This window comes from Phocoena phocoena, chromosome 11 (genome assembly GCF_963924675.1).
Source record: "Phocoena phocoena chromosome 11, mPhoPho1.1, whole genome shotgun sequence".
Taxonomy (NCBI): Eukaryota; Metazoa; Chordata; class Mammalia; order Artiodactyla; family Phocoenidae; genus Phocoena; species Phocoena phocoena.
The window spans coordinates 26,079,927-26,224,105 of record NC_089229.1 but is presented as its reverse complement, the minus strand read 5'-3'; the positions used below and the strand labels follow the sequence as shown (position 1 = coordinate 26,224,105).

The window sequence follows — 144,179 nt, the reverse complement described above, 5'->3', positions numbered from 1 at the left end:
TCGGGAGAATAAAGGAAAGCTCTCAGAACTGACTTCCCAATTTATGTGGAAGAGTGATGAGGAACCAGTCTTGATAAGGACCCAGGAGACCTCCCCATTGTCATTCTTTTTTTTTTTTTTTTTTTTGCGGTACGCGGGCCTCTCACTGTTGTGGCCTCTCCCATTGCGGAGTACAGGCTCCGGACGCGCAGGCTCAGCGGCCATGGCTCACAGGCCCAGACGCTCCGCGGCATATGGGATCTTCCCGGACCGGGGCACAAACCCATGTCCCCTGCATCGGCAGGCGGACTCTCAACCACTGCGCCACCAGGGAAGCCCAAGTACAAGTTTTTATGTGAACATACATTTTCAATTCTCTCGAGTATATACCTAAGAGTGTCACATTATCTTAGGGTTTTTTTTCATATATATATATATATATATATATATATATATATATATATATATATATTTGAAAACTGAACATTTTAAGTAATATAATGAAATAACTCTGGAAATACCAGGTTTTGTTGGTGTTCTCGCTCCTGACTGTTGTTGTCTGGGGACTTTCTGAGCTAATCTATAAAGTCTATTCTTTGTTGTATGTGGCCACTAAAGTATCTGCTTGGTGTAGTGGCCAATTTCTTTAAATGCCTAGAGCCAAGAAGTACCCCAGCCTTTGTTGAACGGCTCTATGCACACTGGGGCATGCTTTCAACACTCAGTTGAAAGGCAGTTCACAACTCCACCTTGGCCTTCACTTACTGCTGACACAGAGCCTCAAGGTGAGCCAGAAGGGAGAGCGCAGGCCCCCCTCATGCCTACCTGAGCTCGCACACAGCCCTGGTCACATGCACAACCGTAGCATGCACACGGCCTTCTAGATTCCTAGTAGGAGCTTTTCAAAGCCCTCTGTAGGCATCGTATTCCCTGGACTTTTGTTCAAGCTTTTGGTTATGGTTTGCCCAAAGTTATCCAACACCTGAAGCAGCCAGTGATTTTGCCTCTGACTGCTCTTGAAAACACCCCTGGGGAAAGGCTCTTCATGCTGGGCAACCTCTGGATGAAGTCAAATAAAGACAGCCTTGTACGTGGGATCTTCCAGCGAACCAACCACCAGACAGGTCAAATAATGACATTCTCTGGGGATGGGGCTTTGAAGGAGCTCCAGCCCTGTTCTGCTTCCTCTGGTGGCTGCCAGGCTACTGGTTTTCAACATGATTGTGTGATGTTTGTTTTCAAGGCTACTGCAGAACCGGGAAGAAGAAGATGGAATACAACTAATTAAAATGCCACAAAGCTCACTGCTTTTACTGAAATCCAGTCACTTTTCTTGAATCAACATTCTCTGGTTGATTCTGACAATTTTCCCAGTTTTCTCATTGCTTTAATGGGACTGAGGAGTTTTTAGAAGTCTTTACTTCTAAAACTTTACTTCTAAAACACTCACAGGTTTTTTTTTGTTTTTGTTTTTAAATGGTGCATAATTATTGACTATATTCCCCACACTGTACATTTTATTACCTTGAATCATTTATTTTGCAACTGGAAGTTTGTACCTCTTAAACCTCCCTCACCTATTTCTCCCCTCTGCACAATTCCCTCTCCTCTGGAAACCCACCTGCTTGTTTTCTGTATCTGATTCTGTTTTGTTTATTTGTTTTATTTTTTAGATTCCACATATAAGTGAAATCATACAGTGTTTGTCTTTTTCTGTCTGACATTTTTCACTTAGCATAGTATCCTCTAGGTCCACCCATGCTGTCACAAATGGCAAGATTTCATTTTTTATGGCTGAATAATATTTCATTGTGTGTGTATATATATACATATATATATATATACACACACATACATACATACATACCACATATTCTTTATCCATTCATCTATTGATGGGCACTTAGGTTGCTTTCATATCTTGGCTATTATAAATAATGCTGCAGTGAACAGAGGGGTGCATATATCTTTTCTAATTAGTGTTTTTGTTTTCTTTGGATAAACACCCAGAAGTGGAAATGCTGGATCATATGGTAGTTCTATTTTTAATTTCTTGAGGAATCTACATACTGTTTTCCATCGTGGCTGCACCAATTTACAATCCCATCAACAGTGCTCAAGAGTTCCCTTTTCTTTATATCCTCACCAATACCTGTTATTTGTGGTCTTTTTTTTTTTTTTTTGTGGTACGCGAGCCTCTCACTGTTGTGGCCTCTCCCGTTGCGGAGCACAGGCTCTGGACGCGCAGGCTCAGTGGCCATGGCTCACGGGCCCAGCCACTCCGCGGCATGTGGGATCTTCCCAGACCGGGGCACGAACCCGTGTCCCCTGAATCGGCAAGCGGACTCTAAGCCACTGCGCCACCAGGGAAGCCCTGTGGTCTTTTTGATAATTGCCGCTCTGAAATGTGTGAGGTGATATCTCATTGTGGTTTTGATTTGCATTTCCCTGATGATTAGTGATGTTGAGCATCTTTTTATGTAACTGTTGGCCATCTGTATGTCTTCTTTGGAAAAATGTCTACTCATATCCTCTGCCCATTTTTTGATTGAGTTGTTTGGGTTTTCTGATGTTGAGTTGTATGAGTTCTTTGTAATATTTTGGGTATAAAGCCCTTATTGGATATATCATTTGCAAATATCTTCTCTCATTCAGTAGGCAGTCTTTTCACTTTGTTGATAGTTTCCTTTGCTGGGCAAAAACTTTTTTGTTTGATGTAGTCTCATTTGTTTATTGTTGCTTTTGTTTCCCTTGCCTGAGGTGACATATCCAAAAAATACAGCTAAGACCAATGTTTTCTTCTAGAAATTTTGTGGTTTCAGGTCTTACACTTAACTCTCTAATCTATTTTCAATGTATTTTTGTAAATAGTATGAGAAAGTAGTCTAGCTTGATTCTTTTGCATGTAGCTGTCCAGTTTTCCCAACACCCTTTAGTGAAGAGGCTGTCTTTTCCCCATTGTATATCCTTGCCTCCTTTGTCATAGATTAATTGCCCATATACAAGTGGGTTCATTTCTGGGCCCTCTATTCTGTTCCATTTATCTAATGTGTCTGCTTTTGTGCCAGTACCATACAGTTTTGATTACTGTAGCTTTGTAGTATAATTTGAAACCAGGGAGCATGCTGCCTCCAGCTTTATTCCTCTTTCTCAATATTGTTTTGGCTATTTGGGATCTTTAGTGTTTCCATACAAATTTTAGAATTATTTGTTCTAGTTTTGTGAAAAATGCCATTGGTATTTTGATAGGGATTGCATTGAATTTGTATGGATAGATTGCCTTGGGTAGTATGGACATTTTAACAAAATATTAATTCTTCCAATCCATGAACACAGTATATCTCTCCATTTGTTTGTGTCATCTTCAATTTCTTTCATCAGTGTCTTATAGTTTTCTGAGTATAGATCTTTCATCTCCTTAGTTGGTTTTATTTCTAGGTATTTTATTCTTTTTGATGTAATTATAAATGGGATTGTTTTCTTAATTTCTCTTTCTGATAGTTCGTTCTTAGTGTATAGAAATGCAACAGATTTCTGTATATTGATTTTGTATCCTACAACTTTACCAAATTCATTGATGAGTTCTAGGTTATTTGGTGGCATCTTTAGGATTTTCTATATATAGTATTAATATATGTCACCTGTAAACAGTGACAGTTTTACTTCTTCCATTCCAATTTGAATTCCTTTTATTTCTCTTCCTTGTCTAATTGCTGTGGCTAGGACTTCCAATACTATGTTGAAGAAGACTGGTGAGAGTAGGCATCCTTGTCTTGTTCCTAATCTTAGAGGAAATGCTTTCAGTTTATCACTGTTGAGTATGATGTTATCTGTGAGCGTGTCATATATGGCCACTATTATGTTGAGGTACATTCTCTCTATACCCACTTTGTTGAGAGTTTTTATCATAAATCGATGTTGAATTTTGTCAGACACTTTTTATGCATCTATTAAGATGCATCTATTGATATGAGATGGTCATATGATTTTTATTCTTTAATTTGTTAATGTGGTTGATTTGCAGGTATTGAACTATCCTTGCACCCTTGAGATAAATCCCACTTGACCATGGTGTATGAGCATTTTAATGTATTGTTGAATTCAGTTTGCTAATATTCAGTTTGCTAATGGATTTCGCATCTAGGTTCATCAGTGATATTAGCCTTAATTTTCTTCTTTGTGATATCTTTGTCTGGTTTTGGTATGACGGTGGTACTGGCCTCATAGAATGAGACCTCTGCAGTTTTTTGTGTTTTTTAATTTTAAATTTTATTTTATTTTTATTTATTTTTGGTTGCATTGGGTCTTTGTTGCTATGTGCAGGCTTTCTCTAGCTGTGGCAAGTGGGGGCTACTCTTTGATGCGGTGCGTGGGCTTCTCATTGCAGTGGCTTCTCTTGTTGAGGAGCACAGGCTAGCTGTGCGGGCTTCAGCAGTTGTGGCACGTGGGCAGTAGTTGTGGTTCACGGGCTCTAGAGTGCAGGCTCAGTAGTTGTGGCACACGGCCTTAGTTGCTCCACGGCACATGGGTTCTTCCTAGACCAGGGATCAAACCCGTGTCCCCTGCACTGTGCCACCAGGGAAGTCCCCGCAGTTTTTGAAAAACTTGAGAAGGATAGGTGTTTACTCTTCTCTAAATGTTTGGTTGAATTCCCCTGTGAATTTTATATATAAATTTTTTTATTCATAAGCGTTTTCCATATCCTTAAGTATTCTCCAAAAAAATGTTAACAGATGCATAATGTCATCCTATTGATATTTTATATAATCATTTTTTATACTGAACTTTTAGATTATTTTCTGTTATTCCTCTTTATAGCTAAATGCCTTGATAAATATCCTTTGACTATATCTTGGATTACTTTCTGAATCTAAGTTGATGAAAATGGGACTACTGGGTTAAAGTATATGAACATTTTTTAAAAGTAAGTTAGGAAGTAATAGAATGTCAGCTGCAAGTAACAGAAGAGCTAACTAACAACTGGGATATTTATTGCTTATATAACTAAGATGTCTGAAAGCAGGCAGGAAAACTCAATGATGTCATCAAGAAATCAGACTCTTTTATTTTTTTCTCTAACATCCTCAGAATATTGACTTTTCATCCTTGTGCTTGTTGCTTATGATTGCAAGATGGCTCCAAGCATCACACTGTCACACAACCAAAATTCAGGAAAGCAGGAATATATGAAGTCAGGAAAGTGAGAGAATCTCCTCATATACAGCTATCCTTTAGTTAGAAAAGAAAATCTTTCCCACAAACCCTCTGTGAGAATTTCCTCACTGGCTTATTCCCAGTACTGTATCAAATGGCTGTCATTAACCATTGGGAGGCTAGGAAAACAATATCTTTCCCTTTCCAGATTCAATAATGAAATAAAAGGTTTGATATAGCTTCTGTGTAGTCAACTGTATGACACAGCAGAAGTCACAATAGTGCTGTGTAACAAATCACCCCAGAATTTAGAGGTAAAAAACAATAAACATTTTTTCTTGACCACATCTTGGATCAATTAAATGGCTAAGCTAGACTGGATTTGGCTAGACTTGCCTATGGTTGGGCTCAGGTCTGCTCTATGTTTGGTTATTTTTGTTTATTTTTGTTTTCACTTTTCATTGTAAAATAAAAATAAAGAAAACAATACAAAATAAATATATATTAGTGAATTATTATAAAACAAACACCCTTGTAACCACCACCCAGGTTAAGAAATAGAACTTTGCCAGACACCCAGAACTCTCCCTATATGCCCCATCACAAATATACCCCTCTCCTTCCCCACAAATAACCACCATTCTGACTCTTACAGTAATCACTTCCTTGCATTGGTTTATGGCTTAATCATTCATGCACATATCCATAGACCCTATGGTTTAGTATTTTTTTAATTGACATATCATTTAAGTCCTTTTTAATATACCATTTCCTTCTCTATATTTTTCTTTTCTTATAATTTATCTGTTTAAGAACCTGGGCCTATTTATCTATAGAATGTCCCACAGCCTGGATTTTGCTGATTGCATATTCATAGTACAACTCAGCACATTCCTTTGTCCTTCATATTTCCTGCAAATAGGCAGCTGAATCTAGAGGCTTGAATAGAATCCGGTTTAACCTGCTTTTACTTTATGGCAAGTCTATAGGTGATATCTGTTTTTCACTGCCTTTTTTTTATGTTACCAGCCTTTAATGCTCAATGCCTACACCGATTAGTTCATTTGAGTTGCAAAATGATAATAAGTCTATCGTTTCACCTTACTTATTAAATAAATTACTTTTTAAGAGAAAACACATCCTCTCATCTCCTAATGGCTACCCAGTGGTACAGCTTATATGGGAAATGTGGGATAATGCTTGTTTCTTTTCTTTTATTTATCTAGTTTTCAAAAGAATGAATTAACTCCCTATTATCCTCCAAAGGAGGCCAATTCGTTTGTTATTATAAATTCATGAATTTGAATATATGCAATGTGTTTTGATCCATGGCAATTCTTATCCTTATTGCAGCTTAAATTTTCTTATCTTTGACCCCTGGGAACTTCTTCAAGTTGACTTCTATGTCACTTTGACATAACCCAAATTGTCTTTGACAGATTTCTTGCTGTCTGATATGATAAAATATTCCAGGATAATTTTTGCCACAGATTTGGAATCAGTCATTTCTTCAAGAAGTGCTGGTTTTCTTTTAGTGGAAAATGGCATTTCATAACCACAATCTCTTATGCTATTGGATGGGTTGGTCAATATTTCTGGTCTTTTATAGTGAACAGAACTAGGAAATATATTTTTTAAGATGAAACATTTCATGAGTTCACCGTGATACTTCCAATCCAAATTCAGGACTACGGGGCTATTCTTTAATCTCTTTTATATTACTCCTGAATCTCCTTTATCCATAACAAGAATTCTGGTATGGTTCTCAAGGACATAAGGAATGACAGAATATCCCATGATTGCTCATTTACTTTATCCTACATTATACACAGAACAGTTTCAGAATAGTAATACTCAGAATAAGCACCACCAACTATGTTACTAGAAACAATTTTTTTTAAATTTTGCATACCCTACCCCCATCTCACTTCATTTTTCTTTTAATTGTACTACATCCATATTGTCAAAACATACAATCATCACATACTATATTCTCTCTTTTACTCTTATTTGGTCTTCAACTACAAGTAACTATATATGTAATGCTCACCATAATTCCTTATATCAAAGTCTCTCTAGTCATTTTGGTTACCTAAAGCTTGTTCTCTAATAGATTCCTGAGGAAAAACTCATAGGAAGAATATTCCCTAAGTTCCTTCATGTTCATAACAGCTTCCCTGTGTTCTTGAAAGTCACATTTTCTTTACTTGGATGTCACAATATATAATACTATTCCATTTTCTTCTGACATAAAGTGCTACAATCAAAAAGTCTAATAACAATCTTCCTTCCCTTATAAGCCACATGTTCTTTCAACCTAGATGCCTAAAGAAGTTTTTTTCCCTCTTCTTTAAAATCCAGAAATTTCACTAAAATTTCTCTTGGTATTGGTCATTCAGTTCAATATTCTCATATGTGTAGTGTGCTCTTTTAATATGTACTTTTGAGTTTATTTTATTTCAGAAAAATTTTTCTTGAATTATATTTAGTATTTGTTCAATTCTCTTGCTTTTCTTCTTCAGGAACTTCTGTTCACCATATGCTGGATCGTCTTTGTTTATATTTATTGAATAGTTGTATTGTTTCTCAAATCTTTATCTCTTTCTTAATTATTTTTAAAAATTTCCTTATTTTCACCTTCTATTTCTCTTAAGGCATTATCTGTGTATTTATTCACTGGATTCGTTGTAGTTTAGCCTTCGTTTATTTTACTTCTATGTTTTTCCTAATTTCTGTCCCTTCATTTCTGAGTTTTTCTATTTCTCATTAATTCAGTCTTTCATATTTTGTATCATTTCTTAATGTCTTTTAGTTCATTTTGAAATAGTACATTATATTTTTCTTCTTTCTCTTTCTTTTTTTTAAAGCAAATATTTCTGGCCTGCTTTCATTATCTGTAGGGATATTATTCTGCTCCTTATTCTAATTTTTCTTAGAATAACTTTGTATAAGATTTGACCTCTTACAAGGAGGTTTTTACCAAGGATAACTTTTTTAACTTCACAAAGTTACTCATTCTGTTGTGTTTCATGTAGTGCAAAAATATAACAGCTTGCTTTGTAAGAGTTCCTGGATATGTTCCCTTCATCCACTTTTATCTGGACTTTCTTTCCTTCATCACTATAGTGCCTGTTCTGCTCAGTTTTTTTTTGTTTTTTTTTTTTAACATCTTTATTGGGGTATAATTGCTTTACAATGGTGTCTGCTCAGTTTTAATCCCCCTCCCAGCAGTATCCTCAGGGAAGGGCCCTGTCCTCAAACGGAGCCCTCACTGGTGAGTTTTGAGAGTTCACAGGGGCTAGACCGCTCCACACCTTTCAGGACTTCCTCCAGGCCTGTGTACTCACCTGCTAATTGTAGTCGGCACACAGTGTCAGCGGTTGTCCTAAAACTAGCTTGCTGAGCTTTCCAGTGAATACCTGTTAGATATTTTAGGGGTTTCTTGTTCTCAGGTTTGTTAGATGTCCCACTGCTTTTCTTGTGACTATCAATGATTTCTCCTCACCTGCTTGTATTTCAGAGTCCACAGGGATCCCTTCTCACCTGGTTTTGTTGGAAAAGATCTGTGGGTTTTTGGTTTTGCTACTCAAGTGCTCTCTGTTTTTATGCGGAGATTAGGCAAGTTCCAAACACTGTTCTGCCACTGCCATTTCCATCTTCCCAAATCCACGTGTTCACTCTGGGTCTCAGACCGAAGGGGCAGGAGCACACAGGGCAAGTCCTTCTTGTGGTAAAACGAGACATGCAAGAGAACAAACCTGAAACCAGAGGATGCTGAAGCCTCTGCTCGCAGGACACATTTGTTAACACTCCACTGGCCAAAAACAGCCACAAGCCAAGCACAATATCAATATGCAAGAAAGTACACTTTGCTTCTAGGAAAAGGAACTACAAAATCATGCAAAGAGCATAATGAGGAATTGGGAACAATAATGCAGTGTTCCACACACACCTACTGCATCTGCCCCAAAGGCTTTCTCTAAATCTTGCTAAATTACATTCAAAAAATGGTTTGTTAATTATACTTCCATACATAGATATGAGACTGCCCATCCCACTACTACATTCATCATGATTGAATATTTTAATACATGGTTGTTAATTTAATAAGTAAAAAATACGCATGTGGTTTAATATTCAGATTGCACTTTTCATTTTTGTGAAGTCTAATCTTTTCCCATCAGTTTATTAAGCCATTTCTTTTTCTTCCTTAAGGACTTATCTCCTCATGTCCTATATCCATTTCTCTGTGGCAGATGTTGCTTTTCTTGTTGATTTATACGACCTCATTTCATAATAATGATTTTAATCTTTATCTTTCATATTTCTTGCACAGACTTGTTCCAATTTGTCATTTTCATTTTGCATCATTTATCTAATTCTGCCTAACAAATTGCCTTAAAACTTTGTGCTCTAAACCAGAAAACATTTACTATTGCTTACAAATCTATGGGTCAGCAAGATGTAGCTGATGACCTGGACCAGGTGTAGCTGATCTCGGCTGGGCTCATTCATGCATCTGCTGTCAGCTGGTGGCATAGCTGGGGAACAGATGGTCTAGGATGGTCTCACTCACATACTGGCTGTTGGCTCACTGTCAGCTGGCACAATGGGGATTAATGGGCCATGTTACCACCATACTTTTTTACCGTATTTATTATTTAAATATAAAAAGTGTATACATTTAAAATTTTTATATATTCAAAGTTATCATGTTTTCTTATGTGATTTCTTTATTGTTGTTATGTTTGTAAAGTTATTCCCCAATCTCAAGGTCTGGTAAATATTTACTTACATTTTCTTCTGCATTTTTATTCTTTTATTTATTACCTCTAAGTCTTTAATCCATTGGAAATTGATGGGTATGAAGTGAGAATTTAAATGTTTTTGTTTTTCCACATGTAGTTAACCAATTATCCAAGCACTATTTATGGAATATTCTTTCCTCTTCTCATGAATTGATGACATCATCTTTTAACACAGAGTGGATTGTGATATAGTCCTTGGTTCCATTTTTGGGCTTTTGCCTTTGTTCCACTGATATATCTGTATATGGGTTCTTGTACTGCCCAAATCTATATAGTCAATGGGTGGAAGGAACTCAGAGTTGGGGGGAGACTATCATAATTATTTCTGCAAATTAAGTTCATACTGTATTAGCCATTCTGAAGCCCAGGGTTCAAGATGAGCTCTGAAAGTTCAGGGGGGATTAATCCAGACCTCTCAGAGGGCAGAAGTCTTTGAGCAGAGGGAGGGCGCTTAAGAGGACAAATATCCTAACCTAGCATTTGTTGTGAAAGCAGAAGAAAGACATATAATTACAATCTTGATAAGAAGAGAAACCCTTGGCGTTCTCCGCCATTATCTGAGGTACCCAAGATGCTCCTGCAAGACCCAGGTCCTGGAGAGCCTTGTTACCAACGCACGCGCAGGATGTAACTGCGCAGTTTGGAACAGCGGGCTCCAGTTTTTCACCTGTGGCAGAATATGTATTATTTATTGATTTTCCTTTGAGCAACAGGTTTAGTGGAGATTGTCAATTCTCTGGGGGAATAAACATGAAAAGGATTCTCCGCCTTCAAAAAAGATCTATCAGTTATGCTCTGTGGAACCGCCTTTTCCCACTGGGTAGCAGGCTCCATTAGCCATGTATATACCAGTCTGATTCTATAATTTTTCATCATTTTAGTTATCAAGATGGTTCCTCTTCAGTTATTAAGCTTCAGCTCTGTTCAATTTAAAATTTCAATCTTTATTTGATCCAAAGCTTTCCTCTTTGCCTCTAACGCAGACTAGGTCACAGGCTTTAGAAGATTTGGGAGTGGGGAAGTGGAGGGGAGACAGGGCCTTCTCTTCCCCACTCCCCTCCCTCCCTATGCTAACCCTTCTGGCTTTGGAGGAAGAGGAAGAAAAGCCAAAGCTCAATATGCCTCTTTGTGATTGCCAGTGGCAGGACTGCTGTTCCCTGTGGCTGGCCAAGTGGCCCTGGGGCGTGCCCTGGCACGGTGCCAGTAGGCTTCTGGTGGTCCTTTAAGGAACATGTGACTTCTTCCAGCCAACCCCCAGGTGACAGCCTTGGACAGCATTTGTCCAATGCACAGGTCTGTCTGCCCAACATATGGCCATCCTCCTGCACGTCTATAGCCCCCAAACTCTAGGGCCCGTGAGCAGGAGAGGGATCCATCCATATTCTTAAACCCAGAGCTTGACAGGATAATCCCACTCAGGTCACACCAGCCTGTCACATTTCCGTACTACAGAAACTTCCTTCTTCTGAACCCAGTGCCAGGTTCCTGCAGATCTCAAGGCTGATGATAGCCCTGGACTACATTAATCTGGGCTCTTGATGCCCCAAGTCTCTAACATACAGGTTATACTATATTTATTTTGACTGCTTGAGTTATTCAGTACTTGCCTCACTATAAGATCTTAAGTTTCAACAGAGAGGTGGACTCACTTTCCTAAGACTATGGACCAAATCAGCACCATGCTCAGATTAGAATGTAAAGTGTCAGAACATATGACCCAGGATTTTTCCATCAGTAGAGGACTGCTCGGGCTTCCAGAATGACAGGAGCTAAGAACCTGGGCTTTGGTGTCAGATCTCAGTCTGAGTCTTGGAAGAACCACTTCCTAGCTAGCTAATCTTGGACAATTTACTTAACCCCTCTTAGTTTCAGTTTCCTCAATTGGAAAATAAAGATAATAATAATAGTATCTATCTTATAGGGTTATATTGCTTAAGTGAGATCATGCAAGAAAACCTCAGTGCCTGGTACCTAATGAGTTCTCATTTATGGTAGTTATTGTTTTTGGCTTTTTTTTTAAATTGAGGTCTAATTGACATATAACAATATATTAGTTTTAGGTGCATTACATAATGATACAATGTTTGTACATTTTTCAAAATGATCACCGGAATAAGGCTAGTTAATATTCATCACCACACATAGTCCCAAAAGTTTCTTTCCCCTGGTGATGAGAACTTTGAAGATCTACTCTCTTAGCAACTTTCAAACACGCAATACTGTGTTATTAACTATAGCCATATGGTAGTTACTAGTGTTCTAAACAAGAGAATCTCCTCAGGCCACTGTAGATTCAAACATGCCTAAATGTCACTGCCTTAACAGATGGCTGAGTCGCGTGTTATTGGGGTTAACGCCCAAGCAAGGGATCAGCGTGTAGCTGTTGTCCTTCCACCTCTGCAGTGCTTGTTCCATTCTGGTGGTGAGACAGCACGGGAGCGGGTGTGAGGAGAAGTGTCTATGGGTCAGTACGTGATCACATTAACCTGCATATACATGTGCAGATGTATATTTAATGTATATATATATATTTTCAATGTTTTTCAGCAGCAGAAACTATGTAGTAGAAAACCATTAAAATATTATTTGGCATTTCTCAATACTGAGACCTACTGCCATACGACAAATTGCCATGTAGCGGTCAAGAGAAGAACAAAGATTATGAGACAACTGACCCTTTAAAAAAGTCATTCGTGGGATGTTCATTATTCACATTGCATCCGCTCTCAATCCACCCCCTGGGTTTCTTATTTTATACTTATTTCCAGATTAACAGCCCAATTAGAAACCTATTGACTAAGGCGCTATTAAAGGCAATGACCCTCCTTCCTGCTATCAGCTCGCCCCGCTAAAATCGTCCTTAAAAGCATAGGAAAGCGGCACGGGCGCTCCCATTCCTGGACAAACTCTGCCCCCTAGTGTTCATTCGCACACGTGCGCACCAGCAACCGAGCGTCTCCTTTGTTATTTTTTCCTCCTGGGACTGGAACAGAAGAGGCCTGTCACCACCACACCCCTGCCTCCCATCAGCCTGCTCTGTGTCGATAATCCACCAAAAGGCTTAGATGTCATTTCTGTCTCACGTGTTTGAAATTAATGTAGCCCATCAATCTCACTCTGTGGTAGAAAGTGTTTCTCCGCAGATTGCTAAGGATACGTCTCCGTGCGGGCGGGATTGCAGAGGGGGTGTCTGAGATCTCCTTTCTCAGCCTGGAGCTTTTCATCTTACTAAATGGAAACAAGGACTTCATGATGCCAATGGCATCATCTTGTGAAGAGAGAGAGAGGGGCAGCAGGGGCTCCCCTATGTGTGCTCTAGGAGCCCCCGCTGAAGAGTCACAGGGGGGTCTTCACGGCGCAGATTCCTGGGCTCCACCCCAGGAGACAGAATCAGAACCTTGGGGTGCAGAATACTCAACCCCCAAAGATGTCCATGTCCCAATCCCCAGGTCATGTGACTATGTGACCTTACATGGCCGAAGGGACTTTTCAGGTGTGACTAGATTTAGGATCTTGAGATGGGAGATTAACCTGGACTATTCAGTGGGGCCCCATGTAATCACAAGTGTCCTTAGAAGGGAAAGAAGGAGGCAGGGGAGGCAGGGAAGATGTGATGACAGAAGCAGGGATCCAAGCGACGCAGCCATGAGCAAAGGAAAGCCGGCAGCCTTGAGAAGCCGGAAGAGACAAGAAACGGATTCTCCCCAAGAGCCTCCAGAAGGAACTCAGCTCTGCTAACATCCTGCTTTTAGGTCTGTAAGACCCACTTTAGGACTTCTTACCTCCATAGCTTTAGATAATAAACTTGTGCTGTCTTAAGCCATTACGTTTGTGGTAATTAGTTACATCAGCCTTGGGACACTAATAGGGGGTTGGGGGGGGCAGTATCATAAATCTGCATTTTTCAAAGACCCCTTGGTGAGCTCTTTGTGGAACACTAAATTTAGAAACCAGAGGTGTGGTGGGAAGAGGCTGGGGACCAGGAGGTCTGGATTCAGTCTAGCTCTGGTGTCATTAGCTGTGTGACTTTGGCAAGGTTGCTGAGCCTTGGTTTCCCCATCTGTAAAAGGGGGCAGTTTGGGGGGATGCTGTCTAAGTATTCTTCTGGCAGAGCATTCTGAGAGTCTGAAAGAAAATAAAGAGAAGCTCTTTGAAAGGAGTCAAGTCCGCTCAGTGTGGGTATTAGTCCTCGAATCTCCTAGAAGAGATCCTGTTAATTCTTTGAACAGGTACTTTTTATACAGCACTTCCTGTGTGTCAGGTCTTGGTCTAAGCTTTCCACTTACAGAACAGCTATCTGTGGGGTTATCCTGACACAGCAATTATTCATGTGCAATTAATAATTAAACGCTTTGGGGGGATGATTTCTAATCAGGATCTGATCAATAAGCCAGTAAAGGGGGGGAGCGGTAGGCACCATCCTCAGCTAATTAAGGGGGCGAATGTGTGTCTCTGCTCTGAAAAGAAAAATGTCACCAAACATTACAAGCAGCCTGAGGGGTCTGGATAGAAGGGGGAAGGGGCTGCTGTTGCTAGGCAACGGGCTCCTCGTCACTGATCGTGTGCATAAAGCTTGGGGTCCTGTTCTCAGCACAGCCAGTGGGCCTCCCGCCTTCTCCCACCCCCCTGCTTCTGACAGTTGTCCTCTGGGCTCTTGTTCCAGACACCTGGACCCTGAAACAGGCCCAGGACCCCCTCAGTATTCCAGGGTCAATTCTGCTGCTAAAAAAGCAAAATGACATAGAAAAGACTCTTTTTTTTTTTTGCGGTATGCAGGCCTCTCACTGCTGTGGACTCTCCTGTTGCAGAGCACAGGCTCCGGACGCACAGGCTCAGCGGCCATGGCTCACGGGCCCAGCTGCTCCGCACGAACCCGTGTCCCCTGCATCGGCAGGCGGACTCCCAACCACTGCGCCACCAGGGAAGCCCCAGAAAAGACTCTTTATGTCCATCTCAGATGAGCTAAGCCCTGGCACCAATATTCCAGAATACCCTTTCCTCCACTGCAGCCTTTGAATGAGCCATCACCCCAGAGGCTGGTTTAGATTTGAGAAAATCCCTTTCTGACCCCTGCATTCAAGGGAGGCTCTCGCTGTTTGCCATGTGGATGCTGAGCAAACATGTGGGTCCCTGGGCTGGCTTTCAATGTGCTCTGTAAACACTTCTCTCTGGATACAGCCAACTGTCCAATTATGCAAGATGCAACCCTCTTCCCCTGGGGATTTGTTGTCTTAAAAAGCGAGGACCCAGTGTGATCAGAGAGTTTACATAGCACGTGTCATACAGAGAAGATGCACCCACTGGGGCAGCTGCAGTCCCATGGGGCCAGCCATCATTCAGAAGAGAAGCACAGAAGGCTGTTTCATCTGCAACTCCTTCCGGAACGCACAGGCTCAGGAATAGCCAAAAATGGAAGAGGTGTTTGCATCTGTTTCCTTCCAAGATACACAGGCTCTCTAGGAGAACGGAGGGCTGCTTTTGTGCTATGGGAGCAAATGCTACATTTGGGATGTGGCACTGGAGTTATCAAAGGGATCCCTTGGTCCTGGAAGGTTATTTCAGAGAAACGTCATTACAGGCATCAGCTAAAAAGATAGACGTCATTGCACAATGTAGAATGGACTAACCCGTTTACCTTGCACAATTCTAAAGCTGGAGCTGTCCTGTGCCAAAGTCAGAAAGGGGACTGGTCTTTCCCAGGAACCCTGAGGAGTTGACACCACCACCAGTGCCCAGGCAGGCTGCACAGCTCCTGGAGAAGGGCTGTGCAACGCGGGGACACAGCTCAGCCACCGGTCACAGTCCCTCCCTCTCTCGGCTTGAGCCACACTGGCCTCCCTGCTGCCTGCTCAGAACTACCTCCTTCAGGCCTTTACATGCGGCCCCTGGATGCTCAGCCCGATACCTGGATGACAGGAGACCTTCTCTGACCACCATCCTGTCTAAGATAATAGATCTCCCACCTGTATTTGCTCTCCAGTGCCATTTTTAATTTTCTACAAAGTGCCTTCCTCTCTCTCTCTTCCTCTTTCTCCCTTTCTCTCTCTTTCCAGCTGTCTATCTCTCCCTTTCTCCCCCTCCATCTGTCTGTCCATCTTTATATTTTATTTGTTCATTGCCTGTTTCCTTCACTAGGGTGTAAGTTCTGTGAGGGCAGGGCACTTGTCTGTCTTACTAACTGCTGGGTCCCTGGCACCTGCCACCGTGCCTCCCATAAGGCCAGCCCTCAATTAACATTTGCTGAGTTGACCCCAATTACTGTGACTCCACTCTTTTTCGGGAAGGCACAAGGCTCTTTACTTCCATCCTCATCCCTCAGGTACCCACAGCTTTCCTCTGGAGGCAACTAATATATGAGTTTCCGATGTAACTTTATTGACATGTTATGCTTGTTCTAACAATACACACAGGGATACCTTCCTCCCACCCATCCTTTTCAGAACAGTAATAGTAGATAGAGTACTTTATATTTCTTCTACATCTTGCTTTTTTCACTTTATATATCTTGATGATCATTTCATGTCAGCTGACAAAACAAACTTCTTTATCTTTTTCTACAGCTGAGTAATATTCCGAGGTATGGGTATACAGTAATTTATTTCTTTGGGCCCTTCTAGATGGACATGTGGGTTGTCTCCCATCTTTTGTTATTGCAAAGAGTGCCGCAAATAACCTTGTCTATATGTCATATCATGGATATGTAACCACATCTACTGGATAAATTCTTAGAAGTCAGATTCCTGAGTCAAAGGGTATATATGTGCTTGTAATTTGGGGAGATGTTGCCAAACTGCTCTCCACAGAAATCGTATCTACACTCCTACCAACAACTTATGAGAAAGCTTGTTTCCCTGCATCTTTACAGACTTTCTTTTATCTCTGCCAATCTGATTGCTGGAAAGTGATATTGCAATGCTATCTTATTTTGCATTTTCTTATTGTGAATAAGGTTGAATATCTCTCCATATGTCTTAGAGGCATCTGTATTTCCTTTCTCATGAACTGCCTATTTTTCTATTAGATTGTTGGTTTTTTTCAAAAATCGATGTATAGTAACTCTGATATATTAGGAAAATTAATCTCTGGCTGTGATATAAGTTACAGATATTTTCCCCTATATGTCATTTGTCTTTGGATAAAACCATTGTATGTTTTCTGCCTTTTATATTTTTAGTCTAATTTCTGCATCTGTGTATGTATGTGTGTGACTGCCACCTTTTAATTTGCATTTTATCTTATGTCATCATATGTTTGCCAGTATTCTTGGAAAATGCACCTTTTCCAGTTTCATTTAAGTTGATGCTTCCCTGATGGGGCTTTTAGGATCCACTCTCAACTCTTGATGAATTGGGAGGCTACCCTATTCCTTGAGGAATCCTGAGAGATTTGGAAAGCACTCAAACCGCAAGAACCTTCATCTGTTCCATGTCAGCTCTTATAAGTCTGTTTCAGAGATGTTGACAAATTTTTGACTTTTTCAGGATTCCAGGAGCTACCACCTGTCTTCGTCTTTAGTCATCGCTCCACTCATTACAGGTACAGGAGGTGGAAGCAGCTGCTAAGCATCTGTTCCCCGAGAAAAGGAGCCCCTCTCTCAACGTCACTCTGCTTGACCAGAACCCACCAGGCACCGTCAACCTCGACGGACCTGGCCTCCCCTCACCCGGATCCCCATCCTCCATCATCAGCACCGCCACCTCCTTCCTACTCCACTTCCAGCCCTGACACCCCTCTTGTCCACCTCTGCTCCAGGCAGGCCACTCATTCCCGCCTCGTCACTGCAGCCTGAGCATGGGGGCTGATCCAGGTTTACTGGGGCCTGAATCGGGTTCACCCTTTGAAAGAGCATGAATGCAAAATGACAAGTACAAAACTAAATGCAAAAATGAATAGGAGAAAATAAATCATTACAAACTTTGAAAAGTGGGAAAATACAAAACACAAAATATAGAAAAATAAGCTATTCGTTAGTGTTAACGAGCTGTCTGGTACACTTCTAAAATACTATTTTTCTTTCTTTTTGGCTGCATGCTCTTTGACTGTCTCTTCATATGACAGTAAGCTGGAAATACCATTGTCCAGAGAGGGAATGGAAAGAGAGTTCAGGTTTTTATCCAGCATGGCTGATCATTTAGAAAGGCTGATTTTAGCTTCACAACCTGTTATTGGTAATGTCTTGGTAAGACATAGTCCGATACATTAGGAGACATGAATCATGTGACTTCCCATACAGACATGTCCACTATTGTTTACCTCCCACAGGATTAAATTCCATTTGCCACAATTTCCATCAAAAAAGAAAAAAAAAAGTGTAATATGTTTCTGTAGCTTTATCTGGTATATTCCTGCAGGGGACAGTTTCAATTTTGATCAGAAGTCAAGAATTCAGTCCTCCATTTCACAATTTTCCACATCTGATAATTGGAAGAATTTTTTAACAGACCAATCTTCGGCTCTGTAAGTTTCCAACTTGTTTCTCCTACACTTCCCACAAATTTCTGGAGGTGAGCACCATGGGACACAGTCTTATCGTGACATGACCACTAGCCCTGCACCTTCTTGTCACCTGGCAGGGTGAGTCAGGCAGTGGGAGTACTCCTAAAACCATTCCTACACCCAGCCAACGAGTAAACTTAATGAAACAATTGGAAGTCACATAAAAATATCCATTTAACACACTGTAAATGTATCCTCAGCTCAATTTCCCCCTAGTTGGTTTTCAAAAATGCCCACGGTCATGTTAAAACTGGGGGGAGGGAGGATTTAATCGAGGGGAAGTGGAAATGGAAAGAGACCGATGTGGTCTTAATAATTGCAGCTAATGCATCTCCTAAAAACTCTGCAAAAATATATGAACATGACTCCCACCCAGAGTGGTGGAGGAACTCATGAGTGAGTAGCTTTGAAACTTAAGCATCATTAGCCTCGAGATAGATTCCCCTCTGCTCACACTGTCTCCCCACCCCTCCCCCACTGCCTAGCCTTCATTTATTTTATTTTCTTCTTGGCCACGCCCCGTGGCATGTGGGATCTTAGTTCCCCGACCAGAGATCGAACCCACATCCCCCTGCATTGGAAGCACGGAGCCTTAACCACTGGACCACCAGGGAGGTCCCTAGCCTTCATTTAAAATAGCCTCTGAGGGGTCTCCCTGGTAGCGCAGCGGTTGAGAGTCCGCCTGCCGGTGCAGGGGACACGGGTTCGTGCCCCAGTCTGGGAAGATCCCACATGCCGCGGAGCGGCTGGGCCCGTGAGCCATGGCCGCTGAGCCTGGGCGTCTGGAGCCTGTGCTCCGCAACGGGAGAGGCCACTACAGTGAGAGGCCCGCGTACCGCAAAAAAATATATAAAATAAAATAAAATAGCCTCTGTAAATGTCAAGATGATTTTGATTTCTAGGGACAGAAACCCAACTGAAACAAACTGAATGGAGGATATATCGATTTCCAAACTGCTGGTCTTAAGAACTGGGACCAGTGCTGGAAACACTGCTAGGACTCTCTATCTGTCCTTCTCTCCACACCTTGGTTTCTAGCTCTACAAGTGCAGACTAAAACTTCGACCTTACAGGAGGTTTCCTCTCCACCAACTCCACACTCACATTGCATTGCTTTGCCGTTTAAGGGAAACCCTCAAAAAACTCAGATTGGGCCAGCTGGGATCACGTGACCACTCTAGTGGGGCACCCCCCAAAGATGTCCATGTCCTAATCCTTGGAACAGTGACTGTGTTACCTTACGTGGCAAAAGGACTTTGCAAATGTGATTAGGTTAAGGATCTTGAAATGGGGAGATTATCCTGGATTATCTTGATGGGCCCAATGTAAACACAAGGTCCTTATAAGAAGGAGGCAGGAGACTCAGAGACAGAGAAGTTGATGTGATGAGAGAAACAGAGTAATGGGGGCCACGAGCCAAGGAACACTGGCAGCCTCCATATACTGGAAAAAGCCAGGGAACAGATTCTCCCATACTGCCTGTGCAAGGATTGTAGCTTTGCCAAGGTTTGGTTTTAGGACTTACAGAACTGTAAGAAAACGAATGTGTGTTGTTTAACCTAATAAATTTGTGGCAATTTATTACAGTAGCAACAGCAAACTAATACACGTGCTGAGAAGATAACAAAATATAAGCCCACTGTACCCTTTCTCTCTTCCTTCCTAGACCTACCCATCTGTTATAGGCCGAACTGTGCCCTGTCCAAATTCATATGTTGAGGTCCTAACCCCCCATGCCTCAGAATATTTGGAGATAGGGTCTTTAAAGAGGTAATTAAGGTAAAATGAGGTGCTATGAGTGGGCCCTAATACAATATGACTTATGAGAAAAGGCGATTAGGGGCACAGACACACACAAAAGGAAGATGATGTAAAGACACAGGGAGAAGAATACCACCAAGGAGAGAGGCTTCAAAGAAACAAACCTTGCAGACACCTTGATCTCTGACTTCCAGCCTCCAGAACTGTGAGAAACTATATTTCTGTTGTTTAAGTCACCCATTCTGTGATATTTTGTTATGGCAGCTCTAGCAAATGAATACACCACCCTTCAAGGCAGAAGTGAAATTCTACCTCCTTTCTCCAACTGTCTTGATTAGACTAGCAACAGTGTAACCATGGTCTTGGGAAACCTAGTGGCTGAGAAAGAAGGACAGCCTGCCATTTGCGACAACATGGATGGACCTTGAGCACGTTATGCTAAGCGAGATAAGTCAGACAGAGAACGACAAGTCCTGTAAGATTGCACTTATACGTAGAATCTAAAAGAGTCAAACTCATAAAAACAGAGAGTAAAATGGTGGTTACCTGGGAATGAGGAGTTGGGGAAAGGACAGATGAGGTTTAAGGGTACAAACTTAAAACCAGTAGTAAATAAACCCTAGAAATGTCATGTACAGTATGGTGAATATAGACAACAATACTGTAATATAATCATCAAACTTGCTAAGAGACTAGAACTTAATTATTCCAACCACTAAAAAGAAAGGAAAATCATGTAATGTGATCGAGGTGCTAATTATCGCTACAATGGCAATCACATTACAATATATCAATGTGTATCAAACTTAAATAGGAAACAACTGAGTGTCTGTCACCTCAGTTTAATGCAAGGGTCACAAACCAAATCCCTATGGGGCCAGGAAGAGAACTGACAGGGAACTGGCTAAGTGTAAGGAACATAGTGCCTGTAAATTACACATAAGTGATATAAACCATCACAAAAATAGGCCCACTCCCAGTCTTCCGGTCTGCCTTTCGCTTTCCCACCTTTAATAGAGGATGGGAAACATTCTCCTCTCTCCCTGGCAGCGCTATGGGTTGAGGTGGCAGTACACGGGGAGAGAGGCACTGGCCCTCGGCCCTCATTCTACATGTCCAGGAGCCCATGAGGGCAGGGGCCAAGGGAGCTGGGTACAGCCCTGCCCTGTGTAAAGGGGCAGCTGCAGCCCAGCTCCAGCCAGTTGTCACCAGGGCCAAGTCCAGGCCCCAGGGCTGCTAAAACTTTGCAAATTTTCAAAAGAAACTGGAAATTTAGATTAAAAAAATAAGAAAGCTGATTTTTAACCACTGGCAACCAATTAAAAATTTTTTCTTGGGCTTCCCTGGTGGCGCAGTGGTTGAGAGTCCGCCTGCCAATGCAGGGTACACGGGTTCGTGCCCTGGTCCGGGAGGATCCCACATGCCGCGGAGCGGCTGGGCCCATGAGCTATGGCCGCTGAGCCTGCGCGTCCGGAGCCTGTGCTCCGCAACGGGAGAGGCCACAATGGTGAGAGGCCCGCGTACCGCCAAAAAAAAAAAAAATTTTTCTCTTAATTGTGCTGGCCACTTGATTAGGATGACTACCATCAAAAAAACCAGAACCTTAAGTGTTGACAAGGATGTGGAGAAACTGGAATCCTGTGCACAGTTGGTGAGACAAAAAGACAAATACTGCATGATTCAATTCATATGAGGTACCCAGAGTAGTTAAATCATACAGATAGAGAATAGAATGGTGGTTGCCAGGGGCTGGAGCTGGGAAGGGGGGTTGGGGAGTTATTGTTTCATGGGAACAGAGTTTCAGTTCTGCAAGATGAAAAGAATTCTGGACGGTGGTGATGGGTGCACAATATGAATGTACTTAATGTCACTGAACTGTACATGTAAACATGATCAAGATAGTAAATTTTATGTTAGGTACGTTTTGCCACAGTAAAAAAACTGGGAGAAAAAAACCTGTGCTAGCTAAAATCATTATTGCCAAACAAGACACACTTAAGGGCTCCATTCAGCCCACAGGCCACCAGTTTGCAATCTATTGTTTAACACTTAATTTTTCGAGTTGTTTTGTGTGTTTATGTCTCATTCACTCAACTAGGAAGTAAAATGCTATGAAAGTAGGAGCTGTGTCTTAACCTCCTTTGATGTCCTGCAGGCAGGAGCTCTGGGCTCTGTGGCCAGCAAATCACAGGTGCCCTGCCAAGTATGTGATGACACACACACTCACACACATACACACACACTCAACTCACACACTCCACTAGCAACTAATTATTAAAAAGCCATGCGGTACGTGGAGCTGTGAGCCCAGGGGGCTGCGTCATAGCAGCTCAGGAGTGAGAGGGGGCACCGCGTTGGGAGCACTGAAAGGACGTCACCAGACAAGAAGGTGGAGATGCTGTGTCAGGAGAGACAGGCTGAGGGTGGGCAAGTGGGGAAAGTGGGCCTTGTCAGCCGTGTTTCTGGAGGTTCACCCTCATCGCAGTGGTGATGGGAAAGCACTGCAGGCTCTTAAGCAGACAGTGACAAGATTGGAGCTGATTTTGGGATAAATCCTAAAAACTAGAGCCTGGAACACCCTGGCTGAGGGACTCAGGACAAAGCTGTGTCCCCAACAGATCTCTGGGGCCTCGCACGTGTGTGGGAAGAATGAGGAGACTGGGACCCCGGGAAGCACTGGGGGAGCTCGAGGGGCTTCAGTGAGAGGGGTGATGACTTGGCTGCGTGCCCCATTCAGAGCGAATTGCTGTGTGCGTGTGTGTGTGTGTGTGTGCGTGTGTGTATACACGTGCGTGTGCATACCAATAGCTGGAGTAATTCTCAGGTGGATCTGGGCAAGCCAACTGCCCACAGGTTCAACCTGTTTCCCTCTGTCAGGGAAGAAGACATTTTCGTCTACTTTTCCAGGTTCTTCTGGCTTGTCTAAGAATTAAATTGACATGAGACCGATGAACAGGAGAAAATCAAACAAAACTTAAAAATGTATACATGGGGGCTTCCCTGGTGGCGCAGTGGTTGAGAGTCCGCCTGCCGATTGGGGGGACACGGGTTCGTGCCCCGGTCTGGGAGGATCCCACATGCCACGGAGTGGCTGGGCCCGTAAGCCATGGCCGCTGAGCCTGTGCGTCCGGAGCCTGTGCTCCGCAGTGGGAGAGGCCACAACAGCGAGAGGCCCGCGTACCATAAAAAAAAAAAAAAAAAAAAAAAATGTATACATGGGAGAGAGCCAGGAAAACTGTAACTCACCAAAATGGCTAAAACCCTCACCTTAAATGCCATCTTCAGCTAAAGACATAAGAGGATGTTGGGGGTAGTGGTTTGGGACCTCAAAGGGGAAGCAGATAATTGACATGGAGATGGAAAGCAGATGTCTGGTAAACAAACATTTGCTGGGTAGGCAGAGAAGGTGGGCCAAGAGGGGGATTTTAACACGTTGCTAGGTTCCTCCCTTCTCCACCCCTGGTTCACACTGTAGTTATCTATGGTGATGGCTCCCTTCCTGGGACAGGCCCCAGTTGGGGGAAGGTCAACGTTTCTTCCTGAGTCTTTTGGGTCATGATTGTATTCAGCTCAAGATAATTTGCATAGGAAAGAGACACTCTGGGGGGACAAATTTTGCTCCCCTCCGCTTCCTTTACATGCTTGCTAACCAGTTCCAGGCCCTGATCAGAAAAGGATGGTGCCCTGAGGTCCAGCCATCAGATCATCTTTGCCCCCTGGGGACAGAGGAAATAATAAGTGCTCTCACTTTAAACTGATCCCAGACATGGTCCCACGCACTCAGTAACCCGTGGCAACCCCTAGAGGCTGCTACAACCTCAGCAATGAGGAAGACCATATGCAGGGAACTTACTGGTTCCCCAGATGCAGAAATGACTGAGCCTTGGTGACCACCGGCAGTCAAAACGTGCACGGAACTCTCATGCTGACGAGGTCTGAAGGGGCAAAGGCCCAGTCCCCTAACACCCTTCTCTGAGGGAAAAAAGAATCTTAGAAGAAATGATATGAACAAAAGAGGATACTTCTCGGGTGGTTCTCTGGCGGCCAACAGTGACTGAATGTTTATTAAGTGTATTTCTCTCTGTTTGCTCAAGGGCAGCTCTTCACCATTGGGACTTGAAACAATTTCTTCAGAAATAATTAACCAGCCACAATTAGTGGTGCCTCATAAAGCCTGGAAAATACAGTGGTCAGAAGAGCCGCATTGAAGGGGCAGTCTGGGGAAGCTGGAGGCACAGGGGTGGGACCACTGTCGTCAGAGGTGTAGTTATTGAGAACTGGGTGACGTCTGGACTGCTGGCCCCAGGGATTTTGCACTTAGTAACGGAGGCATAGTTCTTCATTCCCAAACTTGACCAGTGGTAAAGATGCCAGGATGCCCACGACTGCTCAACTGATAGTCATCAACACATCCTCAAATCAATGTGCACTTCTGAATATGAACAGGGATGCTTCCAAAGGGGCTAGAGCTCTGCGGAGCCCCCACTAGCCTCTGGGCCCCCTATACGCTGGATCTCATCTTTGTTGCCTCTGCCACTGGCACAGTAGGGATTCTGCTTCGTGCTTCCCCTAAGCAAACAAGAGCAGCCACTAGAAGCACCTATAGTTCCAAGACCAGTACCCCAGCCCCAGCCTCCAACCAGATTACCACTCCTACACACCAAGATGGTCTTTGGAGCTCAGCGCAGGAGATGGCCATGATCCCTGTATGATGTGGAGGCAGTCATGTTATGGGCTTCATGTTATAGGTGACCTAAGAGAGGTCTCAGAGGTGCCCTGGGAGCAAAGAGACTAGTTGAGAAGGAGACCAAGAATGCCCCAGCTAAATGGCGCTCCCCCGCTCAATCTGGGAAAAAAGTGTTCCCATCTTTCCTAAGCCAGGCATTTGACATATCTTGCTCCCATCTTACTCTCACATCACCCGTTCTCTGCGTTCAGTTGGCTCCCACGTTAGCCCAACCCCAGCTCCAGGCAGTTCCCACACACTCAGCCAAACTGGACCACTTGCTGCAGCCTTACCCTCCTCCACATATTCCTGCCTCTACACGTCTTTACCCAAAATGCACATTTGATGGAGGCCTATTTCATGTGACCATTTTGACCCAGATGTTTGATGTGACCAGATTAAAATACCCTCCACAAAGGTACTCAAAACACTACTTTATCTTAAAAATTGCAGTCCTAACTGAGAGGAAACCAACAAAGGACAGGGTGTGGGTTCATATAGATAGAAGCACATGATATCTGTTAAAGACATTACTCAGTGATAACAATAAAAAACTATTTAATCATTTGTTTCTCCCCCCAGCTACCTAAAAATACACTTCACACTAAAATAGCCGCTTTAGGATCACTATGACAACATGGCACAAGTTTCATACTGCTTCCTCTATCTTCCCACTGTCTGCGTCAGTTAGGAATGCCTTATGATGTAATTAGCAGCCACTAAGAGAGCTTACGCAGGAAAGACATTTATGACCTCACACCACAAGAAGTCTGCAGGTAGATGATTCCTGGCATTGACTCAGATGCTCAAGAGAGCTGACAGGGACACAACCTCTTTCCGTATTTCTACTGCCATCCTTACGCTGGCTATCAGTTCTCACTCTCATCACCTCATGGTCACGATATGGCTGCCACAGTTCCAGGCATCGTAGCCTCACACAAGGCAGGGAATAAAGAGAAAGGGACAGTAGTTAAAGAGGCTATTACAACTGTCCTGGGACGAACTGAACCATAACCAACCTAGTGGCAGCTGAGATGGAAACATGACAAATCTGAGACATATTTAGAAGGTAGAATTGACATGACTCTATGGTAGCAATGATGAGGAAGACGGATCAGAGGTTTCTAGCTTGGGAAGAACAATGACCTTAGTTTTTTTAGTTTGAGGTGCTCTAGGGACATCTATATACATACAGATATTTTATAGGAAACGTAAAATTGGATCCATGGCTCAGAAAAGAGGTAAGCACTAACTATGTAATTGGGGTAGTACCTGTCAAACAGGTGATGCTGAAATCGTAGACAGTGTGTAGAAAGCAGGTAGAGTGGAGATAATGGAGCCCCAGAACTCTGAAGAGGGGTGGAGAAGTAAAAGGATGACCAGGAGCATGGTGTTAAGGAGACCCCCTAAGGGAGGAGACAGCATCAAAGAGCAGGGAGAGATCTGCACTGTCAAATGAACTAGAAATCAAGTAAGACCAGGGCTGTGAAATACACGTACTGGTTTTGGCAATTAGGCAATTGATGACCTCACTGAAAGCAGTTTATGGCAGGGAGGCACTGATTGTACTTTATCGTGGTTTGAGGAGCCTTAGGAAACAAGGAAGTGGAGACTATTCCCTCAGGAAACATGTTGTGAGGTGTGGCCATATGACTGACTCTGGCCCAGGAGTTATAAGGTTGGTCTTGCTGGGGACCTAGAGATGAGATTTTCCTCTCTGTACAAGGCAAGGAGTGAGGAGAGCCTGCAACTCCTGTCGTGTTCTTCTGTGTGAGGATGTGATGGCTGGGTCTGGGGCAGCCATCTTGTGGCCAGGAGGGCAGACATCATTGCCATACTGAGGCTCAGCAGAGCAGAAGGATGGGATGAGCTTGGCCCTTGGCCTTCCCTGAGCTGATGAACTATCCCTGCAGCCACCTACCTCCCAACTTCTTTTTAGGTGAGGAGAATAAATCCTTGTTGCTGAAGCCACTTTTACTCTGCTTCTAACTGGCATGCTGAGCACTGCTCATGAGATGTGATAAAAATGAACTCTACCACTGTTTCCCACCATCCCTGGAAACTCTTCAGTGGGGATAATATCTCCCTATTCCTAGATGAAAACTCTGGCAGACCCATGACTTTTGTCCTCACCCTTAGGTAACGGTCTAAAGTCTCCTCCTACAGTAAACACGGCTGTAATTTTGGAATTAAAATGGCCAAAGACTAAATCTGAACCTGATTTTGCGTCAAATCTCCCCGCCATCACCAGGTCTGTGTCAGGCCCAAAGCCCGAGGTGGAGGGGCCACAAGGCTGGCTTCTCTCTTTCTCCACCTCACGCTCTTCCTCCTTCACCCAACGCTTATCTCCACCTGCCTAGGGTCAGGGTGTGGGGTGATGAATGCTAAGGCCACTGAACAGGTCCTGCTGTCAGCCGGCTGTGGCTCTCTCTGGTCCTGGCAGAGGTGAAAGCTGACCTTCTTGTGGGTGCTTTCTGTGCGCTCTTAGAAGCTTCCCATCCCCGGGGATGCTTGCAGTTCCCTTGACCTGAGGGCTCCTTCTTCAGCCACAGGAAGGGCTGTGCCCACCTCTAGCTTCCTTCTGCTGTGCTGCCCCCCAGCCCCACCCACTGGCTCAATCCGACTCATACCACGCAGATTTGTCTGCGGCGTGGCCACGTCAGGCCCATGGGAAACACTGGGCGTCTCTGTAGCTGACCCCGACACAGCCCTCCTCTCCCGGGCAGCCACAGGCTACTTCAGCCATCTTACTTGTCAGTCAAAGTCCTCTTGGGGACCTGCTTTCAGGTGAGGGCAGTAGAACACCCACCACAGACACCTCAGAAGAAATCTGAGGAAAGAAAGAACTCAAGAACACCCTCTTTCTTGTCCCTCTCTCAATCCTTTTTTTGTTCTGGAATTGGTGAAGGGCTCAGGAGCACAAGGAGAGGTTCCCAATCACTCTCTTTGGAGGTTCTACATAGAGAACCTGGCTTTGGAATTTCATCTTTTGTATTCTGACAACTTGCTCAGAACTTTGGTTTAGCTGCCAAAGTTTAGCTGAGATGCTTCTTAGTGAGAAAAATAAACCTCTATTGTTTCGGCTCAGTAGTCTGTCACCAGGCATGGAAAGCAGCTGAACCACTTCAGCTGGCTTCATGACTCTCCCAACACGATAAAGTCAAAGCTGGTGATTTATAACAGTAAAAAATTAGAAACGTCCAACCACAGGAGATCCAACACGTGAAACATGCATACGATGGAAAATTATACAGCCTTTTAAAATGATACTTTGAGGGACTTCCCTAGTGGCCCAGTGGTTAAGAATCCGCCTTCCAGGGCTTCCCTGGTGGCGCAGTGGTTGAGAGTCCGCCTGCCGATGCAGGGGACACGGGTTCGTGCCCTGGTCTGGGAAGATCCCACATGCTGCGGAGCGGCTGGGCCCGTGAGCCATGGCCGCTGAGCTTGTGCGTCCGGAGCCTGTGCTCCGCAACGGGAGAGACCACAGCAGTGAGAGGCCCGCGTACCGCAAAAAAAAAAAAAGAATCCGCCTTCCAATGCAGCGGATGCGGGTTCAATCCCTGGTTGGGGAAAAAAGATCTCGCATGTCGCGGGACAACTAATTCTGCGTGCCGCAACTACTGAGCCCATGTTCTCTGTAGCTTGCTCTCCACAACTAGAGAGAAGCCCACACGCTGCAACGAAAGATCCCGCGTGCCGCAACTAAGACCCGATGCAGCCAAAAATAGATAAATAAACAAATACATAAATAAATATTTTTAAAAAATGACACTTTGGAAGAATACAAATATAGAAACATAGGAAAATGTTCATATTTTGTTAAATTATATATATGCAGAGGAAAAAGACTAACAGGAAATGTCAGAAAGGTCAAAGTCCAATATGGCTGAAAGAAAATAACACACACACGTGTTATATATGCATAGAAAACAGCTGGGTGGATACACAAGACATGGGTATCAGCAGCTGCCTCTGGGGAGGGGCCCTGGGCATGGAGGAGGCGGCAGGGGGCGTGATTCCTGAAGTTTCCAGCCATGTGCATGTGTTCCTTTTTCAACTAAAGAAACTGAATAGTGGTGTTGTTATTTTTTGTTTGTTTGTTTGACACTTTTAGAGGGAAAAGGATAATAATAGTTTTCTCTGGATGGAAGATTTAATGGAGATTTAAAACATCTTTTTGTTTGTTTATTCTGTATTTCCAAATCATCATGTATTACTAAAATAACCAGGAAAACACACACACACACACACACACACACACACACACACACACACACACACAATAAAATGCCCTCCCTCTCCCTGTTTCCTGCCCTTCCCTCCCTGAACAGTTTGGTTCCAAAGCCATGAGTGATGAGTGGACACAGAACGTCGGGCTCCATGGTGGGGAGGGGATGGCCTAGAGCAAGGTGGCGCAGCTCAAGCAGGGGGACAGGACCTGGTTGGGGGGTAGCCTGGCGGAGGCAATCAGAGCCCCGGAGGGTGAGGAGGGCTTCCTCGTGCGTCACAGCCAGAGCAGGGTGGGAAGGGCATCCATGCACTGGGGTGACCTGGTCAGTGTGCCTGAGACTGCAGCAGGGTGAGGAGAGAGACCCAGTGGAGAGGCAGCCTGGCATTGAGTGCCAGCACCCCAAACCCACCCACGTCTGGGAGGGGTGGGCAGCAGAGATGGGGAGTCAGCTACACGTGGGGGCTGGGCAAGTGAGTAGGTACATTAGAGACAATGGAAGGCAGTGTTTCACTGTTGGAGAAGGGTGTGCAAATACAGAAAGGAAGACAATTTGCGCTCGCGGGGTTGGACTGGGGTCAGAAGGGTTGGTGTAAACTCATGGTCTTCAACATACAGATAGATACAGAAATAAGCAGAGATCTAAATGTATATCTATGTGAATATACGTATATAAGCAAATATAGATGCTGTCTTAGTCAGCTCAGCCTGCCGCAATAAAATACCATAAATCGAGTGGCTTAAACAATAGGGGTTTTTTTCACAGTTCTTGGAAACTAGGAAATCCAAGATCAAGGGTACAGGTTTGATGTCTGGTGAGGGCCCTCTTCCTGGCTTGTAGACGGCCACCCCCTCACTGTGTGCTCGCCTGGCCTTTCCTCGGTGCACGCTCCCCTTCTGCTTACAAAGCCTCTGATCTCATCGTGAGGAAACCACTCTAATGACTTCATCCAACCCTAATCACCTCCCAAAGGCCCCATCTCCAAATACCACCACCTCAGGTTAGGGCTTTGACACAGGAATTTGAGGGACACGCACAAATGCGTGTACTCCCTACTTCTGTCCACTGAGAGGGCCTGCGAGTGGTGACACTCCAATGGCAAAGAGCAAAGCTAGCAAAGCTAGCACCCAGAGCTTGGCTTTTCAATACTGTTCTCCACTAAAAGGAATCCGGATTCCTTGAAAAAACTGCCAGTTGCAGGTCTAGGGTGGGGAAAGCACAGGATGAAGCTGGAACACCTTGTGCCAAAAAACAAAGGGTGCTCAAGGAATGATGAGGACATGCCAAAAGGACACAAAAGACAGCTTGAATGAGTTCCCACTCGTCACTCAGGGGACAACATATCATTAAAATAAATAATCATCATCATGGATTATAACCCTTTGGATAAAACAGAAAGCCATGATCCCATACTGATAGAAGTAAATTAATGAATAAATTCAAAGTTTGCTGAAGAACAGGAGGTATGAAGTACCTTCCCACAAAATACTTATTAATTACCAAGGGGGAAAAATGTCTTTACAGTGACATCACCTTAACCAAGAGTTCAAAAAAAAAAAAAGTTCAAAGCGAAAGCATCCATGAGACACAGCAAAACTGCAGCCCATCGGATAGGATGCAGTGAGAACACGGCGTCACTTCTGTGATATTCCTGCCAGAGATGGATAAGCTGAATCTAATCATAAGGAAACACCAGCTTGGGGGACATTATACAAATGACTGTAAACTTCAAATGCTCCAAGATCATGAAAGTCAGGGAAAGATGGAGGAACTGTTTCAGACAGAAGGAGACAAAAAAGACAACTAAATGCAGTTCATACTTCTGAACCAGATCCTCTGGCTACAAAAGACATTATTGGGACAACTGGTGAAACCTGAATGAGATCTGAGGATGGGATGTCAGTAACACATCTATTTAATTTCCTGATTTTGATAGCTGTATTGTGGTTATGTAGGAGAATGTCCTTATTTTTAGGAATCACACAATAAAGTGTAGGTGATAGGACTTCGGGTTGGAAACTTACTCCCAAATGGTTCAGGAAAAATAAAATTCTTTGTACTAAACATCCAACTTTTCTCTAAGTTTGTGATCATTTAAAAATTCTGAAAAACCCAATAAATTCTATTTACATATATGAATTAAATATCCCTAAGTATAGAATAGGTGTGGTTATACACTACATATTTATTTTATTTGTGTACTAATAGAGCACATACATATACAAATACAGAGCACTGGGACCTACAAGCAGACCTAGGCCTCCTTGTGCCAAATGGAGGGCTGCAGCCCCTGGAGATCCAAAGAGGCTCTGGAGATATGGGCCAGCCTCTGGGGACCGCCTGACTATAGCTGGAAGCTGGGCCCCTCCCTAGAACATCTAGCCCCCCTATTCTGAGATAATGGCTTCCAAACGTCCTAGAAAATTCAGAAATCAGAAATTCATAATTCCTGGCCTGAGAAATCATTGAAATCCCAGACATCCTTCTATTTCAGGATCCCCAGGGCACGTCCCAGACAGTCTCATGCCCCTGATGGTGGCACCCATCATGGCCTGATGATTTGGAGTCAGACAGAGGAGGCTCTGCCTTCCAGCCCCGCCAAGTTTGTGCCTCAGTTCCTCCACGTGTAAGACGAGAAGAGGGCTGTGGTGGGGAAGAGGTGACATAATCCATAAAACCCCCAGGCCCTGTGCCAGGTAAATGACATGCTTGGTGAACAGGAACTGTTTTTCTTTATCAGTTAAAAGTTCATGTTTCCTTGTTTAGATTCCAGAAATGTGGTCACCATTTCGATAAAAGCCACCAGTACCAAATGCCAGTAGGGCTGGGCTCCGAGGTGTGCTCTATTTTCAGCCATGTGGACTTCAGACCCCAGCGAAGTTTTATGAGACGCACTTTATGGCCCCAGACTTCCTTCTGATACTGGGAGAATGGCAGGGTGAGGTGACGGTCAGACCAGGGAAAGTCAAGCTGAAGGGAAGCTTTCCAAAAGCGGCATTGTTCCCGTTAGATATCCTCATCCTTTTGCATTGGGAGGGGTTTCTGGTAGAAAGTGTGAGTAACCCTGATTCCATACTCAGTAATATGTATTAAACACCAATTGTCCAGGAACTGCAGATACAGAAGAAAGAGATGCAGCCCACCAAGTGCTCACAATCTAGTGGGGAAGGAAGGCAGCTCCATTGCTACATTATCTGGCCTCTTTGTTCATTGAATCTATTGAATACCACCCACGTGCGTGGCACTTAGTGAGGTCCAGGGGAAGAACCAGATGAGGAGAAAATGGCTCGGGCTATAAGGAACTCACTGTCTACTACTGGGACAGACATAAACCAAACCCTCCTTGATCACTAGGATAAAGGGATTATAACAGGGCATTCCTTTACAGAATACAGAGTAGGGAAGGGAAGCACAGGAGGTCTTCACAAAGCAGATACGGGAGAGGGTCATGAGGAAAGGAAGGAGAAGAAATGTGATCACAGGCAGAAGAAAGCACTCGGGCATTGCCTGAGGGTATGAAATAGCAAAGTGGGTTCAGGGTCGGATGTGCGGAGCTGGGGCAGGAGGCTGGGAAGGTGGGTTGGCTCCAGTACATCAAGGACCTCATGCAGCTTTGCTCAGAAATTCAGCCTTGACCCTGTGGGCAGTGGGAACCCCTGAAGGGTTTAAACAGTGGAACAGGGTGATCTGATTTGCATTTTAGAAAGATCACACTGGCAGTCACGTGGGTTGGGCGGGGGGCGTCAAAATCAGGCCAGGGGAACCACTGAGGAGCCTGTTACAACTGTTCTGGGAGAAATAATGGTGCCCTGAACCACAGTGGTAGCAAGTGGGATAGAGTGAGGTGAACAATTTACAGGTTTATTGAGAAGGTGGAATAGATACGACTTGGTGGTGCTGGTGAGGAAAAGGAGGAGGGCTCTGAGGTTTCTGGTTTGGGTGGGTGAGTGGATGGCAGTGGTGTCTTTATGAAATTAGGAAGTGAACAGGAACTCGGCAAAACACCGAGCTTGGTTTTTTGATCTGAGGTGCCCTAAGGATATCTCTGTAGAGATGAAGGGTGAGTCATTGGAAATACGGGTCTGTGGCTAAAAATAACAGGCAGGTACTCACTACATGGAGCTGGTAGTTATTAGAGATGACGGCTGAGTCACGGGGAGTCTGTACAAAGCAGGTGAAATGTAGATAATGCAGTCAAAGAAGACTAGCGAATGGTCGAGATGTGGTAGGAGAAGCAGAAGAGTGGCAGCAAGGAAACACCCAATGAGAGCAAAACGTTTCGGCCAAGTGTGAGCATCACAGTGGCAAACGATGTAGGAATTAAGTAAAGATACAGGCTGAAAAGGATGCACCAGATAAGCAAACGGGTCATTGGAGAGAAGTGTTCTGTAAGTTTGGGGGCTGATACTAGTTTTTAGTGGATTAAGGAGTCCGGGGAGAGTGGAGTGGAGACTATAACTTTAAGAAACGTGGTGAGGGGACTTCCCTGTTGGCACAGTGGTTAAGAATACACCTGCCAGTTCAGGGGACACGCGTTCGAGCCCTGGTCCGGGAAGATCCCACATGTCGCGGAGCAACTAAGCCCGTGCGCCACAACTACTGAGCCTGCGTTCTAGACCCCGCGAGCTGCAACTACTGAGCCCAAGTGCTGCAACTACTGAAGCCTGCGTGCCTAGAGCCCGTGCTCTGCAACAAGAGAAGCCACCGTAATGAGAAGTCCGCGCACCGCAACAAAGAGTAGCCCCCACTCCGCGCAACTAGAGAAAGCCCGCGGGCAGCAACAAAGACCCAACACAGCAATAAATAAATAAATAAATAAATAAATTTTTTTTTTTTTAAAGTTCATTTCCTCTCTAAGAGTATCAAGGTAAGTTTCAATTTTAGGTTAAATGCTCAGTGCACGGCCATTACTGCTGCCAAATATTCTATTTTTGTTTGTCATCGTCTCCTCCCACTAGAATGTAACCCCCGTGAGGAGAGGGACATTGTTTCATATCCCTGTGCCTAGAACAGTGCCTGACACATGGTAGGTGCTCAATAAATACATTAAATGACTGAAGACCCTGTTCCAAGCACTTTATCTAAACCTTACCACCCTAGGCATGTTCCAGGTTAGGACAGGGAAGTTCAGAGAGGTTAAACATTTTCCCTGGGTTCATCAGATTGCGGGTAGGAAGAAAGCCCCCAGAGTTTCAGGCTGGCCTGCCCACACATCACGCAGTCATTCAGAATCTGCTTGATTAGTCTATTAGGTGACCTATATGCTCCCGTGAAAATGATTCATGCTAACCCAACTCCAACAAGACATGCTGACAAGAAGAAGCAAATGTGCTGATTTCCATTCAAATATAAAGAGCTGCCAAGGAGCTGAAATGGTCCTTCTGTGTCCTATAAACTCCTACATCTCATGGTCATACCTATCAGAAGGTAACTCTGTATGTAGGGCTGCAGATAATCTGCAATCTTATGATTGTAAATTAACAAAAGCTACTATTATGAACTGCTATAAAGATTTGAAGTTACTTGGTTAAATTGTGACTATGGGTGTTCTCAGGTGTCCACGATAATTTTTTCTATTAGAGGTCCATGTATGATTCAAAATCGGAAAGCACTGCTTTATCGTGTGGCAGTATCTTTCATTATTAGCTATAATCTAACTCATCAAACCTTTTTTCCATCTCTCTTTTTAAGGAAATACAGACTTGGTGTTTTCCCTAAAGTGACACTTGGGAATATGCCGGATTGGTCACACATTTAATATAATCAGTTCTATTTTCTGTATGTACATCTTCAGACATCAAATAACAACGGGTGTGCAAAATAACAACAGGGTCCCATAAGATTTCCAAAGATTCAAATATGCCAATGGACCAGGGCAGGGAATGAGCTGACGTATTTACGAATGTCTCCATCACCTAAACGTGCTAGTTATTTTGTTACTACAGGGGGCGTGAGTGCTGGATGACCAGATGAGAAACTGCTTAGGACATCGAGCTGAGTGGAAGTAGATAAAAAGGCAGGAGGAGGCAAAGGCAAAGAGAGCTCAGCTCCCTCCTTCACTAGCTGTGACCTTGGGAAAAGAGTGTGAGCTTCAATTCGACCCATATACCAGGGATAACGATACCTATGGCATAGGACGGGCTCAGACAAGTTACCGCACTAGGAAAAGAAAGTGCTTCGTCAGCACCAAAGCACGGTACAATGAAGAGAGATGCCACTAAACAGGCTGCTTCTTCAGAGGGTCTGCTCACTCCTGTGCCCACACCTGTCCTAGTGTTGCCCTCCTTCTTGTCTGTCTTGCTCCAGCTCAGGACGGCTCTGCCTTGCCCTCAACACCCTACCACACCTCTTCCCACAACACCAGGGAACACCTCCTAGAATTCCAGGTACTGTGACAAACCATCCTTCTCTCTCCCACCAGGCTCAAGGAATGGACACATGGACAACTTTGCACAGGGTAGACTTGAAATTAGTTTAAACATTGATTGGGGATGGGTGGGGAGAGGGAAGTATAAATAGGCAGAGGATTTTTAGGGCAGTGTCACTATTCTGTATGCCACTATAATTAATGGTGGATGCATGTCATTACACACTTGTCCAAAGCCATAGAATATACAAGAGTGAACCCTAATGCAAACTAGGGACTTTGGGTGATAATGACGTATCAGTGTAGGTTCCCCCTACATTGTACCCCGTTGGGGGATGCTGACAGCAGGGGAGGCTGTGCATGTGTGGGGACAGGGGGTGTATGGAAATCTCTGTACCTTCCAATGAAGTTTTCTGTGAGCCTAAAACTGCCCTAAAATAGTCTATTTTAAAAAATGATTATACAGACACACAAACAGATCTGCTACTGAGATGGGCTCTGACAAATGTGAAAATTTAAGAAATCTAGCTCTTTATTTTTTTTTTATAAATTTATCTGTTTATTTATTTTTAGTTTTTGGCTGCGTTGGGTCTTCATTGCTGCACGTGGGCTTTTCTCTAGTTGCGGGGAGCGGGGGCTGATCTTTGTTGCGGTGCGCGGGCTTCTCATTGCGGTGGCTTCTCTTGTTGCGGAGCACGGGCTCTAGGCGCATGGGCTTCAGTAGTTGTGGCACGCGGGCTCAGTAGTTGTGGTTCGCGGGCTCCAGAGCATAGGCTCAGTAGTTGTGGTGCACAGGCTTAGCTGCTTCGTGGCATGGGAGATCTTCCTAGACCAGGGCTTGAACGCGTGTCCCCTGCATTGGCAGGCGGACTCCCAACCACTGTGCCACCAGGGAAGCCTCTAGCTCTTGGTTTAACATCACAGCCAACATCAAGTGTTTATTTAAAAAAATAATGGCACCTGCTTTGAATGTGGTGAAGATCTACAGGGAATTTACAATTTTAGGCTGACATGAAACTATATGATATCCCACAAAACAGAAATTCTACAACAGACCTCACAATGAACATTTCCAGTTTCTATGCTCAGAGCCGCTAATTACTGCCTAAACACATCTTAAACAGTGAGCACGTTTTGTTGAAACATTTCTCTAAGGACAAATACAGCAGACATGCTTTAAATAAAGTTGCAACACATAAATCATTCCTAAAACAATCAAGGTACTTACTTCCCAGCTTCTTATAAACAGAGAATTGTATTGACTTTAGAAAATTATAGATCTGCTTTTATACCCTCTGGGTTACCACTCCTGTTAAATGTACCTTTCTTTTTAAAAAAGCTTCTTAACTACTTTTAATAAAAATAGGCCAATTTCATTCTTTTCAGTGATTTATCTTTTTAGACCAACTCTTTCCTTAGCACATGTGCTAAACTTCTTATACACCTCTCTCCAGATAAAATCTTGAATTTTAAATACTGCCATTTCATCCTACCCCCGGTTTCTCAAAATTATAGAAATATGCATAATAGGTTCTTTAATCATGCATGTTCATATTAGTAAGTATATTTAAATGTTTTCCCAAACCAATACAACTGTATTTGGATTCAATGCAAAAATGTTCCATTTGAGGCAAAATAATTTGGTATTTAAGAAACAAAGAGAAAGGATCTAAGTGAGTAGTTGCCCGAGGGAAGCTAGTTCCTCTCACTATTATTGAACGCATAATTAAACCTGATACACTAGAAAAATGACAGGGTGAGAAACATACATAGTGGGGAAATATTTAAATGAATACAAGAGTGACAAAGCAGGAGAAGGGCTAAAATCACATGGATGCTAATTGACAGAGAAGGATAATAATAGCATTATGGGCTGCAATGGAAAGGGGAGGAGTTTCAGAAGATTTCAATTCATCAATAGCTCACAGCAACCATATAAGCAGAACAACTAACTATACATGCTGTAAACTTGGGACGAATGCTACTTTCTTTTTTTTTCTTTTGAACAGGAATTTCTATGCTTTTACTATAAGTGGGTGAAAGATTTACAATAATTTCTTTACATAATAAAATGTAGCTATTAGAAAGAATAAAACAGGACTTCCCTGGTGGCGCAGTGGTTAAGAATCCACCTGCCAATGCAAGGGACACGGGTTCGAGCCCTGGTCCCGGAAGATCCCATATGTTACAGAGCAACTAAGCCCGTGCAACACAACTACTGAGCCTGTGGTCTAGAGCTCGCAAGCCACAACTACTGAGCCCATGTGCCACAACTACTGAAGCCTGCATGCCTAGAGCCTGTGCTCGGCAACAAAAGAAGCCACCGCAATGAGAAGCCCACGCACCACAACGAAGAGTAACCTCCGCTCGACGCAACTAGAGAAAGTCTGTGTGCAGCAACAAAGACCCAACGCAGCCAAAAATAAATTAATTTAAAAAAAAGAATAAAACAGCTGTATGTACTGATACTGAATATATTTAAATAACAAATGCTACTTTCACTGTCCTAAATCAGCAACATAGAGAGGCGGGGTCAAGATGGCGGTGTGGGAAGACACGGAATTAGCGTCTCCCCACAACTAAGGCACCTGCCAGCCGCTGGTGGAAGACTCGGACCCCCAAGGAGATGGGAGGAACCCCAGAGTGAACCTGTAGGACGCAGGGGGACTGAGGGGGGAGGAGAAGCGGAGGCCACACAGGATCAGCGCCCCTGAGGCTGCGGATATCAGGAGAGGCAAGCAGGAGGGGCCCTCCCAGAGCGGAGGAGCAGGAGAGGAGAGGAGGGCGTTTGCCCCGCCCACTCTAGCCCAGGAAGCCTACTGGGCTCCCAGCAGGTCCCCTGCCCTCTGAGCCCAGGGGTGGGGGGCACGTCTGGGCCCCTTCTGTTCCTTGAGCCTAAGCCCCCACACCGCCATGGCCCCCAGGGCCTTTTCCAGCCCTGTGGGTCCTGAGCAGTGGCCCCCGCCCACCACCCAAACCTCACCCTTGCTTAGGCCCCGCCCTCCACAGCCAAGGCCTTCCCCCGCCCCGACCCTTTGTTTTTTTCTTTTCCCTCCTCCTCTTTTTTACCTTTGTGGTATTGATGTACCTTCCGGTTGTTGATTCATCTATATTTTTATTTTTATATTCTTTCTAACATATCTGTTAGTTTCCTAGTATAATTTTATTTTTTACTTTGTTATTGTTCTTTTAGTTTAGTTTTTTTTTTTTTTGGTCGCCCCACATGGCTTACAGGATCTTGTTTCATGAGCCAGGGGTTGGGCCGAAGCTCCTGTGGTGGGAGCTCCAAGTCCGAACCACTGGATTAACAGAGAACCTCACACGCCAGGGAGTATTCGTCAGAGTGAGGTCTCACAGAGTTCCTCATCTCAGCAACAAGACCCAGGTCTACCCAATAGCCTACAAACTCCAGTGCTGGAAGCCTCAGGCAAAACAACCAGGAAGATAGGAACACAATCCCACTCATAAAAAAAAAAAAAAAAAAATGAGATGGCAAAAAAATATATCACAGATGAAGGAGCAAGGTAAAACCTACAACACCAAATAAATGAAGAGGAAATAGGCAATCTACATGAAAAAGAATTCAGAGTAATGATCCAGAATCTCGGAAACAGAATGGAGGCACGGATTGAGAAAACACAAGAAATGTTTAACAAAGATCTAGAAGAACTAAAGAATAAACAGAGATGAACAACACAATAACTGAAATGAAAAATACACTAGAAGGAATCAATAACAGAATAACAGAGGCAGAAGAACGAATAAGTGAGCTGGAAGACAAAATGGTGGAAATAACTGCCGAGGGGCAGAATAAAGAAAAAAGAATGAAAAGAATTGAAGACAATCTCAGAGACCTCTGGGACGACACTAAATGCACCAACATTCGAATTATAGGGGTCTCAGAAGAAGAGAAAAAGAAAGGGTCTGAGAAAATATTTGAAGAGATTAGGTTGAAAATTTCCCTAACATGGGAAAGGAAATAGTCACCCAAGTCCAGGAAGCACAGAGAGTCCCATACAGGATAAACCCTAGGAAAAACACACCAAGACGCATATTAATCAAACTAACAAAAATTAAATTCTAAGAAAAAATATGAAAAGCAGCAAGGGAAAAACAAAAAAATAACATACAAAGGAATCCCCATAAGGTTATCAGCTGATTTTTCAGTGGAAACTCTGCAGGCCAGAAGGCAGTAGCAGGATATACTTAAAGTGATGAAAGAGAAAAACCTACAACCAAGATTACTCAACCCAGCAAGGATCTCATTCAGATTTGACGGAGAAGTCAAAAGCTTTTCAGACGGGCAAAAGCTAAGCAAATTCAGCACCACCAAACAAGCTTTACAAAAAATGCTAAAGAAACTTCTCTAAGCGGGAAACACAAAAGAAAAAGACCCACAAAAACAAACCCAAAACAATTAAGAAAGTGGTAATAGGAACATATATATTGATAATAACCTTGAAAGTAAATGGATTAAATGCCCCAACCAAAAGACACAGACTGGTTGAATGGATACAAAAACAAGACCCATATATATGCTGTCTACAAAAGACCCATTTCAGACCTAGGGACACATACAGACTGAAAGTGAAGGGATGGAAAAAGATATTCTATGCAAATGTAAATCAAAAGACAGCTGGGGTAGCAATACTCATATCAGATAAAATAGACTTTAAAATAAAGACTGTTATAAGAGATAAGGAGAGACACTACCTAATGATCAAAGGATCGATCCAAGAAGAAGATATAACAATTATAAATGCTTATGCACCCAGCATAGGAGCACCTCAATCCATAAGGCAAATGCTAACAACCATGAAAGGAGAAATCTACAGTAACACAGTAATAGTAGGGAACTTGAACACCCCACTTACAACCATGGACAGATCATCCAAACAGAAAATAAATAAGGAAATACAAGCTTTAAATGACACAATAGACCAGATAGATCTGATATTTATAGAACATTCCACCTAAAAGTGGCAGAATACACTTTCTTCTCAAGTGCACATGGAACATTCTCCAGGATAGATCACATCTTGGGTCACAAATCAAGCATCGGAAAATTTAAGAAAATTGAAATCGTATCAAGCATCTTTTCTGACCACAATGCTGAGATTGGAAGTCAATTACAGGAAAAAAAACTGTAAAAAACACAAATACATGGAGGTTAACAGTGCACTACAAAATAACCAAGAGATCACTGAAGAAATCAAAGAAGAAATTTAAAAATACATAGAAACAAATGATAGCAAAAACACGACAACCCAAAACCTATGGGACGCAGAAGTAGTTCTAAGAGGGAATTTTATAGCAATTCAATCTCACCTCAAGAAACAAGAAAAATCTCAAATAAACAATCTATCCCTACACTTAAAACAACTGGAGAAAGAAGAACAAAGAAAACTCAAAGTCAGTAGAAGGAAAGAAATCATAAGATCAGAGCAGAAATAAATGAAATAGAAACAAAGAGAACAATAGCAAAGATCAATAAAACTAAAAGCTGGTTCTTTGAGAAGATAAACAAAATTGATAAACCCTTAGCCAGACTCATCAAGAAAAAAAAGGGAGAGGACACAAATCAATAAAATTAGAAATGAAAAAGGAGAAATCACAACTGACACTGCAGAAATACAAAGGATTATGAGACTACTACAAACAACTATAGGCCAATAAAATGGACAACCTGGAAGAAATGGACAAATTCTTGGAACGATACAATTTTCCCAGACTGAACCAGGAAGAATTAGAAAATATAGACAGATCTATCGCAAGTAATGAAATTGAAACCGTAACTAAAAATCTTCCAATAGACAAAAGTCCAGGACTAGATGGCTTCACAGGTGAATTTATCAAACATTTAGAGAAGAGCTAACACTGATCCTTCTGAAACTCTTCCAAAAAAGTGCAGAGGGAGAAACACTCCCATATTCATTCTACGAAGCCACCATCACCCTGATACCAAAGCCAGAAAAAGATATCACAAAAAAAGAATATTATAGACCAATATCACTGATGAACACAGATACAAAAATCCGGAACAAAATACTAGCAAACAGAATCCAACAGCACATTAAAAGGATCATACACCATGATCAAGTGGGATTTATCCCAGGGATGCAAGGATTCTTCAATATACGTAAAACAACCAATGTGATACACCACTTTAACAAATTAAGGAATAAAAACCATATGATCATCTGAATACATGCAGAAAAAGCTTTTGACAAAATTCAACATCCATTTATGATAAAAACTCTCCAGAAAATGGGCACAGAGGGAACCTACCTCAACATAATAAAGGCCATATATGACAAACCCACAGCAAGCATCACACTCAATGATGAAAAACTGAAAGCATTTCCACTAAGATCAGGAACAAGACAAGGATGTCCACTCTCGCCACTCTTATTCAACACAGTTTTGGCAGTCCTAGCCACAGCAATCAGAAAAGAAAAAGAAATAAAAGGAATACAAATTGGAAAAGAAGTAAAACTGTCACTGTTTGCTGATGACATGATACTATACATAGAAAATCCTAAAGATGCCACCAGAAAACTACTAGAACTAATCAATGAATTTGGTAAGGCTGCAGGATACAAAATTAATGCACAGAAATCTCTGGCATTCCTATACACCAACAACGAAAAATCAGAAAAAGAAATTAAGGAAACAATCCCATTCGCCATTGCAAGAAAAAGAATAAAATACCTAGGAATAAACCTGCCTAAGGAGGTGAAAGATTTGTCCTCAGATATAAAACACTGATCAAAGAAATCAAAGATGACATAAACAGATGGAGAAATATACCATGTTCTTGGATGGGAAGAATCAATACTGTGAAAATAACTATAGTACCCAAAGCAATCTACAGATTCAATGAAATCCCTTTCAAACTACCAGTGGCATTCTTTACAGAATTAGAACAAATAATTTTACAATTCATATGGAAACACAAAAGACCCTGCAGAGACAAAGCAATCTTGAGAAAGAAAAACGGAGTTGGAGGAATCAGGCTCCCCGACTTCAAACTATGCCACAAAGCCACAATAATCAAGACAGTAATGGTACTGGCACAAAAACAGAAATATAGATCAATGGTACAGGACAGAATGCCCAGAGATAAACCCACGCATATATGGGCACCTCATTTACAACAAAGGAGGCAAGAAAATACAATGGAGAGAAGACAGCCTCTTCAATACGTGGGGCTGGGAAAACTGGACAGCTACATGTAAAAGAATGAAATTAGAACACTCCCTGACACCATACACAAAAATAAACTCCAAATGGATTAAAGACTTAAATGTAACACCAGACACTATCAAACTCTTAGAGGAAAACATAGGAAAAACACTCTTTGACATAAACCACAGCAAGATCTTTTTTGACCCACCTCCTAGAGTAACGGAAATAAAAACAAAAATAAACAAATGGGACTTAAAATCTTTTGCACAGCAAAGGAAACCATAAATAAGACAACCCTCAGAATGGGAGAAAATATTTGCAAATGAAACAACAAAGGATTAATCTCCAGAATATACAAACAGCTCATGGAGCTCAATATCAAAAAAACAAACAATCCAGTTAAAAAATGGGTGGAAGACCTAAACAGACTTTTCACCAAGGAAGACATATAGATGATCAAGAGGCACATGAAAAGATGCTTAACATCACTAATTATTAGAGAAAGGCAAATCAAAACTACAATGCAGTATTACCTCACATCAGTCAGAATGGCCATTATCAAAAAATCTAGAAACAATAAATGCTGGAAAGAGTGTGCTGAAAAGGGAACCCTCTTGCACTGTTGGTGGGAATGTAAATTGATACAGCCACTATGGAGAACAGTATGGAGATTCTTTAAAAAACTAAAAATACAACTACCATATGACCCAGCAATTCCACTACTGGGCATATACCCTGAGAAAACCATAATTCAAAAAGAGGCATGTACCACAATGTTCATTGCAGCACTATTTACAATAGCCAGGACATGGAACCAACTTAAATGTCCATTGACAGATGAATGTATAAAGAAGATGTGGGGGCTTCCCTGGTGGCGCAGTGGTTGAGAGTCCGCCTGCCGATGCAGGCGACATGGGTTCGTGCCCTGGTCCGGGAAGATCCCACATGCTGCGGAGCGGCTGGGTCCGTGAGCCATGGACGCTGAGCCTGCGCGTCCGGAGCCTGTACTCCGCAACGGGAGAGGCCACAACAGTGAGAGGCCCGTGTACCGCAAAAAAAAAAAAAGATGTGGTACATATATACAATGGAATATTACTCAGCCATAAAAAGAAACGAAATTGAGTTATTTGTAGTGAGGTGGATGGACCTAGAGTCTGTCATACAGAGTGAAGTCAGAAAAACAAATACAGTATGCTAACACATATATATGGAATCTAAAAAAAAAAAAAAGAAATGGTACAGATGAACCTAGTTGCAGGGCAGGAATAAAGAGGTAGACATAGAGAATGGACTTGAGGACGTGGGGTGGGAGGGCGAAGCTGGGGCGAAGTGAGAGTAGCATTGACATATATACACTACCGAATGCAAAATAGTTGGCTGGTGGGAAGCAACAGCATAGCACGGGGAGATCAGCTCGGTGCTTTGCGATGACCTAGAGGGGTGGGATAGGGAGGGTGGGAGGGAGGCTCAAGAGGGAGGGGATATGGGGACATGTGTATGCATATGGCTGATTTGCTTTGTTGTACAACAGAAACTAACACGGTATTGTGAAGCACTTATACTCCAATAAAGATCTATTTAAAAAAAGAATCAGCAATGGAACAGTTTTATTTACTGCTACATTATGGGTTTAATATTTTTTGGTGGTGGGGGGAATGAGTGGAGGGGATGTTTTGTTCCAACTCAATCATACTCAAAGCGTAAGCGGGAATAACCAATTCAAAACCCACAAGAGTATTCTTAGGTTTCTGTTTTGTCCTCAGCAAACTATCATTATCCTGGTGATCATGAAAATAACATGCACCAAACAATCCAGTGCTAGAACCCAATGCCCAGCATCTTCAACCACTCAGTTAAGTTCACTGAGGGAGCCGGCGCTTACCCACCCCACGGCTGGCTTTCATCTCTAGGTACACACATGACGCTGACTGCCAACGAAAGGTGGGGAAGAGGATTCGTTAAACGTATATTGAATATCCAACTCCTCCAGGGTATGTCATAGCTAGAGCACTATTTTCATTGCATATTTATAACATTTTATTTAATCTCCTTGGAGTGAAAAGCAGCAACCGTGGGAAAGTTTATTCTTTAAGAAGAAAATAATAAACTGCGGAGTGAAAGTCTCCTTGGAGGATATCATCTTATTAAAAAGCTTCAAGAACTTTCAATGAGACTCTAAAATAAATACACTGTGTAGGTTGAGCATATCCAAGCGAAAATAAGGTTTCTGAAATCTAATGAGAATCACCAGAAATATGAATTCTTTAAAAAACAAAAAAATTTCATGATCAGGTGGGATGATTTAGACCCTACAGTATTTCAGAAGAGAGTCAGTTTCAAGCAGCTTCTGTTAACAGCTCCAGCCTGGAGGTGGTGAATTGTGTTGCTTTCTTTCTGTTTTCTTCTCCACCTTTCTCCCCGGGGAGGAGACACACTGATCACAGGTCTGGCTGAGCGACGGAGCAGAGTGTTGGGGCGTGAGAAGGAGGCCCATGCCTACCTGGAGGGAGGGGCCAGGGATCTCACTCTTTCTCTCTAAACTACCAGCGGCCATCTACACCCGCCCTACCCCCTGGCATCTCCAAAGTGCCTCAGAAATGTTCACAGACATCAAGAGGAGCCCATCCCGGAGCCATCTTGATTCAAGGGCCTCAGCTACACCCGGCCCTCAGCCCACATGGAGACTGAAGCCCACAGACAACAGGGAATGCTGGCCATGAAAACGGAAAAGCAAAAAGAAGCACAGCATTGCTCCTCTCTCCCTTCCCTGGATCTGCAACCTGTTTCTGTCCCCTGGACTGGATGGACCACAGTGCATTTACAGCCAACTTGGGAGACCAGGGGAGAGCCTGGCAGTGAAAGGGGACACAGCCATGAGATGGGGTGGGACTGTGACTCCCTCTTCCCTGAATGCAAGATACTTTAAGCCAAAGATTTTGTGAAATGATGTTTATTGTTTTTAAAAGCTCAAGTCTGGAATTAGATAGTAATCATAGTCGCCTAAGTGTGAATTGACTAACACCACTGAGTTGTAAACTCAAAAAAAAAAAAAAAAAAGCAAGCTTAAGTTGTATGAGCCTCACCCACACTGGACTTGTACCAAACGCCTGACTATTCCGTTCCCTCAAATCATGGCTTATGTCACATTTTTTTCAGGAGATTTCCCTAAGAGCAGCTATTTGCAAAATATTACACTTAAAATTTAAATCCAGGCGATTTGATGTTTTTTGGAAGAAAATGTACACTAACATGCTTCTTTATGCCTTCAGATAACAAAACAGCTGGTGTGAGAAGGGGCTGAACAAGAGTTTCCATTAAATTCTCATAGGACTTCCTTTCTGTTATATATGCAGAGAAACAGATCTAAAGGAAAATATTATCTGGGCTCAAGGTAGTGAATGGCATCCCCCAAACAGACCAAAGACGTTGACTTTCCATGGAGTGAAAGTGTGGCCACTCCATGTATTCCCTCAGAACTTATGCTAAGAGAGAGATGGCAACCTTGGCTCAGACACTGGATCTAATTTATTTTTTTCTTGCTGGTCTTTCAAGGTCTGACGAGGACCCTCCCTCAATCTTCATCCAGGTGACCTGCAACCACTCATCTAGCTGCCACCCAGTTAGATCACACGTCATATTTTCTTCCCCTTTTCCAGTGTACCTACCTCAGGGCACTTTAGCTTTATAAGCTACGATTCTGTTGTCCTTGAAGAGAAACAAAAACACTGCAACGTGGGCATCCTTTTTCATTTACTGAGTAAGCTTTGCTGTCCCTCACAGACTGAATAAAGCGAATCGTAGAAAGTGAATCACATCGCAGAGGGGCGCATCACAGTGAAGATGTGCCCAAACACAAACCTCCAGTGTAGTGCCTACCAGACATCAATTTCATGTTAAAGATGCTTTGGAAGCATCTCTACATGCCTTGAAGGTGGTGCATTAAGACAACCAGTGAATGTGAAATCAGGAGTGCGGCTCCCTGGGTATAAGAAGGTAAGGCCCATTCATAAATCTTCATGTCTTATCATTTAAAGAGAAACTGAACACTTAAGTTAGACTTTTGATGGATCAACAGGTGTGTTATAAGATTTCCATGTGATAGAGAGTCACGAACAGTTGACCACTGTGGACACGGGGCACACATGGGACCTATGGTCATCAGTGAACAGTGGGGCGGATTACATGGGATTTACTGTGCTTCCACGGGCCACACGTGCTCACGTGGGCAACGCCTATGCTTCTTCACCTCCCCAAGTCATGCCACATCCTCGCTGCTTACAGGACGCGGGGAAAACACAACCGCCAGGAACACTGCAGCTCAATTCTGACAGAGACTTAGGAGAGATTTAAAATCCCTTCTGGGTCACCAATCACACCAAGCGCTCAGCAACCAGAGGCTGACCATGCTGGACTAGGCAGGTGGGCAGGAAGCCTGGCCTGATTAAGGCGGTGAGCAACGTGGTGAGAGCCTGGCAACAGATTCATGGTAACCACGTACAGGGACCCAGCTGACAAGTGCTACCGAGAGAAGAGAACTGCAGTTATCTACAATGCGCAGCCGTGGCCCTTGTAATCTTCCGTCGGCACAAACGTTCATTTTAAAATCCGGGAGTATGGAGAGAATTTTCTCCAAAATAAAAACTTGAAAGCACATGAGGACAGGAACCAGCGGCTTCATCTTGGTATTATTATCCTTTCTATGGCACACAGAATATGGTCCCAGTTTTTACAGAATATTGCCAGGAGAGTCACAGCGAAGAAGGTGCCGAGAATGTGGAAGCGGCTCTTCATCATGGGCGAGATGAACTTGGCGATGGTGGACACACACACCAAGATGACAGTCATGAAGGCCAGGACCACATTGATGCATTTCCCCAGGAGGACCTTGGCGTTCACGGTGTCTGTCTGCAGGGCTTGCTGCTCCTGCTGGTGGAGCTCCAACTTAGAAATGCGAGTCTGGCAGGACTCCAAGGCTTCCTGTGGGCGAGAGGGAGAGCGAGGATCAAATGCTGTTGAGATCACCAGCAACACGTGCGCGTGAGCTGGGACGTGCGCGAGGGCCACCCAGCTAAGGATGCTGCTGCCTGTGCAGCTTCAAACTGACGATGATGACGATGATGACGGTGATGACAGACAGAGAAGTGAGACAAGAATCCCAAGGCTCACTTTATCCTGTCATTCACAGACAGAACACGCGTGTATCTACAGCCATGAAATACCGTGAATGAGGAATTACGGTTAGGTATTTTTGACTCCATCTATATTTAAAATAAAGTGCATAAAATACTGGCATCTGGTGGAACCATCAGGGACAAACCAGAAGAGGGGTGGGATTCCGTTTTGTGACAGGTGACTAACTCCAGTCACGGGGTAGGTGACATCTCCAACTGCTGGTCGTTTTGTTGTTTTCTTTTTGGCTGTGCCACACGGCACGTGGGATCTTAGTTCCCTGACCAGGGATCGAACTGGGACTCCCTGCAGTGGAAGCACAAAGTCCTAACCACTGGACTGCCAGGGAAGTCCCACCAACTGCTAGTCCTTATTCCACTGCTCAGTCCATGTGCACCTGTTACAGACCAGTGGAGGACGGAGGGAGGGATGGGGCCCAGCTGACTGTGGGGCTCTCATGGCTGCTCTTCGAACGCTGCGTTACCAGGGCACTAACTGAAGCTATAGCTTCTCCCCAGATCTCATTCTTGCCAAGGCTTTGATTACTAGACACGGACGACTCCAAGTATCTCCAGCCCAGCTGTCTCTCTTGAGATTGACTCATGTGTCTACATGCGTCCTGGACATCTCCACTTTGAGCTTCTTAAAAGCACCTCAAATGCACCATGGCCAGTTGTGGATTCATGTCTGCACCTTCCCCGCTCCTGCCATCAACCGTTTCCCTTCCAATTCCTCTTCTCAGAAAACAGCACCTGATGCACCAAGTTGTCATGTGAGAAACGTGAGAGGTATGCCTTGACACCCCTCTCATCTAATCCAGCAGCCGGCCCCTCCGATGCAACACCTGGTATTTAGCTTAACTGGTCCATTTCTCTCTCCTCCCACAGTAACCCCCCACCTCAGTCATCAGAGTCTCCACCTGCAGTAACTTTCCACTCATTTCTCTTCACACCCTCTTGGTCTTCAACCTCATGAATCCACTTTCCACACAGCAGCCCAAGTGATCTTTGAAAGACGCATATCTGATGTCACTCCTTCTTGTAGAACCTTTTAAATCTTTAACGTGGTCCAGGCCTAGCCACTGTCTCCTGCCTTGCTTACCTGGTAAGACTTCTCCCTCCTCCCTCCCCCGTCACTGTGTTCTGGCCATACCGGCTTTTTGAAGTTCTGAAAAGGACCATGCTCAGGGTCTTTGCACACGCAGTGTGCTGTGCCCAAAAGGTTTGCCTCCCCACACACCATTCCCCTCCATCTTTCAGGTCCCACATTGATGGTCACATACCGAGGGACACCTTCCTGGACCCACCAGACTATGTCAAGTTTCCCTCTGGCCCTTGTCCCTAACCAAGGGACCACACCTGCACCGCGCTGTTATCCACAGCAGGAGGTACGTGCTGGCTGAATGCTCCAGACTGGATGCCAGTAATGGGATATGAGGCTTGAGAGAGAAAAACCTTACACCTCTCGGGAGAAAAGGATCGAAGTAGAGGTGGTACAAGGAGCTCCTTTTAGTTCACGAGCCTGTTTTCCAATTCATTTACCAATATGTGTTTGCTCAATTAAAATCCAGTCATGTTTTCAGGTTTTAAACGAGCATAATGGCTCCAAAACTTATTTACTTTCCTTCTGCTGAACATACTCTGGGCCAAGGGTTCTCTGTTACTATAGGAACTTCCATTACACAGGCTACCAACAAAAAAGGTACAACTTCTTCAGATCTCACATTCTAAAAAGTTCTGGCTTTCTACAATGACAGGCAAGTGCCCCCAATATCATGCATTCTTTTCAAATACTTAGGCCCACGGTGTCCTCTCTTTTAGGCACAGCATGGAAAAGGTGATAGAATAGGATAAAAGATCAACACTTTAGGCAAATTCATTCATCTGTGATTGGGTTGATGAATTACATATACAAATAGACTAATCCTAGAACTGCCTTAGAACTTGTGTCAAAATTTTTACCAAAAGGAAAATCCAAGAAAATTAAGCAGTGAATTCGTAAGGAATTTGGGTCACAGCACCCACTAAGAGATATACAGCCCCACAATCTTTAGTACTTCCTCGGGCCCAGTATTTAACTTATTGGGGATAAGGACAGAGGACAGGATTATCTTTAAACTCTTCTAATTGAGAATTCAGGGTTAAAAAACTCATTTGCATTTTAAAACAACAAAACCCTTGCATCCCTATAGGCAACAGTCACTCTCATCTATACGACTCCATCATCTTGTATAACCCTGCCTATAAGAACAAAAGAAACAAGAAATAAACAGGAAGCTGAGCAGGTCCAACTGCCAAAAGCCTCAAGAAATATGGCTACTCATACATAATAAATACAAAATTTGGCCAGTATTTATTTTTATCCGCTTATGATGTGTCAGGTAAAGATTTAAGTACTTTACATGTCTTATCCCATTTAATCCTCCTGACAGCCTTTTGAGGTAGAGCTCATTAATATTTCCATTTTATAGATGAGGAAACTGAGGCACAGTGCTGATGTATGCAGGTTTACGGTAAGAGGCAGAGCCAGGATTCTAACTATCCTAACAAGAAAGGCCCTCCAGTCACTCACACAGGCATCCTCTTTGCACTTCTGAGCTACAAGGTGAAACTAGAAAATGCTGAAATGAACTCTTCTAAATTTTTAAGCTCTCTTTGTGAAGTCCCTCCCTTTATCTTACCCCTCCATCTCTAAAGTATGTTTCTTTAAAAAAGGAATAATAATATAAACCCAAACAATCCCCTAAATAAGAAAACCATATATTTAGACATCAGCTAGTGGCATCCCAGACGTATTCTAAAACAGAATGCTCTAATAAAACAGACTGCACTGTTCACCTGGCAACACTTCACATTTAAATGGGTTCCCATTTTTTAAACCAGTCAGCAGTGAAGTTAAGTCTCTTAGCCCAGAGCAGGGGCAGAAATCCCCCAAGTGTCTTCTGTACCAGGGTCCTCAGAGGCAAACAAGTCTGATGCTGTGGCTCCCAGAATTGTCCAAGTAGACGTCTGGGATTAGCACAGGCTCAGCCCTAGACACAGTGTGGAACAAAACGTGGGTGGCTAAAAGTCTGGCTTACACATTGTGGGAGAAATCTCTCCTTATGTTTCAGCCCCTTGTAAAGTGGGGCTGGAGAAAATAAGCACGGCCTACAAAGAAAATTTGTAAAACTGAAGCTGAGCATGACTGGGAGAGTATACTTTTTTGTTTTTTTCTTTAAAAAGGTGATCAATGGGAATGTAAATCACTGCAGCCATTATGGAAAACACTATAGAGGTTCCTCAAAGAATTAAAAATAGAACTACAATATGACACAGCAATCCCACTTCTCTGTATATACCTGAAGGAAATTAAATCCGTACCTAGAAGAGAAATCCACACCCTCATATTTATTGCAGCATTACTGACAATAGCCAAGACATGGAAACAACCCAAGTGTCCACTGATGGACGAATAAAGAAAATGAGGTACACACACACACACAGTACGCAGCCGTGAGAAAGAAAGAAATAGTTCCATTTGCAGCAACATGGATGGACCTAAAGGGTATTCTGCTAAGTGAAATGAGTCAGACAGAGACAAACAATTACTGTATGATCTCACTTATCTGGCAGAATCTAAAAGGGGAAGGGAGGTAAAATGGATGAAAGGGGTCAAAAGGCACAAACTTGCAGTGATAAGGTGAATAAGTCCTGGGGAATGTACTGTACAGCTTGGTCACTATAGTTAACAACACTGTATTGTATATTTGAAACTTGCTAAGGGAGTAAGCCTTAAAAGTTCTCATCATAAGAGAACAAATTTGTAACTATGTGAGGTGATGAATGTTAACTAAACTTATTGCGGTGATAATTTTGCAACATGTACACATACCAAATATTATATTGTACACCTTAAACTAATACAATTATATGTCAATGGTATCAGAAAAAAACTGAGGGGGAAAGAGACCCTCTAGTACCCCTAAAAAAAGGAGCTCAAGAAGCCTAGGGTTGCTTCACTACAGCGTTAGTATCACATTAATACTGGAGCATGCCTTTGTTTATACTGATCCAGTTACCCCTTCCCTCCATCCATCAGGATCCCACCCACCTTCAAGTCCCACCTTCTCCAGGACATTTATTCACATTCATTACTCAAGGATTATCTGCAAGACCTTGGTCAAGTCACTTAACCTCTCTGTGCCTTGGTCTGCACATCTGAGAAATTAAGAGAATAACAAAAACTACCTCAAAGGGCTGTTGTGAGGAACAGATGGGGAAATTAGACATGTAAAGTGCTTTGATAGTGCTTGGAACACGGTATGCACTCAACTGCTTGAAATTCCCACAGATATGAAAGCTATTATTTTAGAGATGAGCAAATAGACTTAAGGCTTGCTCAGGACCATGAAGCTGGTAAATGGCTGGGACTGAAGTCCAGCGTCTGACCACTAAGTGGACCCCTGCCCCACTTGTCCATAGCTTGCTGGGCACTGCACGTCTAAATTTCTGAGGCTTTCAGAGTCTGCGTCACGTGATTTGGCCCTTGTTCACATTGTCTTGAGCCAACTGGCAGTTGTGTTACTTCTGACCCTCCACCTAGGCGAGCATGTCGAAGGCAAGATTTAAAATTTGTAAAAACTGTGGTGATGGTGGGGAGAGGAGAGTATCGGTGATAGGCTTGGGGTAGATAATAAATATCTGCTAACAAATTCAGGCAGAAAGTAAACAGAATATAGCTTAATGTCTATAACATGAGCTAATGGGGTTAATACGGTGAAGAATAAATGTTTGCTCCACGTGCCAGAAATCCCTTCGGGCTTGGGGGTAATGCACTTAGTTTGTTAAATGAATGAAAGGCTGGGAAGAGCCCACGTGAGCTCTAGTGGGGAGAGGAAAGGCACCTGGATGTCCCGTGACCGCTCGTGGGCCTGGTAGGCCACCTTCTCCTCGATGCTGGCCAGCTCCTGCTTCAGGTTGGCCGTCTCGTGCTGATGCAGGTCCGTGAGGTCGTGCAGCTGGTCTTCCAGTCGCTCGTACCTTTCCAAAGAGAGGAGGTGATTCTGAACGTGACATTTCAAAGGTGTTCTGACAGCACTTAGAAAATGACATCCTTTGTGTCTCACTGTCACCAGTGCCCCTTGGCTTGCTCTCATCCCCAGGCAGACTGTGCTTCCAAAAAAGTAAGTCAAGCTGTGGGGAACATGCTTTTGGAAAACACTGAACTCTAGTTCCAGAAAGGACTGGTCTCTGCAGTCTTAACTCTGTCCGCACCGCTGAGGGTTCATGCAAACGAAACCTGGCTTTTCCACCCACATCAGACCAACAACTTGTCTGGCTGTGGGGACAACAGGACAGGCCTTATCACTGGCACATTCACCAGGGCTGGTCAGGAGACAGGGCTGTCAGTCATCCTGCTAAAGGCGAGGACCCACTGGCATCCTGGTGCTTTTCCCTCTTCTGACCCCACAGTGCCTAACGGTTCACGGCCACAGCTCTCCTGCGCCAGAGGGGCTGTAAGGAAATGACCGATTTCTATGCTGGTGCCAATTCCACTTATTTCCCAGTGCACACAGTGATTCCGAATACATGTGTCAGCTCTTAGGACTTAAGTGTCAATTAAAAAATCATGCTTCTTGCAAATTAAAGATGGCTTATCAGGCGGCACTTCCGAAAGTCCAAATCTAAAGTAACAGAAGCACAAAGATTCCCATTCCCACCCCCCAATCCCCTCAGAGAAGGGGAATTTTGTATTGTATTTGAAACCGTGTAATATTTATTTGGAAACAGGAAGCACTATTTGGGGAAGGTGCATTAGCCTGGATGACTTTGATCAACGCCAGTTTTAGACGCTTAGTCACCTCATAGAATCATTTTAAAAAACACTTTAGGGCTTCCCTGGTGGCGCAGTGGTTGGGAGTCCGCCTGCCGATGCAGGGGACACGGGTTCGTGCCCCGGTCTGGGAGGATCCCACGTGCCGCGGAGCGGCTGGGCCCGTGAGCCATGGCCGCTGAGCCTGCGCGTCCGGAGCCTGTCCTCCGCAACGGGAGGGGCCACAGCAGTGAGAGGCCCGCGTAACGCATAAAAAAAAAAAAAAAAAAAAAAACACTTTAATATAGATTTAATGATTTTTCTCAGGTAGGACTTCATAGGTGCCCAATGTTGGTGTTTTGTAAGCAAGCCTTTAAAAAATCTCTTGACAGATGAATGGATAAAGAAGACAGGGTACATATATACAAAGGAATATTACTCAGCCATAAAAAAAAGTATGAAATAATGACATTTGCAGCAACATGGATGGACCTAGAGATTATCATACTAAGTGAAGTAATAAGTCAGACTGAGAAAGACAAATATCATATGATATCACTTATATGTGGAATCTAAAAAAAAAATGATACAAATGAACTTACTTATAAAACAGAAACAGACTCACAGACTTAGAAAACAAACTGATGATTTCCAAAGGGGAAAGGTGGCAGGGAGGGATAAATTAGGAGTTTGGGATTAATGTCTACACACTACTATATATAAAATAGATAATCAACAAGGACCTACTATATGGCACAGGGAACTCTACTCAATACTCTTAATAACCTATATGGGAAAAGAAGCTGAAAAAGAATAGATATATGTATAACTGGATCACTTTGCTGTACACCTGAAACTAACACAACATTATTAGTCATCTATACTCCAATGTAAAATAAAAACTAAAAAAAAAATGAAGATCTCTTAAAGGAAGTAATATAGTGAGTGACCAAATCATGGAGATTACAAACATGTTATATAACAAATGAGAGCCAAAGCTGTCCTAACGGATACTTGTGATTTGAAATAAAGGGATCCAAAGGGTGCTGTATCCCAAACTATCTGAATGGAATTAAAGTCAATATTATCTGGAAACACTGTGACGCAGAAACAGTTCTTATGGGACAAAGAATCCAAAGTCAAAGATGTAGGTGCAAAGTTTTAAAAAAATCATTTCATAAAATATGACAGCCGAAAAAAGCCACATCTCTAAATTAACACATATATAAAATCATATATCACATAAAAAACGTGTAAAGTAAATTTAAATTTTTAACTCTTACCATATGTAATAGGCATTCACTTTTTTTTTTTTTTTTTGCAGTACGCGGGCCTCTCACTGTTGTGGCCTCTCCCGTTGCGGAGCACAGGCTCCAGACACGCAGGCTCAGCGGCCATGGCTCACAGGCCCAGCCACTCCGCGGCACGTGGGATCTTCCCAGACCGGGGCATGAACCCGTGTCCCCTGCATCGGCGGGCGGACTCTCAACCACTGCGCCACCAGGGAAGCCCTAGGCATTCACTTTTTAATCTACATTTTTAGAAGTTAACATTTATTTGACAAAAAAACTTGGGGGTGCATATTTTTATTGGGAAAATGGTGGAAAATCACCTCATACTTGGGCATACACACTTGTTAAGCTAGAGGCACCTAAAAGCCAGCCTACACAACACCAGACTTTAAAAATTAGCTAATATAATCCACAAGATTTGAATTTATTATTGATTATACTTATAATCTTAAGATTCCTTTTGAAAGCTCTTCATTTAGGGTGAAAAGTTTACTGAGCAAAATACAATATCGTAAAAAAATACACTATATAAAGACTTCAAGATTTATGTACCAAATAAAAGCTACCTAGCTGGACAATGAATTCGTTTTTTACTTGATAGTTATTATGGAGGGAAATCAAATACAGATCTACGAATTAGTGTACCGAGACCTCATAACAGCAGCCTACTGAATCAGGAGCTCAATATGCACGAGTCATCGACTATATAGTGATATTTTAACAGACCCACATGTATAAGGTCTTTCTCTAAGCTGTCAGGCTTCAAGTCACAAATTACAAAACTAAGAATCGCAAGGTATGGAAAGAACTATCAATTCCTAAATGCCTTTTGACCTATATCCATATTTACAGAAAATACAACCACTAGCATATCACCTTCGAGCAATCTCTCCGCAGGTAGTAACTCGTGCTCCTGAAAGAATGTGAAGAGAAGAGCATGAAATACCTGTATGTCTCCTCTTGCAGGGTCTGAGAGATGAAGCCATACTCCCTCTTGAACTGCACCTTCAGCGCCTCGATGTCCTCGGCCAGCTGCGCCTGGGTGTCCTTGATCTCCCTGAGCTCCTCCAGGATGGCCGTGAGCTTGCCCTGGCTGTCCAGCGCGCCAGTGCCCCCGGCCCCAAACGACTGGTTCCCGTTGCTATCGGCGGAGCCTGACGTGCCGCTCGAGCACTCGTCGTCGCTGCCGTACTTGGGCTTGTTCACGATGGTGGCGCTGCCCCCGTAGGCCCTGGCGCTGGTCTCGGGCCGGAACTCCTCCAAGGAGTTTCTTAGGTGAGCGATATTGTCGGCACTGCCAAACTTATTCCGGATCAAGTTGGCGAACTCTCTGGACTTGCTGAAGACGAACACGGGTGGGGTGAGGGACACCCCCGGCAGGCCCGACTTACTGCTCTCCAGGCTGTGGGGAGCGGTGCGAGCCTTGGCCTGGGCATCCTTCAGAGGGGACTGGATGTCCTTCAGGTTGTCCTTGGCAATGTCCTTTGAGCTCCTGGGGGCCCCATTCTGCTCGAGCTCCCGGAGCTTTCTGCGATACTGCTCTAACTTCTTCTGCAGCTGGGCAATGGATTGGGCCGACTTCTGATTCTTCTTCTCAAAGACCTGCTTGATGCGGCCAGCCTGCTGCTTGTCTGCGCTGCTGACTAGTTTCAGATACTCTGCGACATTCCCATCGCGGGACGTTTGCTCGATTCTTATCTGCTCTGTGACCTTCAGAATTTTCTGCTTCAGACTGTCCGCGCTGAGTTTGACCTTGTGGAAGTCCAGGATGCCATCTGGTACATCAAAGTTGAGGTTGGTGTCCGACCCGCCTCGGCGGATGTTCAGGGGAAGGCTTAGGGTATTCATGTCATGACGTTCTACCTGGAGGAGACAGGGAAGAAGCACTCTAAGACTAGAAGTCGAAAAGACAGTCGCTGTGACGGAATCTGTGCACCCACAACAGACATACTTTACGCCCCAGACTTTCAAACTGCAAGTATTCGAAAGATAAAAACTCCCTACTATCCTCTCAAGTTGAATGCAGAACAACCCAACTCCTCCTGCACCCATGTACACGAACGATGAGATTCACCTCTGCCAGGGTATCTGACTTTCTGCCTGATTAGATAGTAACTCTTGGTTGCCAGGATAGAAAATACATAATGAGATGAGGTTATCAAGTCTGTTCTGGTTTCCCAAAGTGCCCAGGTAACTGGGATGCCTGCCATGCCCCATTCACAGTGAACTTCACCATTATGGGAAATGAACCCAATTCGGTACTCAATCATTTAAAACGAAAATGGAAAAAAAAAAAGGAAGGGAGGGAGGGAGGGAGGGAGGGAGGGAGGGAGGAAGGAAGGAAGGAAGGAAGGAAGGAAGGAAGGAAGGAAGGAAAGTCCCAGTAGGTACATTCGTCAACACAAGAAATTATTTTCTTAATGGAATGATTAAACAGATATGATGGAATAATATGGAGCAAGATTAATTTTAATAACTGAGTAATAAAACAACAGTATTCAGATATGGAAACAAATAACCCAAAACACAACCAACGTGATTAAAAACAACAATGGGGAGGGGGAAGGGGAAGCTGGGACGAAGTGAGAGAGTAGCACTGACATATATACACTACCAAATGTAAAACCGATAGCTAGTGGGAAGCAGCCGCATAGCCCAGGGAGATCAGCTCGGTGCTTTGTGACCATGTAGAGGGGAGGGATAGGGAAGGTGAGAGGGAGATGCAAGAGGGAGGAGATATGGGGATATATGTATATGTATAGCTGATTCACTTTGTTGTACAGCAGAAACTAACACACCGTGTAAAGCAACTATACTCCAATAAAGATGTTAAAAACAACAACAGTGACAATATTAAGACCATGTGAAATAGCTTTCTCACTCAAGGGCCACCTGGAAAAAAGGAATTGCAAAGCATCATTGAGCACCCTGGCAAAGGGGGTGGCTAGATTGTGCTCTAAAAGGGAAAGGCATGCACCCCGATGTTCACTGCAGCACTATTTACGATAGCCAGGGCACGGAAGCAACCTAAATGCCCATCGACAGACAAATGGATAAAGAAGATGTGGTACATATATACAATGGAATATTACTCAGCCATAAAAAGGAACGAAATTGGGTCATTTGTTGAGGTGTGGATGGATCTAGAGACTGTCATACAGAGCGAAGTAAGTCAGAAAGAGAAAAACAAATACCGTATATTAACGCATGTATGTGGAACCTAGAAAAATGGTACAGATGAACTGGTTTGCAGGGCAGAAATTGAGACACAGATGCAGAGAACAAACGTATGGACACCAAGCGGGGAAAGCGGCGGGGGGTGGGGGTGGGGGTGTGATGAATTAGGCGATTGGGATTGACGTGTATACACTGATGTGTATAAAATTAATGACTAATAAGAACCTGCTGTATAAAAAAATAAATAAAATAAAATTCAAAAACTAAAAAAAAAAAAGAACCATACTAGGAAACTTGGAAGGATTTCCATGAGGTATTGTTGCTGACAATAATGAATGAATGAATGAATGGGAAAGGCAAATGTGGTCTGCGTGCCAGGCACTGAATGTCCACAGGGTTTGCCTTGTCTGAGCCTCACCACCATGGCAGGCAAAGAACGTGTTACATCCATATAACATGTAGAAACAAAGACTTAAAGAGCTAGGATTTGAATCCAAGTCACCCTAATGCTGGTCCTTTTTCCACCTCAGGACACTCTACTACTCTTGTCCCCAGAGGACTAAAAACAGGTCTTTTAGAGTCTGAACACAATCTCTAAACAAAAATACTTAAGATCTAAACTGAAGCATCTTAGTTTTCAAGTTAACAACCCTTTGATTAGCAAAATGCCTTGATATAGAGTCTTGACAGAAACAATGGGAGACAGGACAATATTCAGCTCAAGTTAGCTTTTTTTTTTTTTTTTTTTTTGCGGTATGTGGGCCTCTCACTGCCGTGGCCTCTCCCGTTGCGGAACACAGGCTCTGGACGTGCAGGCTCAGTGGCCATGGCTCACGGGCCCAGCCGCTCCGCGGCATGTGGGATCTTCCCAGACCAGGGCATGAACCCGTGTCCCCTGCTTTGGCAGGTGGACTCTCAACCACTGCGCCACCAGGGAAGCCCTCAAGTTAGCTTTTTTTAAGGAGAGAAGAGGCTGACATAGTAAAAAAAATTGCTAAGATAATAACAGACCTCATACTGCCAAAGTGACTCAGGCTCAAATGTGGACCATTTCCAACAATGAGCATTAACATTCTGCCATGTGAAAAAGGCTACCCAGGGCTTTTTCCTAAAGGGGGGAGCCCAATGGTACAGTGGGACACAATCCCAGGTCGGTGGGTCAGGCCTCTTTCACAACTTACAAAAGTTTGTTGGCGTTATTTCTCAGCCCCTCTCTTCCCACACACAGCTTTGTCATAAGAGACCCTGGTTGCTTTATCTGGCAGAGAGCATCACATAGGAAAGGCTGGAAGGAAATAAATGCCAAATCACTATAAGACTAGAAAAAGGAATAAAGGAATTGTGACTTCACCTGGTCAAGGGGGAAGGACGGGTGCAGAGACTAAAGAAGGTACGTAATCATCATCTTCAGGTCCTGGAGAGATGACCACAGGAAGTTCATGGAAGTCAAGCAGCTATGGCTCACCAGTGGACCCAAACAGGAATGGGCTCAAATTACAGCAACAAAGGATGCACTAAGCCCAGGAAATGTTTGTTTTGGGCAGACAGGGTAATTAACGGTAACGGTAAAACCACGAGGCTGGAAATTCGATTTCACTGAAGATATCCAATCTGATTGTGCTACTCTACTTCACAGAAAATCTCTTTGGCTCCCTAGTGCCTCCCAAATTATGTAATACAACTTGGTCACAGTTAAGTCCACAGCTTACCTTTCAGGCCTCACCTTGCACCTGATGGATGCCGGTCATCTTAAGTGAGCCACGCAACCTAAAGTTCACATGCATGATATTCACAATGCTGGCCACCCATCCACTTGTTTATCAAACTCCAACATACTATCTATCTATCTGTCTATCTATTTATTTATGGCTGCATCGGATCTTAGTTGCGGCACGTGGGCTTCTCCCTAGTTGTGGCATGCGGGCTTAGCTGCCCCAAGGCATGTGGGATCTTAGCTCCCCGACCAGGCATCGAACACACGTCCCCTGCATTGGAAGGTCCCAAAATCCAACATACTCTTTACAATCCGTTTCAAGTGCTACTTTTTCCATGAATCTTTTCCTAGTCCTGCCAGAAAGCTGCCTGTCCTTTCTGTGATTCCCCCATGGTGCTCTTGTGGCACTTTATCCCTCCTTTTATCGCTCATCTGCTCCTTCAGGGGAGAGGTGGTGCCACACCTGCACCCAGCTAGTAGAGCTAGCATTGCCCCTTCTTCACAGGAGGCTGTCCATTAAATGTTTGCTGAACTAAAGCGACATCATTCTTTATTTCCAGGAGAATCTACACTGAAATCATTTAAGATACATTTGAGGAGAATAAAAAAATGACCATAGCAGTTCAGTCCACATAGACACGACCATTCCAGGTAAAGATGTTTTCTTAATACCTACGTAGTAAGTTAGTTCTACGTCATTTCAACCCGATTCAACTAAACAGATTTTTTTGAGTATCAATGAGCAACTTGATACACAAATAAAAATAAAGACTTAAACTTTAATTGAAGTTTCATTTACATGCAGAAAAGAGCACATCTAAAAAGAATAAAACTCAAATCTTCACAAACTGTGAAACTAGTGTAACCAGGACCCAGTTTTAAAAAAAAAAGAACAGAAGCTCCCCTTGTGCCCCCTTCAGTCATAACAACATCACCCCCATCTCCAGAGGTAACCACGAACCTGACTTCTAACAGAATACACTAGATTTTTTTTGTTTTTGTTTCTTTGCGGTACGCGGGCCTCTCACCCTTGTGGCCTCTCCCGTTGCGGAGCACAGGCTCCGGACGCGCAGGCTCAGCGGCCATGGCTCACGGGCCCAGCCGCTCCGCGGCACGTGGGATCTTCCCGGACCGGGGCACGAACCCGTGTCCCCTGCATTGGCAGGCGGACTCTCAACCACTGCGCCGCCAGGGAAGCCCAGAATACACTAGTTTTGATTAATGTATCATGTGTTCCTCTTGTCTTTCTTTTGCTCCACATTGTAAGAGTCATAAGAAGGAGGGCTCCTGCCCTCCTGGAGCTCTGATAAGATCAGATTAGGTTGTTTAAAAAAAACCCACCTGCTTGATAGCCCCTATTAAGAAGTCCACCAAACCTCTGAAGATACAGAGGCTTTTAAATCTTACCTTACCAAACACAGCAAGAAGGCATCACCGCATCACCTGTTCCTCTTCCTTTAATTCTCAAGCCCATGGCAGCTGGCCACCCAGCCCCAGCATCTCAGGGCAAGGGCCCAGTTCTCTCACAGACGCTGGGCCGGGCCAGCTGTGTACGCAGGAATGTTTACGCACGGATGGCTGGCTGACTTCTAGCTTACTTTCAAGCTACAACAATGCCTGGCATGTCCCCGAGAGTCCAGGTGGAGGAAAGCAACAGCGTTTAAAGCTCAATCAATCAATCTTACTGCTGGTTGGCAAATCTCAGTTAGAAATGTCTGATGAGGGTGGAAAGCTGGAACTACTGCTGGGCTGCATGCTTCAGCCTTTTGCAGCCCTAGCTCTGTAGGATAATTAAGATCCAGCTAACACGTATCACTAGCTGCCCATCCATTTCCCTGAACTCAAACTGGGATTTCAGGTATATGCTGGAAGAAAGCTGTGGGAGTCCTCCGTCCTCCATTTCATCTGGACTCGGCACGGAGGTCACCAGTACAACGCAGCTGCTTCAGGGCTGGGGCCCAGGGAGGAAGACAAAGGTCCACAGATCGCCCAGAGTCAATCAGCAGGTGGATCGTGGGACATGTGCTCCAGTTTTGGCACCAACATTTACCAGCTATATGTCCTCGGGTATATCAAATCACCTGTGTGGTCTTTGATTTCCTAATCTATAGAATGAGGAGACAGAAACAGACAAATCAGAGCTAACACTGCAAAATGCCATGAAGTGTACTCCAAGCTGTCTTGACTGTGAGACAGTGCCACACACAGGATAGTCAAAACCCTGGGCTCAGGAGACAGACTGCTTTGGTTTCCATCTTGGCAGCACTCTTATGAGCTGTGTGACCTTGGAAAAATGACTTAGCCTCTCTGTGCTTCAGTTTCTTCTTCTGTAAAATGGAGATAATGATTCTTTGAAGAGTCGTGAGAAATAAATGAGATAATGCACATGAAGTACTTAAAGACTTCCTGGCACATAAAATGGTTTCAGCAAAGGTTTGCTGTTGTTTATCATCCCAATTTCATTTAAACAATGTACCTGTATGAAAAAACTAAAAGACAAACAAGCTCCAAATTGTTAACAATGGCTATCTTTGCACTGCGGGATTGTAAGGAGTCATTCTTTTTATTATGCTGTTTTATTTTCCAATTTTAAAAAAATAAGGAAGCTGGACTTCCCCGGCGGTCCAGTGGTTAAGACTCCACGCTTCCACTGCAGGGGGAACGGGTTCCATCCCTGGTCGGGGAAGTAAGATGCTTTATAGCACGGCCAAAAAAATTTTTAAATAATAAAATAAAAAAAGGAAGTTGAATTACCGTTTTGGCAGAAAAGATGCTGTCTTTAAAAATGACTGCTAACCTCCTTCAGTTCTCTCCGAATTACCTGTCTATTATTACCTTACGTGAAAAGCAGACCACCAGCGTTCTAGTGAAAAGCCATTCCTAATGGTGTTTTCCTTCTGGCAGCAGAAACATTTCCACTGTCATCTCAGTGTTCTGGAACAAAGGCAAGGAAAAGCTTTAAGCCCTGGACAGATGTCAAAACCTGACACTGAATCATCTCTGCTCCAACCCAAGACTCTAGCACCATTACCCCCGGGAGCTCACCTTCCTCACTGGGATAGCCAGGCACATCTCGGTCGTTATCAGGGCTGCTCAGACACATGGTTCAAGCTTCAAGAGAGGGCTGCCCCCCATGACATTTCATGTGTGCCCCCTAAAGCTCCAGAGAGACATGAACAAAAAGGGCAGCATAGCCAAGCAGAGGCACACCATCCAAACCAAGAGAACTGGAAAGGGGAATGCAGGCTCCTGTGGACACCGGGAGGGCGTGGACTGAGGCAGGAGAGCCTGGGGCTCTGGGGTCACAGAGTGGCCAGAAGGTGCAGGGGCCGCGAGATCAGAACCAGGGGACAGATAACAACCAGCTGCTTAGTCCCGAGGCCAGATATGGTAAACTTTTGCCTAAAGAAAACCTGCTTGAGCTCAGTCATGTAAGGAAAGGGTCAGGTCCTTCAAACCGGTGGTCACTGCCCAGGCAACAGGTATTTCAGAGCACACACGAGAGCAGTGTTACAGACAGGCCCACAAAGGAGCTACAGGTTCAGGACCCAAAGGCTTTTGCAGGTTTTTGTGGCCTAAGTGTCCGAGCCAACACAGCTGACATTCTGTACTCTTACTCATTTCAGCTGAAATCTAACTTTAGGTGTAGCATCAGGCTGTTCCTCTGGTGTGCCAGTCAGAATGAGCTAGGCTTTGCTGGGGTAACAATCGACGTCAAAATCCCAGGGGTTTGAAGAAAGGGAAAGGCTTATCTCTCGCTCATGCTTACAAGCCTGCTGCTAGTAGGCTGAGGGACCCAGGCTGTGATGGAGCCCCTACCATCAGGAAGGCTGCTGGTGGCCATGGCAGGGGCAGGGAACTTGGTGAATCGTCCACTGGTTCCTGAAGATTTCCCCAGAAGGGACTCCTGGGCTTCCTGAACTCACTGCACTGGCCCTACCTAACTTCAGTCCTACTACACGCACGGGAGGAAAAAATATCCTGTGAGTGACACGTGCTATATCCTATTGGCTAAAAAATCTGAGACAGGTTCTACTATTATTACCATTTTACAAATGAGAAAACTAGATGCAGAGAAGCTAAGTAAATTGCCTAGTAAACATCAGAGATAGGACTGAAATCCAGGCTGTCTGTCTCCAGAGCACGCTTCCCTGACAATACTGACCAAGTACTTTTATTATGAGTCAGGCATTATGCTAAATATTTTTTAGGTATTCACATATCCTTCACACCAGCCCCATTTTATGAGAAAAGCAAGGCTCATAAAGAATACGTATGTTTCTTGAAATCCACAGAAAATAAACAGCTTAGCTGGGGCTCCACTGGGTTTATATGAAATATGCAAGACTCTGGGAGATCTGTACAAGCCACCAACCACATGAGCACCCATTCTGCAGTGTCCCTCACATGGTCACCCGGACTTCTGTGGGCACTCCGGGTTCGGTCCAGACCCAACCCTTAGGCTGAGCTTGAAATCTTCATCCACGCGACTTCCTACCAAGGCCCTGGTGTTGCCACCTGGAGCCACACCCCTCTCGGGTTTGGCACGGCCTGTAAAGTCCATTCCACTTCATCCATGCTCTAAAAGGCAAACAGTGACTGAGGCAAAAGAATTTTATGAGGATAAAAAAGCTATTGCTTTTATCAGAATCATGCCCACACATTTACAATCACAAAGAGGAGGAGAAGGAGAAAAATGGTAAAAACCAGAAAAGCAAGTAAGATAAGGAGCCTATAAAGAAGACGCTGGGGTCTTACAAGTGAAGAGTTGATATCTAGATATATACAGGAACAGGCGCTCAGCAGATAAGCCATGGATTTGCCTGTAGAGAAGGGAAGACACCCTTCCCTAGGCTGGGTGACAGAGCTGAGAAAACAAGGCCCTGCGCAGCATGGCCCTGAAGGGGGGGAACTTTGTACGTTCTATCAGAAGAATGTGAGCTTTATATCACTTTCTTTTTCTTTTTTTAATGTATTTATTACTTTTGACTGCGTTGGGTCTTTGTTGCTGAGTGTGGGCTCTCTCTAATGGCTGTGAGCGGGGGCTACTCTGTTGTGGTGTGCGGGCTTCTTATTGCGGTGGCTTCTCTTGTTGCGGAGCACGGGCTCTAGGCGCGCAGGCTCAGTAGTTGTGGCGCACGGGCTTAGTTGCTTCACGGCATGTGGGATCTTCCCAGACCAGGGCTCGAACTCGTGTCCCCTGCACCGGCAGGTGGATTCTTAACCATTCTGCCACCAGGGAAGTCCCTATATCACTTTCTTACTGGTAATATACATGATGCTACCAAGCCATCTTCCTTCTCGCTACACTGTGGTCACCTGATACGCACTTGCAAAATGTCTAGCCACTCAGTGAATACGGAACCCAGGGAAGCCAACCCATTCACGGGACCCTAGCATCAAACATTAGGTTTTCTTGCTAATTGAGCCAATCTGTACTGGAAAAATAACTCTGAAGGCTCAATAAGCATCCTTATCAAGAGTAATTACTCCAGATACCTATACAGAATATTCAAGACCTATATTTGAGAAGAAAGCTACTTCTCCAAACTACATGCTCAAAATGAATAATCCGAAAGACCCTCATGTGGTATCCAAAAGGCTATGTTATTAGTAAAGTGTCTTAGTACAATGTTTGTTCTAATTTGTTTAGACAAAGAACACTTCCTTTCGTAGTTCAATTCTGACAATGGCACATTCTGTTCACGGTGTACAGAACAGGAATTGAGTCACTAGTTTTACCATAAAGGTTTTATTCCTCCCCACCTCTTCCTCTTGGTATCACTGAAAAAAGAAAATCTGTAGCATCAAAAGTTCTCTTTCTTGACTGCAGGTAAAGTAAACCTGGAAGCAAGGATCCTTTGGAACCAGGGCTGGAATACACGTACTTTTGAAAGCCCAATCCTTTATCCACAGATACTGCTAATTAACAGTGTAAGGGAGATTAGGCAAAGTATTCAGGGTTCTCAAAAACAAATTCTTCAAATATCTTCAAGCACTTACAAACACTTGATACTGTAATTAGAAATAATTATCTTCTCATTTAACCTCTACCAGGCGACAGTGGTAGATAAACTACTTTGAGTTACATACACTAGGAAAAATACCTATTTCTTCAAAAGAGCTTTCAATTAATGCAAACTAATCCCTTACCTGGTAAGGATTTACTGTGTACTTTATAATCTACACAAGAATTAAATTAAAGGAGGGGGGAGGCCAGATTAAAAAAGATTGTGCCTTGAAGAGCAGAAGGGGAAGGGTATGGTAATGAAAATACCAATCTACACTGAGAACCACGGGCAGCTAAAGGACAGCCATGTCCCCGAGGGAGGGAGCGGTGGAGGCTGTGAGGAGACCTGAGAAAAGGGTGCTACTGAGAGGAGGAAGGACTCTCTGGGAACCCCATGTACCTCAAAAACAGGCAAGTTTAGGGACGGGAAGTGAGCCCCTAACGCCGGCCCCTCACCTCTACCAAGAACTCCGCCTTCTTGATGGAAGGGGTCACAGTTCCTTCTTGCGGGGAGACGTGGGATGGTGAGTTCTAAAGAAGGGGAAACAGGAAGCCCCAAACTTAGGAGTAAACTAGAATAAGCGTCATTGAGGCTTTTAGTTCCTATACTCAGAACAAACCAAGGGAAGGGGTGAGTGAGAACCCCTGGGCACTAACCTAACAACTTCGGAGGGGTTCTGGGATCCGTCCCCACCATGGTTATTCCCCGTCCGTTCCTAGCAGCACCTGTCAGCAAAACCTTCCCAGGAAAGGGACCTGAGCACTTGCTTTGAGGGTTAAGGGAGAAGGGACGTTCTGCTCCAGGAGAAGCACCCCCAGGAACTGAGGGAGCAGAGGCAGCTCTAAGGGGCAAAAAATGGTTCCCAGGGCCCTGATCCAGTGGGCAGAGCAGAACGGCCGGAAAGGAAGCCTGCGGGCAGAAGGCCTGCCTCCCCCCAGGGCCGAGGCCTAACCTTCTCCTTTTCCTATAGCATTTATTCACCGCCTCCCCTACCCCCGAAACATGGAGGGTGAGTGTTCTTGGCAGGGACATGTGCTTAAGCTAAGCTTCTGAGCGATAACTACAAATCCCAGCCCTGTCCTGCTGTCTTTCGGCATCTCCAATCTGAACAAGGTGTTTGAAGGACACGTATCGCCCTCTTAGATACACAATGATGGATAACTTCGTATGAGCGGCAGTCACCTGCAACAGAAGTTACTTTCAGAGGTGGAAAAATCCTTGGAGATCTCACTTGGCCTAATGCCTGCTTTTAAAAGAAGCAGCCTGAATACATACCCGAGTAACTTTTCATTTCAATCTATGCTCTGTTCATTATAGGTGCCCTACATAAAAGGGAAGGCAATTTGTCTACTAAAGTATAGCTTCTTGGATCAATACATAAAGTGGATATAATAGTAAATATGATAGGGGTGTCTATCAGATACCAATAATCATGTTTCCCTTTTTGCTGTGGATACTAGGAAGTTCAGAACCAAACTGAGAGTTAGACTTGGCAATGAGCCTATTTGCTTTTCCTTCCTTTTTTAGAACTTTTGGGTATTATTGCCACTCCACCTATATTTTCCATGTGCCTATCATAACCTGATTCTCATTGGAAAGAGGTAGGTGAACTTTAATCTAAAGATGCTATAGGTATGTCAGGCTGCCTGGAGATGAAACTAGACTCACTCCCAAATGTAATTGGGGGAATGTGGTCAAACACACTGAGCTTATAAGTTGGCACAGCTCCTTCCATCTTCCTTTCCCAGGGCACCCAGAGAAAGTAGGGTCACAACTTGGCCCATGTCCTTTGAAAAGATGCTATATTAAGACTGAGCCAGAAAATGGCATTTGGTACTCAGGCCCTAAAGCACATTCCCTAAGCAAACCTAAGCCTCATAACTGAACTATTCCCTGCAGACCAGGGGTTTAATTTGTTTTTGGTACTATAACAAATACTGGGGTAGGGGCATATGTACTGGATGATCTGTAGTATAGAATTCTGTTTTAAATGGATCAACACTACTAGACATCACACAGGGCTTAGAAATAACATAGCTAAGTTTTGAGGGAGCAAAGGAAAACTGATCTATATTCATTTCTTTCCCTTTTGCAATACTGAAGTTATTTCCCTTGAGCAACTTTATTTTTCTAATGTAAGCCAGCAGCATTTTCATCAAATAGCAATTGGGAATAAAAAGCTGCTTTCAGTTCTACCAAAATTATAAACAGCATTACATTTAAAGAAAAAACCTTTAGATGTCCATGAAAAATGCATTCAATCAACATTTCGATATTTATTAGTATGGAAAAACCACCTTACTTTGAAGCCATGCTGGACCTTCAAATGAGACAATCAATATAACAACTCTGACTTCTCTGGACTGAATAAAATTATCTTTTTATTTTTTTAAAATACTGAACGCTTCATGAATTTGCGTGTCATCCTTCCGCAGGGGCCACGCTAATCTTCTCTGTATCGTTCCAATTTTGGTATATGTGCTGCCGAAGCGAGCACAAAATTATCTTTTTAAAAGATAAAACAGACCATGTCCTGTTCCTTCTCAAAAATCTTTTAAGTTCCCCTAAAGTGTGAAATCCTTAGCGAAGAATTTAAAATGCTCTTGATCAGGGTCCTGTCTTACCCTATACCAGCGGACTCATCCGTAATGCTTCTGTGAGCACATCTACGCACCAGCACCAGAGTAAGGATGCAGCTTGATACACGCTCTCCTTTAATCCCCGCAGCTCCATGAAGTAGGCAACATTAGCTTTGCTTTATAGATTTGGAAGTGAGGAGCCATCAAAGAAGTCATGGTTACAGCTAATAAGACACAGAACCAAGATTTGTACCAAGCTCTAAAGCTTTTAACCTTCACTGCATTCCGTTAGTCCAATAAACCCCTGAACGCTTCACGCACTCTCCTAAATCTCCGTGTTAAGTACCTCACCCTGGCCTTCCATACCTCCATCCCCAGGTACCTTCCAAGGACCAACCCAAACACTGTCTCTTTCACAAAGCCTCCCCCATTCCCATGCCCAGCTTCCTTTATACTCTCCCCCAAATCTGCATGTTCCCCTTTTCCAGTACTTCTTCTCTAGGTCTGGTAAGCATTTGTGTAACATTTGTTCCCCCACTGTCTTGAAGCCTGGAGGGGAGGGAATGTCTCCTAAGCCACCTGTGTCCTGCCCCACATTCCTTCCTCAATAGGACCTTGTTATCTGTTGCGTGAATCAACGGTTGACAGAGCCAACTGGGGCAGCCAGTTGTCCCACATGTTTAACATCCTCTCAGCTGCTTGCAACGAGATCAAGAACCTACAGCTGAGGCGGTGCTGGACTGCTTTCAAGACAGACTGGACTTTGGACTGTTAATTAATGGCTCTGATTTATGCAAGAGATCAGATATTCAGGAGACTAATGTGTCTCACGGCCCTTAGCTGCTCCAAGCAGAATACAGGCAACCAATTATCAAACGACAGATTCTAAGACCCACAATGTACAGAACATGCAGGTGTACTCCTTTCCTAAGTGACATTTCCGCCGCGGTGACCATCCTAACTGTTGCAGAGAACTAGGTGCCTGCTCCTTCTAACACATCCATGTCTGAGCTCAATCCATTATTCGTGGTAGCATATAAGGAAGCAGTCCTGTATTGCATTAAATGAAAAACTTTAAAAAGTAATTTAGCCAATACACCAGCAAGAATGTCAAGGGTACAGATGATCCTTGAACAACATGGGTTTGAAATGCACAGGTCCACTTACACACAGATTTTTTTTTTCAATCAATACTACGGCACTACACAACCTGTGGCTGAATCTGCGGAAGCTGGGGCCGACTACGGGACTTGATCATCCAAGGATTTTGGTATTCAAGGCGGGTCCTGGAAACAATGCCCCAGGGATACCAAGGGACGATTATAGCTCCTTGTGCCTTAGGAAATCACAGTTCAATAGAACAGGAACACAAAAATAAAGGAGCCCTTTTATCCTCTAAAGTCTAAGAAGGCAATGACTTGTTTAAGGCCAAAAGCAGGCATCAAGAAGAATGGTCCAAAAGAGGACAGGATCTTGGCAAGATAGTTCAAATTTATTTTAAAAAGAGAAGCTACTAGTTACTAAGGACTTATTAAGTATCGTATAATTTTCTAAATGCTTCACATACATTATTTTATTTTTCCTTTTAAGAATCTGAGATTACAACAATTATTCTCATTTCCAGATGGAAAAAGTAAGGGACTTATCTGAAGTCATAAAGCTAGCATGTGGAAGAGCTGTGATTCCACCTGGCTCCAAGGGCTGGGCTTTCATAATATTTCCAACCTCTACTGAGAGCCTATTGCATATACCAGACCCTTTCCTAGACATGAACATGTTTTCCATAACCCTTACAATGTCTAAAATTTCCTTTACTTAAATCACTGTGCTACCGTTAAATATTACAAAGTAAAAAGTATGCATGGTAGAGAAATCAGAAGGGAGAATACTAACAGACGGCTTTGGACAGTTCTTGGTGCTACAAGGCAATTACTGGAGATATTCCAAATTTGACATTTAATAAGTAAAACGAAACACTAGCTTAAATCCCAAGATATCTTGTGCCATAAAAAATGTAGGTTGCTTCTGTTTTAACCATTTTAAAAATGATTCTCAACGCCAGGGGAACATACCAGCTTACACATCAACTCCCTCTTTTGGCTAAAGCTCTAGTGGATATTGTAATCATTAGAGGCTCTGCTACCAAGATGCAGATAAGAGGAGGCTTCCTTCTCCCACAGCTACAGCAGTTCACAAGCACCAAAGAGTCATGTTTCGGAGAGACAATAGTCCTCTAGGAACTTATTGTTTTGTAATCTGGGAGGAAGGAAACTGCAAGAAATGAATTGAATTGTGGGTTGTGATTTTTAAGATAAACACTATACCATGACCCTTCTTAGAATCCAAGTCTGTATTTGGGTTGACTGTATTTCCAAACAGAGGCAACAGCCTTCTAGGGCCACTCACAATACTTGCAGCAACTAGCCAGCCCAGGTTCACAGGAAAAGCCCTGATTCCAAAGCCGTGCGTCCTAAACAGAGCTTAACTGTGGTACAGTGGTAGCCTAAGCTAGTGGTTTAAGAGCACAGATTCAGAGCCAGACTATGCAGGTTCAAATCTCAGCTCTGCCAGGTTAACTGTATCCCCGTGGGCAAGTAGTTATTTACTCTATGACTCAGTTTCCTCGTCTGTGAAGCGGGGGCAGGTGTCGACTTCACAGGGTGACTGTGAGGATGAAATGAATTAATATTTATGAAGTGCTTGGAACAGGGCCTTGTACAGAATAAGTGCTGTAAGTATGAGCTATCGTTTATGAAACACAACATACCCCGATAGGTGGGAACTTCAGAAAAGCCCAGAGCCAAGGACAATGGTGCTGCTGCTGTCATGATTAAGCTCTTCCAGTAGAAGCTGAGCACTGCCACCCCATGGAGTCAGCTTGTGTGTGCAGCTGTATCTTGCCGCAGAGACGGAGTCTCAAACTCACGCCAGGAAGTGCCTTAAGGATCAAGTTTCCATGAAGCTGAACAGCAAAGCTAATACTTCTTAAAACTGCCCACCAACCCAAAAGCAGACGACCTAGTATTCGAGTGATTTAATCTAACTTTTAAAAAGGTACAGTACCTCTAATGACTAAAATTTTAAATCTCAATATCTGGTCCTTAATTTTTAACTAAGTGTCATTAATCTTCTAGGTTGCTATTTTCAGTAAAACCAGAACTCTAAATTAAGACCCTAAAGACAGATGTCTAACATTTCCTATCTCTAAGTCTTTAGGCAAAACAAGGGGAAATTGTATTAGAAAAGCTTATCTAGTGATCATAACTTGCTACTTTCTCTAAAAAACCTAAATTATTTCTTGGGAGTATTATGTCATGGAAGCTTGTCTTTATAAAGTGTGAGATTTTTTTTCAATCAGGCTATAGTTAATCCCATGACCTTATCTATCAATGGCTTCATTCTCTTATTTTACCAGGTTCTCTCTCCTTCATCCCTTATTCAAGCTGCCACCAAATTCTGTTATTTCTTTGTCTAGCAATTTCTCTCTAGATTGACACTTCCTTGCTATTTCCAGGTCCATCTACCTGAATCCAGCCCCCAACTCCCTACCTCACATATACAAAGGGCAATGGTTTAATCGGGTTTCATTGCTTTCAACATTTTACTTCTATCTATCTAGTCCATAGCGAATCATTAACGCTCATCTCCTAAACTTCCACTTACATCATGTTACAAAATGCTCAAGATGTACGATTCTTCTTTTTAATAAAGGAATTGGGTTCTTCCTCCTGTTGGTATTTAATCTGAGTAATTTTTCCCATTCCAGTTCTCCAATGTCTTCCTCCTTTCTTCCAACCTCCACCAGACAGATCCCAGCACTGTAGAACACAATACATTTCTGTACTTTTCTTTTTAACCTCAGTAGTTACATCTTTCCCTTTGGAGACAACATTTCCAAGGCCTCTCTGTCTTATCCAAATCCTACCATTCCTTCAAAAATCTCTTCCTTGAGGCCCATGTCACTTCCTATCCTTCCTGATCCATTTTGGCTCTTATTTATACTGTTGAGTGGGTCCCTACTTGTTTTATCTTCCTTGTAGGATTTTTAGGTTACTAGAAGTATTCATTTTTTAGACACCACACAATACTCAGCACAGAACTAGCAGTATCACTGGGTAGCAAATACTTATTATAACCAACTTTCCTCTGCTATAAAGCAGTATATTCCCAATTCTGAATGAGACCCATAGTAAGAAATACATATGTACCACTACATACATACATATGTGCACATGTATACACACATACATAACTGAAACACAAGTTTTATCAAACACTTATCTTTATACATGCAACAGTATTTAAAAAAAACACGGTTGGTTAGCTCATTTTTTAGACAACTGCATATTAGGAAATTACAATTAATTTTGTTAGGCATGTTAATTTTATCATACAGGAAAAGTCCTTATTTTTAGATACATATCAGAAAAGATATGCCCTGATATCTGTATGTGACATACGTACACGCAGACACAAAGCAAATGTGAAAATGTTTGTTGAATCTGGGTAACACAGATGGGTATTTGCCGTACTCTTCCTTCTGCCTTTCCATCTAAAAATATAAAATGGTAGTTGTTATTCATTAAATCTATTTCATAACCAACTAATGGGTTTCAATTCTGTTTGAAAACCAGTGCTTTATAATTAGGAAAAAAGATAAGCCACTTGTTTCTATGTTTACTGATTATATTTAAGGAGGCTCTAGCATTCTGAAGAATGTTACAGTAAGGGATTTAATCTTCCATTGCTTTGAGTCCACTAATCTCTTCTTTAAAAAGCCTTTCTATGGAACTTTCTATGAATCACTACTACCTTAGCAGAAAGGTATAAGATTAAGGACTACTTTTTTACTTACAGAGATCACAGAATCAGAATTTACCCCAAGACTTCTCATCCTAAAAATAATCTTTGTGGTTTTCATTGAGGCTTTAAAAGAACAACATCTGGGAATGGCCAAAAGTTCAAGACAATACATTGAAACTGAAAACATCATAATAAACATGTACATTGGTTTAAACGTTCCCCTTCCTTCTCCTTTAAGCACTGTTTCTAATAAAAGAAGAAGTTCCACAAACAGAGTCAGTAACACCTCAATTTAATTGACACAAGAGGGAAGTACAATATTATAGATGAATGAAAGAAATTTCCAGATAACTGAAATTCTTACCATTTATGGGCCAACGTATTGAGTCTTGCTGATGACTGATTTCTAAATTACTAGTTTCCCAAGACTACTTTCCTGTTAACTGGGATCATCCATATGCCCAAGTCTGAATTGTGACACAGCATCTTGACCTCAGGAAGAAACCTGGTCTAGATCCACGTGGGACCTGGGGTCTAGTTAACCCTCCAGTCTTAGGTCCCTCATTTGAGAAAATGAAGTGGCTGAACTCTGCAACCTCTAAGCCTTTGCAGCTCTTCTCGACAGTTCTATCGCTACTAGGTTTGTAAAGCTGGCAGCCCTCAGCACATACCAATTAACACATATTGAATATTTACACTTCCGTATAATGAATCTTATTCACCAAAATGAAAATGAAGCAAAAAGCAGTTAAAAAAGCAGCAAGTAAAAAGAAGGAACAATTGTTAACACACAACATAAGTGAATCTCAATAATGTCATTCTTAATGAAAGAAACTACATACCCAAAAGGACATGCTCTATGTTTTCCAAGGATAGGGAGGTCAGAACTGGTTACACTTGTGGGGAAGCAGGGGAAGGGAGAATGATCTGCCAGAAGGTGGCACAAGGGAGTGCTGGGTACGGACAACACTGACACAGGGGACAGTTACATGGTGCAACACAGGTAAAAATCATCCAACTGTACATTTAAGACGTATGCATGTTACTACAAGTTATTCCACAAAATAGTTTAAAAAATTAACTAAATAAAATACAAAAAAATCATAGAAAATACAAATTCAGGAGCTGTCGAAACTACTATTTTATCTTTACAGTACCTACAACATATAAGTACTCAATAAATGCATGTTGATTAACATACAGACTTGTTCAATTCTAGCAGGAAAAGAACTCTAATTTCAATGGTGTGTCAATTCATATTGCACTTTGTCAGCTCTTTAACATATTTAAAGTTTCGGAAATTTTCATGATACTCTCTAATAAATATTTGTTTTCAGTACCAGAATATAGAAGAGCAAATGTACAAAATACAGCAAAGGAGTAGAAATCTGTATGGTATACTAGCAAGGCACTAATATCTATGGTGTAACTAAATACATCAGATTTAGACACGAAAATATTTAATCTTACATTCTGCAAAAGGCAGCAAAATCCTAAATACCATGTCGATGCAGATTGAAAATGACCTGGTTCATTACATAATAGTTATTTAGAAAGCCAATGCTTCTCAAAGAGGCTGAATTTAACTAAAAGCACACAAAGTACGACTAAGGCTTACTCACTGACTTAGCCCAAATTGTTTTTATGACAGTTAAAGGAACTGATTAATTTAGGTTCCAAGCCAGGCCCCCTAAGATACAGAACTGACACTTAAAAAATGTTTTTCTGGGCATTTTTTGTGAGCCAGGCAGTATCCTAAAAGCACTGGAGTCAGAAAGATGAATATGCTAAATTTTAGCCTAGGAGTTGTTGGGCTGGGAGACATACAGAACTATACAACTGTAGAAAAATGTAATATGGACTACAGGAAACAAAGAAGTGGAAATAAGTAAGGCTTCAGTGAGACACCTTCTAAGAAGATGATATTTGACATGGCCTTAGAAGAGGAGGCTCAAAAATCAGCCAAGAGAGCCTAGCAAGGAACACGGTGTATCCACAGAGGCAAACAGTAGAATATTTAGGAAACGAAAAGTTTCTTTGGGTGTCTAGAATTTAGAGCTAAATGGGTCATCCTAAGTCAGGGTTTGATCGAGGGCTGGGGCAAAAAAGAGGTACGGGGCAAGTATTTCTAAAGGGAGGAGGCATGAAACTCTGAAGAATACAGACAGCCTGTGGCAGGCTCTATGTAAACCATGCTAGACTTGACACTTTATCGTGCAGGCAAGGGGAAATTTTTTTAATCATAAAAATAAAATATTGAGGAACAGAGAAGTTGAAACAGCAAAATGAGTAGGGGGAAAATCACCCATAACCCCCCTTAAATACAGACACTGCTTAGATGCTTATTAATTTGTTAACAACACAGAACCATGACTATACTGTACATATAGGGATTTCAGGCTTGGTTCATGTACTGTGCAGAGTCACATAAGGATTTATTAATGAATCTGGAAGACTTCATCATTATGTGCCTGTACACTCATACTGCACTGTACAGCATCACTAAGTGGGTCTCTGTCTGGGATGCAGGGATCAGGTAACCAGATCTACTATTAAAAAAATCATGTGAAGTTAAGGACAGCGGAATTCTCACCTGAAGTAACACTATACATCACATGACGGAAAATCAGACATTTTGTCTCAGAAATACATGATGGATGATTTATTCCATCTCTACTCATCTGAAATGCTAAACTAAATTATCACAGTGCCTGGTGCTTTTTATTGGAAGGGTCTGACAGATGACAAAGGGCAAAATTTTTACCTAGGATGAAAGAAAAGGCAAGAATTATAAAACAACTCCCCTGAAGGATACACTTCTTTTTGTCTTCTATTTACGGATAGAAAAAAGAAATCCTTCAACATATGCATGTTGCAAATCATATTCTCCTCACTGTAAGCCACAGTTACAGAAAACAACTCGAGATTCTTCTGACTGTAGGAAGGCACCACTGCACACCTCATCTATACTGTGTTATCTACTATGACTCAAATTCTGTAGGAAAAATATTTAAAAATCCAAATTAGATTTGTAAAAGGGAAAAAAAAAAAAGCCTGTGAAGGATAGAAGGTAGTTTGGGAAAGCTTCAATGACAGATGCTTTTTTTCTCTCTTTACTGGGAACTGTAACCAAATCATGGGCCTGTACCTGGCTTAGTGCCCTAACTTCCCAACGAGACTGCAAAAACTCTCAGACAGGAACACCTGCTCTGAGCTTATTACAGAACTGCCTTGTGCAGAATTACCAATGGAAAACATTAACTTTGTGCCCAAATGGAAGAGTGCCTACCTCCCTAAAATATATGAATGGTAGGGTTTTCTTTTGCCTTACATTGGGAAAGCTGATGAACTAATAGGACTCCAAGGGCTGCTAACTACACACTAATATTCCAGTGTGGTACACTTTATTAATTTGACTCAGTCCATCTACCTTATTCAGCATTCCAAAATGTTAGAGAACCATCTGTTCAAGATTCACCAACTGAGAACACTATGAAACCTCATTCAGCCCAAGACGTTATTGAATTTGATGAACTGAAACTTCTTTGATTTCTATACTTGATGATGCCTGTGATGTCATTCATTACTTCAGATGTTCCTTTGACTGATGTTTTATTAATAAGGCCACTGTAAATGTATCTGTAAGGACCATAATCCCTGTGTCAGAGAAAATTTTGCTCAACTGCTTTCCATATTAGGTTAACACGCAGTCAACAATTACTGAACGTATACTTCATATTACAGGGCTGACTCAAAGTGTTCAATCGTATCTAACCAGAGGCAAGGGTATGTTTATTTTATTAAGTATCACATCCTTCAAAGAAACCAAATTTTATATATAAACAGTGGGGAAGTGACAAACATAATTAGGCAAGAATTAAATGACAAGCAGAGTTGGGCATTATCATTTATTTACCACTAATATAGCATCTTTCGTCGAAAATTTCAATAAATCTTGCCAAATGTTCTGGCCCCAACCTAGGATATGATTATCTGAAAGTGTTCCAAGTCAGTTCTGAATTTCACACTGAACGACTGACAGGCATCCAGGTTTTTGAGGCTCACTGCTAAGTCTTTCCTCACCCTTGCCTCACACATCACTAAGTTCTCTTTCTTTTTTGATGTTCTAACACCTAACCCTTCCTTTCTTTCCAACATCTGATACCTGCTCGGTTCAGGTCTTCTACACTGCACATCTGGACTCCTGTAACCATCTCACTGTCTCCAGGCTGCCCTCCCCCGTCAATGGTCACCGCAGTTGTCTATAGGATGAGGTCCAAATTCCATTAGTTGAAAAGGCAAGGTCTTCCATGTCTTGACCCAATCCTGTCTCTCTCCAGATTTTGTACACACACCTTCTTACCTAGACCAAATGACCTGATCCAGTGATCTCTGACCAGATCGAGAACAACATACCCAGATCACTTCTACTAACTCACCTTACCTTTGTTCATGTGCACCCCACAACATGCAGTCCAGCCACACCTTCCACCTCCACCATCTACCTGGTGCCTGCCACGTGCCCGTCAGCATGACAGATGATTGACATATTTTGTCTCTAATCCCCACCCCAATCCTACACGTTATGTTTAGTCTATCATGATGAGTATCAAAGAAATCAAAGACTGACAAGTTCACAAACTAGTGGGTGATGAGCCTAAGCTCAAGCTCAGGTCTGATTCCATAGCCTATGTTCTTTCTAAAACTTCAGGCTTCCTGGAATACCATCCCCAACTCTCTACTTACCAAAACCTTGGGGCTCCTTCAGAGTCTGACTCAGTTTAACCTCTTCCACACAGAGGTGTTTCTTATCACCTCCAATCTAGTACACAGTGCTTACTCAGAACCCCTGCTGCTCTTACTGTCTGAGTCCCTCTGGTTGCACTAAATTCATTACTGCCTCATATCATTAGTTGCCTTATTCTTTTTCCCCCTTGTTTGCAGTCCCACAGCCTCACATTGCCTCCTGAACACAGTAGGCACTCAACTGTCCTATAACTGAGTTCTCTACTTTGACAGCATTTCCTATGGATAAAATTCCACATCAGGTAGGATAATTTCAGTAACTGGATAAAAGACGTTCAATAATAAGAGCACTTATGATGTCACAAACTAAGAAGATCAGCGGACAGGGCTAATTTGGTGGCTTAAAAATGTTATCAGGGGGCTTCCCTGGTGGTGCAGTGGTTGAGAATCCGCCTGCCAATGCAGGGGATACTGGGTTGGAGCCCCGGACCGGGAAGATCCCACATGCTGCAGAGCAACTAAGCTTGTGCACCACGACTACTGAGCCTGCACTCTACAACCCGAGAGCCACAACTACTGAGCCTGTGGGCCACAACGACTGAAGCCCGTGCGCCTAGAGCCCGTGCTCCACGACAAGAGAAGGCACCGCAATGAGAAGCCCGCGCACCGCAACAAAGAGTAGCCCCCGCTCGCCACAACTAGAGAAAGCCCACACGCAGCAACTAGAGAAAGCCCATGTGCAGCAATGAAGACCAAACTCAGCCAAAAATAAATAAATTTAAATAAATAAATAAAGAATGTTATCAAAGATCCAAGCTCTTTCCAATTCTTCATTATACTATCTTCAGGGCATTTGCAAGTTCTCTCATGGAGGCAAGTGTGCTACTGCAGTTTTAAGAATCACATGTAGACAATTTCTGGCTATATATGAGAATACTGCTCTTCTTTCATATTTTGTTAGGAAGGAAAATATTTTCCAGAAACTCCTCAGCAGATTTCTCCTTAGGTCCCTCTGGCCGGGCCTGAGTCATACGTCCATGCGCTAGCTGCAAGGGAGGCTGTGGAAGCAGTATCTAACATTTTCAGCCTCTACTGTACGGGCTCGGCCAGCCAGGCAGAAAGGGAAGGAAAATGGTGTTTGGATAGGCAACCAACACCTTTAGAGAAATATTAATGCAATGATAAGCTCTGTATAATGAAAGTCCTCCACGGTCCAAAGAGATTAATTATCTTAAGAAAGGTTTGTTAATCAGGTTATGAGAAATACTCCTGTTACAATAAGGTGCTGTTCGCACTAGAAGTAGGAGAGAAGAGGACTGGAATCTCCCAGCTCTTTAGCCAACAAATTGTAAACACATTCCTTTCCCTCATATCCTTAAATATCACTATCTCTTCCAGCACTATGACCATCACAAGGAAGGAAAGGCAAGCAGAAAAAAACTTGCTCTCTTCAGCTTCCATACAGTTCTCCAAACACATTAAAACAGGTAAAAAACAAAAAAAAATTTTTTTGAGAGATTTAAAGAACAGAAGTGAAGATGAAAATATTTATGTCTTTGCCTCCTTCTCCTATTCTTTGCTTCTTCTAACAGGACAGTCTGCCTTTATCACCACCATCACCACTACCACCACCATTACATTTCCAATTCTGGAATCAGCTTAAATATCCATTAATGGAGAGCCACTTAAAAAACAATTACAATGGAAAACAATGCAGACGCTAAAATAGAGGTGGATCTCAACTGGCTACTACGGGCAGCTGTCCAAACTAAATTGTTAAGCAAGAAAGACACAGAGCTATATACCTATAGTACACACTCATTTGTGCTTTAAAAGAGGGGCAGTGGTGGGGTTTATATAAATGTGATACAAGTGTACTCTATTTGTAGACAAATTTCTAGAAGGCTGTCTTGGGAATTGTGGATGGTAATTACCTCTGGGGAATAGGATTGGGAATCTGGGACCAGAGATACTTTTTGTTTTATATTCTCTTTTTGGTATAGTTTGGTTTTTTCCCACCTTGTATTGTCATATTTTTTTTATTTTTTATTTATTTATTTATTTATTTATTTAATTTTTTATTTATTTATTTATTTATCTATCTATCTATCTATCTATCTATCTGCAGTAGGAAGGCCTCTCACTGTTGTGGCCTCTCCTGTTGCGGAGCACAGGCTCCGGACACGCAGGCTCAGCGGCCATGGCTCACGGGCCCAGCTGCTCCGCGGCATGTGGGATCTTCCCGGACCGGGGCACGAACCCGTGTCCCCTGCATCGGCAGGCGGACTCTCAACCACTGCGCCACCAGGGAAGCCCATGTCATATTTTTTTTTAAACCCACTTTGAGGTTGAGTCTGCAACCTCAAAGCAAATACCTACAACATTTCATTAGCTCACTTAACATATTTCTTTGTTTCCTCTTAGGACCTGTGATTTTAATAATAATAGCAAAATAACTGGCCTCGATATTCAGGATAGTATTTTTGTAACTCAAACTAACTTGATTTAGTTTATGTAATTACTTTTACTCCCTACTGAAAAGAGGGCTTTTAAATCCAATTTCCCAAGGAAGTAAGACCACGTCTCAAAAGGTAGTTCTTTAAAAAAAGTTGTGGAACTAAGCTGGAATTACCAAGTCATAATTAGCAGTTTTCAAATGAAAATCCCATAAAAAATAATGTATACTAATGTTACACCACTTTTATATGATGTAACCAAAATACCATCTCTTCAAGGGACAAATCCTACTGAAACATTTCTATTGAGAACTCAGTTTCCTAATGCTCACAGCTTCGAATCTATTCCATGTGGGCAACGATTTTTCCCACAGAGGGTCTTCACTGAGAACACCACGGACGCAGATGACACCAGTGTGTGACAGGCATATACAGTTGTCCCTTGGCATCGTAAGGAATGGTTCCAGGGGCAACCCTCATGATGCCCAAGTCCCGTACGTTAAATGGTTTTGCATTCACAGGGTTGGAGAGCCAACTCTACATATTCACTCATCTGTGGTAGCTGAAGAGACTCACAGGGTCCATCGAGTGACAGTTTACATGTGGCTCATGTGACTCTGGAGGGCTAGATTGTTTTATTTGTGATTCTCAGGTTCTAAAGGTTGATTTTTGCCCTTCAAAAATGGTTTCTGTAACAGCTACAAAAAGCATTAAAGCTATCTCCTTAAGGCTGAAGTTGCTCAGGACCCAAAACAAGGCAGGACTACTTCCGTTAAAAAAATTTTTGATGGTCCTAGAATTTATTTTTAAATGAAGCAATGGAATTGGATTCCAAGATATATCTGAAATGTTTACATTTACTGAATTCTTAAAACATGAAAAATTGTTTTGGCATTTGAACATACACAAGCTCTAGAGACCCAGAAATTCCATTCCTAAGAACAAGTGCCCACGTTAGGACAGTGCATGAAAAATATTCATAGCAGCAATGTCCACAACAGAAAACAACAACAGTAACGACCACCCAAAATAACCCAAAGGTCTACAGGCAATAGAATGGATACACGTACCTTGTGTGCATTTGTACAGTGGAATGAAATGAACCAAGACTTAAAGCCTCAAGACTTAAAGTGGATAATGATCAAGACTTAAAGTTTTAAAAGCAGCAAGTCAAAGAAGAACACATGCAGTATGAACTCCACTTTATAAAGTTCAAATGCAGGCAAACTCTTGTTTAGGTATAAACACGCAGGTAGTAAGCGACAGAGAAAAAGCAAGGGGACGGTTAACACAAACCCGGGGACAGCATCACCTCCTGGGTGAGGAGGCTTGGGATAGCGGGATATGAATCAGGGAAAAGGTCAGAGGGTCAAGTCTGATTTCCTGCCCTGGGTTTTAGGTGCAGGGGTGTTTCATGTTACTTTTTAAAATGGAATATCTTCTATGTATAATATTTTACAATTTACAAACATTTAAAAATAAAAACTATGGAATAAATTACACAGTAAAATAAACTGAGTGTGCGTGTGTGCGTGTGTGTACACGTTTAAGTTATATGATAAATAACATCTTTTAATCCATTGCTTTTATCTCTGGGTCTATACTTGACTCTTCGGGTAATAATGTTAAAATCTAAATTTGAGGCCCTATTTAAATTGTGACCTGGATTCAAAGGCCCTCAGGCCACCTCCTGCAATAAATAGGTCCAGACTTAAGTCTCCCTGGGTCATTATCCTCAGTGGCTCACACCCTGGAATGTGAAGGATGTAGTCAGGAGAGAGCCACAAATTCCCCCCAGGCTACAAAGTAACCGCCAGGCAGCCTGCAAGCAACCCATGTTTGTACTTTAGGTAACCGACTGAGCTCTTCAGTGGCTGCAAGAGGGGAACAGAGAGGAGGAAGAGCCTGGGGGGAGCGGCTGGCCGGCGTTGCAAGGGCTTCTCCAGAAGAGCCCGTCAACTGGCGGCTGGCAAGAAGAGACCCATTCCTAGCCTTGCACAGACGGCAGCTATAGTTGTTTCACAAGCTGTGCTCTAGCAGTCTGGGTGGTAATTTCTCCCTTTCATTCCAACTGAAACCGCGCACATCAATCTCTGTCAATCACTGCGCTCACAATGCTATGAGGCTATTAAGATGCTCTTCTGTCAGAACAACTAGCCCTCCAATTATTTTTGCAACTAGCCCTCCAATTTTTTTTTAACAACAGAAATTTAATCTCCAAGATTCAAAGGATCACACAATAAGCAGCAAACTCCTCCAACTCTCCATACCCCTCATCCCCCCCCCACCCAAGCTGTTTGTTTCCAAAGGTTGGGGATCATTATCAACAACAAGCCCACCTTTGTGACATTCCAGGTAAACATTTAATACAGAACTAACTGGGGGAAGAATGACCTGAATTAATAAAAGTGTTCAAAATATTTTAACGTCCAGGAAATGAAGGACTATTTATTTTGCAGCAATATCCCAAAGTCTTCGCTCACACAGATGCACACACACACCCACAAATTGAACACGGATTTCCCATGAGCTCAAGCAGCTCTTATAGGCAGAGTTCAGGTGATATGGAAGCTTCTCTGTCCCACAGGGGGCACTGCATCCACCACCTCGGGGTGGCTGAGGACAGCCGGCGGGGAAGCCCTGATTCTTCAGATCACGACGCTTTCCCTCCGCTGCTTGCTCTCCCAGCCACAGCCACCACACCACACGCTGTCTCGCAGTCAGTTCTGTGGAGTCTGAAGTTTCAAGGAGGGATGTCCGCTTGTCAACAGACTGGGTGTTAAAGTACAACGTTAGACTCCCAACTCAGTCTGGTCAGACCCACGATCACTTTCAAAATGACAGGGAAGTAAGAGGAGAACTGGCTCTTTTCCAGCCAGTAACCGGCAGGCTCCTACTCAGTCAGATATTTGCTCACCTCTTAAATCAAACTCACTGAATTTACATTTTTAAAGGACCAAACGATAAGGATTTTGGTGGCTCATTAGGAGTTTCAGCAGTTTAAGTATCTAGAAATCCAGTGAGAGATTACGGAAGGACTCGGCCAAACATAAAGACAACTATTAAAAGCCCCCAAATAACCTGTATGTCTTTCAAGCATCTCATAGGATACGAATTACTACACAGCTCTACGATACATATTTACACAGCCTGGTTGAAACCGCAGAGCGGGGAGGAGACTTACCAAACGCCGCACCACAAATCAGGGAGCAGACTGGGATCAGCAAACAGTTCACTCCCCACCCTGTCTGAGAGGCATCTGAGCCTGTAAGGCAGGCAGGCTGGATAGTCAAACAGCTCCTACCATGACTCACCCTCAGCTTTGGAGATACTGCTCACATATCTCTGGGTATTCCCGTGTTTGTCTCCGAGAAACTCCACACCCTGCACTGTAACCAATGCTACTGCCCGCAATAATACACTGTATTCAACCCACTGCTGACAAACGGGCTCTTGGTACTGTCAGAAGAAAAGATATGCATTCTGTATATTTGGAGAGAGGCAGACTAGAACAAAGTCCTGTTGTCACACAACTCTGGGGGTGGGAGAGGACCTTAGAGGATGTCCAGCCTGGCACTCCTGATTTACCGACTAGGAAACAGGCTCAATTCAACAAACTCCAGTTGGGCAGAGCCAATGCAAAGCAGTGAACCGAGCACAGGAAACCCCAACATGGATGAAGGCAGGGCGAGCGGTAAGCGGTCCAAGCGCGTAGGGAAGGGCAGTGAGTGGGGTCAGGAGACTCTTTCCTCTGTTGCTTCATTCATGAGACACACGCTCGCCGGTGCCTTCGAGTATCAGACGCAGCGAGGCGTGCTGGAGTTGCAAAGGGATGAGTGCCATAGGAGGTGTACACAGTGCTAGAAGGCAGCACTTGGGAGGGGTAGCCAGGGTGGGGGGCGCAGAGGAGGGGGAGGAGGGCAGGACAGGAGACAAGGCTGGTGCAAGGCAGGAATAAAGAGACTTGTCAGTCAGAAGGTACTTCAGGTAGTGCGCTCTGATTCATTCGGCCAGACGGCAGGTGAAGACGTGAAGGGTACTGGGCACGGCAAAGGAGGCAGGAGAAGAACTGGGTCAGCAGACAGGGATGAGATTTTGAGGGCTCCAGTTACATCACGTCAAGGTGTTTAGATTTCATCTGATAGGACAGGTGGCAGCCGCTAAAGGGATTAGGATAATCAGGTCCTTCTGAAAAAGCAGGAGAGCAAATGCATCTCAGTGGAGCGGACTGGAGCCTACTGTAGTCATCTAAGGAGAGAGCTGGTGACGGCTGGATGCAGGGTGGCCCTGGGAAAGGAGAGAACAGCGTCTGAGGCAGACAAAGGAGGCAGCATCAAAAGGACGTGATACCAATCGGATGGGGGGTGAACGGTAGAGTCACGGAAAACCCCACTTGTTTCATCCCTTCTGGTGGCCAAAAGATCAAGCCAAGCACAAGGCAGGCAACTGAGGAGAGGCAGGAGAAGGAAGAGGTCTGGGGTAGCGGAGGATTCAGCATCAGACATAATGAATTCGAGGCTCCTGTGGGACATTTAGGCACAGGTGTCCAGAGAGGCACTCAGAGACACAGGGGCTTAAGCAAGAGAATTGGAGCCCATCAGTGACAGTGCCTTGGGGCAGCTCACCGAGAGGAAGTACTTGGACTTTCGTGTCAGGCAGACCTGATCAAATCCCCAGTCTGCCACTTAGCAGCTGTATGACCTCCGGCAAGTAAATTAACCTTTTTGAGACTGTAGTCTCATATGAGGAAATTCCTCCTGGAATGTAATAAGATCAGTAAAGAACCTTATGTCAGGCCAGACACAAATATTAAATATTTTTCTCTTGCCCTTTCATGATCATATACTGCTTTTTATTATAATAATTTGAGTACTAACCTCTGCAACAGATTACAAGTTGCCTTGCTGTCAGTCACCCGTCTTTGAATCCCTTTTGACCATCCTTGCGTGAAGAGATTCTCAAATATTTGAACTGCCATAAGTCAAATGAAAAACTCAGGCCAGAATGAGTCTAGGAGACCAGGGTTTCTTGCCCTTGACATTAAATAACTAACGCAAAGATCTCAAAATGGTTATGTGGTTTATACGGTACTGATTTAATTCTGTGTTGGGGGTGTGATGGGGGAGAATAGGGCAATGGGGGTTCGCAAAAGAAAGAAAATTGTGTCGGGTCTAATAAAGCCCCGTCAAAGTAACAGAACTTTACTCTTTGCGTAAAACTATACCATAATATTTAAGAGGAAGAGTGTCTACTGACGTTAGTATTTACACAGCCTCTATCCTCTGGCTCAGTTCAAGTAAAGGTCTTAAGTTAAATTTTAAATAATGAATTCTAGCAAATGGATCTTGCCTTAAACCAAATTTTAAATCAACAGTATACTCTGTATATAATAAGAAATATATACTTTCTTTGTTAGGCTCATTTTGCTTTTTCTGTTTATAACTCTTAAATGGACATTTAAAAACTACAGTAAGGGGGACTTCCTTGCTGGTCCAGTGGTTAAGAATCTGCCTTCCAATGCAGGGGACTCAGGTTTGATCTCTGGTCAGGGAACTAAGATCTCACATGCCACAGGGCAACTAAGCCTGCACGCTGCAACTACTGAGCCCGTGTGCCACAACTAGAGAGAAGCCTGTGTACCACAACGAAGAGCCCGTGTGCCGCAACAAAGATCCCATGTGCCACAACTAAGACCCGACACAGCCAAATTAAACAAACAAAAAAAAACTACAATAAGGGACTTCCCTGGTGGTCCAGTGGGTAAGACTGTGCTCCCAATGCAGGGGGACCCGGGTTTGATCCCTGGTCAGGGAACTAGATCCCGCATGCATGCCGCAATTAAAAGAAAAAAAAAAGACCCCACATGCCGCAACTAAGGATCCCACGGGCCACAATGAAGATCCTGCATACCGCAACTAAGACCCAGAGCAGCCTAAATAAATATTAACAAAAAAAAACCAGTAAGATTTAAAAATCATACTGACCACTAAGGCACACAGAATTCAACTCCACATAGCCAAGCTTGTTCAGTGTTCTCCTGGTTTTGCCTTCAAATTTAGGCTCTAATTTGCCTTACCCATTTTTTAAAAATTTATTTATTTATTCATTTATTTAATTTTTGGCTGCATTGGGTCTTCGCTGCTGCACGCGGGCTTTCACTAGTTGCAGTGAGCGGAGGCTACTCTTTGTTGCGGGGCACAGGCTTCTCATTGTGGTGGCTTCTCTTGTTGCAGAGCACAGGCTCTAGGTGCACGGGCTTCAGCAGTTGTGGCACAAGGGCTTCAGTAGTTGTGGCTCGCGGGCTCTAGAGTACAGGCTCAGTAGTTTTGGCGCACGGGCTTAGTTGCTCTGCGGCATGTGGGATCTTCCTGCACCAGGGCTCGAACCCGTGTCCCCTGCACTGGCAGGCGGATTCTTAACCACTGAACCACCAGGGAAGCCCTGTCTTACCCATTTTTATGGCTGCCTCCCTAGTCTGAAAACATCTTGGTCACTGGATATTTTATTTCATCTCCAACTTACTTGGCTGAAACACATTAACGATCACCTCTTCCTTGCTTCCGGATCCTTCTCTGGTAGCTTTAGATATTCTCATTCTTTCATCGACAGCCTAGTTTAGCATACCTACTTCATGTTCTGTGTCTAGTCATAAATATCTCCAAAAAATTCACACAGGTTTCCAATATAAATTTGTTTTACGATTGTCTCAAAGCTCTCTAGTTGTTTGGCTCATTTAATTATTCTGATTCAAGATAGAGAATGATCCAATTCACAGCTATGGTCTTTGGGACTTGTCTAATTCCCAGCTGCCTTCAACTCGGCCACAGGTGGTACGGCTCAAGCACGACCAATTTTAGAGGGCACTTGGGTCCCTATGCGCTGAGGAAGAACATGTATCCCTCTCCCCAACATGCCCAGCCCTAACCCGAGGTTCTTGCTGCTCTTAGATTGTCTGGACTCTGGATGGCTCCCTTTAAATTCACACAATACAGCCGGCCATCCCTCTTTAGCCCATATCTAAGATTCTGACTCCTCACTGACATACCGACCCCCTCTGAGATACCCCCCAATCCTTCCCTGCCTTGAATGGACTTGAACTTCCTAGACTTGAATAGACTCAACTAATTTTCTGTGTGTCTATAAGATCCTCTCCTATCTTGCTGTCACTAGGAGGCAAAATGAAGGCAGAGAGACAGCGCCAGGCCGTATGGCAACTGCCACTAAACCAGCACAGTCCCCATGCCACCTGGCTCCTGACCTGCATTAAGGAGATGCACACACATCTGACTGACAGACTCCTGAGATGTAATTCTTTCCATTTAAACATTACTTTGAAACACACATTACACACACCTAACTACTACACCATGACTCACAACAGACGTGTTTAAAATGAAGAGCATCTCATCACAATGCTTCACACAAAACTGCCCTACGGCATCTACTAAAGGAGCAGGTCAGATCCCGGAAACGGTTTACCATAATCTAGAGCATGATTTCTCATTACCACATTCTGCTGCAGGGCTGCCTGAATCGCTTCCCAACCCAGTTCAGGTTCTGTGAGCTCGCGTGATCCAAAGCCCCTCTCCTGGCAAACGGAGGGTTAGTTACTTGCTTCGCCAAGCCATTCTCTATTCTCTTCTCCCTCTGAAAACCTGAGATATCTTTTTAATTATTCTCTTTCTCAAGAAATATCTCATTTAATTCCTTCAACCAGAGGCCCTGGTGACACAGGTTTTGAGTAAACAAGGAGAGTTAACTGCTTATCTGCCACATCAGAACCAACTGGGGCAGGAAAGCCTTTTGAAAATAAAAGATTTCCCCGGTAAACTGGTACAACCCTTTGGAAGGACATCTTGTTCCCATCTATCCCTATTTAAAAGACACATGCCCTTTAACCCAACAATTTTGCTTTTAGAAATTTATCCATATACGGTTACAGAAAAAAAGATGTACAAAAATACTCAGTACAGTATTACGAGGCAAAACAAACATGGAAAAAAGCACTCTAGAAGGAACTTAAATTGTATTATCAGTAGCAGACTGGTTAAATAAATGATATATATAGGTTTTGTGAGAACATTGTTTGAGAGAACATTTCTGTAAAGATACATAAGAAACTTAACAGCACTTATCTCTGGGGATAAGGATGACAAGTTGGAAAGAGACTGCATCTTCTACCATGTGCCCTTTAGTACTACGGGATTTTTTTCCTATGAACTTGCATTTTTTAAGTGTAGCTAGCTAATAGGAAAACAAAGTGAACCTTCATAATTTGGGCTTACATGGATGATCTACAAGACACTTCATTTAACAATGTCATTCAATCTTCGTTAAAAAGGAAATAGAACGAGGAACAAACAGAAGCTCTACAGAGTGGATATACATTAAAATGTGTTTGTTCCAGCAGATAATGATCTCATCATTACACTTTAGGAACCCTTGTCTTAGCCTCTCAGAAGACCAGGCTTCTTTTCTCCCAAGTACCTGCTGTATGTGTTATAGACTCTTCCATAATCTAAGTGGCTCAATTTAACCATCACCCTTGTGCTAAACATGTGTGCTGACACTTAAACTTAGTTTTACTCTGGAAATTGGGGTGAGATTGGGAGGAGCCCACAACTTTTGTCAAAACCTTGGAAAGGAAAAAAAAAAAAAAAAAAGACTGATGCTCAAGCTCCATATAGGATTTACTGAATCTTTGGGTCTGGGAGTCCAATTCCTATATTTTTTAACCAGCTCTCCAGGTAATTTCTACACTGCTGGTCCTACCTCACGCACACCAGAAGTAACCATGCTTAGCAAACACTGTGTCTTATCCAAACAAAACTACACACTATAGAGTAGAAAATTCTATAAACAAAGATGTTCACTATTGCATCACGCCACGATTTTAAAACAATTTTTTTCGAACACTGATATGGAGTTTGGAGCCAGCGCTGGCTGTAAGCAGAACCCACCAGGCCCTCCCGTCAAAGGTTCTGGCTTATCTGAGGTGGGGTACGGTGTGGGGGGGCAATGTAAAAAAGCCACCTTTGGGGCTGGAAGGGACTTCGCGTAGTGTAGACTGATTGATGTTTCTCAGATTGTGGCTGCAATCACCTGATCACACATCCTCCTTTCTCCCTCCCACCCCCATCCCATTCTCATGTCCAAATAAAGTCTGACAGCTGCCAAGCTCTTCTGGTATTTCCTGAACATCCAACTGTAAGATCACCTAGGGCCCCTGCTATCCTTGCCCCACCCTAGACCTAGTGAATCAGAATCTCTAATAGAGGTTCTAGATGTTAAACCAGTGACCCAGGTTGTTCTCATAAACAGGGAATTCTGGGAATCACCAATTCCGGTCAAACTCATTTTAAGATAAGGAGGTCAAGGCTCAAGGTGTTAAATAAGTTTCCCAAGGACTTACCAGCTGATTAATCATAGCTGGGACACCTGAAACCTGGTGATCTATTTCTTGCCTCTTATATCAATATTACTTATTATTATGTTTATCATGAGTATCTATGAAATTTCTGATTCACCATGATGAAGCCCCAAGTAAGTGACTAATGAAGTCTGAAGGCAGAGGGTGTGTCATTACATGCCACTGGTTTAAAGAATAACTATTGCTATAAGGCTGTCCAACATCTAGCTACCTGCCGCTTGGGGTTCTTTCACTTTCAGTATCAGGATGAGGGGACACATAAAACAGCACATCTGATAGAAAAGGAAATACAGTCCCACACATTTATAACCAGGTGAGGGAGATTCAAAGTCCTCCGATCTCACTACTTCTTGATCAAATATTAGAAACTTTAGCAGAAGAAGTCTAATAATCACACTGTCATTTATAGCAACAGCCTGCACCTTGCTGTTGGGAGAGAGAAGAAGACAGCTCCTACAGAGATTCCACAACCTTGCCCTGAAACCAGCATCTCTAAACCCATCAACAAGAAACAATGATGGGAAACAAAACCCCCAGCTTGGAAAGCACACAGCAAGCTTTAATTCAGGGAGGGTTCAATCAAGTTATAATTGCCTCTAATTGGTCCTCCCACAGACCTCACAATTTACAGCTGGAATCAGTTCCACAAAGCATGTGCTAAATTTCTTTTCTACCTTTGAAGTCAGAATTATCTCCCGCTAGGTTCTTACAACATTGCTGTTTTGATTCAAAAAACAAAACAAAACAAAAAAAACCAAGATACAGAAAAGGATGAATGAGTGAATAAAAAGCAAAGATGCAGACAGATCTTTTGGAAATAAGCACTGACCCCTCTGACCTAATGATAACCCAGTGAGATTGAAATTTGTAATGGAGACTGATGCCAGTTTGTGAAACCTTTCTGTTCCAGGGCACAGGATCCAAAAAACACATTCATCTGGTCAGACATTTTCCATACTCTGATTTTTATCTTTCTTGGCATGCTCCATCCTCCCCTAATAAAGTCACAACCCTTTGTTGCCATGGAACCCTATCAGACATGGAGCCTGTTACTATGACTGCCCCGAAGGTCTAAAAAAAGATCTAGTGACCAAAAGAACAGCCCTTAAAAAAAAAAAAAATTTCTAAGGCAAAGAGCTCCAAAAAGGACCCAACCCTTTTATTTCAGGCAGGTTAACTTGAACTCCTGAGCCAAAGCTAAACAGTGTTTCATAAAAATTTGTCCGCTGGGACCTTCCCAAGAAGATGGTTTTATAAATAAGTACCTGGCAAAGAGGATGAAAATGTTCTTAGGATTTCTTCCTTTTTTTTCCCTTCCAGGTAAGCTTCCTGAAGAAATTTGAGTAGCTGTTTAGCAAATACGTGTCAATCAGCAGCTACCAAATTGCAATATTCATTTCCACCAATAACTAATTTTTGCCAAGAGCTCATGATTTCTCTGTAAAGAAGAGATAAGCCAAACAGTACAACCAACCCTGTGTTCTGTTGTATCTGGAGCTGGACGAAACCTGTAGGAAAAAAATACCTGAGACTAATAGCAGAGCTACTTAAGGAAAGAGAATTAACATTTGTTGAGTGCCTACCATGAGCTGTGCACTTTTTAGGTCATCCCGAGAACCCAGCAACAGAGGCATCTCCCTGTCTCTGTTTTGCAGCTAAGGGACCAAGGCTCAGAGAGCTTCAACAGCTTGCTCCAAGCTGCCATATTAGAATGTTGTCTGGAGCCCAAAGCCAATCATTTGTTCACCCAACATCTATTTCTGGCCTCATAGGTGTTTTGCATTTTGTTCCGTTCCTTGTTCTTTACAATAAAATCTGCAGCCTACAAAGCTTGTCTGTAAAGAGGGCATGGAGTCTCTCTTTACTGGAGTAAGGGGCCAGTTCTGGCTGTCCCCACTTATAATAACCACCACATCTGCCCAGCAGCAGCTAACCCTTGGGACAATCATGAGCAAATGCCCTCCCGGGTCACTTACCTAAGTTGACATGGGCCAGACACCGACTACATCCCTCAAAAGGCTGGCTGCTGACAAGGCCTTCCAACCCTGGACTCTGTGGCATGGGGAGGACCAGGAAGCTCTAGGTACTTGTTCTTGTGCAATTTCAGCAACGAAATAAAAGCCAAGCCATGAAAACTCAACGACAATTATTCTATCCAGCCCTGGTTTTGGATACACAGCTTCGAGAAATGACTAGTAAGAAGGAATGTGGTAAAGCATGGAAGTTAATTTCAAAGTTGTATTATTAATCATAGCAGCCTTGCAGCTAAAGGTATTTTATCCATCTCCTCATATAATGACTACAACTACGTTCATTAAAAGAAATTTCAAAAACCAACACAAAACCATAATGAGATACCACTTCACAACCACTAGGATGACCGCAATCAAAAGATATATAACAAGTGTTAGCAGAGATAGGGAGAAACCAGAACCCTCATAAACTGCTGGCAGGAACAAAAGACGGTGCAGCTGCTGTGGAAAACACTCTAGCAGTTCCTCAAAAGGTTAAATATAGAATTAGCATATAACCCAGCAATTCTACTCTTAGGTATGTTCCCAAGAGGAATGAAAACAAACGCCTACACAAAAACTTGTACACACGTGTAGAGCAGCACTAATCATAACAGCCAAAAAATGGGCACAACCCAAATATCCATCAACTGGATAAATAAAATGTGATACATCCATGTGATGAAATATTATTTGGCAATAAAAAGATATGACACAATAAAAAATAAATTTTAAAAATATATAAATAAATAAATAAAAAGCATATGACACATGCTACATACACCATGGAAGAACCTTGACATTATCCTGACTGAAAGAAGCCAGACACAAAGACCGCATTATATCTGATTCCATTTACAAAAAACATCCAAAACAGGCAAATCCATAGAGACAAAACGTAAATTAGCAGTTGCCTTGGCTTGGGGAGTTTGGGGAGGGAGGAAATGGAGAATGACTGCTAATGGATATGGAGTTTCTTTTTGGGGTGATGAAAATGTTCTAAAATTGACTGTAGTGGTGATTTCACAACTCTGTGAGTATACATAAGTCATTCACTTGTACACTTTAAAATGGGTCGATTGTATGGTATATGAATTATATCTCAATAAAGCTGTTTTTTTTTTAAAAAAGGAAAAACCAACACAACTCCTTTTTGGTTTTTGGTTGTCCTATTAAATAAACAATAACCCAACTGACAAGACCACCTGACCCTGGACAAGTTACTTTGTCTCTGGAGTCTCTGTACCTTTTTAAGGAAACAAGGCTCATGCCTGAACCCGATGTTCTCTTCTGCTGCCCCATGAGCAAAAGAATCTGACTTTTTGAGGGGAAAAACCACTTGGAGGAAACCTCTCAGGTAGTGTTCAAACAGGGGAATCAGACCCCATCTGTCAGCCAGGCCAAGATCCATCCCACTCTCGCCGACTCTCTTCAGGTTCCCTCTCTGGGTTCTTCCCTTCACCCCAGGCTCCGTGCCCCAGCTGATTCCTGAACATATGCCATGTGCAAGGTTCAAGAACAGACTCAGGTAGATGATGCAAGGTGATCAGGGTTGCACAGCTGCATAGTAGCAGAGATGAGATTTTAACTCAGAACCAAAGTCTGAGCTGCTTCTCTTATTCCTACACCCGAGTTTTCCAAGCTGGGTCCACAGACGTATTCTTGGGGTTCCATGAGTTTGCTACAGACAATTTACAAGAATGTGCTTATTTAGATGGTAAAACATATTTACATAATTTGGAGGATCACAGAGATAACCATCTGCTAACGAAGTACCTCGAAATCCTGGGGTTTCAAGGCTTTCTACTCACGCTGGGACCAGGTATTAGTACTTCTTTAGTTGTCGTGGGTGGATAGGAAACGTGTCGGCTAACTGTATTGGTTTTCTAGGGCTGCCGTAACAAGGTACCCCAAACTGGGTGGCTTAAAACAACAGATACGTATTGTCTCACGGTTATGGAGGCCTGAAATCAAGGCGTCAGCAAGGCCATGCTCCTTCTGCAGGTCCTGGGGAAGGAGCCATTGCACGTCTCTCTCCCAGCTTCTCAGACATTCCTTGACTTGTAGTTTCCTACACTAATCCTCTGTCTTCACATCATCTTTCCTCTGTGCATGTCTGTCTCCAAATTCCCCCGTTTCAAAGAACACCAGTCATGGTGGATTAAGGCCCACCCTAACAACTGACTTCCTTTTAACATGTGTGGATGAAGAATGTCAACTGCCACATCGGTAAACAAAGGATGGGGGCACCTAGAGGCCAGTGAGCCATCAGCCACCGCAGCCTCCCCCAACTTTGCACCCAGAGGGGATCCAGGATGGAAAAAAACAGGATACTAGTCCCAGATAAAGCGCATATCAAAGGAATGATTTCAATCAGCCCAGCCTCTTCCATCTTCCCCAAAAGAGAAAAGTGCTCAATTCATTAACTTGACATGTCTGGTTTTCTTTAACTATGATCTCTTGATGTTCCAATTCTCATACCTCCTGGCTCCCAGCAGTCCCTCAGGGCTATCTGAGAGGCTGCCTCCCGGGGCTGAGTCCTCAGAAAGTCCGCTGAATAAAACATAATTCTCAACTTTCAGGTTGTGCATTTTTCTTCAGTTGACACATCACTGTCTCTGTAAAGACCCTATTTCCAAGGAAGGTCGTGTTCCGAGGAGCCGGGGGCTAGGACATTATACAGGAAACACTCACAAGGACTACCACACTTCTGGTCACCTAGTGTTGCAGCTGGGGGTAGGGGGAGGTTCCCACACCAAACAGTTCTTCTCCATCAGCAGGGTGTCCTACAAATCAACTCCTTCTGACACTATCTACCCGGAGATGGCATCAGATCCCATAGCTTAAGGACTCAGTCCCCGGAACTGTCTCCTCCCTCCACTTCAGACACCAGGCTCAAGTCCACACTGTTACCTGTGCTTCTGAATGACTAGCTCTAAACTGGAGGTTCCCACAGCCCTCTTTTCGGGTTGATTAATTTGCTCGAGAGGCTCACAGAACTCAGGAAAACATTTACTTAATGGATCACCAGTTTACAATAAAAGGATGTAACTCAGAACAGCCAGATGGAAGAGATGTACTGGGCAACGCATGTGGAAAGGGCAAGGATATTCCATGCTCTCTGGGCACCACTCTCCCAGAACCTCCGTGTGTTCACCAACCCAGGGACCCTCTGAACCCCATCCTTTTGGGTCTCTATGGAGACTTCATTACAAAGTCATGACAGATTGAATCATTGGCCATAGGTGATGAATGCAACCTCCAGCCCTTCTCCCCTCCCCACAAGTGGGACTTAAAAGTTCCCCCGGCAACCTGCCCCCATCTTTAGAGGCTTTCCAAAGTTAACATAAACTCAGGTGTGGTTGAAAGAGGTTTGTTATATGAATTAACAAAAGACACCCATTTCACCTTTATCACTCTTATCACTTAGGAAGTTCCTAAGGTTTTAGGAGCTTTGTGACAGAAATGGGGATGAAGCCCAAATATATATATTTCTTATTGTAAATCACAATTATCACAGACTTCAACACATCTCTCTGAGGGGACAGAATTCAACCTATTCAACACTGACTTTACATATAAATGATGCAGAAATCCCAGATGAAAGTCAAACAATCTCACAATGAACAAAAGTGTCACACAGAATTCTTCTCACAGAGAAGTTACAGATTAAGCCTTTCCATATCGTGGAAAATGATATAGGTAATAGAGTCATCCAAACTCAAACAACAAAAACAAACAAAAAAAACCTGCCCTGAAGTCTCTACTATACCAACATTGTGAGGGATTCAGATCATCTGTATATTAAGTTCATGTTAATGGAAATTGCTATTACCTTTGTATTTTTTTCTCTGTATCATTCCAATGTTTTAGTGTATGTGCTGCTGAAGCAAGTACTACCTTTGTATTTTGTACGTATTTGTTCGAAATTTTTCACAATAAAACGTTGGAGGAAAACTTCCTTCGGCTCTTGATGAAAGCTGTTAACAAAACATTTCTTCTTAGAGAACACCTAAGTAAAAACACCAGTTAGGATCTTCGAATACGCATTTCTCTACACAAGTGGAGAGAAGATAAATTTTTTTTAAATAAACTTATTTATTTATTTATTTTTGGCTGCATTGGGTCTTCGCTGCCGTGCAAGCGCTTCCTCTAGTTGCCACGAGCGGGCGCTACTCTTTGTTGCGGTGCGCGGGCTTCTCATTGTGGTGGCTTCTGATGTGGAGCACAGGCTCTAGGCACATGGGTTTCAGTAGTTGTGACACATAGGCTCAGTAGTTGTGGCTCACGGGCTCTAGACCGCAGGCTCAGTAGTTGTGGCACACAGGCTTAGTTGCTCCACAGCATGTGGGATCCCAGACCAGGGCTCGAACCTGTGTCCCCTGCATTGGCAGGCGGATTCTTAACCACTGTGCCATCAGGGAAGTCCCTTAAATTTTAAAATATGGAAGTAAGAGTACATTACTTGTCTTCCCTAATGAGACCTATTTAAATAAGAAATGTAGCCAAAGCCTTAACCATTTGACGTCCTCAAACATTGACCTCTGAACAGAAAAAGTCCTACGGTCTGTTGGAACGTGTGAACTCAAATATTACACTAATACCTATGCATGAAATCTTAATTCATTCTTTCCTTCCTTGCATCCTTCTATTTCTCTATCCATCCAAACATATACTGTGCATTATGTGTGAAGCCCTGGAGATACAATCCCTGCCCGCTTTCCAGGGGGAGAGAGACAAGCGAATCACACATGAGAAGAACACGAAGAAGGCTCACAACAGACTTGGGTACCAGTCTGGTCAGGGAGCACCCAGGCTGGGGATGAGCTGGGAAGGGGAGTCAGGGAAGACCCCTTCAGTTCAGGATCTTACAGAAGCCTTCAACATCTTTATAAGACAAGAATTACACTTATTTTTTCACATGAGGAAACTGATACTCAGATGGGTTGGGCAAACTGCCTACGATGAGTCCACACAGTTTGTAAGTGGCAGAACCAGGATTTAAAAACCAGGCCCGTGGTCCCCAGAGCCCTGACACTGAGCTGCCCCTCTGAGCTCTAACACGCCAAAGAAGGGCTTGAAAATGGCCTGTTCTGAATCTAGCAGCCCAGGTGATCCTTGTTAAACATGAACTACCCCATGAACTGGCCTGCCCCTGCCTCTTGGACCTCACGTTCTAAATTATTCCTCAACTCCTTGATTGATCGCCCTGTCCGGCCACGTGGCCTCTTTGATGTGCCTCAAACACAACAGGCGCACGCTTGTTGCAGGGAGTCTGCATTTGCTGTTCTCTTTCCTTGGAGAGCTCATCCCCTGCACAGCTGAATAGCTTTCTTCCTCGGGCCCATCCTCAGCGGCATCTCTGAGTAGAGCTGACCTTGAGCCTCCTACCTGAAACTGCTTTCCTCTATCCCACCCACACCCCACCACACACACACACACCTTGGGCCTCCCCAGCCCTCTCTTCCATGCTTTCTTTCTTAACATTGCATTTATCACCACTTAACATACAGTGTAATTTACCTATTGGTCTGGGCTCTCTGCCTCGACCTACCTGAATATAAGCTTGGTCAGAGTAGGGAAATTTCTTCTGTTCCCTGGGATGCCAGGCACGGAGCAAGGTACTCAACACATATGTGTTGAATTAGGCTGAAAGCAGAATTGTTGCAGGCACGACCCATACCTGTACTGCTTACGCGTGGACAGTGGCCCAACATCTCCCACATGAGATGCTGCCGACTTGGTGAAAGGGGGTCAGAAGAAGCCAGCCAAGGGGCTACAGGGAGCTCATTCTTAAATCAGTGCCATGCAAAGGTGCCCGAGTGAGTCCTCTTCCCTGGCACGTGCTGAGGAGACGCAGACACTACCCACCTGGATGCTACTACCCAAGGAGGCCCATCAGGGCTCTCGATCTCAAGGTGTGGTCCTGGGTGAAGGGGACACCTCAGACCAAGAAGTTAGGGGAAGTAAAGTGTAGCCTATGTTTCTGCCTTCTCCCAAAGTGCTAAAAAACAAAAAAACTCTGCCTAGCCACTCAAGGAGGTCCTTATTCTCCCAAGTTAAGCTCCACCTGTTTGCAGAAGGGCTCTCTTCTTACACTGGCCTTTTGTACCCCAGGTTTAAGAAACCTCACCAAAGCTACCGAAAGAAAACCATAACGGTTCAATCCTCCAGGAGTTCTCAGACAGCAAAGGGTGGACTCTCAACCTGCCTACAGAGTGACTGCAGGAGTGAGATGTTCTAAGCATCTTGGTGTCTGCTGAGTCTAGAGAGGGATGAATGGTGAAGACCGAAGCACAAAAAAGATCACACAAGGTCAAACAGCAAACGCATTCAACGGGAGGGAGAGTGTACACTTTTCATCAGGGAGGAGCTCGTGCCGCAGAGTGTATAACGTCTCCCAAACTCCAAATGCAACCTCAGGCTAATCCCTCGTATCAGTAAAAATCCTGGCCACGTAGATTAAACTGGGGTGAGGTGGGGGTGGAAACGAGGCTGATGCGTAATAATAATGCGAAAGCCCTAAGTACCGACTTCACAAAATCCTAAGGCACTTAAAGCGTGACTTTCATAAGTGAAATTCTACAAAGGAACCCAAACCACCGCAAGACAGTTTCCAAAAAGCAAACAAAACCTCACTGAGAGATGGTACTATAATTTCTGGAGTTTGCATCAGTCTGTTTTCTGTAGTTAGGAACTAAGGGTGTCTGGTTTGGGTTACAAAGGCAGTGTTCCACTAGAAAAAAAACAAAACAAAACAAAACAAAACAAAACAAAAAAACCTGCTGGTTGCCATGACAACGAACAACTCTGTTCCTCCCTTTTCGGCAGCATCCCGCTTACATCTGAGTCAAATCAAAGGACCTATCTGTGATGCCCAGGGTTTAGTATTTCCTGTGCACGAGGATGTAACGATACATACACACGCATATACTCATATACAAAGCACATCATCAAAGGGCTAATCAGAGGGGAACCAAAACCTCAAAAATGGGTACCACCTGTCCTTCTCTCCCAATCACATCCTACAAACGTCTATCAGGAGACACTCATGCAGGAGAGTGTGAGCATGAAGGGAGGTAGGCCAGGAAGCCTTAACAGCGGACACCTACTCCTTCCTGTCTAGAGCCTCTCAGGGTGGACTCTGGGTCAATTCTTTCCAGAAGGGCCCAGGTGAGGTCAGGGCTCCCTGGAGCACTGCCATTTTCTGTGTGCAAGTTTGTCCTCCTGAGCCTGAGCACCTCCAGGGCAGTGCCCACGTCTGACCGGTCTTAGGGCCCAGCCCAGCGCTGAGCACCCAGTGAAGCACTTAGGACAATGAAGGGGCAACTGGAATAAGGCAGCCTCTCCTCATATTTTCTACGGAGACCTCGAGTTAGAACACATCCTGCTTCAAATCATCCCTGCCTAGGAAGAAAGCCAGGGAATTCTAGATCCATGCTCTAGGGTGTGCAGCATGGGACCTACAATGCAGCGCTGCTACTGGTTTCTGTCATGGGGTCACGAGTCTTGACCACTGACCCTTCCCCAGACCTGGGGCAAAACAAAGAGTAAATGAGAAAGTTATAGCATTACTGTGATTTATCTTCTCCTTTTCAGGACAAAGGCTGCTCATCATTTAGCTAGATTTAACTGCAAAACAATGAATGTTTGTTTTAGAAAAGCTATGAAAACACCAAAAAGCCAGTGGAAGAAAAATGAAGCACCCAACGCTCTACTTACCCAGAGGTAACCAGTGTCTAGATTTGGGTTTCTATGTCACTATCCTTTCAGCGGTTGTTGCAGTTCTGCCTAATGGTTAGAGGCAAAGGCTCATGAAGGCAGACCAATCTGGGTTCAAGTTCCAGCCTTTCCATTTCTTATTGGTATGATCATGCTTGAGTTATTTACCCCTGTTTGAGCCTCAGCTCTTCATCCATAAAATGAGGAGAACTGTACCTACTTTTTGGTACTGTTGTAAAAATTATCGTAACCCACGTAAGCCCTTGTCACACTACCAGCAGACTACTCACTTCTGCTAGCTTTATTCACGTTCTATTTGTATGTGCCACTTTACAAACAAAAATGGTATCTTCTGTGCACGTATTTTGAAAACTTTTTCAATCAACGTAAAAGCATGACCTCTTGACATGTCAATGAATATACTTCTATAAACTGATGGTTTTAACTCTAAAACAAGAGCTTTGATAGACATTAACGAGAGTATAGATGCTTAAGTTCTTGGCGTGGTCCAAAAAACTGCCTACTAGCAAACTCAAAATAACTTTATATGTGCTTTCAGAAAAAATTAAAATGCGTACAAACTTTAAACAAATACTATTCAACATCTACATAAAATCTAACATCATTATGAAAATCTTCTATGACAAATATTAAAACATGACTTTAAGAAAACACTCCTGTAAATAAAGTTACTTGACAAAGCTACTTAAGAATAGATGGTAAGGTTGAAGATATTCTTTTTCCTCTGCCCCAGGAATGTCACTTCTAAGTATCTTTCCTAGAGAAACCCTCCCACAAGTATACAGACCTTCTCAGAATCAACCTGCCTGTCCACCATTAGGAGAATGGCTGTCAAGACTCTGGTTTACTCATATACTGAAATAATGTACAGCAGTAAAAAATGGAAATGAAGTTGAATAAGTGTATAAACACCATGTTGGAAAAAATAACCAGTTACAAAAGATTCCATTTATATAAATATTTAATCCAAAATACAAACTATACATAGCTTACGGATTCTCGCAATGTATAAAAACATACAAAGGAATGAAACACAACAAATTCAGCTTACAGAGACCTCTGAGGAAATAGGAAGGGAGAAGACATCCAGACGTTGTATCTGGGACCATTTATCTCTTAAAAACAAGTGACGGAAATCTGGTGTAAACATGGCAAAATGTTAACACCTGTTACATCTAGGAGGTAGGTCTATGAGCACCACACTTAAAAAAAAGGTCTTCTCCATATCTGAAGCATTTAGTAATTAAAAATAAAGTTGTCTACTATTTAACCAGAACTTTGGTTAATGATTTGACACAGGTTTTCCTCACGCTCAGAATATCCTTCCCTGGTTTACTTTTAAAATATGGTGTAAGTTGCTGTTTCTGATGGGCCATTTCATTACCTTATAATTTTGGAATCTGATGTCACTGCATTTACTTCCATAGGACATTAACTTCAGCCTTAAATTAAATTTAACAACCAAAGCAAGCATAAACTTAAGAAAATTAAAATCCACTGAGAGTTTAATAAGCTAGCTGCCCTAGAAAAACATCCAGGCTCATTTTAGGCTACTGTACAAATAAACTAAGGAGCAATTACTTTAAAGAATTATTTACTAACAAAGTAATTGTGATTTCTGAAATGTCCAAAGTATCACAAAATAAAATAATCTTTGTATACAGATTTAGTATCTCTGTCTTTCAACAATATATGTATTATTCTTATTTAGCAAATCTGTTACCATTAAAATCACCCCAAATTTGCAACAAATTATTTCAAAAATGAAGGCTGAGAAGGCATCAACGTTAATTTAAAGGAAGCTACATAAATACAAGATTATTTCATTCATCTATTTGCCCAAAGAAAAGTTTCAAAATATGTCTGTTGGAACGGTGGGCTCAGTTCGCAAAACCATCCTTAAACAGCACAAGGCTGAAGAGCTCTCCTTTTAACTCCTTCTTTAAAAATAAGAGCTTAGGGACTTCTCTGGTGGCGCAGTGGTTAAGACTCTGCGTTCCCAATGCAGGGGGCCCAGGTTCAATCCCTGGTCAGGGAACTAGAACCCACATACATGCCACAACTAAGGAGCTGGTGACCCACAACTAAGGAGCCCACCTGCCGCAACTAAGGAGCCCGTCTGCCACAACTAAGACCCGGCGCAACCAAATAAACAAATAAATATTTTTTAAAAATAAGAGCTTAATTCGAGCCCTGAGTACTTTAAAAACTTTCTTGCTATTAGACCATTTTAAATGGCCAGAATGCTAGTCAAATTTCTCGACAGAACTTAATGTTCCCACCTACCCAAACAGTAGGAACACTTCGGGATATTAGAAACAGAAAATGATTTGGTGTTAAGTAAGAGCCCTCATGGCTCCCCAGGTTGTCACAGGACATAAATGAGCCACCTGAATGAAAGAAGACTCTCACTTTAATTTTGGTACCCACATAGCCAACAGATGCCAATTCAGTGAGTACCTCTAAACTGCTCAGGACATGAGGTAAATTTTGGCTGGCTTTATACAACAAATAGTACTTGATAATTTGCTTAAGTCAGGAGGTTTTGACAAGCACAGTGCCTTTCCAAAATGAAAATACACGTAATAAAAGCACACTCATTCCACCATTAATATGCTCTTGGGTCAGCTTATGAAATGTTAAAGTGTTCATTTCCGGGCACAATCAACAGTTTCAACCTCCCTCTGTGTCAGACACAGGGATTATAAGCCATGTGAACCTCTCAATAATTAACTCAGGTGCACAGAACAACCCCTAAACATCTACTGATATTAACAAGCCACAGGAGTAACCTACAAATAAGGATAATTAAGCCAAACAAAGCAACAGCTCATTACCTACAAACATGAAATCTTGTTTTACTTATTTTAACATGAGTCATAAACCAACTTAAATTCCTAGTACCCAGGACAGCATAAGGGTGCTATATATGCTTACTAAGTGAGAGGGCCACAAGCTTGAAAGCAGTCTGCTGAAAGTCATTCCTGCTCTTTCATCTCCAGAGCTAGGATGGTGGACCACAATGATTAAGGCAGCACAGAGGGCTTAGGAAACAACAACACATACTCTTTATACTGTTAAGAATATGTAGAACTTGTTGAGAGGTAACATCTACTTCAAAAGAATTGAAAGCAAATTTTTTTTTTAAATGACAAACTTTACCATCTCTTCTCCTTTACCTTTTGGTCTTTCCTTACAGTAGGTGATACTGGAATCATGCCTGTTGAAAGTTTCTAAATGCATGAGCTACAGTGTTCAAAATGCTCATTTCAAATCCTGGATGAGGGTGTGGGAGAGAGGGGGGATATCAACCCAGAATAAATGAACCAAAATTATAACCTTTGATTCAATACTTTTAAAACAGGAGAAAGAAATTTATAAAAATGAAACTCTACATATGGACAGCAGTGTATTTTTAAAGAGAAGTAACTATGCAAAAAATGGTGCAGGGATAACTATGTCATTTATGTGTAGACATCTTAAAGAGAATCAAATTCTAACTGGATCAAGATTAAAATACATAAAAACACAAATCATAAAACGTATTTAAAAAACATGGTGTTTTGGTTTTTTAAAGGCTCTTAAAATCTGGAAGGCCATTCTAAGAATGACACAAACCTGTATGCCCTAAAATTTTTAAATTTCTTCATGGCAAAGTCTGGTTAATATTTATTTGGTGTTTGGTATATGCTAGCTCTATACACACACAACGTGTCATTAAATCAGTGTGGAAGGCAGAATTCTAAGACAGCCCCCAAGATTCCTACCCACTGGCGTATACACCCTGTCAGATAACCTCTCCTTGTATATGAGCAAGACGTGTGACTATGATGGGATTTTACTCCCATAATTAGGTTACATTATATGGCAAGGGTGAAAGAATTTTGCAGATTTAATTAAGGTTCCTAATCAGTTGATTTTAGTTCATCAAAAGATGGAATAACTGAGTGGGCCTGGCCTATCAGGTGAGCCCTCTAAAAGAGCCCTTGTCTGGAGGTAGTGCAACAGAGACGCTCTCCTATTGGCCTTGAAGAAACAGCCTACCATGTTGTGGAGGGGGCCACACGGCAGGGAATAGTAGGCAGCCTCTGGGGGCTGAGGGCCTCAGTCCTACAGCTGCAAGGAACTTAACTGGGTAAACAACCAGTGAGCTTGGAAAAGTATTCCAAGCCTCCGACAAAACTGTGGGCCCGGCTGACACCTTGATTTTAGGCTGATGAAACTGAGCAGAGGAGGCAGGTAAGCTGGGTCTGGACTCTTGGCCCATGGAAACCGTGAGATGATAAATGGGTGTTGTTTTAAGTTGCTAGATTTGTAGTAATTAGTTATGCAACAGTAGAAAATTAACAGTCAGAAATGACAAACTGGAAAAAATGTAGGTGCAAACAACCTATTTAATAAGTAAGAAACTTCTACAAATCAAACTAAGAGATGAATAACCCAACAGATAAATGGCCAGAATATATAAACAGGTAGTTCACAATAAAGACAAATGTTTTTTAAGTGTGTGAAAATATAATTCACACATTGTACTACAATTACATAAGATGTAACCCTTGGGAGAATCCGGGTTGGGTAGAGGGGTGGTACACGGACATTTCTGTGCTATTTTTTTGCAACTTCCTGTGGGTCTGTAATTATTTCAAAATAAAAATTTTAAACTACAATCAACCTCATTCGTATCAGGAAAAATATAAATTAAAATGAGGTACCAGTTTTCACCTACCAGATTGGTGAAGGTCAACGAACCCGCTAACACACTGCGTGTCGGGAAGATGTGAGCTGAGGCATGTTCATACGCCGACCGTAACATAAACTGTATCAGCTTCGCTCTCTGCTACACAGGGGCGGTGTTCAATTTCACAATAGCATGATTTAAAACGCACACACCCTTTGATGAACGATCCCACGTTTAAGAATTTAGCCTAGTAACATATTCTTCACGCGTGGGAAAAGAAGCATGCCCAAGGGCAGTCAATGAGGTGCCTATAATAATCAAAGATTGGAAGTAATACAAGTATCCTTTAGTAAGGAAACGGTTAAATAAATTATGGAATACCCATATAGTGAAGTCCTGTACAGCAATTATAACAAGGTCGATTAATCTGCATTGATACGGATCAAGAGTAGAATACACTTTCCAGCTTCTGAAGTCCTGTAGAGCATACCCACATCCACTCACTCGGTCAGTATTTACAAGCCCCAACTATGAACCAGGCTCCATGTCTGGATAAAAAACATAACCATCCCCATGTGAGAGGATGAAGCAAGTGCCCACAGGCAGAAAGGGGAGGCATGGGAGCCCACAAAGAAAGGAGACCAGAGCTCAAGGGCAGAGAGAGGGTGAAAGACAAAGGTCAGATGAAGAGGCTCTGGTGTCAGGGTAAGAAGCTGCAGGATTTAAAGCAAGATATTGACAAGACACTATGCAAAGCATACAGTTACTCTAAAAATAAAGCAGTGGTCCAGCCGGAGAAGCTCACGATCAGGAGACCATGCGTGATTTCACGAGAAGTGTCTTAAGGTACCTCAACTTGAGCACTTGCGGTAAGCTGAGTTGCCCAGGCACACCCCTTCACCTCACGCCTGTCGATGTGCTGAGACCTACAGAGCCAGGAGGACAGCATGAAGTCCTCTTGAAACATGCCAGCTTGTGGGGTGGATTCAAAGGATGTACGTAAGACATCTTCCTCACTTGGAGAAATATTTACAAGTAGATGTCTCAAGCATCTAGACAAGCTTTCCTTAACCACGTTCCTTTACAGCTCTTCACCCAATATTTAAGAATGGAGTCAAAGCAGCAAACTATTCGACTGCATTTCTTCAACCCTCCTCTCTGTCTCCTGTGCTTTTAATGGTTGAAGCTTTCGAGCACTTTGCCTGATGCCAATGCACAGCCTGAACAGCTCTTACTGAATGGGCCTCATATGTTCAGATAAATTAAAATCGATGCCAACTAGTGATTCAGTCTCAAATCGAGGCCACCTGTTCCAATTAGTGAGATTAAAATAGTACACCACTGAAGCCGAGTTCCAAGCCTTCTGGATTATGACAACATCTTTACAAAGACAGAGAAAGAGGGACTTTCGGTCCCAACACACACTTGCACACACATGAGTAAATATACCGAGGTGTTGAAGCATAGCTTTCACTAAGGGCAGACTTTATTTTTGGACAAGTGCTTATATCAGATTTTCTGAGAAAGGATGCAGCTCAAGGCATCATTTAGTTTCCTTACGTTACAACAAGCCTACAGATACAGCTTAATTAGATTCAACTTTACTTCAGAGAAACACAGAGCTTAAATTTCTTCTCCACCCACTTTCTGTCCTTGCCTGAAGCTCCCAAAGAATCTGAATCTTCTGGATATCCATTCTTTAGCCTCAGGCCTTCCCTCGGTCATGGGAAGACTAGAAACATAGCCTGGAACACAACTCTTGTTTTCCCAACCTCTCCCAAGTATCCCTACCCAGACAAGACTGCCTTCAACTCAACAAGGTGCACTTCTGTTCATCCCAAAACATTCAAATTTTCACAACCCATGAGAAGAAAAAATATATATTTCTAAGCATTTTCTAGGCAAACGGTCTAAGAGAACTGTTTCATAAAGGAAGGGAGATGATACATTAACACCAGTGTTTTCCTCAATGATTCTGAATCATTTTAGGAGGACAAAAATGAAAGCGTTAAACACACAGAATCACCGGGAGCGAGTCAGTCCCTTGAAAACAGTCCTCAATCCAACACAGCTGCTTCAGTCCAGGAGAAAGTCTTGTCCTGCACTAACAGCTCCCTAACAAAGCTCCCGCATTTGCTAATCTTTTTCATCTGGTGCTGCAGGCCTCAGAGGCCCAGACAGTATTCGGCTAGAGTAGTCACATGGATACTTTAAAGATAAAATTTTAAGGAGTGAATTGATTTAGAAATATTAAGTAAATAAGGGTACAGGTGGCCCGAAGCTGTTAGTAGGAGGCGTGGGAATGAGTGAAGTCTGGGGAACTCTGCGGTAGACAAAGAATAACTCAATGTCAGAACAACAAACGCTGTGATGGGTTTCCCAATGCCACTTCTCACAGTCATTCACACGGCTGGTAGGTGGAGAAGCTGACATTCCAGCTTGGCTCCAAAGTCCAGACTCTGAACCCTTCACTCCAGCCCTCAAATCTAGAAGTAAACTGCTTTAAGTGAGTTGGGGATAAAAAGGAAAAAGTGGTTGAGAAAATTTAAGAAGTAAACTACTGGATGTGGTGGACGAGGGGGGCTGATTGACAGGGCTTCCCATGCATCCAGTTTGGGGGCTGGCTGTATGGGAAAAGTATTCATCAGGAATTGCGGGGGATTAGAGAGAACGAGTTAAGTCTGACACACAGACTTCGAGGTGCCTGTGGAACATCTGGGTACGCCGGGGTAAAGCCACACCTAGGTTGGGCTCTCAAGTCAGCATGTTAAGACAGGAACCACACACACTTTCACTCAGGGAGGCATGTCCCTGGGGATGGGCACTGGACGTGCCATCTCTCAAAAGGCCGATGGACCCCATCCCTGTCTTCCCCCGGGGTTGCAGCACATGACTATTTCTTCGGCGAAGAACCAGATGATGTTTTCAGTCTGTGTTTACAGGCTCTGTTATATGGAAATTACATATACCAAAGCCACATGGTGCTGGAAGACGCTCTCAAAAGAGACTCACAGGAACGGAGAGCTTCAGAGGTGACAGAACACTGGGGATGAATTCTAAGTGAAGTCCGTATATGATATATTCCAAGACTTCTGCATGTGGTATATGTTTTTTCCCAGTACCCTTACCCAACAGGTAGAAGGTCAGACAAAGATGAACTCACTTCTCAAAACTTTATTTTGAAAAAAAAAAAAAAAGACAATAAAAGTGACCTCAGAAAAGATAATTTTTTAAAAGGGGCAGCAGGTCCAGTACAGCTAAGTAGTCTGATATACGAATTGTTACCCCTCCTCTTCGCTCCGGCCCCACCAAAAATCTGGAAATAAATTCAGAAGGATAATGGCCCAACACTAAATCATTCAAAGTCAGCCTTTTTCACCTAAAAATCACAAAATTTTAAATCTGTTCATCAATTAATTCTCTACTGAAAATAGTTCGAAATTCCCATTTCACCCGAGTTCAATTTTGAGATGTTTATCACACGTAACTTAGCAGTTAACTTGGTATTTAACAATGTTTTAAGCAGTTTTCTTTAAAGAAATTCTCTTCTAAGAGACAGGCTGGTATAATGGTTAGTCCTAATCAGTCTGTATTAGTTACGTAATTTCACTGGTTACAGTCTGGCTGGATGTCACTTTCCTACTTCTGCAAGTGGAATGTCTGGAGTTAATGTCTGAATTCTCCTTCAGTTCTAACATGGTGAAACCTTTGAGTCTAAGTTACCAACCCTCTGCCTTAAGTATGAGAAGCGTATGCCTTCAGCTCAGTGAAGTTCAAGTCCTACAGGGAGATCCTGTGAGGCCAGAACTAGACTCAGTTGTCACAAGGAGGAACGACCCTCGTTGTGTACTTCAACTGCTCATCCTCCAGAGACCAAAGACCAGGTAGAAGATTCCTTGACAATGTCTTTAAATCATAAGCTTATTTAACAGCCTTGAAGATGTCCCCAACTACTGTCAAAAGTCTTACATCTTAGGCATTATAAAAAGTTCATAAATCGTGCATTCTCCAAATGCTTACTGGGAACATACACCTATCTGCAAAGCACTGGCAAAGTGCTGTGTCCTGAGAATCCCGAGCTCACAATTTTGGCTGGGCACCCTGTGGAAGTTGAGCGATCCATCCCCAAGCAGTCAGCAGGTTTATTAGGACTGAACTGCTCGTACTTCCCTGGTGGCGCAGTGGTTAGGAGTCCACCTGCCAACGCAGGGAACACGGGTCTGATCCCTGGTCGGGAAGATCTCACATGCTGCAGAGCAACTGAGCCTGTGTGCCACAACTACTAAGCCTGCGCTCTAGGGCCTGTGTGCCCCAACTGCTGAGCCCACGTGCTGCAACTACTGAAGCCCGTGCGCCTAGAGCCCACGCTCCGCAACAAGAGAAGCCACCGCAGTGAGAAGAGTAGCCCCAGCTCGCCGCAACTAGAGAAAGCCCGCATGCAGCAATGAAGACCCAACGCAGACAAAAAAATAAAATAAAATAAGACTGAGCTGCTCTCCAATACTCAGCTCAAAAGCACAAGATTGGGAAGTGGTTAAAATGCCAGCTCTGTTATTAGATCTGGGTTCATCAACCCTGGTTCCACCATTTCCTAATAGCCACAGGGCCTTGGACAAATTACTTAACCCATCTGGGCCTTAACCTCCTCATCCGTAACATGGAACTATAAATAGGATATTGTGAGGATTAAGGAGGTGGTGCATTTAAAGTGCTTAATATTGCGCCTGGTGTATAGTGAGGAATTGGTACACGTTGGCTATTATCACCATTGCTGCGTTCTTTTCTTCATTTACGTACTTTTTGCCTTCTTACAGAGGAATAATCAACACACACACTACATTCTCCTTCAAGTAGCATCTCCCTCCCCCAAGTCAGTGGAAGCAGCTGGATTATGCACAGATCATGCACAACTATGATGTCCCTTTTCTGAGGAATGTAGAGTCCTCATTCTGATTCACGGTACAGTGATCCATGGTTCTCTTCTCTCTCACCACCCGCCTCTCTGCTGAAAACATGAAAACACAGTTAAGAAACAGCAGGGCTGGACTACCCTGGTGGCGCAGTGGTTGAGAGTCCGCCTGCCGATGCAGGGGACACGGGTTCGTGCCCCGGTCCGGGAAGATCCCACATGCCACGGAGCGGCTGGGCCCGTGAGCCATGGCCGCTGGGCCTGCGCGTCTGGAGCCTGTGCTCCGCAACGGGAGAGGCCACAAAAGTGAGAGGCCTGCGTACCGCAAAAAAAAAAAAAAAAAAAAGAAACAGCAGGGCTGAAAGCTACAGCCTCTCCTAAGTTAAGACTTGGGCAATATCCACCTAGAAAGATGAGGCTGATTTCTGACCTCAAGAGCAGCCCTGGAAATCCAGGCGGTGGATCTGAAGCAAAGAAGTCCTGCGATCCAACTTGGTAGGAGCTGTTTTAGTGTTCTACAGTGGATGTGACAAGCAAGCATGCTGGTGGATCGCAGCACGCTCCGATCTAAAGGGAGAACCGGCGAGACCGCAGCAAAGCATCGCTCAAAAAACATGCACCGCATCAATCGCTCGTGTTGCACTTAAGAAAATTCTGACTCGACATTCATCTATTCACCGTCCCTTTAATTAACTCTTCAGAATAACACAAATCACTGATTAAAAGTGTACTCACACACCACGTACTCAGCTTACCACTTCACCAGGTCAGTGTCACCTACAACAGAAGTTCAGTTTCCACTCGCTCTGGTTCCTGCCCAGGAAGTAAGCATGCGATCATCAACTTACTACACCACTGCCCAACCATTTCCATGGTGAGAAGGGATCTGACATCCGCTTCTTCCTGCCTCCCTCTGGCCATTACTCATCGTGCAATTCTGGATCAATTTCCAAACCTCAGCATGTATAAAGATGTACTACAGGTAGCAACCATGCCCAACACAGGTTTTACTTCAGATGCTAGAGGCTACTTACTATCATCACTTCCTCCTGTAAAAGAGAAGGGTATTTCCTGGGGCCACAAGTATAAATAAGATACACTCACCAGATATTAAGTTTCCAGAGGGGCCGGACTGTTTCATTCACCCTTATATTCCCGATGCCTGCAGCTAGCCCAGAGAAGGTGCTCACAAATATTTGCTGAATGAAACTTCTTGCTCGCAAAGTGCCAGTGTCTATAGTTTATAAACATGTAAACAATCAATTGATGAGGAATGTGCAATGGAGGGAGGTACCAAATGCTACAAGTGCCAGAAAAGTCTCTATATTATTCACAAAATTAGAGTCTTTCCATTTCCAAGCTTATGAATATGTCTTACACAGTAATAACAAAAACTGGCCACTATCTACTGAGTTGTCACTGTGGACCTGGCATTTTTAGACATTACTCATTTATTACTCACAACACCTCTATGCTGTGGAAGAGGAAACTAAGACTTAGGATGACTATAAGGTCCAAGGTGACATGGTTAGGAAGCAGCACTACTCGCACAGAATCTGCCTTCTGCGGGCTAGCCAAATGAAAGTGCTTCTGCAGACAGAACAGTCTGGTCCTTGCAGGCTAGATGGAATAGAAGTTGATGACATCAGAGACCAAAGAGGAAGCTAACGTACCAGTTATCTCTTCCTGAGGTCTTAAGTGGCTAAACGAAGGTGGGATAACTGGGGAACACGGAAGGAACCAATTCCAGAGAAATGTCAAAGATCCAATGGCATGGCTGACAGACTAGAGATGGGGGGAAGGCAGGCACTCAGGACAACGAGCAGTTCTGTTTAGTGGTATCAACAGAGCAAGAAAAAAAAAATTATCCACCTTACATATATGGAGAAAAACAGCTAATACCTGAGTATACACAACCATTGTTTTTACAAATTCTCTTATTGAAGACTCATAATCACTCCCCAAAGTAGGGATTATTATCACCTTTTATAGATGGGGAACTGGAGGCTCAGAAAGGTGAGACCCTGCCCCAGCCGTCACCCAGCTGGGAAGTGTGAAGAGCCAGAATACGATCCAAGTCTTCTGCTCCCAGAGCCACAGCTGTTCACCACTATACCCAAGTGGCTGAAGATGGTATTTTAGGACATTTAAAATTAGGTCTACCAAAAATTTTATTCAGACATAATTGATGAATAAAGACCAGTTGCTGTCTAGAACGCAGACTGCCTATATTCTTAAAAAGATAATAGGGGACTTCCGTGGTAGTCCAGTGGCTAAGACTCCATGCTCCCAATGCAGGGGGGCCTGGGTTTGATCCCCGGTCAGGGAACTAGATCTCACATGCCGCAACAAAGAGTTCGCATGCCGCAACTAAAGATCCCGTGTGCGGCAACTAAGACCCAGCACAGCCAAATAAATAAATATTTTTAAAATATAAATAAATAGATAATAGGCTTTAACTATCTAGGACATAAAAAAAGAAAGCAGGATTCTAATTACAGATGCTCTTTATTTTAAAGCAGAGGGATATTACATTGAGTGCATTGAGTTTTAACATGTACCATTTCTGAGTTTTACCCAGATGAAGTTTAAAAATGTGAACGATCCTGACTTGTCAGCTTAGAGACAACCACAGAATTCATCAGTTATATTCAATTTTCACTGAGGGGGGAAAAATTTAGGTTAATCCACCTGGCTGTAAAAATAGACTTGTACACTGTTAAAATAGTACACTGCCTCATTATTATTCCAGTCTCAAAGGCTTAAACAAGCTCAGCAAGAGAGATGTGTATGTTCCCTGTTTTCTCAACAAAGTATCAATTTTGAACTCAAAAAATGACCGTTCGGTAACCAAGAACTTGATCTCATAGTCTTAGCCCCTGCCTGGGAGGAATCTGCATATCTCTGAAAGTTTATCAGCTCTTCACATGCACCTCCAGTTCTCATTATAGTGTTTTTAGGGGAGCTCATTTACCAATGAGTCCATAAAAAAGTTATTTTTAAATCCTGTACTAGATGGTTTATTGCTACGTCAAGAAGGTGACATCAAGAAATTAAACCTTAGTGCCACTTGACGTTTTCCCTCAGCATTATATACATTCTAAGTGTAAAGAAAATAAATCTTTATAGCTACATCTAAGTGAGTTCCACAAAAGAGGAATTAGAATCATCTAACGGGCTACCTGCTACACAGGAAAATTACTGCTACCTTTCCTTCATTATAGCAGACTTATTGCTGCCTTCAGGACAGATCAAAATTACATCAGCCCCACTTGAGAAAGGCTCTTAGGAGTTTTCAAAACTGCCACTCGTTCTTTCTATTCCCCACTGTCTCAACAATAAATACCCTAAAAGCAGACAGTCAAGAAGTTTAAACGGGGATCTCAGCATCATCAGTGCTGTAGAACCTGTGATCCCTGTCCACTGAAGCTCTAGCCTTCTTTGATCCAATTTCTTCCAGCCCTCACCAGATTTCATTTGCCCAATAAGCTCATTTAGAATAATCAGTACATATAATGTCTAACTCAGTTTTAATACGCGGTCTATATAAAAACCAGGTATCTCCATGCTAACAAAACAATGTAGTAATTTGATACTGTGGGTAGAATTTTAAACAAAATAAGAAACATCCTTCACATAAGGTTGCGGTCCTTTAACAGAAAAAATGGCTGTGGAAATGGAACAATGGCAGATACAGGAGAGATAAAGTCTTCAGCTGACTTACACATCTGCTTTGCCACTTTCCATCTCAGTAGTAAAAAGAGTGAGTTTTGGAAAGTTCCGTGAGTTTTGCCAAATTGCTTAAATGGGCTGTGAGCCATCCATCCCTCAAAGATTACTAATCCTGTTGTTTACGCGAAGATCACCACAGTTGTGACAAGAGAAACCCAGCTTCCACATTTTATTCAAATCTGAAATTTCTTCTGTCAGCTACAACATTATGAGCCACCCCTCCCAATTACAAACGCGTTAGAAAAAGATCTTCACCTTTCTTCGCATTTAACACTGTATTCACCAGCAGCCATCCCTCCAAAAACTTCTAACTGTAGGTAACCAAAGATCTTTTATCGATGTTTTCTTCCAAATGGAGTTTCTAGTTATTTTCATGACAAACTGTATGGAACTTTTAAAGAAAGTTTAAAAAATTAAGAGAATTATTTGGGGGGAGGCTAGAGTGAACAGGATGCAGGAGGTAAGTATTATTCCACTAAATATATTTAATCCGAAAAAATGTAAATCATTCTGTTAAATTGATTAACCGATGCGAGCACGACCCTACCTCCGTGAACTTGATGCAGGGAGGCTGGCACTCAAAGGCTGAGATCGGACAAGTGAGCGGTCAGAGCAAAGAACACTCCCAGGTATCCCCCGCCCGAACAAATGCCAGGGTGGAGGAGCTGCTGTTCTAAATGGCACTTCAATCAGCCAAGGGGAGAGCGAAGTATTGAGCCTGGACGATTGAACACCTCAGGAGAATAAAGGTATCCCCGAGGGACCAGCGCTCAGGCTGAGGCCTCCCTCTACGTTCAAGCACTGTACTGCTCGTCTCCGCTGCATACTCTGAAAAGCTATTTTCGCCCACAGCCAAAATCGGCAACAGCAAATTACCCTGCAAACAATGGAGAGGGCGCCGGCTCCGCACGGCTAAAAACTCTGAAGAGGCAGCGGGCAGAATGACTTTTCACTGGAGCAGAGTCGGGAGGAGCGGCCGCGGGAAAACGGGAAGCTGGTCCGCCGCCCCTCCGCGCTCCGGCCGCGCGCAGCGCGCGGGCTCCGGCCACCAGCCCCGAGCCCGTAATCCCCGACGGCTGCGGAGACGCGGCGGCAGCACCGGAGCTTACAAAGAGGGAAGGAGGCCGTCCTCCGCGAACACAGTGCCGCGGATGGCGGGATCCCCTCGCGTCCCCCACCGCACGGCGGGCGCTGCCTGGCAGAGGGCGGCGGAGCGCCGGCCGTCGGGGAGACCCGGGCGCGCTGGGACCGACGAGCGGAAGAGGACGGCGGGCGGTGCTTTGCGCCACCCCCTCCCGGGAGGGGGACCTGGGATCTCGGAACCGCGGGCCGGGCTCCCACTCCCCACTTCCCAAGCCCGTCAGCTCGAACTGAGCGGGGAAGCCCGGACTCGGGGCCGCCGGGAAGAGAGAGAGGGAGGGAGGCGGAGAAACGCGCAGGGCGACGTCGTTCCCGCGGGAGCCCAAGCCCACCCGGCCTCGCCCTTCGGCCGGGCGCCCCCACCGCCACTCCGCGCGCGCCTCTCACCCGGCTCTTGCAGCGGTGGTGCCGGCCCGGGTCGGAGTAGGTCCGGTCCACGGTGAGCGCCGTGTCGCTGCCCGGCATCTCGGCGCTCGCGCTGGGAACTTTCCCGGGGCCCCGTGCCGCTGCGCCGCGCCGCGAGCTGCCTGCCGTGCTCGGGCTCGGGCTCGCCGGGGGTGAGCCTCGGTCAGGGGGCGGCGCGGGCTGCCGCAGATGCTACAGACAGCAGCGCGGCCGCCCTGCGCCGCCACCGCCGCCGCCGCCTTGGGGCGGGGGGGGGGGAAGGCGGGGCAGGGACGCGAGAGTCTCCTCCCCCTTCCCCTCTCCGCCCCTCCCCCTGCGCGCCCCGCCCGCACGAGACTACTCTCCAGGTGCTGCTGTTTGCCTCCCTCCCTTGCAGAAACTTGATTCCGCCCCCTCCCACACTGCCCTTTTTCCTCAAGAGATGAGCGGCATCTCCACTACTTGTTGACTTAATCTGTATGTTTATGATAAAAGATGGATTTTTGGCAAGATGTTGTGAGGCTTGCCTTAAATGCTTCCTTTCGTGTTACTCTTATTCCAAATGCACTTACGGGACATCTTCTATGTGCCAGGCCCTGCAGTAGGGACCAGAGTTGGGTTTTTTTGGTTTTTTGGGGGTTTTTTAAGCACATATTTTTCTGCTTCTGATTACACTGAGCAAAGAATACACTTCCCCCTAAACAACGATCTGTGGTGTTGTGTATTTTAATTTTGCATGTCTGGCTCACCTTTATGTTGGAAGCTACTTAAAAGTCAAGACATATCTTTTCAGTTTAGTATTCCCTATTTCCAGGGAAGAGTCCCTGCCCACAAGAAATATGGCGTCTAGAAGAGACATTCAGAACACCTGGTCTGGTTATGAAGGGTGTACTAGTGGGAGACTGAGTTGAAATATTTAAAGTGCAGCGCACATGACCAGCCTAGAAGGAAGGAGGGATGTGCTCCTCCCCTTCAATGCGTTGAACAGGGTGGGAAGTGCAGGCAGAAGAAAAATACTGAGCATAAAAACAAGGGTACATTTGGAAAACCTCAAGTCATCAGTTTAGGGAGTCTCTTCAGGAACAGAAAGACGAAAAAGTAGGTGGACACCATGTGGTGCAGGGCTCTACTTTCAAGGCTAAGAAGTTCAGCCCTATTCTTGGGTATTGGGCAGCTGCTGGAGGTTTCTGAATGGGGACATGACAGTATCAGGATGGAAATTTAAGAAGAGGAAATATCTGATAACTGTGTGAAACACTGATTAAAGATGGGTAAGGGACACTGGTTAGAAGGCCACTACAAAAATTGAGAACAACCTCAATGTCCTTCAGAAGGAGACTAAGTATCAATAAATTATGATAGGGTTTCCCTGGTGGCACAGTGGTTGAGAGCCCGCCTGCCGATGCAGGGGACGCGGGTTCGTGCCCCGGTCCGGGAAGATCCCACGTGCCGCGGAGTGGCTGGGCCCGTGAGCCATGGCCGCTGAGCCTGCACGTCCGGAGCCTGTGCTCCGCAACGGGAGAGGCCACAACAGTGAGAGGCCCGCGCACCGCAATAAATAAATTATGATACAGGCATCCAGTGGAGTGTTAGGTACGTGTAATAGAATGGCAGCTCTCTATGTATAGCTACAGAAATATCTCTAACATATACAATTAAGTGATAAAAGCAATGTGCAGAATAATATATGTGGTATTCCACCATTTATATAAAAACAATATATGTATATGCTTAAATATGCATAGCATATTTCTGGGAGGATTAACATGAAACTAGGGAAATAGGCAAGAAACTGATGGAAGGAGAGAGGAGCTAGGTAGCTAAAAGGAGGGTTGGGGATTAATTTCTCACTGTATATGTTTTTTAAATTTGAATGCTTGAACTGTGTGCATACATTAACCATTCAAAAAGTAAAATAAAAAGATATGTTTTTAAATAAAAAGGATAAACTTATTAAAACTAATTTAAGAAGAAATAGAAAAGCCCATACAATCCTAAAACCGTTCAAAAAATTAAATCAACACTTTAAAATACTCCCCCCACCCCCCACCGTATATGATACAACTGCACCAGGCCCAGGGAGTGTTTCAGGTAAGTTACTCCAAAGCAGAGAAGAGAGATATGAAACGTGAGTGCGTGTGTGTGATTTTAGCTAGGGTGGCCAGGGAAGGCCTCCATGATAAGGTGACATCTGAGCAGAGACTTGGGAAAAAGACCGCCAGCCATGTCAATATCTGAACACTGCAGAAAGAAGGAACAGCAAGTACAAAGGCCCTGAAGCAGGAACATTTATTTGGGAGTGTTCAAGAAAGAGCAAGGAGGCTAGTGTTCTCTGGAACAACAGTAGATGAAATCAGAGACATTTCAAAGGACTAGATCACACAGGGCCATTTAGGCCATTTTAAGAACTGAGGGAAATGGGAAGATTTGGAAATTTTTAAACAAAGGAATGGAGTGACGTGCTCTGCCTTTTCACTTGGGGGGAAAAAAAAAATGGATCCCTACCTCAAGGCATACACAAAAAATCAGTGCCAGATAGGTTAGAGACCTAAAGGAGAAAACACAATTTTTAAAACTGCCAGAAGAAAATGGAAGAATATCATTATGATCTCAAGTCATAAAAAGCAGTTCACAAAAAAGCATAAAGATTCAACAACATTAACGTTTTAAAACTTCTGCTTATGAAAAGAAATAATAAAGTGAAAAGATAAGTCACAAACAAAACTTGAGCTAAGAAAATCAATATGGATGAATTTCACCAATGATACTGAGAAACAAAAAAAGCAAGCCACATAAAATTACCTGTTGTGAGATTCTATTCAGATAAAGTTAAAATATGCAGAATAAATGACATTTTTTAGGAGACCAAAGATATATAAACTATTAAGAAACGTAAGAGCATCATATACACAAATTTCAGGACAGTATTTACCTCTGGTGGGGGGATAAGGAAGGATACAGTAGGAGAGGAATACAAGATTATAAATAATGCCATATTTAATGAATGGCTATTTTTCTGAATATTATTTTATTTTATGTATTTATTTTTTATTTTTCGGCCACACTGCGCAGCATGTGGGATCTTAGTTCCCCGACCAGGGATAGAACCCGGGCCCCCTGCATTGGAAGTGTGGAGTCTTAACCACTGGACCACCAGGGAATTCCCTAATGAAAGACTATTGGTATACTGGCTATGTATTCACTCCTACACACATACACAATATTTCATAGTTTAAAATTTTAAAGACAACAAAGACTCAAAGGACACATGCAATGATGGTATTCTTAATCCTGGATTTAAGTCACCAGTGGTGGTGGTATCATCTCAAATACACAAATGTAATAGCACTTTTACAGGTATAAATTTTGATACAAAGGCAAGACAGTCTGTTATTATTAAGTCTTTATGTCAATTTAATCTTATAAAGATCCATTCTGAGATCTATAAGAGTCTATCTCTGGGTTCCCCACCCCCATTTGCCTGACACCTCATTTATTCCAGGTACTTAGGACTATAGAAATTATATTGCTCAAGTGTATGTGTGTACATGTGTGTGTGTAACTGTGTCTGTGTGTAACTTTCGAGAGGGCAGACCTAAGTAAGGTCCCTGACAAATCAAGGTTGGGCATTGGTTGGTGTGACAACAGTCATCTACTTTCCATTTCTATTACTGTCTTGGTATTGCTTAGAAGAGCTCCATTCTGGAAATGCTGACCCTCCGTGAAAAGGATGAATTAAAATTTTATTAGGCTCACTTCAGTTTTAATTAACAGAGGATGTTGTTTTTTAGATCATTTAGATCTATTTTATAAGCTAGTTGCCCAAAAGCTGCTCTACTGGGCACTCATACAAAATAATGTTTTTAAAAGCCCAAATTAAACAGCACAAGAGCAAGCTCCCCAGAAAAGAAAGAAAACAAGCAGTGCTGATCACCATTTGGCTCTCCTATTCGGAATTAGGATCCACGGGGAAAAGAGACCATGCACCTTCTTTTGGAGGCAATGCCCAGGATTTTGTCAGACCTATAGAGAGAGAGAGAGAGACAGAGACAGAGACAGACAGAACACTTAAATTCTTCTTCAATGTAAGAAATTGTCTGTGCCTCTGATAATAACCTACAAAAGCCTCTATGAAAAAAGTAATTTTTAAAAAAATCACAATTTTTAAAGGAGCGAATGCAGTCAGAACAATAAGGAAGACAAAAGTACAAAATCTAGGGTGTGAAATAAGAATTTACTTCCAAAGTGTAAGTGGCACAATAAGGCGGCACAGGCTAAGCACAAAAGAATTGGAACAGGTCTTCTGAGCTGTAAGAGTTTAAAGTTTGGAATGATGAGAAAAGGCTTCATAAAAGAGGTATGGTGTTTCTGGAACCTTGGCCGCAGCCACCATGGTGGGAAGCGGGCTGAGGATGGCCGGGGGCCTGGAGACCAGCTTGCAGACAACCTCAGACCCAGAGAGGCCAGGCTTGGCAGGCACCTGTCCAGGTGCCCAGACTTCAGTGGCCGCAATGCTGCCATCAGCACAGGGCTGGGTGGGCGGGAGCCAGGAACGGGCCACAGGAGGCCCAGGACCCTGAGGCTCAGAGAGGACCTACAAGATGGTGGAGGAGTAAGACGTGGAGATCACCTTCCCACAAATACATCAAAAATACATCTACATGTGGAACAGCTCCTACAGAACACCTACTGAATGCTGGCAGAAGACCTCAGATTTCCCCAAAGCCAAGAAACTCCCCCACATACCTGGCCGTGTGGCTGACAAGGTCTTGGGGCTCCGGCCAGGTGTCAGGCCTGAGCCTCTGAGGTGGGAGAGCCGAGTTCAGGACATTGGACCACCAGAGACCTCCTGGCCCCACATAATATCAATCAGTGAGAGATCTCCCAGAGATCTCTGTCTCAACATTAAGACCCAGCTCCAATCAACAGCCAGCAAGCTCCAGTGCTGGACACCCCAAGGCAAACAACTAATAAGACAGGAACACAACCCCACCCATTAGCAGAGAGCCTGCCAAAGATCATAATAAGGTCACAGACATGCCAAAACACACCACCAGATGCAGTCCTGACCACCAGACAGACAAGATCCAGCCTTATCCACCAGAACACAGGCACCAGTCCCCTCCACCAGGAAGCCTACACAACCCACTGTACCAACCTTACCCGCTGGGGGCAGACACCAAAAACAATGGGAACTATGAACCTGCAGGCTGCAAAAAGGAGACCCCAAACACAGTAAGTTAAGCAAAATGAGAAGACAGAGAAATACCCAGCAGATGAAGGAGCAAGGTAAAAACCCACCAGACCAAACAAATGAAGAGGAAATAGGCAGTCTACCTGAAAAAGAATTCAGAGTAATGATAGTAAGAAGATGATGCCAAAATCTTGGAAATAGAATGGAGAAAATACATGAAACGTTTAACAAGGACCTAGAAGAACTAAAGAGCAAACAAACAATGATAAACAACACACTAAATGAAATTAAAAATTCTCTAGGAAGAATCAATAGCAGAATAATTGAGGCAGAAGAATGGATAAGTGACCTGGAAGATAAAAGAGTGGAAATAACTACTGCAGAGCAGAATAAAGCAAAAAGAATGAAAAGAATTGAGGACAGTCTCAGAGACTTCTGGAACAACATTAAACGCACCAGCGTTCAAATTATAGGGGTCCCAGAAGAACAAGAGAAAAAGAAAGGGACTCAAAAAATATTTTAAGAGATTATAGTTGAAAACCTCCCTAAAATGGGAAAGCAGAGAGTCAATCAAGTCCAGGAAGCACAGAGAGTCCCATACAGGATAAATCCAAGGAGAAACACGCTGAGACACATAAAATCAAACTATCAAAAATTAAATACAAAAAAAAATCTTAAAAGTAGCAAGGGAAAAGCAACAAGTAACATACAAGGGTATCCCCATAAGGTTAACAGCTAATCTTTCAGCAGAAACTCTGCAAGCCAGAAGGGAGTGGCAGGACATATTTAAAGTGCTGAAAGGGAAAAACCTACAACCAAGATTACTCTACCCAGCAAGGATCTCATTCAGATTCGATGAAGAAATTAAAATGTTTACAGACAAGCAAAACAAAAGTTAAGAGAATTCAGCACCACCAAACCAGCTTTACTACAAATGCTAAAGGAACTTCTCTAGGCATGAAACACAAGAGAAGGAAACCGCCTACAAAAACAAACCCAAAACAATTAACAAAATGGTAATAGGAACATACATATGGATAATTACCTTAAATGTAAATGGATTAAATGCTCCATCCAAAAGACACAGACTGGCTGAATGGATACAAAAACAAGACCCATATATATGCTGTCTACAAGAGACCCACTTCAGACCTAGGGACACATACAAACTGAAAGTGATATTCTATGCAAATGGAAATCAAAAGAAAGCTGCAGGAGCAATTCTCATATCAGACAAAACAGACTTTAAAAAAAGACTATTACAAGAGACAAAGAAGGACACTCCATAATAATGAAGGGATGATGGATGATCTTGGATGATGAAGGGATCAATCCAAGAAGATAAAACAATTTTAAATATTTATGCACCTAACATAGGAGCACTTCAATACATAAGGCAAATGCTAACAATCATAAAAGGGGAAATTGACAGTAACACAATCATAGTAGGGGACTTTAACACCCCACTTTCACCAATGGATAGATCATCCAAAATGAAAATATGGAAACACAAGCTTTAAATGACACATTGAACAAGATGGACTTAACTGATATTTATAGGACACTGCATCCAAAAACAACGGAATACACTTTCTTCTCAACTGCTCATGGAACATTCTCCAGGATAGATCATATCTTGGGTCACAAATCAAGCCTTGGTAAATTTAAGAAAATTAAAATCGTATCAAGTATCTTTTCCGACCACAACACTATGAGACTAGACATCAATTACAGGAAAAAAAACTGTAAAAATTACAAACGCATGGAGGCTATATAATACACTACTAAATAACCAAGAGATCACTGAATAAATCAAAGAGGAAATAAAAGAATACTTAGAAACAAATGGCAATGACAACCCAAAACCTATGGGAGGCAGCAAAAGCAATTCTAAGAGGGAAGTTTAGAGTAATACAATCCTAACTCAAGAAACAAGAAACATCTCAAATAAACAACCTAACCTTACACCTAAAGCAATTAAGAAAGAAGAACCAAAAAAACTCAAAGTTGGCAGAAGGAAAGAAATCATCATAAAGATCAGAAATGAAAAAGAAATGAACAAAACAATAGCAAAGATCAATAAAACTAAAAGCTGGTTCTTTGAGAAGATAAACAAAGTCAATAAACCATTAGCCAGACCCATCAAGAAAAAAAGGGAAAAGACTCAAATCAATAGAACTAGAAATGAAAAAGGATGGGCTTCTCTGGTGGCGCAGTGGTTGAGAGTCCACCTACCGATGCAGGGGACACGGGTTCGTGCCCTGGTCCGGGAGGATCCTACATGCCGCGGAGCGGCTGGGCCCGTAAGCCATGGCCACTGAGCCTGTGCATCCGGAGCCTGTGCTCCGCAATGGGCGAAGCCATAACAGTGAGAGGCCCGCGTACCGCAAAAAAAAAAAAAAAAAAAGGAAATGAAAAAGGAGAAGTAACAGCTGCCACTGCAGAAATACAAAAGATCATTAGAGATTACTACAAGCAACCATATACCAAAAAAATAGAAAACCTGGAAGAAATGGACAAATTCTTAGAAAAGCACAACCTTCTGAGACTGAACAAGGAAGAAATAGAAAATATAAACATAACAATCACAAGCACTGAAATTGAAACTGTGATTAAAAATCTTCCAACAAACAAAAGCCCAGGACCAGACGGCTTCACAGGCGAATTCTACCAAACATTTAGAGAAGAGCTAACACCTATCCTTCTCAAACTCTTCCAAAATGTAGCAGACGGAGGAACACTCCCAAACTCATTCTATGAGTCCACCATCACCCTGACACCAAAACCAGAGAAAGATGTCACAAAAAAAGAAAATTACAGGCTAATATCACTGATGAACATAGATGCAGAAATCCTAAACAAAATACTGGCAAACAGAATCCAACAGCACATTAAAAGGATCATACACCATGATCAAGCAGGATTTACCCCAGTAATGCAAGGATTCTTCAATATACGTAAATCAATCAATGTGATACACCAATTCGCAAATTGAAGGATAAAAACCATATGATAATCTCAATGGATGCAGAAAAAGCTTTTGACAAAATTCAACACCCATTTATAAAAACCCTCCAGAAAGTAGGCACAGAGGGAACCTCCCTCAACATAATAAAGGCCATATATGACAAACCCACAGCCAACATCATTTTCAATGGTGAAAAACTGAAAGCGCTTCCTCTAAGATCAGGAACAAGACAAGGGTACCCACTCTCACCACTATTATTCAACATAGTTTTGGAAGTTTTAGCCACAGCAATGAAAGAAGAAAAAGAAATAAAAGGAATCCAAACTGGAAAAGAAGAAGTAACACTGTCACTGTTTGCAGGACATGATACTATACATAGAGAATCCTAAAGATGCTACCAGAAAACTACTAGAGCTAATTAATGAATTTGGTAAAGTAGCAGGATACAAAATTAATGCACAGAAATCTCTTGCATTCTTATACACTAATGATGAAAATTCTGAAAGAGGAATGAAGGAAACACTCCCATTTACCATTGCAACAAAAAGATAAAATACCTAGGAATAAACCTACCTAAGGAGACAAAAGACCTGTATGCAGAAAACTATAAGACACTGATGAAAGAAATTAAAGATGATACAAACAGATGGAGAGATATACCATGTTCTTGGATTGGAAGAATCAATACTGTGAAAATGACTATACTACCCCAAGCAATCTTCAGATCCAATGCACTCCCTATCAAACTACCAATGGCATTTTTCAGAGAACTAGAACAAAAAAATTCACACTTCGTATGGAAACACAAAGACCCAGAATAGCCAAAGCAATCTTGAGAAAGAAAAACGGAGCTGGAGGAATGAGGCTCCCAGACTTCAGACTATACTTTAAAGCTACAGTAATCAAGACAGTATGGTACTGGCACAGAAACAGAAATATAGATCAATGGAACAGGATAGAAAGCCCAGAGATAAACCCATGCACATATGGTCACATTATCTTTGATAAAGGAAGTAAGAATATACAATGGAGAAAAGGCAGCCTCTCCAATAAGTGGTGCTGGGCAAACTGGACAGGTACATGTAAAAGAATGAAATTAGAACATTCGCTGACACCATACAGAAAAATAAACTTACAATGGATTAAAGACCTAAATGTAAGACCAGACACTATAAAACTCTTAGAGGAAAACATTTTGGCAGAACACTCTATGATATAAATCAAAGCAAGATCATTTCTGACCCACCTCCTAGAGAAATGGAAATAAAAAGTATACAAGCAGCTCATGCAGCTCAATATCAAAAAAACAAACAAGCCAATCCAAAAACAGGCAGAAGACCTAAATAGACATTTCTCCAAAGAAGATATACAGATTGCCAACGAACACATGAAAGGATGTTTAACATCACTAATCATTAGAGAAATGCAAATCAAAACTACAATGAGGTATCACCTCACTCCGGTCAGAATGGCCATCATCAAAAAATCTACAAACAATAAATGCTGGAGAAGGTGTGGAGAAAAGGAAACCCTCTTGCACTGTTGGTGGGAATGTAAATTGATACAGCCACTATGGAAAACAGTATGGAGATTCCTTAAAAAACTAAAAATAGAACTACCATACAGCCCAGCAATCCCACTACTGGGCATATACCCTGAGAAAACCATAATTCAAAAAGAGTCATGTACCACAATGCTCATTGCAGCACTATTTACAATAGCCAGGACATGGAAGCAACCTAAGTGTCTCCATCAAGAGATGAATGGATAAAGGAGATGTGGCACATATATACAATGGAGTATTACTCAGCCATAAAAAGAAACGAAATTGAGTTATTTGTAGTGAGGTGGATGGACCTAGAGCCTGTCATACAGAGTGAAGTAAGTCAGAAAGAGAAAAACAAATACCCTTTGCTAACACATATATATGGAATCTAAAAAAAGAAAATGGTTCTGAAGAACCTACAGGCAGGATAAAGACACAGATGTAGAGAATGGACTTGAGGACACGGGGAGGGGGAAGGGTAAGCTGGGACGAAGTGAGAGAGTGGCATGGACATATATACACTATCAAATATAAAACAGATAGCTAGTGGGAAGCAGCTGCATAGCACAGGGAGATCAGCTCAGTGCTTTGTGACCACTTAGAGGGATGAGATAGGGAGGGTGGGAGGGAGACGCAAGAGGGAACAGATATGGGGATATATGTATATGTATAGCTGATTCACTGTGCTATACAGCAGAAACTAACACAACATTGAAAGCAATTATACTCTAGTTAAGATGTTTAAAAAAAAAAAAAGAGGTAGGATTATACTTGACTCTTATAGTACATATTTGTTGTTTTTGTCTGCCTAGCATCCAGTCCATTATTCTCAAAATACTGCCTGGATTTTTCTTTTGGGACCCATCCCACCCCCACCCTCAGTCCAAGAGGTTTAGGTGAGGCTGACCATGCACGACCCCTAGCTCCAGGAAGAGGCATGTGATCCAGCCTTGGCCAATCAAAGTCACTGTAAGTTGTGCAGAAATAGACATGTGACCCAGTCAGAGCCAATCAGAATTTCCCCTGAGACTTTTGCTGTAACTACTGGGAAAGAACTATGCCCTTCCAGTAGGCATGGTTAAGCTGGTAGACTATAAACCTGCTGCTATGGTGGGCGGCCCTGCTGTATGTGGTAGACATACAAAGACAGCCTCCTCCAAGAGGAAAACAGAGCCATGGAAGGAGAAAGACTCATTACTGAATTGTGAGAGCACTAGATCCAGCTTTTTCCACTATCTATTGCTGCATGACAAATCACCCTAAAACATACTGACTTACAACAACTACCATTCATTTGCTCATGATTCTGCATTTTGAGCAAGCCTCCAAGGGGGATGGCTTTTCTCTGATCTTCTAACACTGTCTGGGGCGGGAGTATCCAAGATGGCTTCCCTCATATGTCAGCACCTATAGGAATGGGGGTGGCTGGAATGCATGGGGCTGGCCAGGTCTCGGTCTCTATTTGTATATGTTTATACATTTAAACAAAATATTTTATATTTTATAGTCTCTTCTTCCAGGGCTCCCCCCTCTCTACCAGGGTAGTTGGACTACGTTACATGGTGACTGGTTTCCAAGAGATTAAAAATAAAAGGTGCCAAACCCCTTTAAGGCCTAGCCTGGAGCTGGCAGAATACCACTTCTGCCACATTCTATTGGTCAAAATGAGTCAAAAGTCCAGCCCAGCCTCAAGGGGAAGAGAAACAGTATCTACCATTTGATGGAAGGAGTAGGGAGTAGTGTGCGCATATAGGGATGGGAGAATTGTTGGCTGCCATCATGGCAGACGATCCACCACATCAGATGTGGCTAGACCCTCCCTTTCTGGTTATATGAGGCAAGGCATTCCTCTTTTTACTTAAACCAGTTTTAAAAATCCTAATACAACATTCAATGCTGGGTCTGGGTAGAAAGAAAACAATGAAAAGGGTGGCATTTCAAGAGAAAGCAGGAACTGTGGAAAGCATGAATAGAGGGAGAGTGAGTAGAAAATTCTAGTGGGGAGAGAGGATTTTCTCAGACCACTAGGTAGAGAGCCTTCCTTGGTCAGTCCATGCCAGATGACTTCCTGCAGACTCTTTAGCTAATTATAGTCTGTACCTCTCATTTTAACACAAAAGTTATAATATCTTATCATGCTATTTAAATATTTTATGTGGTAATTTATATGTGCCCTCCCCCCAACTAGATTGTAGGTTACCTGAAGGAAAAGACGATACCTTCTAGGTAAGTGTGTATATTCCTGGTTCCTAACATAGTATCATGTATTCAGTCCATACTTGCTGAGTGAATGGATAGATTCAACATTTATGAAATACCTAGTTATTTTCCAAGCAATAGGGCTTTAAGAAACGAGTAAGACGTAAGGAAAAGATAGCTTTTGCCCTCAAGGGGTTGGAGCAAACAATAGGTAGGGATGAAAATTTGCTGACCAATGAATGTTGCCATTTTTCAGATACTGACTGGTTACTGAAGTTTGTGAACTCTGAAATTACTTATTGAGCACCTTTGATGTGATGGGCTCTGTTCTTGGTGCTGGGGATTATAAAAACAAATAAGACATGGTCCGATCCTGAAAGGCCATCCCATTTAGACAGGGAGACAGACTGCCAAAAAAAAGTTGCTAGAGATGCAAGGATAGTTACATCCTTGGTACAGTGGTAGGGCAAAGGAAGAAAATGGTCTCCTGGTGAAAGTCAGCTCCTCAGGTATGTTAGGCTTCATGTCATTATAGCAGGGAGAAGGAAATAAACATAAAGGAAAGTCTGACTTTAAAGATGAAAATGTAAGCCTCTTATAAAGTAAAGGATAGTGTATTTCCTTTCATATTCCATTTTTATTTAATAATATAGGAAAAGTGTTCCTTCTGCAGGGAAAATTTATAGGACAAAAAATACAGCAAGCTTTTTTTTTTTTCCCCAAAGGATTTAAGGACATAGCGTGGAAAGAGAAGAATAAATCAGATTTTAAACATTCATTCAGGGACTTCCCTGGTGGCGCAATGGTTAAGAATTCGCCTGCCAATGCAGGGGACACGGGTTCAAGCCCGAGTCTGGGAAGATCCCACATCCCGCGGAGCAACTAAGCCCGTGTGCAACTAAGCCAAGTGCTGAGCCTGCGTGCCACAACTACTGAAGCCCGCACGCCTAGAGCCCACACTCCTCAACAAGAGAAGCCACTGCAATGAGAAGGTCGGGCACCGCAACAAAGAGTAGCCCCCGCTCTCAGCAACTAGAGAAAGTCCGCGCACAGCAACAAAGACCCAACACAGCCAAAAGTTAATTAATTAATTAATTTAAAATTTATATCTATATAAAAATTTGTTTATACTGCAGGTCAGAAGCTTCCAGGGCTGAGGCGAATATGAATTTCTAATTTTAACTGCCTGTACAGCCAACTGGAAATGAGCACTCCTGATGTTTAAATTTAATTTTTAAGATAGCACGTTCTATATGACGGCAAGAAAACAATCACCGCTATTTATTTAGCATTAGCAATCATCTGGCACAGAAGCTCAAAACTTCCACTTGCCAAGATTTTGATGAAAATAGGAAAGTAGAGAGACTCAAACTCTGCAGGCTAGTGAACTTGCCTTCTAAAATTCCTTTTTTAGCAAACACAACAATTCATGCAATTGATTTCTCAAGAGCAATGAATCTTAAAGAGGATTCTACAGGGAGACTTCAAGTGTTCAGGAAACTGGTCTCTAACATTTATCTTCCCTGTAGACATGAAACTACATTAAGAAGTACAAAAATGGGGCTTCCCTGGTGGCGCAGTGGTTGAGAGTCCGCCTGCCGATGCAGGGGACACGGCTTCGTGCCCCGGTCCGGGAAGATCCCACATGCCGCGGAGCGGCTGGGCCCGTGAGCCGTGGCCACTGAGCCTGCACGTCCGGAGCCTGTGCTCTGCAACGGGAGAGGCCACAGCAGTGAGAGGCCCACGTACCGCAAAAAAAAAGAAGTACAAAAATGTATTTTATCTCATCAAAATGAAAAACTTTTACTTTGTGAAGACCTTGTTAAGAGGATGAAAAGACAAGATACAGATGGGGAAAAATATTTGCAAAACCACAATCCAACAAATTAGTTGGATTAGTATCCAGAATATATAAAGAACTCTCAAATCTCAGTAGTAAAAAAATAAACAATCCAACTGAAAAATGGGCAAAAGACATGAAAACACGTTTCATCAAAGAAGATAACAGATGGCAAGTAACACATGAAAAGATGTTCAATGTCATTAACCGTTACGGAAATGCAAATTAAAACCTCAATGAGACATCACTACATACTTGTCAGAACTTATCAGAATGGTTAAAATAAAAAATAGTGATAGCACTAAACGCTGGCAAGGATATGGAGAAACCAGATAATTCATACAGTTCTGGCAGCATTGCAAAATGGTACAGCCTCTCTGGAAAATACTTTGGCATTTTCCTATAAAACTAAACACGCAAATACCATTTGACTCAGCAATTGCACTCGTGGGCATTTATCCCAGAGAAAAGAATACTTATGTTCACATAAAAACCTGCAGGGCTTCCCTGGTGGCGCAGTGGTTGAGAGTCCGCCTGCCAATGCAGGGGACAAGGGTTCGTGCCCCGGTCCGGGAAGATCCCACATGCCACGGAGCAGCTGGGCCCGTGAGCCATGGCCGCTGAGCCTGCGTGTCCGGAGCCTGTGCTCCGCAACGGGAGAAGCCACAACAGTGAGAGGCCTGCGTACCCCCCAAAAAAACAAAAAACAAAAACAAAACCTGCACAAAAATGTTCATGGTAGCTTTATTCATAAAAGCCAAAAACTAGAAATGGCCCAGATGGCCTTCAGCAGGTGAACAGTTCAACAAACTGTTGGACGTCCATGGTACACACTACTGATATACAACAACTTGGGTGAGTGCTGAGAGAATTACGCTGTGTGAGAAAAGCTACACTCCAAAGGTTATATACCATGTGATTTCATTCATTTAGCATTCTTGAAATGACAAAATCATAGAAATGGAGACGAGATTGGTGATTGCCAAGGATTAGGAACTGGGCCTGGAGGGAGGGGGTTGCAGGAGGAGGTGGATATGGTGATAAAAGGGCAACGTCACCAGGGATCCTGTGGTGATGGAAGTCTTCTGTATCTTGAGTGCAGTGGTGGACAGTACTCACCCATATGATAAAACTGCAGGGAACTAAACACACACACACACACACACACACATACACAGTCATCCCTCCGTATCCACAGGGCATTGCTTCCAGGACCCGCTGCAGATACCAAAATCCAGAGATGCTCAAGTCCCAGTCAGCCCCTAGTATCTGCAGTTCCACATCCTTGGATTCAACCAACTGCAGGTTGTGTAGTACTGAATGTGTTCATTGAAAAAAATCTGCATATAAGTGGACCCATGCAGTTCAAACCCGTGTTGTTCAATGATCAACTATACAAGCAACTCTGAAAAGATCTGAATAAGACTGTGAATTGTGTCAATGTTAACATGTTATCTGTACTACTAGTTTTGCAAGATGTTACCTTTGGGGAAACTAGGTAAAATATACATGGGATCTCTCTGTATTATTGCTGCAACTGCATGTGACTGTACAATTAAAAATTTTTTTAATTTTTAATTAAAATTTAACTAAAAATTTAATTTTAAATGTAGGTGCAATTGGGATAATTTTCACAGGAAAATCTTTGGGTTTGGGGGGGGGAACACGGCAAGTAGGAGTGGGTGGTACAGGGAATTTTTTCTCTGGAGAAATGGTCCACAGAGCAGAGTTCTTTCAGGTTCTGGCCCCTCGCTGCACCAGAAGAGGGGACCAGCTGTAGAAATCGAGGGGCAAGGGCAAGACTGTGGGTGGTGCTCATTATGCGACCACCAATATCAGCACCTGGCTGCAGCGATACTGTATCTGAAAGCTCTAGTCAACCGTGAAGACTTTGAGGCCAAGGGCAGAGTCCTTTATCCTGGGCCAGCCAGTGCTGAGCACCACACCTGGCACAGAGCTGTCATTCTATAAGGTTTTTGTTGAATAAATGACTGACAAGTCCTGATTTGGTTGGAAGAGTATATATCAAAGTTCATAGATTTGGTTCACGTTCAAAAAGACTCATTACACACTGAGTTGTTTAGTAAAAATGTACATTGTTAGTAAAATGCAAACATCTACATTCTCTACATTGAACAGAGAATTCCACAAATTCCCTGTTCTGCAGTGGGGTTCCCTTATTGGCTTGAGTCTTTGTATTGCATCATGTAACACACAGATGATAACATGAGCGCTATGTTATTTCTAACCTTTTGACCCTACCATTTACAAGGAAAGGGCTGCACTGTGTGACCATTGTGTATGACTCTTGGCTGTCTGCTCCTGCAGTTTCCCAGAAGTCACAACAATGACAGAAAACAAACATAGAGGAAAATGCCTCACTTTGTACTCGGCACAGAGTGTTTCGTTCGGTTGAGTCTTTAACTGGAGCTGTGATGCTGAAGGTTCCTACTGTCCTCCACCACAGAGGCAGCAGTGTTCTGGAGACTTCTAGCTGATTCCACCCTATGCATGACCAGCCAAGGAGACTTCTTTCTCATCAAACACATACCGAGCCTGAAGGATGAGCTGGCTACACTTCAGAAGGAACGCAGTGTCTGTGAATTCACTTTGCATTTGATCAATTCACTTTGCAAGATGAGGATGCTGAGAGATGATACTGCCAGAGAAATCTGATGTGATGTCTAAAAAACACTCCAAGTCACAGTCCAACCAAAAGGGAAGATGCTGCTTGCTGAAGCCTTCCTCGTGCACTCCGGTCCACACTCATCTATCCCTTCTCTGAATTCTGACAGTATCCATTGCTTCTATTAGTCACATAAACATTAAGTAGAAACGCTCTTATACTGTTGCAGGGAGACGGTATGGTACACTGGAGACACACTGCCTGGATTCAAATCTTGACGTTGCTACCTACTTAGCTATAAATCTTTGGTCCTCTCATTCGTAAGCTGAGAATAATAAGAGAAACCACCTCATTGTTGCTGAGTATAACAGATAATATATGTAAAGCATTTCCAAATAACAGCTCAGTAAATGCCTACAGAAAACAAAATAAAACCTAAAATCTGTCTTCACGTGATATATTTTTCTCCTTATCAGTAAGACTTCAAAGATTGCTCTTTTCCTGGAAAGTGTCCTGTTAAGGAAGAGGGTGCATTCCAATGTCACACCTCACCTTCACAAATTTCAGTAACAGAACTAAGAAGAAACTAGGAGCCTCTGGCTAAGCTCTGGACCAAGAAAGGCAAACTTCTTCCCTTTACACTAATCTTGGATTCCCTTTGTCCTCAAGGCACCTATGCCCACTTAAAACAGTTTCTTTTTGCTTGTACACTTTGACTAAATAATTCCACTTCTAGGACTCTATCCTAAAAAAATAATACAATACAGGAAAGGTTTTACAGATGAAGATTGCCCATCACAGTGTTTTATCATTCTGAAAAGTTTGAAACAATCTAAAGGATTGTTTATGAAACAGTTGCTTATTGTTTATAAAAAATAAAGGGTTAATTATGTAAATTATGATAGCCATACAAAAAATACAGTATACCTATTGCAAATGATACTTAGGAAGAATGTGTAACCATATGGGGAAATGTTTACTTAATAATACTATACCAAAAAAATCAGGATAACCCTACCAGAATGTCAGAAATTATGAAGTATTATTGTATTTAGTGCTGGCAAAGATCTGGAGCAGTAGGAACTCTCACACATTGGCGGTGGGAACATAAACAGGTACAACCCCTCTGAAGCACTATTGGGCATCATCTCATAAAGCTGAAGCCATGCCCCCTATCACCCAAACTCTCCACTCCTCGGTATATATCCTAGAGCAGAGGTCCCCAACCCCCGGTCCGAGGACCAGTACTGGCCCGTTAGGAACGGGCGCACAGCAGGCCGTGAGCAGCAGGCGGGCGAGCGAGCGAGCGAGCGAGCGAAGCTTCATCTGCCGCTCCCCAACGCTCACATTTCCTCCTGAACCGTCCCTCCCATCACTCACATTGCTGCCTAAACCATCCCTGCTCACCCACCCCCACCCCGTTCGGGGAAAAATAGTCTTCTACAAAACCGGTTCCTGGTGCCCAAAAAGTTGGGGACCACTGTCCTAGAGGACACAAGTCAACCAGGACACACAGACAAGGATGTTCATGGTGGTAAAAGTCCCCATGGGGAAACAACCCAGCTGTCATCAACAAATGGATAAACTGTGGTACTTGTATTTGGAAATTGTATTTATTTTCCAGTTAATGTCAGTCATCTGTTTCTGAAAATCAAATGCATGAACATGCTAACTAGAGCCTATTTCCCATTGTCTTAACTCATTTTACAATGTTAGGTTTTTCTGTTATATGTAGACGAACCTAATACTGACTGACCCAGAGCCTAACAAAATGCCTGGTATAAAGTATCACAAATGCTAACACTCCCTGACCCACCACACCCACTCCACCTCTCAAATGTTCAGAGCAAAATGGTCAGCAGAAGCCCCCAAATATTTTGCTACTGAAGAGTAAGAAAAAAATCTTCCTCCATTTCTTTTGTGTCTTCCTGCAGCATCTCTCTCGTACTCTGTACGGAGTCAGCAAAAGACAACAGTTATTTATTTAGCCTACTCCATCTGCACTGGAACTTTAAGAACATCAACTCTGAGTTATGCCAAACCCCTTTCCTGCCCCACCTCTGTGATAGTAGGTGCTATTATTTTTTCATTTTACTGAGTAGCAATAGGGTCTCTGATTACATTAAGTTATTTGACCAAGGGTACTCAGCTAGTAAATTACAAAAGTGGAGTCCAAATTCCAGGCCCATTTGATGCCAAAGCTCACTTACTAAGTATATGTCCTTGAACAATTTATTTAACCTTTATAGGCCTCAGTTTCCTCACCTGTAGAATGGGGATAATTGCACCCATTAAACAATAACTGTCTCTTAACCAAAGGCTTATGCTGGCATCACTGAGACTAGGAACAGGGAAGAACCTCAGTGCATCTGGAAACTCCACTGCTGCATGGCCCCTCACTTAACACTTAGCTCATATGAACTTGACCTGCCCCCACCCCCTGCTTGACCTTTTCCTGCTTCTCCCCAACAGTTAATGAACAGCAGCATCCCTAAGAGCCCCATGAAGATGATTTCTATATTCTTCATGTTTCCTGTTCTTTCCTTGATGAAAGAAAATGAACAGGGCTTTTGAAATTCAAAATTACATCATCTTTACTTTATCTGAAGGCTCCTGTAAATCCTCCTCTTTTTTTTTTTTAATCATTTCCAAGCACTTCTAGATTTCCAGTTTTGCATTTCAAGTTTCACAAAATGAGAACTCAATTCTCATATCACTGTGGAATGAAGGTTAAATTTCCTACGAGTATTTTGAAGTACTCACCATCCTAGCTGACAGTTTTGAAAGGTATCCTATAGTTCTATTATTTCTCATTGCTCCTTGCCAGATCAGCTGGGGCTGATGTACTTCTAGTTAATATTTCTGACATTCCATTGAAGGAACGTCTTTCACTAAAGGAAGAAACTGCTACCCCAGGCACAAGATTTAAAATATCTAATATGGGGCTTCCCTGGTGGCGCAGTGTTTGAGAGTCCGCCTGCCGATGCAGGGGACACGGGTTCATGCCCCGGTCCGGGAAGATCCCACATGCCGCAGAGCGGCTAGGCCCGTGAGCTATGGCCGCTAAGCCTGCGCGTCCAGAGCATACCGCAAAAAAAAAAAAAAAAAAAAATATATATATATATATATATAATATATATAATAACATCATGCAGGTACCCAGCAGGCAGGCACCCCCGCTTACAAGCATGGGCATGCACTTAACACACACATATATAGGAACTATCAGAAGTTACCAAAAATGCAACATGTCGGTTTTTCAGGGTTTGGTCATTTGGAGTTAAAAACAATAATCCTTTCAACTGTAGAAAGGGACTCTTGCAGGTAATAAGAAGAAAAACAAACAAATCAAACATATGAGAAGAGACCAACAAGCTTATAAAGGTTGATTTAGAATTTCTGCTCCACCCAAAGAAGGAGAAAATCCATAAATTTCACCGTAGCCTCCTGACACTCCTAATTGCAAAACTATTTTCTAGACAAAGCCCTACTGAGAGGAAGCTTTTCCCATTATTGATTAGCTCCATCTGATCCTTTTACAAACAGAATTGCATTTTCTTCAATCCAAAAATAGCAGAATGTTTTAGATATAACCCATTAGAATACAGGTTATCAATTAGAATGTATATTATTCATAAAATTCCAGCCCAGAAACACCTATTTAAATTACTGTGCTTTAAATATTTTCCCTTATTTATTTTTTTATTTTTTGTTGTTTTTTTTTTTTTTTTTTGTGGTATGCGGGCCTCTCACTGTTGTGGCCTCTCCCGTCGCGAAGCACAGGCTCTGGACGCGCAGGCTCAGCGGCCATGGCTCACGGGCCCAGCCGCTCCGCGGCATGTGGGATCTTCCCGGACCGGGGCACGAAGCCGTGTCCCCTGCATCGGCAGGCAGACTCTCAACCACTGTGCCACCAGGGAAGCCCTCCCTTATTCAGATAAAGATTAACTGTATAACAAATGACTGTCTAATACAGCAGACACTAGCCACATGTGGCCAGTGAGCACTTGAAATGTGCCTACTGGGACTGAGGAAATGAATTTTTAATTTTATTTAACTTTAATTAAACTACATTTTGAAGACTTAGGATCCCCAAAATGCAAAATATTCATTAATATTTTTTATACTGACTACATGCCAACATAAACAACAAAGGCCACTTTTATTTAGTTGCCAAAATATGAAAACATAGAGGCTGACACGTATTCTCTGTATCTCATTACAGAAAATATGAGACAAATATAAACATACTAATACTCATATTATGAATAGCTCTTTCCCCCCAAATGATCTCTTAGGTCAAAATTAATCTTCCTTCCCTGCTAACATGTTATGTAAAATTTTACTATAGTATTTATGACAGCCTCCTTCTTTTGGGGGGTGGGGCAGCGCACCATGTGGCTTGTGGAATCTTAGTTCCCGGACCAGGGATTGAACCTCGGCCCTCGGCAGTGAAAGCATGGAGCCTTAACCACTGGACCGCCAGGGAATTTCTGACAATCTAATTTATATTAAATAAATTGTCTATATGTCTACCACACCCCTCTCTACTAGACTGTGATCTCTTTGAAATAGGAGGGCTAACTTGCTCATTATAAAAATCCATCAGTACCCAATGTGGTTCTTACAATGGAAATCCTTTCATAAACGTCTGGGAACCTGAATATAGTATACACGAGTGGGTTTTTTAAAAATTCATTCTTCTATAAAAGAAAGCCTAAAACTAATATTGAGGTATTCCATGCTCATAGAGGGAAAGATGCAGTATCAACTAGATGTCAATTTCCCCTAAATCAATTGATAAATGAAACAGAACCTGATCAAAAAGGGTTTTTCCTAAACTTGACAAGGTTACTTTAAAATCCAGTGGAAGAAAACATCTAACTTTTGGGAAAAAATATGGTGAGTGGGGACACACGGTGAATTCTCCTTTCTAGGTATCAATTCATTTTATAAGCAGTAGTATTCAGTTACCATGACCAGGAAAAAGACCAACAGAGAGAGAGCTCAGAAAGAGACCCAAGCATATTTGGAAGCATAATCCATGGCAGAGGCAGCATTATAAATCAATAGGGAAAGGAAAATATTGGCAGTTCACATGGAGAAAAGTAAAGCAGCAGTAGATCCCTATCTCACACCAAAATTAAAAATTCTGGTGCAATTCATCTCTGAAAATTATGTCATATTTTCTGTGATGATTCACTGACAATTCCAAGCAAACTATGCAACATATGAGTTATATTAATATACTGTTCCTACCCATTGGAAACAAAAAGGAACAAAAATGAAGTTTTTTTTGTTTGTGTTTTTTTTTTGCGGTATGCAGGCCTCTCACTGTTGTGGCCTCTCCCGTTGCGGAGCACAGGCTCCAGACGCGCAGGCTCAGCGGCCATGGTTCACGGGCCCAGCCGCTCCGTGGCATGTGGGATCTTCCCGGACCGGGGCATGAACCCGTGTCCCCTGCATCGGCAGGCGGACTCTCAACCACTGCGCCACCAGGGAAGCCCAAAATGAAGGTTTTGTAAGGACATATTTTAAAGATGCCCACAAAACAGGGTATGTAAAACACATTTTTTTCTTCTTTAATATACTGAATCAAGCCAGCAGTCACTGTGGCTTTATGCAAGTCAAAACTGCAGAACTGAGGTGGAGGCCGGTAAATCCATGGAGGGACTCAGTTACTGTATAAAGTACTTCTAAAGACTTGTTTGAAGCTAACTCCATAAAGCTGGAACCGCAATCCAGCTGCACAGTGACAGTGCGCCACGCTCTTGAACAGCACCTCTTGACTCACCCCCATCTGGGTTGGTTCACTGAGGCAAGCTCAGTGTGACCCTCACTCTCACCCAGATCTAAGCCGGTCACTCTCAGAGTAACTCCACGCAGCAGACATTCAGAGCATCAGTGTGGAGGCAGCACTCTTTGGATGCTGCTAGGTTTGCTTACACTTCCATAGTTCTAAGCCTGGCATGGAATTTCTTCCCTGACTTCCAGGGAGGCCAAAACCCCAGAACTGGGCTTGGAAAGAAAAAGAATCTTCCAAACACGTTTCATATCAGTATCACGTATGTTCCAGATCACCTCTCCAGTGAGTTTATTTCCTGCTGGAGAGGTGTTTCACCCTGTTTTCTAGATCTCATATCTTGGATTCTCCTGTTTGATCCTGCAGCGACCTCATAACACAGATGTGGTGTTATTATAACCATTTATAGTAGTTTCTGGGGCTGTCATGACACAATACCTTCAATGATAGAGTGGCTTCAATAATAGAAACTTATTTTCTCCCAGTTCTGGAGGCTCGAAGTCCAAGATCAAGGGACCAACAGGGCTGGTTTCTTCTGAGGCCAATCTCCTCGGCCTCCAGATGGCAGCCCCCTTGCTGCTTTGCCTTTCTCCACGGTCATTCCCCTGTGCACTCGCACCCCTGGTGTCTCGGGTGTGTTCAAACTTCCTCTTCTTAGAAGGACACCAGTCAGATTGGAACAGGGCCCAACCTAATGGCCTCAACTTAATCACCTCATTGAAGACCCTATCTTCCAACACAGTCACATTCTTGTTTTTTTTTGTTTTTTGGCTGCGCAGCTTGTGGGATTTTAGTTCCCTGACCAGGGATCGAACCCAAAGATCGAACCCAGACCCTTGGCAGTGAGAGCGCAGGGAACTCCAGGGAACTCCCCAACACAGTCACATCCTGAAGTACAGAAGTTTAGGGCTTCAACGCGTGAATTTTAGGGGGACACAATGCAGCCCCAAACACCACTTATGGTACGATTAATTTGGTAAATATATGTAAGCAGCTGTGCTGTGAGGCCAGGAGGAACAGCAGCTGGGAAGTGAAAGAGAAGGGATCTCTAAAGCCACAGAGAAACTCCACAGCCTGGGAAATAAAACCCTGATTTCTTTTGTAGAAAACTGCTCCTTCTCATTAGGTACTCTCTTAAACTCCTACTTCGCATAGAGAGAGAGTTACATAACGGATTTCATCCAAAGAGGTAACGGTCCATTAAATGCCTTTAACAGCTCCTGCAAAGTATCCAGCCTTTTCTCCTTCTGAGCCAGCCCAATTCTCAATATGCCATCCCTCTGTGTAAGACATATGTGTAGGGCCTAGTGATAAATGGGCAGAAAGCAAGAGTGTGGGGTGAGAAACAGAAGAGATGGGAGAAAAGGGAAACCGGTGAATTGAGATTTTTAAAGAAAGAAGTACAGAAAGAAAAATAAAATACACTATTGAGAGGTAAGAACGTACAGTAATGGCGCTTTTCTGAATGAAAAGCTAGGTCAGGATGGACCAAGTGAATTTCAGGTGTGAAAAAGAGGTAACGGGAAGGAAAAAGAAATATAAAGTTGCTATAAAACTCAGGAATTCACTTTTGAAATGAGGTATGATCTACTTAAAAGGACCCGGGAGATAAGGAGAGCATGGAGGTATCAGAGGAGATGATGCCATAGCAACCACTGGGGGGTGGGGCAGGAGGAAGTTCTGCCATTGCTGGGTCAAATGAGGAGTGGGTCTTTCAGGTCAAATAAACAGAATTGAATCTGAGGTTAGCAAAGGACTCTACAGTCCCAGATTCTGGTGTTAAAAGTCTATACCAGGCCTAAGTAAATATATTTAAAGAGCTGTGGCCAAAGATGGGATTTTATAATTACATACTGATTTATATTGGACTTCTTGGTCTGCTGCAGAGTTTGGAATCTCTCCAGGAGTACTTCCCTGCCAATTTCTAGGTAGCTTATAGCAATTTCAAAGTACCTCCGAATATACATTTTCAACAGATGGGATTATTAAATGCTTAGTGCAAACAATGATCCATAGATGTGTTACCACCCACCAGTAGACAAAGCAGATCTTCTCTTGCTCCACTCTCATTCCAATAAATATTTATATCCTTCCATTTTACTCATTTCAAGACTGCAGAATATGGAATTTCATTGCTCTTTTAAGGTGAATGCAAGAAATTATTGATGCTTTCTGGATTTTCCAATTAACTTCCCCTCAGAAGAATTTACTTTTAGCGTAAATACAGTTCATGGTCTGTAGATTCTTTCATTTACAGATCAGTCATAATTCTCAGTACGGTACCAATATTTTTTTTCCAGGTAGGAACCCTTTAAGTATTTATACATTTAAAGCCTAGAATTGTAGAACTTTTCAGAATCTTCAAGAGTGTATGGTCTAGCCTTTTTTTTTTTTTGATGAGGAAACTGAGGCACAGATGTGGAAAATGACTCCCTAAATCAGTGAGGGGGCTGGAGGAAGAAGTGGGAGAAGAGAGAGAAGAGAGACTGCAGTTACTGTGGGCACTGGTCAGGTCAATGTCCACACACTTTTACACACATACCTCACAGCATCCTTGTCACAGTCTTGGGACAGGGGGCTTGAGACTGAGAGACGCCCACTGTCACGTGAAGTGACTGATTTAAACCCAAGTCTGTCTGATACCACACACCAATGCTTCCCCATTTCCCTACACTTTCAAAGAAAATAAACAGATCAAGTTATATTTAGTTCAAAACTGATACTTATAATGGCATTATATAAAATTAGATTCAAGAGCTTCTCAAAACCTTGGGTTTATTTCCTGCTATTCAATCTCTGGATTGTTACTGGTTTCTGTTTTGGCAGCATAATTGACATTTACTTAAGAAAGTATGAATTAATACATCTCTAGGTATAGGACTTCCCTGGTAGTGTAGTGGTTAAGAATCCGCCTGCCGGGCTTCCCTGGTGGCACAGTGGTTGAGAGTCCGCCTGGCGATGCAGAGGACACAGGTTCGTGCCCTGGTCCGGGAAGATCCCACATGTCGCGGAGCGGCTGGGCCCGTGAGCCATGTCCGCTGAGCCTGCGCGTCTGGAGCCTGTGCTCCTCAACAGGAGAGGCCACAACAGTGAGAGGTCCGCGTACCGCAAAAAAAAAAAAAAAAAAAAAAAAACAAAAGAATCCGCCTGCCAATGTAGGGAACACGGGTTCGAGACCTGGTCCGAGAAGATCTCATATGCCGCGGAGCCACTAAGCCCATGCTCCACAACTACTGAGCCTGCGCTCTAAAGCCTGAGAACCAAAATTACAGAGCCTGCGTGCGTAGAGCCTGTGCTCCGCAACAAGAGAAGCCACTGCAATGAGAAGCCCGCGCACCGCAACGAAGAAGAGTAGCCCCCGCTCACCACAACTAGAGAAAGCCCGCGCACAGCAACGAAGACCCAACACAGCCAAAAAAACAAAAACAAAAAACCTCTAGGTATAAATCAAGTGAAATCCTGGCTGTCTGACCTTAATTAGTCAGTGATGAAAAATTCCATAATCTTTTGAAGTATTACTTGAATTATTTGAAAGAAATGCAATGCAGACACTTCAGCATGTCTTACCTGAATGGGAAGTTTACTGAGTACATCTTACATACCCATCACGTGATGTTCATGGTGAGAGACACAAAAAGGTACAAGAATTAGCTAGTAACTGATGCAAACTCAAGACTACCTGGCACCAGAAACCAAACCAAGGAAGGCAGAATGTACATTTAAAATATACCAAGCATATTTAAATGTGAAAGCTTCTTAGAATTTTGTATTTGTTTCACAGAACTTATAGTCTTGTTGGGAGACGTTTCACCAAACTGAGTACTGGTGTTCCATTTCTGTAGTCCTGTTAATTGGAAATAGTTTTATTTGGCAGACAGAATAAATAATTTATATTTATTTAAAATAGTTTGGTAACTACGTACCTACAACTCAACACTGTTGAACCCCAGGGCTAATGAGACCTGATGCTTCACACCTGTTGACTCAAAGTGCTGTGAGCACAAGGGTCATCCTTAAATCTCCGTTTGGTAAATCTGAATTGCATGAGTGATTAGGTAAGAGTGTGACCCATTACCTATTACTGTAATAAAAAACGACTCAAAGAGCACGTACTTTTACTACTGTAGGAGCCCCGTGGCGTAATATTATTTTTCAACAGATGGCAAGTAATATTCATTAGCAGACTTTTCGTGTCCTTCTGCTCACGTTTAATGCATGAGGTTACAGCCTAAGGTTAAAGCTGTTTTTCCTTAAAATACTCAAATCTCAGTCTGCCCTTGGGTCAGCCTCACTAGAATGGAAATTGGGAAGGGAATGATTGCTTTTGTTTTTATGTCACCACATCCACAATTAGGTGGTATTTTTAAAAAGAAAAGAATCGATAAGTTCCAGGCACGATACCCTTGTAACCTTGTGCAGTTTTGTAACCCAAAGTGGTATACTGACAAACCTGGTAAATATTCTTTTTAAATCTCAGATAGCCTTCTCTCAGTTGCCAAGAGTATATTCAGTAAATCAAATCTACTTCCTTCAGTATTTGAAATCCCATTTGCATCCCGGTAGAAACACACATTTCCTGAAGAAAAGGGCCAACGTTTTAAAAAGGAAGCTGAAGTCTTTAAGCTTGGGTTAACTCTTCTAAAAATGGAAAAAACTTTTCCAAAATTCCAGGCAGGATTTGAGCGCCTCCTACACCAATGGAAATGGGGAAAGCATCCCTTATTTCATGGACATTACTAAACAAATTATAAAACATACTGGTACCACAGCAGCGAACTCCACAGAGTGTATCTGCAACTTCTGATAGCAACCTGGGCAGGGGGAGGGAAAAGTAACTTGCTTTTTCAATGCAAGTATAGTTGATGTAGGATATTATATAAGTTACAGGCATACGATACAGTGATTCACCACTATTAAAGGTTATATTCCATTTATGTTATTGTAAAATATTGGCTACATTCCCTGTGTTGTACAATATACCCTTGTAGCTTATTTCAGACATAATAGTTTGTACCTCTTATTTCCCTACCCCTAAATTGCCCCTCCCCCCTTCCCACTCCAAAAGTAACAATTTTGGATTTGGGCATTTGTGAGGATACTTTCTATCTTCACTATCCCAGACTTCCCTAGACCTTCAGCTCAGGGAGAGCACATTATGCATATTCATTCAGTTGACTTAAAAAAAACGCACAACATGCGAGTTGCCAGTTAAGTTTTATTGGGGGCAAAATGCGGACTGCGGCCCAGGAGACAGCGTTTCGGATAACTCTGAGAAACTGCTCCCAGGAGGGGAGGGGAGGAGCCCGGATATATAGGAGTTTTGCAACAAAGGACAGGTAGTCGGGAATGTCAAAGGATTACTGTTAGTCAAAGAAAACCAGATATCTCAAGTTAAGGAATTTAGCGCCTTTCTACGTATGGGAAGATGCAAGAGTCTGGGCTCACTGAAATCCTTCCTTTGATATGCACCGCAGCTATCGGGCCAGTATCCCTAACGCATCCTGAGTTTCCTCAGGGCTCACCACCCGGAGTGACTGCAGTCTGATGGCTGCTAGATGGCAGGTATTCTTTTCAGCCCTGAGTTTCCTCAGAGCTCACCAGCTCATGTTGGAGGGCTGCAATCTTTGGTGACTATGAAATTATTTGTTTATTGATATGGCAGGAAATATTCCATTTATAAATATTCCATTTATCAATTCAAATCTAGAGTGTGAGGAATCTTATTTTACTGGATTAGGCATAGAAAGTCATTAGTTTATGAAACAGAACCAAGTGAAATGAAACCCAGAACAAGGCGGATAAACGGCCACAGGATTATACCAACTTTCCTGCTCTCTTAGTTCACCATCCCCCTTGGAAAATCTGTTTCCATTTTTGTTTGTTTGTTTCCATTTTTTTAAGAGGTACACTTGAAACAACTACTGCACCTTTCTCCTGTGAATCAAATGAATCACCAAATTAATGAGAGTGGCAATTGCAATCCTCACTTGGAAAACACTTTGTTTTATGAAACACCCTGACGTGCCAGGCAAACCAGCCAGTTGATATTTTTTGAGGGCCCACTGTGTGTCAGGCTTTGGCCTGGCTGTAGGGAGACAGCAGCAGAATGAGACCATAGACAGCAGCAGAATGAGACCATCAACAGCACCTGGACGAGAAGAGCAAAGCACTGATGGGGCAGAACGACGCTAAGCGAGTAAGTACAGTATGCTGTGGGCTCCAGGCAAGAAACAGAGCTGTGACGGGGGCCTATGACCGGGAGACCTAACCAGATCTAGCAGCTGAGAAGGATTCCCAGATAAAGAGACATTTAAGTCGAAGCTTAAAGAAAGAACAGCTTTCAAGGGGGTGCACAAGGAATAGAGAAAGACAGCTGAGGGGAGAGTGGTGTATATTTGAGAAATGGAGATAAATCTATCGCAGCTGGAAAAAGTAAGGGATAAAGCTGGAGAGAAGGCAAGTACCAGATCATATAGAGCCTGGTGGGCCAGAGGAGGGAATCTAGAATTGATTGCCAGGGCAATTAGAAACCACTGATCCATTCTAAGCAGAGAAGTCATATGATCTGATTGTTATTATTTGTGGTCATTTTAGGTCACTCCTGCTACAGTTGGGGTGGAAGTAGAGAATCTAGTTTCTTTCTTCTGATAAAACTAAATAAAGAAGAGAACATGCGTAGGTACCACACCTACTCCACCTCCTTTTTTTAATTTAAAAAATCTCTAATTACATAGCAGGGTCCTCTGAGTAGCAGGATGTAGGTACAAAACTATTATTCAAAACCAGATGTTAATAAGCTTCCTGTGGTCAAGGGAAAACGTTACAATTCATATCTGGGGTTTGCCCAGGTATGATAATAAAGAAAAGCGTTCTTTATTCTAAGAAGTAGCATTCTAGTCATGCAAATGTTAGTGGGATACCTACTGTCCTTGGGTAGCTCTCCAAGCCAGTAACATAATCCAAAAGCAAACGCTTCAGATGTTATTGGGTCCCCTTTACTAACTGAAAAGGCTGTTCCACTGTGAGAAAGGCACATCTTTACAGAAAAAAAAAATTTCTCCTGCTTCTCATAGAGTTCTGCATTTTTGTGGAAAATATCATTTAACAAGCCAGTGGTAGCTGGAGGGGCTGAGTAGATTCAGTTACCAGCTAGGAGGCTACTGCTCTCTACTAGGCTTGGAATAGAGTGGAGAATTCAGCTGAGAAATGCTGTGGGATAAAAAGAATAGGACTTACTGATTCCCCAGATATGGTGTTCTAAAGGGTTGGAGGAGGACTCCTGAGCAATTGGTTGGGTGACAGGTGCAACCCCAGAGGAGCCAGAGGGGACGTGCAGGAGTGTAGGTACATTCGGACACACTGAGTGGCCATCGAGTGCAGACGGAAGTAAACAGATGGATAAGTAAGACTGGAGGTCAGAAGAAAGGGAGGAACAAGAGAGTTGGGTGTGGGAGTTGTAGGCACTTCGATGCTCTTTGAAGCCAAGCGTGGTCTAGAAGAGAGAGCAAGATGAGAGGGGAAGGGCCT

General features: G+C 43.0%; 1 protein-coding gene and 1 non-coding gene across 2 annotated transcripts; both read right to left on the bottom strand.

The window, feature by feature from the left end:
- Nucleotides 1-46,440: 46,440 nt before the first annotated feature.
- TMCC3 (transmembrane and coiled-coil domain family 3) lies at nt 46,441-114,780 on the bottom strand. The gene is made up of 4 exons (XM_065887071.1): nt 114,480-114,780; nt 55,909-56,825; nt 52,763-52,898; nt 46,441-47,685 (listed from the first exon to the last, which is right to left on the bottom strand). The coding sequence occupies exons 1-4, from the start codon at nt 114,555-114,557 to the stop codon at nt 47,383-47,385; spliced, it is 1,434 nt and encodes a 477-aa protein (XP_065743143.1). The 5' UTR covers nt 114,558-114,780; the 3' UTR covers nt 46,441-47,382.
- Nucleotides 68,255-68,361, bottom strand: LOC136131692 (U6 spliceosomal RNA). Its single transcript, XR_010656421.1, has one exon. It is a non-coding gene; the product is annotated as a U6 spliceosomal RNA (small nuclear RNA).
- Nucleotides 114,781-144,179: the final 29,399 nt, after the last annotated feature.

What these genes read in the sequence shown, in the direction of transcription:
- TMCC3 (XM_065887071.1), bottom strand. Translation starts at nt 114,557, where the DNA reads ATGCCGGGCAGCGACACGGCGCTCACCGTGGACCGGACCTACTCCGAC. An exon ending in ACCACCGCTGCAAGAGCCGG is followed by an intron (nt 56,826 to 114,479) that starts GTGAGAGGCGCG and finishes TGTCTCCTCCAG; the next exon opens with GTAGAACGTCATGACATGAA. An exon ending in CTGCAAGAGGAGACATACAG is followed by an intron (nt 52,899 to 55,908) that starts GTATTTCATGCT and finishes CTCTTTGGAAAG; the next exon opens with GTACGAGCGACTGGAAGACC.